Source organism: Eumetopias jubatus, unplaced genomic scaffold (assembly GCF_037043125.1).
Source record: "Eumetopias jubatus isolate StellerSeaLion01/CBP00866 unplaced genomic scaffold, mEumJub1_p1.0 scaffold_5, whole genome shotgun sequence".
NCBI classification, from domain to species: Eukaryota; Metazoa; Chordata; class Mammalia; order Carnivora; family Otariidae; genus Eumetopias; species Eumetopias jubatus.
In genome coordinates, this window is record NW_028274811.1 from 108180971 (window position 1) to 108302866 (window position 121896).

Sequence of the window (121896 nt, forward strand, 5' to 3'; positions counted from 1 at the left end):
GGTAACCACTAACCAATTTTCTGTCATTTAGGAAAATTCTCCCATTGGAACCGATCACTGTGAAGAATAGTCCCAGCCCTGCACAACACAAGCTGTTTTCTGACCCTAAATGTGTCCGCTTCATTCTACATTTTGGTTTCAGTGCTCCTGGTTTGCAAACTGTCTTTTTGGTGGGTGCACAATAAACTTTTACTAGTTACTACTTCGGTGGTTGATTCGCTTTACTTCTGTTTTTTTTTCCTTCTGAGCTTCTGACGATTGTTTATCTGAAATTCAAATTTAACTGTGTGTCCTGTGTTTTTGTTTGCTACATTGCAACGCTATGGCCTATGGAAACATAAGGCAAAGTAATGTCTACAACCCCAAGGTCAGAGCCTTAAAACTAAGGACATGTCTTCACTCACCAGTCCCCTTCCCAGGTAGGAACACCATTCTAAGAGGCGGTGTGAGTCACCTGTGACCCCATGGCCCAGGGTAGCACTCTAGGATGCGGCGGAGCCAGAGAAAGGAAGGAGCCGGGCCCAGGCGCACATGGTGGAACAGGGCCCTTCTACTCCCCAGGTCCCCCGACTAGCTCAGATTTGTAGATGGCAGAAACTACCTTCCACCTCACTAAAGACTCTGCTCCCCATTAAAGCAGCTAAACCAATATCCGAACAAACGCAAAATTATAAATGAGTTTTGGTAATTTGGGTGCCTGATACATCAGAGAGCCTCAATCCATGTTTATTTCCTCTTGTCCTCACTAACTGAGTTGCCCCAAATTTCAAGCCATGTTTGGCAGGAGTGTGGCATCTGTGTCCTTCACTGGCAGCTCCTGACACCCTCCCCGGTGGAACTGCAGGAATTCAGCTGCAGCAGAGGTGGGGTGCTCTCTTGGCCTCTGAGGAGGATGCTTCAGAGTTCCGTACCATGTCGCTCTGAGCTCTCCAGATGGGGTCATCTCTGGAAACCCAGTGAGAAGAGAAGGAACCCAAGGTCCTTCTGCACTGGGGCTCCCCTGGCTCAGCCACAGTCACAGAGGCCCAGGGCAGGGAGGCGCTTCCATGGCCTCTGAGAAGTTCTTCCCTCCATTGCCCAGAGTGCACTTCCCTGCACCTTGCCGTGGCTGGTCCTCTCCCTCATTCGGCGCTGCTGCAGTGTCACCTCTGAGGAGGCCTTCCCTGACCAATCCCCTGTCACCCTCCAGCTCCTGGTCTGGCCTGGTTTTCCTCTATGGCATCTATCACTTCTAACTTGTTCTTATATACCTCCAGGTTTATTGTCTGCAGAGCCCACTGAAAGGTAAGCTCCCTGAAGGCAGGAGATCCGTGTAATGTTCACTGCTGTCTCTCCAGCATCTCAAACAGTGCCCGGCAGTGAGGAAGGTGCTAGATAAACATTTTTGAATAAATAAACAAATAGAAGATAGATACGGTTTCAGATATGGACACAGACACAGATAAATATATCAGGGTCACCGACAAGTCAGATTTTACCAGTGGCTTCCTTCCAAAGGGTGACCAGAAAAGTGACAAAACCTCCATGTGCACAATGATGCTGATGCTTCACTAGAGAAAACTCGGCCTTTTAGCATAAGGCTTGCCTCCCTGTTGACTTAGGAACCTCTGCCGGGTAGAAGTAGTGTTTCTGCAGAATGTTAGCACTAAAGCAATCTGAAGTTCAAGCTCCTGGTGGGGAAAGGGACCGAGAGAGGGGGTAGGGTGATGTGGAAAGTACCAGCTGAGGCCTGCAAAGCACAGCTTACTTTAACAAGCATCTTCTCATCCTTGTTTGTACTTTGCTCTGCACAACAGTTCTACTGGGCAAGTGGTGGCAAGATTGGTGGTGTTATAATTACATTTAAATATAGTTTATTAGCCTCCTGAACTGTGCATTTAAAAATGGGCAAGATGGTAAATTTTATGTTATGTGTATTTTACCACAATTAAAAATAAAAAGTATATATATATACAACTATATATGTGTATATATAGTTATTAACAACAACCTTATTTTGCACATGAATCAAATAAATCTCAGGGAGGTTGTGACTTATAAAAGTCACACTGCTTGGGACTGGAGAAGCTAGCCTTAACATCAGGACTTCGGAGTCCAGCTCTGGACCTCCTCTCCAAGGGAGATTGAACCTTCACTCCACAAACATGCCAAGAACCAAGAACCAACCTCAAGCTAGAAGACCAGTACCATGAGCTTTCCAAGAAGACTTCTTCTTTTTTTTTTTAAGATTTATTTATTTATTTGAGACAGAGAGAGTGAGCAGAGGGAGAAGCAGACTTCCTACTGAGTGGCGGGCCTGACACAGGGCTCAATCCTAGGACCTTGAGATCATGACCTGAACCAAAATCAAGAGTCAGATGCTTAACCAACTGAGACACCCAGGTGCCCCTTTCCAAGGAGACTTCAAATATGCTGAGATCCATCATAGCTCGTCACGCCACTCCACTACAGAGGCCTGCCTCTTCCATGATACCATGCTGAGGGTTGGCTGATCCAACAGACAACAGCTCAATACAGATCATGTGTGATTTACTCTCATTTTGTGATGATTAATTTGCTCAGGGACCAAGAGAGTTCAGTGGTTACATTAACATGCAAAGAAAAATTAAACATTTATGCGTCCTTTATCTCTTTGTTTCTAGACGGATAAGTCCTGTCAGTGTCTGCAAGAGATATTCTCATTGACATTGTTTATCTGTTCAACTTGACTCCAAATTACATTTGGGAAACAAGAACTAACACACCACAGTGTTTTTATATGGAAGTGGTGACTACAGGGGGCCAGATATTAAAGAAAAAAATATCTAGCCTGAGATGCTAGTGTAGCATAAACTCAGTGCAATATGACACCAAGAATCAGGCCCAAACAGGTAGGAGCTCAATAAAGTCTTCTTGGAAAACCCCATCTGGGTTCCTTGAGCCCCAGTTTAATATGCAGGATTGTGTGGGGATGCAGAAGGGTTCCATCTCATGAGCCAGCTTTGCTCTGATGTCCACATCACTGTGTTGAAAAAGAGTCAGAGGGGGGTGCCTGGGTGGCTCAGGTCATTAAGCGTCTGCCTTTGGCTCAGGTCATGATCTCCAGGTCCTGGGATCGAGTCCCACATCTGGGCTTCCTGCTCCGGGAGGAGTCTGCTTCTCTCTCTCTCTTTCTCTCTTCCTCTGCCTCTCCCCTTCTGTTCATATTCTCTCTCTCTCTCTCTCAAATAAATAAATAAAAATATTTTTTAAAAAAAGAGTTGGAGGCCTCGTTAGAAGAATTATAGTTATAGCATGGAGCAAATGGTCAACTGCGTGTCTTCCCATCCTCCGCCAACGCTCCCACTTGACTTAGGTCATGCTTCTCTCGTTCAGATGGGCTGCCCTGTGTCCACGCAATATTGGGCTTCTCAAGGTAGGGCAGCAAAAAGTTTCACTTGCATTCAGAGACCTGCAAAGGAGTCTTAGCTCCATCATTTACCACTTCTATGACCTTGGGAAGTGACCTAACATCACTGAGCTTGTCTTCTCATCTCAAAAAAGCAGATAATAATATTGCCCAACGCATAGGACTGTTGTGTGACTTAAATGAGATAACATGTGCAAAGCACCAAGTGCAGAGTCTGGTGGCAATAAGAGTTCAGTGCACGCGTTGATTTTAGTAGATGCCCCACGATGCGTGCACTGTGTTAATCACATAGCACACTTTCAGTATTTATTAGCAGTTATCTCAGGGTCATGAGGATAAGGGATTTTTAGTTGATTTTTATTGTATTGTATTAAATACTAGTTAGAACTTATTAAGCACATAATATGTGCTAGCCCCAGTTGCAAGTGTTTTTATGTGTCTTAACTCATCTGATCTTCATACAGTTGGTGGGGGGAGGAGGAACGTGCACCCAGACGATCTGGCTCTGCTACCTGCCCTCTTAACCATGACCCTCACTGCTACTGTCAAGGATCAGCTGTTACTTCTTTTGTAATCAGAAAAATTTTGTAGTCAAAAAAACTATTTTTTAAATGATTTAAGATGTTAAATACACATTTTGTTGAATGGTTATCAACTCCTTTCCAAATCTGTAAGAACCTCAAGACTGAGAGATTGACACTTCTTTTATTTCAGATAAAGTTTTCCTGAGAACTACCCCACAACCCAGCAATTGCACTACTAGGTATTTATCCAAAGGATACAAACATAGTGATCCGAAGGGGCACCTGTACCCCAATGTTTATAGCAGTAATGTCCACAATAGCCAAACTATGGAAAGAGCCCAGATGTCCATCAACAGGTGAATTGATAAAGAAGATGTGGTACACACACACACACACACACACACACACACACACACACACACACAGAAATATTACTCAGCCATCAAAAAGAATGAAATCTTGCCATTTGCAACAATGTGGATGGGACTAGAGCGTATTATGCTACACAAAAATAAGTCAGTCAGAGAAAGACAAATACCCCATGATTTCACTCATATGTGGAATTTAAGAAATGAAACAGAGGACCTTAGGGAAACGGAAGGAAAAATAAAATAAGATGAAATCAGAGAAGGAGACAAACCATAAGAGACTCTTAACTATAGGAAACAAACTGAGGGTTGTTGGAGGGGAAGGAGATGGTGGGATGGGGTAACTGGGTGATGGGCATTAAGGAGGGCACGTGATGTAATGAACACTGGGTGTTATATGCAATTAATGAATCACTAAACTCCACCTCTGAAACTAATAATACTCTATATGTTAATTAAATTTATTTTAAATTTTAAAAAAAAGATGCTATGGAAAATAGAATAGAAGAAATGATGTCTTCCCTTCAGGGCCTTGTACATGTGGAAATTGAATTCTTATTGCTAATAGCTGACATTCATTTAGTGCAGACCGTGTGCCCAGTCACGGTGCTAAAAGCTTTGCCCACATTGTCTCACTTAATCCCCATAACAAATCGATGAGATAGGTACAATTAATATCCCCATCGTGCGGGTGCCTGGGTGGCCCAGTCGTTAAGCATCTGCCTTCAGCTTGGGTCATGATCTCAGGGTCCTGGGATCGAGCCCCGCATCGGGCTCCCTGCGCAGCGGGAAGCCTGCTTCTCCCTCTCCCACTCCCCCTGCTTGTGGTCCCTCTCTTGCTGTGTCTCTCTCCGTCAAATAAATAAATACAATCTAAAAAAAAAATCCCCATTGTGCGGAATGAGGAAATTAAGCCTCAGGGTTCCAAGAAGGAAAATCTGCACAGGCTAACTGCCACGTGGCTGCCACAAGCAGTGATTTCTGTCCATTTTTCTTTTCCTCACTATCTTAAAAAGCAGGCCACTTGATAGGTGCTTGAAACATTCCTGGCAAAGTGAATACCAACTTTTTAATACACTCTCGTCACTAGACAGCAGTGCATTTGCCAGACATTAAACTTTACATGGGCACACTTACAGAGCTAGTGAGTTTGAAAGAATCCCACTCTCTGAGTTTATGGACCTCTTCTTACACCCTCCCCAGCAACACCTCTGTTCCGCCCTGCAGCATTTGAAGATGGGCCTGAAATGGAGAAGACACGCCATCTCTCTGCTCTCGCCTGCTAATTCTCAATTTCAAGATGTTCTATTACACCTGATTTATGGCCTGACAGAGCTCATTCTAGCCCACAACCTTGAGCTTATAAAATGCACAAGGGAAAATTTACTAATGACCATGTTCATCTTACTGCATGGTAGGGAATTTTTTTAAGGGAAAAAAGCTCAAGAAGCAGGGACATTTCAAATAGCCAATTATGAATAACAATTGTTTGATAGCCGAGTGCAGTAGATCTTCCAGCTCATTCGGTTTTCATCTAATTAAATCTTTCATTTCCACGGGCAGCGTGTGGTACATGCTTGTGTTTGCTTTTGTCGGCAGGATATAATCAATAGGAGAACTGTGGATGCATTTCAGCATTTATTAGCAGCTCAATTGGAAGTTGTTTTATTTTAATAACATCCTTGCCTTTATTCTGTTCAGGGTAAATCGACAGCTTTGATGAATAACAGATGAAAGAAAACTGGTTTACATTATCCCATTAAGAGTAAAGAAATCAGAGAATGAAAGGAAGCTGAGAGAGAAACTGAAAAACACTTTAAAGCTGCATTTTCTTTGTTACAAAACAAAAGAAAAACAAAAATGCCTTCCATTCACTCCAAAAGATCATCAAGACTATTTGATTTCAGCTAAATATACCTCCCAAGACCATGGCGATAAATTCCCTTTCTGAAGCTTTCTACCACTTTTATTTGCAGCTCATAGTTAGTTATTCTTGGTTAATTTCCCCTGGAGCTGCAATGTAGATAACACAGGGGAGAACCAGTACAAAATGTCATTTGTTCACCATAAGTGAATCCAAATGCCCAAATGCTCCCATCCTCGAATAGCAGGCACACTGGCAGAGAGGACACCTTAACAACAAACATGGATGCTCCACAATGATGAGGCATTCACAAAAGCCCACTGCACAGCATGATCAACAAAATTTGAACTGATCTATGGGCCAGAAGACCGCCCTTTGGAAATCCTACCTGGTATCGCCAACCATTCACTTGACAGCACCATGTGAATATCTCTCATCTAAAAATCTGAATGTTTTTCCACAATGAGATACCACTTCACACCCATTACGATAGCAATTTTTGAATAAATAAATAAATAAATAAATAAACAAGTGTTGGCGAGGATGTGGAGAAACTGGAACTCTTGCACACTGGGTGAGAATGTAAAATGGTGCTGTAGCCACTGTAGAAAACAGTTTGGTGGTTTCTCAAAATATTAAATATAAAATTACCATATGATCCACCAATTCCACTTCTGGGTATAAGCCCAAAAGAAGTGAAAGCAGGACTGGAACAGATTTTGTACACTCCTGTTCATAGCAGCAATGTTCATGAGAGCCAAAAGGAAGAAGCAACTCAAATATCCATCAGCGGGTGAATAAATAAATAAAATGTGGTATATACATAAAACAGAATTATTCAGCCTTAGAGAGAAAATTTTGACACATGTTATAGCATGGATGAACCTTGAAGACGGTGTGCAGAGTGACATAAGCCAGACCCAAAAGGACAAATACTGTATGATTATCTGAGGTTCCTAGAACAGTCGAATTCACAGAAATAGAAAGGAATGGTGGCAGCCAGGAGTCGTGGGGAGGAGAACATGGAGTTTGTGTGTAATGGGTACAGTTTCAGGAGTAAGTTGAAAAAGTTCTAAGATGAATGGTGGTGATGGTGGCACAATATGAATGAATGCCACAGAAATGTACATTTAAAAGTGGTTAGGATGGTAAATTTTGTTACGTGTATTTTGGCACAATAAAGATAAACAATATTTTAACCCTCAAATAAAGTTGTCCTTGGATAGTTCCCACCTGGGCATACAGCACATCCATTTATCCAATCGCTCAAGCCAGAGACACGAGAACCAACCCTCATACCTCCCCAAGCCCTGGTCACCCCTGGTGGAGTCTACTGCCTAAATGAAAGCCCCATCAGTCCACTTGCTGGCATGTCCTGCCATCTCCATGAGTGACTGTCCTCTCTTCCCTGGATTCTCTAATGACCTCCTACCCAGTCTCTGGGATCAGCCCAGGCCCCGCCCCCTCCAGGCCGTTCTCCACCAGCAACCAGACTGAGCTTTTACAGACAGAAACCAGGTTCTGTCGCCGCTCACCCCCAAAGCTCCTGCTGCCACTGAGAACCAAATCAGGGCTCCTCCCCAAGCCTACTGAAGCCCTGAAGCCAGGGGACACCCCCCTCCGAGGTCTCCCTCACTCAGTACTTCTGTGCCTCTCTGTACATAATACATCTCCACTAGCTCCTCAAACTCACGAGCGTCCATCATCAGGCAGGGCCTTTGCCCACAGCACCCCTTTGCCAGGAACATTCTCCCCTCATCGTTTGCCTGGGCAAACACTCCTGTGACTTCAGGCGTCATCATAAACGGCATTCCCTCAAGGGTCCCTCACAGATGTCACATTGCAAAGAGCCCCGTGCTCTCCTCCCATGCCCTTTCTTCTTTGTCCCCATGGCCCTTTTTACACTTCTACATTTGTATAATCCTCCCTACCTGGGGGACTGTGAGATCCCTGAGAGCAGCTCCCATGTGTGTCTTGAGCCGTATTCCCAGCCACTCAGCACGATATCTGGCACACAGTAGGTACTCACTTGTCAGGTGAACGAATAAGTAAAGGAATGCAGGTTCTTTTAGGTCATGCAAACAGTGGGAAGCAGAAGGTCTGCCTCTGACCCACACAGCCTCCACGTTTTACTTTCGTAGAGACTCGGGCAGGCCTGTGCACCTGATCTGAAACCCACCCCACCTAGCCGACCCACATACTCGCTTCCAACCACTTGGTGTTGGACAGACACACCCAAAGGCCCTCTGGCAAAAGAGCCTGGCTTTTCCCGGGAAGGGGATGAAGAGTGAAGCTTGTCGCCTGTTGAAGACAAGGTACCTGCTTGAGTTGTTAGTTCTAAGATGATATAAATTCGTTGATAAGTGCCGCCCAGCTGTTCCTGTTCCTTGGTTTTCCAGGTATGCTGCCTGCTCTATTAGTGAAGAAATGCCTTGAAACAACATGACACTGGCCATATAGATGGAATGTGAAACTGGGTCTGCCTTTGTCAAGACCCCCAGAGCAGTCCTGAACCATTACCTCGGTGGCAGTGAGAAAACCTCGGCTCCCACACGGGTCTTCCCCCACTTTGGCAAGCCGTCTTCCCCGAGGTAACACTCCACCAAACAGTAACTTGGATAATGGCCAATGCTACAGTGATTATTATTGTTATTATGGCCTCTATTTTATTCTCATTTAATTAGTAATTATTTTAGATTACATGGCTAAAGCGCTGCTACAATGAGTGTTTCCTGGCAGTCAAGGGCTAATTCTCCATCAAGGTGGAAATATGGACTATTTTGAGTTCAGCCATTGGAAGCTGTACTGATGAACGCCTCTCGGTGCCATATGGCGCAGTCTACACCCAGTGTCTCTTTACAACAATAGTTTCACTTCTATTACCATTAAGGAGAAATATGTAAAGACTGTTTTCCCTCCGAACAGAGCTCCCGTGCTGGCAGGCCCTGGAGTATCTGGGAGAAGGAAACCCAGCAATCCTGCTGCACCCATCAGAGCTAGCCCCTCTTGGGGGTTCCCTAGGGGGGCCAGGTTTCCAGCTAATGTTTAATTGGCTATAAAACACACACGTCTTCTGTTGGAGTTGACACCTAACAAATCCAGGAACCAACCTGTGGTGATATCTGAAAGCTGCGTAGCTAGAAGGTGGGTGCACACGAAGCGGGCTGTCTCGCACTGTTTTTGCATTTCAAACATCTAGGAGTAGCCCTATTTCCGTAAATAAATATGCTGTCTTCAAATCACCGCATCCAGGGGGGAAATAAGATGAGCCTAGAACCATCTTTTTGTGTCATGAAGTATGGAAGTGCCCAATGATGAAGAAATGTCAAGAGGACACAAGAACCAATTTGAAGTGGCTTCCACCGACTGAGTCTGAGAAGTTGTGAGCATTTAAATACATAAAGATTGTAACAGATTAGAACCCCTTGGATAAAGTAGTACCCCATAAATCCAGACTGATAGAAACTGAAGCATAAATAAATGAGAAGAGAAAGCTCTTCTTTACAGCAGAAAGATAAGTAATAAATGCAGGAGAAATGATGGTATTAGAAAATCGCCATTTGGTAACCATCATAGTAATCTATTCATCAAGAAACATCAATGGATGCCAAACTCTAATGGGTGAGAGGCTTATGCCGCAAGAGATATTTACATAGTTTCAAAGTATCTCCTCACAAGATACTTATGAATCACAAAAAGACTTCATAGTAGAGATACCTGGCAGGCCCCAGCATCATCAGTGATCAAAGTTAAAAATACCAGTAACCAAGTAGACCTCATGTGCCACTGGGTGGGGTGTGATGCAATAAAACACAGTATCTGTGATCTTCCAGCCCAAGCCATTGCCTGAGTCTAACCAAATTGAGGAAGAGTCTACAAAATGACTGGCCTACAATCCTCATCCCTGTCCATGTCATGAAAACACGGAATTACCAGATGAGCCAGCAATTTCACTTCTGTGTAAATACTCAAAAGAAGTGCAAGCGGGAACTCAAACAGATATTTTGTACGCCCGTGTTCACAGCAATCAAGAGCCAGTGGAAGCAACCTAAGTCTCTACTGCTGGGTGAGTGGATAAACAAAATGTGATGTATACACACAACAGGATAGTAATCAGCCTTAAAAAGGAAAGAAATTCTGACATATGCTATAGCATGGATGAACTTTGAAGACATTGTGCTAAATTAAATAAGCCAATCACCAAAAAAGACAAATATTGTATGATTCCATTTACATGAGGTACCTAGAGTGGCCCAATTCATAGACAGAAAGTAGAAGGGTGGTTTCCAGGGGCTGGGAGGAGGGAGAACTGGGGAGTTCGTGTTTAATGGGAACAGAGTTTTGGGTGGGAAGACGAAACGTTCTGGAAATGGATGGTGATGATGGTTGCACAACAATGTAAACGGACCTAATGCCACAGAAGCATACACTTAAAAATGGTTAAAGTGGTAAGTTTTGTGTTTTATCTATCTTCTCCATTAATACCAGTAATTAACGCCAGTGGCTTAAGGGAAAAGAAACCATGCCACATTTAACACTCTCACTTTGCACCCCACACCCTATCAGTATGGGGAACTCAGATGTAAAGAAGGAACTAGCCACATTATAAAGTCAATTTAGGCTTATGCATGAACTCCAAAAAGACTGCTCTCTCCTTATCTCCCCCCTTAATCCCTGGGTGGAGGGCACAGGGGCTTCCCACCATGTTCTCCATCTGTTCTCTGCCCCATGCCAAGCTTTCTTTAGACCCCGAACATCTGTGAGGAGCAGGGCTGGATCAGAAGACAGTTTTGCTCAGGTTACAACCTGCACCATTGGATGACCCATGTCACACAACTCCTTTCATTTCCACATTCTAATGCACTCATTTCCACCACTAACACTTAACGTCATTCTAAACAGTTGCTCTCCGTTAATTTTTCTCTCCATCCATAAGGCTTAAGTTATTATGTGAAAACTCAAAGTAATGAAAGTAGCCAAAAGAACACATTTCTCCTGGCTAAGCTGTATTGTTGACCTGCTTCTGCCTGGCCCTTCAAATGAGATTTATTTTGGGGGCGCCTGGGTGGCTCAGTAGTTAAGTGTCTGTCTGCCTTTGGCTCAGGTCATGATCCCAGGGTCCCGGGATCGAGCCCCACATCGGGCTCCCTGCTCGGCAGGAAGCCTGCTTCTCCCTCTCCCACTCCCCCCTGCTTGTGTTCCCTCTCTCACTGTAACTCTCTCTGTCAAATAAATAAATAAAATCTTTTAAAAAATAAAAAAATGAGATTTATTTTGAATTTAACTTTTTTTCTAATTACCTAGATAATATATATTCCAACCCAAAAATATCAAAAGTATAGAAAAACACAAAAAGTAAAAATAAAAGTTGCCTATAATCTTAATCAGCCCAATGTAATACTCTTAAAATCTTAGTATATATCCTTCTAATTTTTTCTAGTTTTATTTCTATGCATATATTACTTATTCTTTGTTAAATTGGGCTTGTGTACACACTTAAAAACTTACCTTTCAAATAATAGCTCTTACCGGGGCAGGACGAGGGAAGCAGTTGTGAGCTTCCTCTAAAGTTTCCCCGAGATCAGCTTGGCTAAGGGGCTCTAGCCGTAGCCAGATACCAAGGTAGTGCTGATCGGCCAGGGCCTGGGCACCAGTGCCCTTGGCATCGCTGTGAGCTGCCTGTCTTGGTTAGATGGTTCTGGATTAGGATTCTCCCTGGAATACCCCACCATTAGTTTGCATACAGTGTCCAGGGACCTAAAATGCCTATCCATGAGAGCATGTGTATGTTATGGTGAATGCCAAGCATGGAGAAGAATCACAAGAATCTGTCGCAGAAGAAGACAGTGATGATAATGTTGAAGCTACTGATGAATTTAGATTTGTGCCTAGTGATAAATGGACACTGGAGGCAACGTCCAGGCTTTGCATCCAGCTCCTGAGGATGAAGATTCAGATGATGACCATGGAGAAGAATAGGATACGGAAGCACCTGAACAAGGGCAGGGACACATCCCTACATTTTATACCAATGAAGAAGGACTATCCCATTTAACACACTGGAGAGAGGACAAAATGTGCTTTCTCAGGCTGTGAGCAGCCAGTATAACACGGCTGGAGTCCGGACAGAAGAGTCAGTAAGAGACCCTGAAGATGGCATGGAGGTAGACACTACACCAACAGTTTCTGGCCAGGTTGAGGATGCAGATGGGGATCACTGAGAAGGATTTATGCTGCTGTGGGATTCTACTCATGAATGTAGGAAAGACCTCGGTGCCTCTTCTTCTGTGGAGTGGATGTTGATGAAAGTCTTTTTCCTTCTCCAAAACTTACCTGAACCCGTTCTTTTTTGAGACAGACTATATTGAGACAAAAAGTTGTCATGAGCAGAAGAAACTATGACCTTTATTAATAAAGGCGAATTAACCAAGAGGGCATCTGTAGTTTATCATCTACCCCAAACTTTCTGTGTATAGGTCCCCTCTCAGGGGGCCTACAGTTCCTACCTTCACTCTATGCATCTTCTGTAACCCGGCAGGCCCACATGCTGAGAATGCCCAGGCGCTTGGAAGTGTAGGTAGACTGGATGGGAAGGAGGGAGGCTGAGTCTAAGATACACCTCTTTACAGCCTAAGGATCCCCCGACCCCTTAAAAAGAAAGACAAAGAGATCTCAGAGAAATCCTGGCCTCTGCTCATTCTCCACAGGGTCTTTTTACTAATTTGGGACCCAGATAAATTCACTCGGGCATCTTTAGGGAGCCTCTTGGGAAACATCCCAGCCACATATTCTACCACTAACACAAGTGCTTCTGAGAGCTTTGCCTCCTTCCACGTCTCACCAGTCTGTTTTGTTATAACCTCTTAGGTTATAGCCTTCAATGGCTAACCTCTTAGGTTGGTTTCCACAACAACAAGTGAAATTGGGATGATGTCCTCAGAGTACTTCAGATGATCATTGTTTTGTCTTTGTAATAGTTTAACAAATAAATTTAGGTTTTCTATAAAAATAAATTAAATTAAATAATACCTTTTATTACATTCCAGAAACTATTCTTGGCACGTCATACATTTTATGTGATTAATAGCATACAGTGAACATATCCTTAATGTCATTCAAAATTATTCAAACACGTGTTTTAATGGCTATATAGCATTGCCCTGTGTGTTATCAGAGCCATGGTATCTGGTGTATAAGCCGCTGCCTGTACCAGCTGTGGGACAGGCATGGGGTAAGAGCTCCCTGGAGTGAGAGGAGCCTTTTCTAAGTTACACAGAGGTGCCATTTTGGCTAGAAAATGCCCAAAAAATAACATAACCTAGCCAGTTCCCCATCACTGGAATGTCTCCAGTCACTTCCAATTATCACTATTATAAATATCTTTGAGCATAACTGGTTAAATGAAAGAATACAAAATTTTTGAGGCTCTTGTTGCTGAACTGCTCTACTACCAAATGCTTCAGAGTGCTCTCTTCTCTCAAGCTTCTCAATACCAGATGTTTCTGTTCTCTCTAATCCTAGACAACTGAACGTGTGCCAAGTGCACACTGTTAGTGTGCAACTATTTGATTACTAGAGAGGATGAATATTTTTAAATACTTATTAGAAATATGTATTTCTTCCCTTAAAAATGGCCTATCTGGACACCTGCATGGCTCAGTCAGTTACACGTCTGCCTTCAGCTCAGGTCATGATCCCAGGACTCCTTTCACTTAGCATGATGCTTCTGAGATTCATCCATGGTGTTGCTTACATCAGTAATTCATCCTTTTTACTGATGAGTAGTATTCCGTGACATGGATGGGTCAAGAACTATAGGTCCAATCTTTCACCATTTAAGAATGATGGTAGCTATAGGACTTTGGTAGATGTCCTTTATCAGACTGAGGAAGTTCTAGTTTGCTGAGAGTTTTTTATCACAAAAGGATGTTCAATTTTATTAAATGCCTTTCTTGCATCTACTGAGCTCTGCATCTCTGTCTGTCTGCCCTGGGAGTAAGAGACTTCACCACCCTAGAGACTTGAAGGTTTAGTCAACATTCCAGGGAAAATTGTCCAGTGAAATGGACAGGGCCTCGTGCCCCACCTCACTTTGAATCCTGTGAACAAGTGAATTTGCTGCCCCTCCCCACCCCCGGGGAGCCTAAGGCTTTTGATTCCTATGAGAGAAGAATCCAGGGAAGTACATGGCATTTTGTGTCCCCAACAACCATGACTTGCCCCTCCCCTGCCTGCACCTCCGAGGCAGGATCGAGAGAGCACTACTTGTGAGCACCTGGTGGAAGTCTGTGGGAAAGTGTTTCCCGCTGAGGCTGAATTCCTCAGCTTCCTCAGCTACTCCGGGTGTGCACACTAACACACAGGTAGATGCTGACAGGGTTACGCTTTGCTGCTTTCTTACCCTCACGGAGAGTGAGGTGCCTCCGCCTTCTATGAAGCCCACCTCACCTCTGAGGGACTTGGGTCTCTTCTGAATCAGCTGACTCGGTGGCCTCACATCCTCATCTTCCTCCCGGGCTCAACAAAAGTTGTGATTTTGGAGTTTACCTGTCATTTCCTCTTTATTAGGGCAGGAGTGATGTGCTTAACAGGTTTCTATATCTGAAGCAGAAGCAAAAGAACATTTAAATCCCACCTTTATCCTATACCAAATGTATATACTTGAGCCTGTCTGGGGGGGCTATTTTTATTCTTACACAAGAATCATGCTACTCTGATAATAAATCTTTCTTTCTAGTGGTGTAAGTCACCCTTCAATCTTCCAAAAATTCTTCAGCCTTTTATTAATCTTCCCAGGTGACCTTAGAATTATATTGTCTAGTTAAAAAAAAATACTTTTGACATTTTTATTAGAATTGAAATGGCAGAATTATTGAGTTACGCCATCCAAGAATGTGCTATGCCCTACCATTTATTTAAGTCTTCACATCTCCCAGTGAAGTTTTAGTTTTATTTATATGGGTTCTGCATACTTTTCTTATGTCAAGTTTATTCCTAGATATTGTTTATTTTAGCATCTATCTTAATGCCTTTTTTAAAATTGTATTTTCTAACTGATGATTGTTGATTTAAAAGATAAGCATTGATTGTGTATGCTGATTTTGTAACCAAGCCCCTTATTAAACTCCTTACTTCTAATAATTTTTTGGCTGATTTTCTTGGATTCCCAGGTAGGCAATTATATGCAAGTAATAATTTATCTCTTCCTTTCTGAAGATTTTTCTCTTATTTCATTTTGTCTTACTGCTTTCACTCAACTTCTGGGAAATATTAAATGACTATGGATAGCGGGCATACTAGACTTGTACTTGACTTTGGTGGGAAACACCAGAGTTTCACCATTAAGTATGATGATACCTGGGGCAAATACAGTAAATTTGCTTACTCAACAGCCACTCCACTCCCCTCCTAGATTGCACTTGAGAAAGAAAAGAGCAGCCTTTGACATTCGGCCAGCCATTCAACACTAAGCTATGTTGTTCTCCTGTTGGATATAAACCATCTCACAGAATACCAGCTCAGACGAGGTCACTCTGAGACCATGATTAAATGAGATAAAGCAAGTCCACACCATAATTTTGTCTAAACACAGACAAAAATAAGTTCACTGTGCCACCCACAAAATACCAAACATACCCCTCTCTTGCCTAAAATAAGTGACTGTTAATTCTTTACCAATGGCACCTTTTTTCTCACTCTAGTTTGCCTATATATAAAATTTATTTATTTATTGAGATATTCAATCATAAAATCCCCACACACACACTTTCAGATGGCATCCTACCTAGAGTGATTCTTTGGTTCCTTGGACCCTCCACAAATCTCCCAACCAAAGGCCAAATCCTATATAATAGGTTCTATCTAACACCCTTTTGTTGGGGGGTGGCCATGGTTCCCAAGATGTGTGTTCTCCCTCACTGCAACAAGTTAGGAAAACCCACCTTGTTCGGTTATGGTTGTGTTCACAGTAGTCTCTGGCTAGAGGATGAGGACATGCTTTAAGAGTACAGAAAATTAAAAAGTACTTTTCTAGACACCCTTATAGCTAAGGTTCAAGTCATATGAGATCCCTGCCAATGACTTATACCCATGAGACACTGAGAAAAGAAAGAGAACAATCTGAGGTGGTCAAAGACTGAGAGAGTACATATTCTAGAAAGCACAGTGCACAGACATCTGGACCTTTTAGAGCAGCTACAATGGATCCTGGTATTCAGTCCATAGCATCATGGGTGGTCTTTTCACTAGAACAGTCCTGTTGTGGTAGAGGGAGTTTTTTTGTGGCTGGATCATCCTGGTTGAATGTAGCCTTAAAATCTTAGTTCTTAGGCCCTCTTAGAAATCCTTTCAGCTATCTAATATTCTCAAATAATTCCCTTTTGTTTATGTTAGTATTATAAGGTGTTGGAATTGGAAGCTTGCTGCCCTAGTGTGGTGTCTTACCACTGTGAGAACTGTCAGGATGCCAAAATGATTACAAGGGCTTCATTTCCATTCTTAAATATTACTCAAGTTCAGCTTTTGGCCATTTCTAGCCCAGAACCATATAGAAAGGGAGATTCCAGGAAATGTAGTTTCAGGTCAACCAAGTGAGCAATAGGATGATCTAGCACATTCCTACATAGGATTCTTCATTTTCTCTGCATGCTTTATGCCTCTTTCTCATACCTATTTTTTCATTTGTATTTCTTGATAGGACTCACAGGATCTATCCATTTCAGGAATTTTTTTTTTCTTTTCAAAGAACAAAGAAGAGTGTTCCATTATCAAGTAGATTATGTTTAAATTTTCTTGAAAAGAACAAATTTCGAGTTTTAAGGCAGTAGGATTTTTAAAAGTGGTCTATATAATTCTTATTTGGGAGAATCTACTGAGGTATTCTTTGTGATAAGCCTGGAATCAATTTTACAAATTGATTTGTAAATCAAAGCCATCTGATACAGATAAGTACTAGGGTACAAAGTTTGAAATAGGGGCACCAGGGTGGTTCAGTTGTTAAGCATCTGCTTTCGGCTCAGGTCATGATCCCAGGGTATTGAGATTGAGCCACATATCGGGCTCCCTGCTCAGCGGGAGGCCTGCTTCTCCCTCTCCCACACCCCTGCTTGTGTTCCCTCTCTCACTGTCTCTTTGTCAAATAAATAAATAAAATCTTTAACAAAAAGTTTGAAATATTTTTCACAGCTATTATTATATAACAAACCACCTCAAATCTCAGTAGCTTATATCATAAGACCTTATACTCTTCATGAATCTATAGGTCAGTTGTGGTGGTTTTTTATAGTCTCAACTAGATTCATTCATGCTTCTATAATCAGTTTTTAGTTAGGTAGAGAGCTGTGCTGATGTAGGCTGGGCTCTTGTATGTCTAGTGGTTGGCTGGCTGTAAGCTGGGGGCCACAGCCCTTCCACGGGGTCTCTCATCCTCCAGCAGCTTAGCCTGGCCTTACTGATGTGGCAGAAGCAGAGGTCTAAGAAAGAAAGAGGAAGCACACAAGGCCTAGGCTGAAAACTGCAAACTGTCACTTCTGGCACATTCTATTAGCTAAAGAAGTCACAAAATCAGCCCAAGTTCAAGAGGTCACTTAATAATAAGAGGACCTGCAAAGTCACATTGCAAAGTGCATGGATATAGGGAAAGAGCAAAGAACTGTGGCCAGATAAATAAATTATTCAAATCAGAATTTCTTATCCTGGGGTCCACTATAGATACATGGAATTTATAGATGACCGTCAGGAGGTTTAGAAACCTCTCAAATTGGCTGCTGAATATGTTCCTCAATATGTGTACTCAACAACACTTTAGTTTTATTTAATGCCTTTTCCCTACATTCCACTTCGTTTGATATTAAAATTGCCATCCCTTACTTTCCAGAGTGGAATTTTTGAGTCTCCTTGGGATGTGAGTGAAAATAATTCATCCAAGTCCTTACTGGACGAACATTAAAAAAAAATTTTACTTGAAGGGAGGGCTCTGGCCCGGGAGCCCACACGAAGTGGTGTAAGGACCTCTGGTGTCACACTGGGAAAGATCGCTCCCCTTCCTGCAGTACATTTGGAAGAGGGTATATTGCCTCTCCAAGGACAAAAGACCCTGCAGGCGCCAGCAAACCGCCTTTCAGCGGCAGCGAACAAAGGTGCGTGCAGAGGTTGAGTAACCTGCTAGCTGCTTTTCGTGGTGCCACAGCATAGAATCCGCGCATGGCGCAGGAGGGGGACTATCTTTTCTGGGACAAAGGGCGCTGGTCAGAGTCAATGAGCCTCTAACCCAGACGAGGAAACAGATCTGAGTGGTGCAGGCTCCTTTAAGATTTGGAGTTTTGAATCCCAGCCACTGGAGATAAACACAGGAGAGTTGGGCACTGGGCACCCTGAGGGCCCTTGCTTTTCTGTGAGGGCTTCCTGAACAGCATTGGGGGATGGGGCGGTGCGACCCCCTGTCCAGGGACGAGAGAGTAGGGTGGTGTCATTTTACCCCGCTACCAACATGGTGGGTCATCAGAGAGCAACAAAGCGGCCCCCAGTGGAGGTGAGAGCCGCTCAAACCCCGCCCTTCTGTGCTTGGCAAGTGCTGGTTTTACTGGGGTAGGATTGACTCAGAGCCAGCCTAGCGGGCCTCTCCCTGAAAAGAGCAACAGAGGCAGCTGCCCATGCCCCAAGTCTACTGGTCATACAGTGCCCTACAGCATCCCCTTCAGTTCTAGTGGAAATGGGACCAGGCTGGATTATTTTTTCTTTCTTTTTTTTCTTCTTCCTTTGGATCAGGCTTATAGTTTTTTGGTGTGTGTTTGTTAGTTTTTTCATTTCCTTCTCTTTCTTTTTGGAATCAGCCTTCTTTTTTTCTTTTCTTTTTCTTTATTTTTTCTTTTTGTTTTTTTGTTTTTGTGGGGTTTTTGTTTGGTTGTTTTTTTTTTTATTGTTTGGGTTTTTTCATTCCCTTTCCTTTTCTCTTTTTGTTTTTGAAGACTTTTTTTTCCTTTCTCTCTCTCTCTTTTTTCCTTTTTCTTTCTTTCCTTTTTTCCAGGCCTTTTTCAACAAACAAATCAAGCCACACCTAGATGAAGGTACAGGCACTCCCCACTGCAAGCAAGCAGGAACTCTGCAGAGGATGGACCAGTGGGAAAGAGTAGCCAAAACACAACAGCAGAGTGCACATAGCACACACATCAGAAACACTTCCTGAAGTGCCAGGCCTGGACAGTGTATGACCTCTTTTTAATATAGCATTACTCTGAGGTGCAAGAAAAGTAACAAGCTTTCATGACACACAAAAGAAAGGAACTTAGCCAAAATGACAAAATGGAGGAATTCTCCCCAAAAGAAAGGTCAGGAAGTATCATAGCCAAGGACTTCCTGAAAGCAGATATAAGCAATATATCTGAACAAGAATTTAGATCAACAGTCAAAAGACTACTAACTGGACTTGAAAAAAGCATAGAAGACAGAGAAACCCTGGCTGCAGAGATAAAGACCTAAAAACTAGTCAGGCCAAAATAAAAAATGGTATAACTGAGAAGCAAAACCAACTGGATGTAATCACAATGAGGATGGAAGAAGCAGAGGAATGAATAGGTGACTTACAAGATAAAATTATGGAAAATAATGAAGCTGAAAAGAAGAGGGAAAGAAAACTATTAGATCACAAATATAGAATAGGGAACTCAGCAATTTCATAAAGCAAAATATGTCTGTATCACAGGAGTCTGAGAAGAAGAAGAGCAGCAAAAAGGGCAGAAGGTTTATTTGAACAAATTATAGCTGAGAACTTCCCTAATCTGGGGAAGGAAACAAGCATTCAAGTCCAAGAGGGACAGAGAACTCCCCTCAAAATCAACAAAAACAGGTTAACACCAAGACATAGCCTAGTGAAACTTGCAAAATACAAAGGTAAAGAGAGAATTTTGAAAGCAGCTAGGAAAAGAAAGTCCTTAACCTACAAGGGTAGACACATAAGGCTGGCAGCAGACCTGTCCAGAGAGACCTGGCAGGCCAGAAAAGACTGGCATGATATAATCAGTGTGGTAAATGGGAAAAAAAATGCAGCCAAGAGCATTTTATCTCCACTCTATCATTCAGAATAAAAGGAGAAATAGAGTTTCTAAGACAAGCAAAAACTAAAGGAACTCATGAACACTAAACCAGCTCTGCAAGAAATACTAAAGGGGACTCTTTGAGCAGGAAAAAGAGACCTAAAACAACAAAGACTAGAAAGGCACAGACAATCTACAGGAACAGGGACTTTACAGGTAATACAATGGCCCTAAATTCTTACCTATCAATAATTACTCTGAATGTAAATGGACTAAATGCTCCAATCAAAAGATAGAGGGTATCAGAATGGATAAAAAAAATAAGACCCATCGATATGCTGCTTACAGGAGATTCATTTTAGACCTCAAAGACACCTCCAGACTGAAAGTGAGGGGTGGAGAACCATTTATCATGCTAATGGACATCAAAAGAAAGCTGGAGTAGCCATCCTTATATCGGACAAACTAGATTTTATTTTATTTATTTATTTATTTGACAGAGAGACACAGTGAGAGAGGGAACACAAGCAGGGGGAGTGGGAGAGGGAGAAGCAGGCTTCCCGCGGAGCAGGGAGCCCGATGCAGGGCTCAATCCCAGGATGCTGGGATCATGACCTGAGCCGTAGGCAGACACTTAATGACTGAGCCACCCAGGTGCCCCTGGACAAACTAGATTTTGAACCAAAGACTGTAATAAGAGATGAAGAAGGACATTATATCTTAATAAAGGGTCTATCCAAAAAGAAGATCTAACAATTGTAAATATTTATGCCCTTGACTTGAGAACAGCCAAATATGTAAGTCAATTAAAAACAAACTTAAAGAAACTCACTGATAAAAATACAATAATAGTAGGGGACTTTAATGCCCTACTCACAGCAATGGACAGATCATCTAAGCAGAAGATCAACAAGGAAACAAGGGCTTTAAATGGCTCACTGGACCAGATGGACTTAAGAGATATATTTAGAGCATTCATCCTAAAGCAGCAGAATACATTCTTTTCAAGTGCTCATGTCCAAAATTATCCAGAATAGATTGCATACTGGGTCACAAATCAGGCTAAACCAGTACAAAAAGATTGAGATCATACCATGCATATTTTTAGACTACAATGCTATAAAGCTTGAAGTTAACCACAAGAAAAAATTTGGAAGGACCCCAAAACATGGAGGTTAAAGAACATGCTACCAAAGAATGAGTGAGTCAACCAGGAAATTAAAGGATTTTAAAAATACATGGAAGCAAACGAAAATGAAAACAACAGCCTAAAACCTTTGGGATGCAGCAAAAGCAGTCCCTAAGAGGGAAGTATATAACAATACAGGCCTTCCTCAAGAAGCAAAAGTCTCAAATATACAACATAACCTTACACCTAAAGGAGCTGGAAAAAGAACAGCAAAAAAACAAAAACAAAAAAAAAAAAAACTAAATCTAGCAGAAGGGAAAAAATAAAGATTAGAGCTGAACTCAATGATACAGAAATCAAAAAAGGAAAAAACAAACAAAACAAAACAATAGAATGCATCAATGAAACTAGGAGCTGGTTCTTTGAAAGAATTAACAAGACTGATAAACCCCTAGCCAGACTTATCAAAAAGAAAAGAGAATGGACCCAAATAAATAAAATCATGAAAGAAAGAGGAGAGATCACAACCAACACCGCAGAAATACAAACAATTATAAGAAAATACTATGAGCAATTGTATGCCAACAAATTAGGCAATCTGGAAGATATGGACAAATTCCTAGAAACATATAAACTTAAACTGAAACAGGAAGAAACAGAAAAACTAACAGACCCATAATCAGCAAAGAAATTGAATCAGTAATCAAAACTCTCTGAAGAAACAAGAGTCCAGGGCCAGATGGCTTCCCAGGGGAATTCTACAAAACATTTAAAGAAGAATTAATACCTATTCTTCTGAAACTGTTCCAAAACATAGAAATGGAAGAAAAACTTCCAAACTCATTCTGTGAGGCCAAAGACCCCAACAAAAAGGAGAATTACAGACCAATCTCCCTGATGAACGTGGATGCCAAAATTCTCAGTGAGATACTAGCTAATAGGATCCAATAGTACATTAAAAGGATTATTCATGACCAAGTGGGATTTATTCCTGGGCTTCAGAGGTGGTTCAACATCTGCAAATCAATCAACGTGATACACTACATAAATAAAAGAAAGGGTAAAAACCATATGATCCTCTGAATAGATGCAGAAAAAGCTTCAAGAAAATACAGCATCCTTTCTTGATAAAAACCCTCAAGAAAGTAGGGATAGAAGGAACATACCTCAACATCATAAAGGCCATATACAAAAGACCCACAGCTAATATCATCCTCAATGGGTAAAAACTGAGAACTTTTCCTCCAACGTCCAGGAACATGACAGGGATGTCCACTCTCACCACTGTTGTTCAACATAGTACCAGAAGTCCTAGCCTCAGCAATCAGAAAACAAAAAGAAATAAAAGGCATCCAGGGGCGGCTGGGTGGCTCAGTTGTTAAGTGTCTGCCTTCGGCTCAGGTCATGATCCCAGGGTCCTGGGATCGAGCCCCACACCAGGCTCCCTGCTCTGCAGGAAGCCTGCTTCTCCCTTTCCCATACCCCCTGCTTGTGTTCCCTCTCTCGCTGTGTCTCTGTCAAATAAATAAATAAAATCTTTAAAAATAAAAAATAAAAGGCATCCAGATCAGCAAGGAAGAAGTCAAACTTTCACTCTTCCCAGATGACGAGATACTCATGTAGAAAACCCAAAGACTCCAACAAAAAAAAATTGCTAGAACTGTTACAAGAATTCAGGAGAGTTGGAGGATATAAATTCAATGCACAGGGGCGCCTGGGTGGCTCAGTCATTAAGCGTCTGCCTTTGGCTCAGGTCATGATCCCGAGGTCCTGGGATAAAGCCCCACATCAGGCTCCCTGTTCTGCGGGAAGCCTGCTTCTCCCTCTCCCACTCTTCCTGCTTATGTTCCCTCTCTTGCTGTGTCTCTCTCTGTCAAATAAATAAATAAAATATTTTTTAAAAATTAATGCACAGAAGTCTGTTGCATTTCTATACACCAATAGTAAAGAAGCAGAAAGAGAAATCAAGGCAACAATCCCATTTATAATTGTACCAAATCCCATAAGATACCTAGGAATAAAGCTAACCAAAGAGGTAAAAGATCTATACTCTGAAAACAATAGAACACTAAAGAAAGAAATTAAGGAAGACACAAAGAAATGAAAAAATGTTCCATGCTATTGGATTAGAACAAATATTGTTAAAATTTCTATACTACCCAAAGCAATCTACATATTCAAAGCAATCCCTTATCAAAATAACACCAGCATTTTTCACAGAGCTGGAACAAATAATTCTGAAATGTGTACTGAACCAGAAATGACCCTGAATAGCCAAAGTAATGTTGAAAAAGAAAACCAAGCCTGGAGGCATCACAATTCCAGACTTCAAGCTGTATTACAAAGCTGTAATCATCAAGACAGTATGGTACTGGCACAAAAACAGACACATAGATCAATGGAACAGAATAGAGAACCCAGAAATGGACCCTCAACTGTATGGTCAATTAATCTTCAACAAAGCAGGAAAGAATATCCAATGGAAAAAAAAGACGGTCTCTTCAAAAAATGGTGTTGGGAAAATTGGACAGCCACATGCAGAAGAATGAAACTGAATCATTTTCTTATACCATATACAAATATAAATTCAAAATGGATGAAAGAACTAAATGTGAGACAGGAATCCATCAAAATCCTAGAGAACACATGCAGCAACTTCTTTGACCTTGGCCGCAGCAACTTCTTACTAGACATATCTCCAGAGGCAAGGGAAATGAAAGCAAAAATGAACCATTAGGACTTCATCAAGATAAAAAACTTCTGCAAAGCAAAGAAAATGACCAATAAAACTAAAAGGCAGCCTACAGAATGGGAGAAGATATTTGCAAATGACCTATCAGATAAAAGGCTAGTATCCAAAATCTATAAAGAACTTAACAAACTCAACACCCCAAAAAACCCAAAAAATCCAGTCAAGAAATGGGCAGAAGACATGAACCAGACATTTCTCCAAAGAAGACATACAAATGGCCAACAGACACATGAAACATGCTCAACATCACTCAGCATCAGGGAAATACAAATCAAAACCACAATGAGATATCACCTCACACTGGTCAGAATGGCTAAAATTAACAACTCAGGAAACAAGATATGTCGGTGAGGATAGGGAGAAAGGTGAGCCCTCTCACACTCTTGGTGGGAATGCAAACTGGTGCAGCTACTCTGGAGAACAGTATGGAGGTTCCTCAGAAAGTTGAAAATAAAGCTACCCTATGACCCAGCAATTGCACTACTAGGTATTTATCCAAAGGATACAAAAATAGTGATTCCAAGAGGCACAAGCACCCCAATGTTCATGGCAGCAAGGTCCATAAGAGCTGAACTAGGGAAAGAGCCCAGATGTCCATCAACAGATGGATAAAGAAAATGTGATACACACACACACACACACACACACACACACACACACAATGGAATATTACTCAGCCATCAAAAAAATGAAATCTTACCATTTGCAATGACATGGATGGAACTAGAGGGTACTGGGTATTGTGCTAAGCAAAATAAGTCAGTCAGAGAAAGACAAATATCATATGATTTCAGTCGTATGTGGAATTTAAGAAACAAAACAGATGAACATAGAGGAAGGGAAGGAAAAATAAAATTAAGACGAAAACAGAACGGGAGACAAGCCATGAGAGACTCTTAACTATAGGGAACAAACTGAGGGTTGCTGGAGGGGAGGTGGGTAGGGGGAAGGGAAAACTGGGTGATAGGCATTAAGGAGGGCACTTGAAGTAATGAGCACTGGGTGTTATATGCAAATGATGAATCACTAAATACTACCACTGAAACCAATAATGCACTATATGTTGACTTACTTGAATTTAAATAAAATCTAAAAAAAAAAATTTTACTTGCATGCACAAGTGTGACTCACCTACAAATATTTCTTCTCTTCCATCCATTGTATTTGTAATCCAGTAACAGATTATTTCATATAACATATTAATATTAATATAACATATTAACAGATATTTCCAACATTATATATATGTGCTATTATATATGTAATTATATATATATATAATGTGTATATATATATATAAACAGAATTCACAGTAGGCTGGTTTGACTTAAAGAAAACTCTTTCATATAGAGATCTGACCCTGGACAGTTACATCAAAGACAGAGACTTAAGAAAAGGACCCCAATCCAGAAGTGTTAATAATGTCACCTATGCAACTTTCTCCTGCTTTGGAATCTGTCTGAAAGCTCATCTACTCCAAAAACATTTCCTATTTTAAACCTACATATATAATTGGGCCCATCTTAATCAACTAAAATCATTATTACAACCTCTGTATTAAAATTAAAAGAAAAAAACTCTACTATTTTTCATCACTTACAGAAAAACTCACCCATTTTATTTTGGAATGTTTGCAGTACAATTCATGTGTCTTTCCCCTTAGGCTTAGTTGGAGCCTTACAAGGTTTGGTAAATTTGAGTCAGCTCCAAAGACAGCATTTTCTCCATCCACATCCCATATCCATCTTAACTTGTGGAAGGATGAAGTGGTCCTCGTGTTCATACTGTTAAAAACAGAACCCAAGGGCGCCTGGGTGGCTCAGTTGTTTAAGCGACTGCCTTCGGCTCAGGTCATGATCCTGGAGTCCTGGGATCGAGTCCCACGTCGGGCTCCCTGCTCAGCAGGGAGTCTGCTTCTCCCTCTGACCCTCTTCCCTCTCGTGTTCTCTATCTCTCATTCTCTCTCTCTCAAATAAATAAAATCTTTAAAAAAAAAAACAGAACCCAAGTTGGCATTCTAACACAACAACTCTTTACTGATCTGTATGACAGCTGTCATTTTTACCTTTTCCCCTTATTGTATCTCCTTAAGGACATAAACTTTCCCAAAAAGCACTATTTTTCAGGGCACCCTGATGTCTGCCCACATAGCCAGTCCCTCCCCTTCCCTAACACTCAACACAGTAAACCTTTGAAATCACTGATTTACAGTCTCCATGGGGCAGGGCTGTTTCCTCTTCTGCTGCTTAAATCCTCAGCACCAGGCAAATAATGGTTGCCCAACAAGTTGGGGGGGTGGAATACCCAAAAACAAAAGCCAATCACTTTTTAAAACTCTATCATATGTTAGAAGTCAAAAGGAAGGAGGGTAGTGATGGGATAGGACAGGAAGGGGACTTCAGGGCTGCTATCACATTCTAACCATCAGGTTACGTAAGCATGTTCATCAGCTGAGTAATTAGTGCACTTTCTGAATGTGCTACGCTCCAGCGAAAAAAGTTCAAGTCTATCATTATCCGATGAAGCAGGAAGTTACAAGCATTCAGATTGCCATTAAAAATAATTAACAGGAGTGCCTGGCTGTTTCAGTGGGTAGAGCATGCAACTCTTGATCTCAGGGTCATGAGTTCAAGCCACACATTGGGCATGGAGCCTACTTTAAAAATAATAATAATAATAATAATAATAATAAACAGACATTGTTTCTGAACATGTAAACTTTTAAGAACCAAAATGTTCGTTTATGTCAGAAAATGCAGTCTTGGTGGGGTTGCTGGGCCGCCCGGATGCGGAGAAGACAGGAGTAGCGGGCCACTGAATAAGCTTCCAAAATGATGCCCATACCAGTTATCCTGTTGAAAGAGGGGACCAATAGCTCCCAAGGCATCCCCCAGCTTTTAAGTAACATCAGTGCCTGCCAGGTGATTGCGGAGGCTGTAAGAACCACCCTGACCCTCATGGCATGGACAAGCTGATTGTAGATGGCCGAGGCAAACCAACAATTTCTAATGATGGGGCCACAATTCTGAAACTCCTCAATGTTGTCCATCCTGCAGCAAAATTTTTAGTGGACATTGCCAAATCCTAAGATGCTGACATTGGTGATGGTACCACCTCAGTGACCCTGCTGGCTGCAGAGTTTCTGAAGCTAGTGAAACCCTACATGGAGGAAGGTTTGCACCCACAGATCATTGTCCGAACTTTCCGCACTGCCACCCAGTTGGCAATTAACAAGATCAAAGAGATTGCTGTGACCATGAAGAAGGAAGATGAAGTGGAACAGAGGAAGCTGCTGGAGAAGTATGCCATGACCACTCTGAGCTCCAAGCTGATTTCCCAGCAGGAAGCCTTCTTCACTAAGATGGTGGTGGATGCAGTGATAATGCTCGACAATTTGTTGCAGCTTAAAATGATTGGAATCAAGAAGGTGCAAGGTGGTGCCCTAGAGGAGTCCCAGCTGGTAGCTGGCATCACATTCAAGACTTTCTCTTATGCTGGGTCTGAAATGCAACCCAAAAAGTACAATAATCCAATGATTGCCCTTTTAAATGTTGAGCTTGAGCTGAAAGCTGAGAAAGATAATGCTGAAATCAGAGTCCGCACAATTGAGGATTATCAGGCAATTGTTGATGCTGAATAGAACATTCTCTATGACAAGGTAGAAAGGATCCATCATTCTGGAGCCAAAGTCGTCTTGCCCAAACTCCTAATCGGGGATGTGGCCACCCAGTACTTTGCCGACAGGGACATGTGGTACGGAGTGGACACCGACAACGAGGACACCGCCGCCAGCCTCGAGGCCTTCGTGTGGGAGCCAGCCATGGTGCACATCAATGCCCTGACCGCAGCCTCCGAGGCCGCCTGCCTTATCGCGTCAGTAGATGAAACCATCAGAAACCCTCGCTCAACAGTGGACGCTCCCCCAGCTGCAGGCCATGGCCGGGGCTGCCCACATTGAGAGGCACCCTGCCCCTCACACGAGTGGCTGGCAGGCTGCCTGCAGGGTATGCTTACTCTCCCTGTCTTGGTCCGTTGGTATCACAACAAAAGGGTAGTAACTGGCCCACTCTCTTCTCACTGGAGGGTATTTAAATAAACGTAAGACTTAGAATTCACTTTGCAAATTAAAAAAAAAAAAAGAAAAGAAAAAGAAAATGCAGTCTTGGCCATGGAAACTATTAGAAATACACTGCACCAGTCACGATGGGAAAGATTCATTGAGATGATGGACATAAAGTTCTTAAAACAGTGCTAGGTACATAGTGCTATATGTTAGCTACTATTACACTTTTTAACACATCAGAAGCATTTCCAGATGAATGAAGGATTCAGCTTAGATCACAGCAAATTTCCTTCATTTCCTTTGCCCTTAACTCTTTGAAAATAGTTAATGGAGTCCACATCACCACCTGGTTTGTTTTAGTTATGCCTGAGGAATTCAGAACTCCCAGGCTAAGAATCATGGAACATCTGCACTGAAAGCACAGAGACCCTCTGTGGACCGGTGATTCTCCAGTAGGCACATCACTGGGGCACTTCTAAAAGTTCAAGTGTCCACATCAGATTCTTATTCACTTAGTGTGACAGTAGCGCCTAGGAATTTGCATTTTTTTAGCCAGCTCTTTGAGTGATTCTGAAGGTGGTCTACAAGAAACAATTAACCTCTTGTTTTGTAGATGAATAAAATAGAGGCCAGGGAGGGAAGGGACCTGCCCAGAGTCTTCTTCCTGGTTAATGAGTATGCCAGGACGAGAATGAAGGTAGCCTTTTACCACTCCAGTGTTATTTCCATGAATCCATGCCACATAACTTAGGACCCAGAATGAATCTGTCCTAAGCCCTAATGGCTTATTCCACTGAGCCCTTTGCCTTTTCACCCATGCATTAGGTTAACTGGAGAGGCACAAAAACCCACCTGTATATTCATTAGGTATACAGAACCAGGTACTTTAGAAAACTAGTTTCTAAATCAATCATCGCTCCAATATTTTTACACACTGTGTGACACTGAGATAGTTATTTGAATTCTACGTGCTTTAGTTTCTTCCTTTATAAAGTGACAACACCTATGGTTCGCAGGATATTGTGAAGACTTATGTAAAATACTAGCACAGAGCTTGGTAAATAATGAGGTTCCAGTAAATAGTAGCTATCATTAATGCCATCTTAACATGGCCCTCCAACCTCATTCTTCAGACTCGAGGAGTATTCTCAAGTGTGGTTCCCTACAAACAGAATCATCTAGAAGTCCTCGTTTTTTTAAAATCCAGACTTCTGAAACTCGCCCCTTACAAGACCTGGTGAATCAGAATCGTGGGGGCAAGACCCAGAAGTCTGTATTAACAAGCAAGTACCCCAGGTTCTTCCTCTGTATACCTAAGTTTGAGCAACATTGGACTAGGGCTGTGGACCAAGGGCTTCTTGTCAGTGAAAACACTCGTTATCAATGAGAGCCAGCTAGTGCTGAACACTCACTCTAATACTAACAATTCTCTGTTAATAAGAGGTAAATGGGTGCCACCTACTGCCTTATTTTAGAATGCAATGCTCGGACTGGTTCAATTCTTCTCAGTAATTGAATTCACTGTGAAAAATTAATCAAATCCAGAACAAGGTATTCAAGCAGTAGAAAGAAAGCATTGTTGGAAGGAGCATGAAAACAAACTTGACTTAACTAGAAGAAAACTTTCTCAGTTAAAGGGTTCTTGGAGTTCTAGATTAATTTATCTAATAAACTTCTGTAATTCCAAGTTACTGCTAAAGCAGTAAAGGAAAATATAATGCCTCACCCAGTGGCCTATGGCAAGAGTGAAAGCAGGAACAGAATTACAGAATGGCCTAGAACACATGTAGTTGTGCTCACCTCCACGACCTCCTCCCGGGTCCCCAGAGAAAACCAAACAAGAACAACCTTTCTTATTCTGTAACATTCTACTCAAGGCCGGTATCTAAACTGCCACCTGCAGTTGGAAAGTTAACATTCCCTGCCAAAGGTACTCAAATAAGCCTTCTGAATTATACTCTGTTTAAAGCTGATTTCCCCTTCCAAGTTGCAAATGCATAAATATACCCAGAGGTTCAAAAGGAATGGGCAAAGCCTTATAAATACTCATATAAAATGAGCATCATACTTCGTATTGCAATAACTCAATGACAAATCATAAAAAGCATTTGTCTTTAATTTCTGTTTGTTTTTAAGAAATAAATGGCAAAATATATACACTGTGGAATCTGAATCCCCTATCACAGAGTGTGAATAATGGTCCGGTTGCGGAGCTCCTGAATATACTCTTTGGCGTGGGTGACTGCCGTCTTCGGTGCCTCACGTGGAGGTGGGGGGCCTTCCACCAACTTCACAAAATAATGGCAAAAAACCTTCTCCATGATCCCAAAGCGACCTCTGCCATGGTATCGGATGCGTTTCAGGTACTGGCCTCGCCCTGAGGTCGACTCAGCTAGACAGGAAGACAAAGAGAGTTGTAGAAAATGACTACATCCGTAAGACTATAGCTCAAAAAAAAATTTTTTTTAATTAAAATTAAAAATAAAAAAATAAAAAAAAAAAGACTATAGCTTGATCACCTGAGCAATTTCTGTCCTTTCCTCGACTAGATTCTAAAACTACATGAGTTCACTGGCTGGTGAGAGCAGATTTATCTCAAAACAAGTGTCTCTTGAGTACTTATTAAGGACCAGCCTCTATTCTAGGTGTTGGAGAGAGAAGAGTGAAAAAGACTAGCAAGGATCCTGCCTCCATGCAGTGTACATTCTAAAGGAGAGAGACAGAAAATAAACATGATCATTCCAGTTAGTGACAAGTACAATGAATTAAACAGTGACGTGAGAGAGATTGATGGGGTGCTGGGGGCAACATCAGACCGGAGGGTATCAACAGGCATCTCTGAGGAAGAGACATTCAATCCAAGACCAGAATGAATCACCCATGCAAATATATAGGGGCATGGTATTCCAGGCAGAGAGAAAAGCAAGTGCAAAGACCAAAGGTGGGAATGTGCTTGGTTTATTTTTTATTTAAATTCAATTCAATTAACTTATAGTGTATTGTTAGTTTCAGGGGTAGAATTTAGTGATTCATCATTTACATATACCACCCAGTGCTCATTACTTCAAGTGCCCTCCTTAATGCCCATCACCCAGTTCCTCCTTCCCCCCACCTACCTCCCCTCCAGCAACCCTCAGTTTGTTCCCTATAGTTAAGAGTCTTTCATGGCTTGTCTCCCTCTCTGTTTTCGTCTTACTTTATTTTTCCTTCCCTTCCTCTATGTTCATCTGTTTTGTTTCTTAAATTCCACATATGACTGAAATCATGTATTTGTCTTTCTCTGACTGACTTATTTTGCTTAGCACAATACCCTCTAGTTTCATCCATGTCGTTGCAAATGATAAGATTTCATTTTTTTGAGGGCTGAATAAAATGCCACTGTATATATATGTATATACACATATATATATGTGTATATATATATATACCACATTTTCTTTATCCATTTATCTGTTGATGGAAATCTGGGCTCTTTCCATACTTTGACTACTGTCGGCATTGCTGCTATAAACACTGGGGTGCAGGTGCCCCTTCAAATCCCTATTTCTGTGTTCTTCGGATAAATCCCTAGTAGTTCAGTTGCTGGTTCATAGGGTAGTTCTAGCTTTAACTTTTTGAGGAACCTCCATACTGTTTTGCAGAGTGTATGCACTAGTTTGCATTCCCACCAGCAGTGTAAAAGGGTTCCCCTTTCTCCACATCCTCACCAACATGTTGTTTCCTGAGCTGTTAATTTTAGCCACTCTCACTGGAGGGCTGCCTTGTTTTAGAAACAGAAAAAAACACCAGCCTGCTGAAACACAGGAAACAAAGCAAAGAGTGGTACAAACAAGGGAAGGAGATCAGTGGTGAAGGCAAGGTTACGGAGAGCCCTAAAGGCTGAGATAAAGAGCTTTTATTTCACTCCAACTGTGGTAAGAAGCTCCTGGAACCAAAGGTTCCCAAATGCTGGTCCTCTGGCTACAACAGACTAACCTACGGAACATATTTTAAATGCAGATGCTGAGAGCCCATCTCTGGAGATTCTAATTTACTGTATTTGGGGTGGGCCTTGGAAATTACATTCTGAACAAACACCAATCCCCTTCCCCCAGTAATTCTCATCTGTGGCCAATTTTAGGAACTCCCACATCACAACTGCTCCCTCATCTCCCCTCCCCAATTCTGCATGTCAACATCTGACCTTGTAAGTTTAAAGAAATTTTTCAAATACTAGTTAAGAAGAAATCTGTTCACCGGTTTTCACCCACAGTAAATAAGAGGAGTAACCACCTTCTACTATTTTCTGAATTTAGTCAGTTTCTCCTTTTTTAAAAAAAAAGATTTTATTTGTTTAGTTGACAGAGAGAGAGAGAGCACAAGCAGGGGGAACAGCAGAGGGAGAGGGAAAAGCAGGTTCCTCGCTAAGCAGGGAGCCTGACCTGGGGCTCGATCCCAGGACACTGGGATCATGACCTGAGCTGAAGGCAGACCCTTAACCGACTGAGCCACCCAGGTGCTCCAGTCAGTTACTCCTTGAGTTAATTTAATAAGCCTTTTAATAAGCCAAAACCTACAGAAGACATATCAAATTAATCTACTTCAATATTCACCATTCTTACATTCTTACTGTGACACAAACTTATAAATGCAGGGACTATGTCAAAGTATACATTTGACAACCCTCTCACTACAGTCCTCCATGAAATGGGTTTCAGCAGAAACATCCTAGCTTGGCCAGAGACAAAGCTAAGAATGAAAGTGATTAAGAAAACTGCCTAGGGCCTCCGTGAGATAAGAAAGAGCTACTGTCCTTATACCAACTTCATCACTGGTCGCTAAAGAAATGTGTTTGAGGATTTCCAAAGAGAAAGCCAGATTACACAAATCACTTTAGAATGAAGTACCACTAGTTCCTCTGGATCCACCTGTCAGGAGGAAACCTACAAATAAGCACAATGTCACTAGAAAAGTGTAGAAATCCTCTAAAAGGCATTTTACAAACATGATGGCTGCTTCTATCCAGAATTATGACTCTACTCAACTTGAGCAGCCATTTCCAGAATACTTTGAGGAAAAGGAACACTACTCCAGTGAAAACAGTATCTGAACTAGCTAACTATGCAGTACTACATAACCTATCCAAGCACAACGATCAGCCTATCAGGGTCTGTGTTAACTACCATTTTCCATCTCCCCCAAATACGTAAGAGCAAACATCAGTATCTGCTAATTGCCAGTCATGATTTCATCCTAAAGCCATAAAATACCATCTGCCTATCTTGTAGTACATAATGCCACATTTTTTATGTCAGAACAAAAGCATCAATTCTTCTGAAACACCAGGATTCTTTAATACAATGTAATGGGAATATGCAACACAGCCACTGTGAGGTCTGAATGAAATTAGGACTTAGGAGTATAGATTCCAAATTGGTTTCTGGTCTCCCCTCCTCCAGCCTCTTTTACTAATTCTGTATGTTAGGGATTTTAACTGCTTTTATATAGAATCATTTCAATGAAAATGAAACAATAAATAGAAGCCTACTGTCCTGTGGCTCTGTTCTAACTGAAACACGAGTAGGGAGAGATCCAAAACTGTGCCATTCATTCACTCACCAAATATTTCTGAGTTCCTGCGGGGTGCTGGGCTCCATCCATCCTGGGCTCCAGTGACCCAGATATCAAGGAACCCCTCTTTTGCCCTATGCCCCACCCCTGGAGGCCCCAAGGCACAATTTCAAAACCGTTGCTTTATAGTTAATAGTCTTAAAACACTGCCTTAATAACATAAATTTTTTATCCCAAGACTTTCTGTGGTTCCTCTCTACTATCGTGTGAACCAAATTCCACAGCCCACCATGTTCAGCCCTCTGGATCTAGGCCCAATCCACCTTTCAGTTTTATTTACTCAAGGTCAACCCTCTGCTTCCTTCAATTATTCTACTCACTGGACCACACAATTACTGCTCATTTCAACCTATGTGCCTTAGCTCACGTGGTTACTCCACTCTGAGAATCTTCTTTCTTCCGGGATACTCTTTGGATACCCAAACCCCTATCTTCAAAAGCTAAATTTTTCTAGAAAATTACCATGACTTTTCTAACCAATACTGACCTCCTCTGCTCTACTCTACTATTTACCTATATTATTCTTTCTGGTCTCAAACCATATGCTATCCTGTATAAGTGTTCATGTTTAATCTGTAAAAGTCACTTCCTCAACCAAACTCATGTCTTTTGTATTACTCCTAAAGATCATGTTCAATAAGGAATAGAAATGATTTTGAAATACAACCTCTGCTAATTAATACCATTTTTTCAATATAGCTATCTGGTAAATTTGCTCAAATTCTAAAATAAAAATTCAAAGTTTTCCAAGTACATACAGTACTAATAACGTATATGGTTTGTTCCAACTCAGAAACACAATTTATGTATCCTTCCAAAGGATCACTACTGTCAAAGAACAAAACTACATGTGCTAAATGTTTTAAACTGCTTTAATAAGATATACCATCACCTAACTGTGTGCACAGTATGCACGTGGAAGATACTCAAATACTTTTGAATCAGAGAAAAAACATTAAGACATCTCAAAAATGGGAACAGCCTAAAGATTATGCCCAAGATGATGCTCATCTAAAGATGATGCCTAACAGGTATCAAGAATATTTAAAATATTGTCAATATTTCCTATTTACTAGTATTTAGGTAAATGTAAATCTTGACATTTTAAAAGTGGAAACCCTCTTCCCCCTTCATCACTCTTAGCCCAGAAGACTGATTTACAAAGTCAATCACTTTCCCTAAAGTGAATCACTTTAGATCCCATGAATCACTAAGCAGTGACATTTTATTAGTCCATGTCCACTTGTTAAGGTCTATTCACAGTACCATTAGTCATCATGGTAAGTTTGAAAAGGAAATGAATTTTCAAAAATCTGTGGTCATGCAACACCACGTATTGGCTTTAGACTGATGACAGGCATTTGAAGGAATTACCATATAAAGAGAACATATGCTACGAAAAAAGCACTTGCCTTAAAATGCCTATACTTATTTATGTCAAGAGACTGAGGAGCCATTGCTGGGATGAAATCGTAGCCAACAAGTGACTAGTCTTTCAAAACTCTGAAAGACAATTATCTATGGAATGAAATATGTAGGCCTTTTCCGAGAATACAATGAGAAAAATCAGTTTCCCATATTTTATAGGTAAGAATCACTGGGATATTAATTAAACAAATAGCTCTCCAGGCCTTTCCCCTGAGGTATCAGGCCCAGTGGGTCTGCAGTGGGTCCTGGGAATCTGTATTTTTTTACTAAGAACCTCATATGACTCTTATGAGGGAAGTTTGGCAGATCCAGGGACAAAAGGTCTGACATGTCATGGTAAGATACTTCATCTTCCTGAGGGTACTCCTCTCTTTTACCTTCATAAAAGAATTCAGCAGCAAAATACTTAGCAAATGAATTTTTAAAATCATAAGACAAATCCAAATTTATCAGCCCTACTCAAGAGAAGAGATTTTTAGATAAAACTGAATGAAAAAAGGGTGCAGGTCAGTAGAGATTTTTCAGCAGAAATGTGTACAAGGAGACCGATGAATTAAAAGCCCATTCATGTAGGATTGGTTAAGTTTATTTTTGCTTAATGGCAACACTGGACTTTGCTCCTTCATTTGGGAAGATAAGATTAAGTTCCTCAACCTTTCTCATTTACTAAAATTACTGAAAAGGATTTAAAAACAAATTCTATTTCATTTGTATCTGAATTCCATTAAAAAGTTTTGTCTGTCAGCTAAGAAGGCCATATTCCTATGAAAATGAATAAAATTAATTAAATTGGATTTGATATCCAGTCATAAAGCAGGAAAGGTCACCAAGAGGTTTTAAGCAAATGGTCTTGCTCTTCATCCATTTCATCTCTTCCAATGATTCTGGGCCCTCCCTGCATTATTTATTCGTGCTGCTCTCAGAAGAAAAAGCTTATGAGTGAGTAACTACGATGGCCCTGCATCTTCTGAGATGCCATTTTGATCTCTCTCTGCATCTATGCACGTAGCAGAATATAATCAGTTACACAAGATTCAGCTTTAAAATAAGATATTTCAATTGAAAATCATAACTCATTTGAATTTCAGGAGTAGGTGTGGTTGCCAGCACCAATTCCAGGTGAGCTGAGGTAGGATTTTAACTTAACCAGAATAAATATCTCCAGGAGGGTGGAAGTAATGTGACAAAGTAGAATTTAGATGATTTGTTTTCACTCTAATAGTTAAAAAATCGTAAGGCACAACTAATTTCTCCCATAATGATTCAACCTTTTTTCCCTATTTGGAGAGAAGCAGTACCCCATATCTTGAATTTAAAATATCTTCAGTTCTTCTTATACAAAGGTTTGGCAGATTGAGAAAATTTTGCTTCAACATCAACATCTTTGTTTGATTACAAAATTGCTGAGGTTAGGAGTAACTGCTGCTGAAGTGAGAAGGAAAACAGCAACTCCACCCAGCACTCCACTTCACTGTGGTGTGGAGCGGGGGAAGGGGGCTTTGTAATAAGCATTGATTTCTTTCTAGAAAAAGACCTGTATGAAGCGACAAAAAAATCCCTCACATTTGTATGGTGCATCATGTTTCCCAAAGCATTTTCACTTACATTAATTTAATTTGATATGGAACAAGCATACAAAACCTGAGATAATGCTTCAGAATGTAATAACAAAGGGAAACAAACACATCTGGGTCATCTGAGCCTTGGCTTTTACAACTCAACAGATTTTCCGTTCTGGTAATTGGAACGTTAAATTACAGGACACCTTTATGGATTAGGCACCTGATTCAGTCCATTATAAATAAAGATTTTTTAAGGTCCACCTGTGATTCTTTATTTACCTCCTTCAGGTTGACAAAGATTTTTTAAAAAATCAGTTCTGTTCCTTCTCAGTTTTATCATGATTAAAGGACCACTCCATGAACCATCATCTTGTACCTATTATTAAGTAATTGTTGGCAATAGGTTTCATGATCTCACTCGCATTACAGAACAGGTAACAATAAAGCAGTGAGGTTATTACCATTTATAACAGACTAACATTAGCATGCTGAAGGCAGAAGAATAAGCTATTACCAGCAATCTTCTTTGGCAAACGCAGTCCTAAGTAGTTAAATATCAAAGACTATTGTTAGATAATGAACTCGGCATCACTATCGGAAGACATTTTCCAATGCAAAGAATATCAAACATCTTACCTATATATAAATTGGATCTGAATTCCACATTGTGGTCTCTCACTGCCATATCTTGTGCTTCTAAGAGAATCTTAAACAAAGAAAAGACAGGCATTGATATGGCTGACCCTGAACTAAAATGGAATTAAATTTCTCACTTCTTGTTATCTCTGTAATATAACTGCTAATCATATGCCTCTGTTTTATAGCCAATTTTAAAAAGAGAATATTAAATGATAGCAGTACTAAGGAGAAGGGATACACTGAGCTTTCCTTCCTCAGATAAGAACTGCAAACGCAGGCAACACAGTCCATCCTGCTAAGTGTACAATGGAATGTATGAGTTGGAAAGGAGGAAACAGCAGTACTGGCAGCAGTACCCTTGGTGATAAGCATTATGCCTTTGAGACAGAGATTGTCAAAAAGTTCAAGAAGCTTAAGAGCTAAATCTTATGAAAATTCTTAAACTTTGGATCCAAAATAACCATTAAACAACATCAAACAAGTAGAGAAAATCATACCTAAAAATTTTAAGAATTATTAAATTTATACTCTGTAGATATTTTGAATTAAGTTAACCTGCTCCAGAACACACTTCTTAAAAATAACGAAACTGTGGGTTGCCTGGGTGGCTCAGTCGGTTAGGCATCAACTCTTGATTTCGGCTCAGGTCATGATCTCAGGGTTGTGAGATCAAGCCCTCCGTCAGGCTCTGTGTTCAGCACAGAGTCTGCTTGGGATTCTCTCTCTCTCTCTTTCTCCCTCTGCCACTCCCCCTGCTCGCTCATGTACGCAAGCTCTCTCTCTCTCTAATAAATAAATCTTTTTTTAAAAAAATCAAAACCTAGATCTTTCACTCATTTAAAGATAAAGAATACAGTACAAAACTGAGTACACAGGGTGCCTGGGTGGCTCAGTCATTAAGCGTCTGCCTTCAGCTCAGGTCATGATCCCAGGGTCCTGGGATCAAGCCCCACATTGGGCTCCCTGCTTGGCCAGGAGCCTGCTTCTCCCTCTCCCACTCCCCCTGCTTGTGCTCCCTCTCTCACTGTCTCTCTCTCTGTCGAAAAATAAAAATCTTAAAAAAAAAAACTGAGTACACAAAAGATACTTAGTCATTACATTCTGAACTAAATTAAATATAGGCATTACAGTGGAACCTCTTGAAGTCTGAACCCATCAATCTCAACTGCTGAACTACTAAACTAAAAAAATCTCGCTTTAACTGAGAACTAACTGAAATGGAGAAAATACTGCTGATATCCCCAGATGTCCTCAACCCAGCATTTTGAAAGAACACCATGTATCCACATTGAGGAAGGCAGGAAGTGCAGGGACGTGGTTTAGGGGAGAAATGGACTGCAGGTGCAACAGGGGGGAGGGAGCCATCGTCACAAATAAGGGTGAGAGAGGAGCCCACAGGGGAATGCACCATAGCCAGTGGCATGGAAAACAAGAGGGGCTGAATTTCGTGAGTTCTTACAGACAGTGGGGCTTAAAGCCTGGAGTTTTAATGGTCATCAGGCTTGGCTGGGAAGAGACCCCCCAGGGTACTGTACTACTCCTGGAGAGAAGGCAGGCAAACAACCCAGGGGAAGACATCATGGAAACAGTGATCTGAAGAGCACCTGGGACACACAGTGGGGAAATCATTCACTCTTCTCAGAGCACATCCCTGAGAGGCAGCGATCACAGAGATCTCTAGGAACAAAGAAGCTGGGTAGTGTCATTTCCCCCCCCCCACCCCTCAGCATAAACTCAGAGCCACCTGAGGGAAGCAGCTCAGTACCAACATTGACTGCCTAATTTGCTTCCACCAAACTCCAACCCCCTGTGCTCTGGTGGGACTGCCCCTCTCAGTCAAGCCTGCCTCAGACCTGGTGTAGCAGGCCCCTCCCAGAAGACCAGCACAAACCCCTACCTACACCATATCTCCTGACCAGAGAGTTTTACAGGGCCTTAGTTCCAGTGGAGGTGGTGACAGGTCTCATTTCACAAGCAGATCAGAGCACATCTAGTTAAAATTTGCCACATTCAGGCCAGGGACCAAACACTGCCCACAATAGGCAAGGACAGCCTCTGCAGATGACCCAAAGGATAGAACCACCAGAACACAACAGCAGAATGTACAAAGCACACACCAAATACACTCCCTGAAGCACCAGGCCCTGGGTTTCATCTCTTCTTCATAAGGTCATTACTTTCAGTAACTCGCTTTTCTAACACAGAGAAGAAGCCAGAGACTTAGAATGCCAAGATGGAGGAATTTATTTCAAATGAAAGAACAAAATAATGCCATGGCCAGAGATCTAAGTGAAACTGATATAAGTAATATGCCTGATGAAGAATTTAAAGCAATGATCAAAAGGACACTCACTGCACTTGAGAAAAGAATGGAAGACTTCACTGAGACCCTTAGCATAGAGATAAGAGTTAAAAAAAAAAAAAGTGAGAGATGAAGAATGCAATAAAGGAGATTGGAAACAGGCTTGATGCAATTAATAGCAGGCTGGAAAAAGCAGAGAAATGAATTAGTGACCTAGAAGACAAAACAATGGAAAATAATGAACCTGAACAAAAGAGAAAAAGAAGAATTATGGAACACGAGAACCAACTTAGGGAACTCAGTGACTCCATCAAACATAACAACATTCGTATTATAGGAGTCCCAGAAGAAGAGTGAGAAGAGGGGGAAGAAAATTTACTTCAAGAAACAATAGCAGAAAACCTCCCTAATCTGGGGGAGGAAACAGACATCCAGATCCAGGAGGCACAGAAAACTTCCCATCAAAATCAACAAAAGAAGGCCAACACAAACACATATTGTAATTAAATTTACAAAATACTTTACCACAAAGTAAAAATATCTCAAAAGCAGCGAGACAAAAGAAGTCCTTAACCTACAAGGGAAAACCCATAAGGCTAGCCGGAGATTTCTCAACAGAAACTTGGCAAGCCAGACGGGAACAACGTGATCTATTCAATGTGCTGCATAAGAAAAATCTGTAGCCAAGAATACCCTATCCAGCAAGACTATCATTTAGAATAGAAGGAGAGATAAAGAGTTTCCCAAACAAAAACTAAAGGAGTTCGTGACCACTAAACCAGCTCTGCAAGAAATATTAAAGGGGACTCTTCGAGTGCAAAGGAGAGATCAGAAGTGACAAAGAAAAGAAAGGATCAGAGAAAATCTCCAGAAACATCAACAAAACAAGTAATAAAATGGCAGTCAATATATATCAATAATTACTTTAAAAGAATAAATTATTACTTTGAATGTAAATGGACTAAACACTCCAATCAAAGACATAGGGTGTCAGAATGGATAAAAAAAGAAAAAAGACCCATCTATATGCTGCCTACAAAGAGACCCATTTTAGTCTTAAAAATATCTGCAGTTGAAAGTGAGGAGTTGAGAAACATTTATTACACAAATGAATTTCAAAAGAAAGCCAGAGTAGCAATACTTATATCAGACAAATTGGACTTTAAAACAAAGACTGTAAAAACAGACAAAGAAGGGCATTATATAATCATATAGGGGACAATCCAACAAGAAGATATAACAATTGTAAATATTTATGCACCGAACATGGGAGCACTCAAATACACAAAACAGTTAATAACAAACATAAAGGAACTAATGGACAATAATACAATAATAGTAGGGGAGTTTAACACCCCTCTTACACCAATGGACAGATCATTTAAACAGAAAATCAACAAGGGAACAACAGTTTTGAATGACACACTAGAACAGATAGACTTAACAGATATATTCAGAAGATTCCATCTTAAAGCAGCAGAATACACATTCTTTTCAAGTGCACATGAAACATTCTCCAGAATAGATTGTATATTAGGTCACAAAACAGGGCTCAACAAATACAAAAAGACTGAAATCATACCATGCACCTTTTCTAAAGACAAACATTGTGAAACTAGAAGTCAACCACAAGAAAAAATTTGGAGACCACAAACACATGGAGGTTAAACAATATGCTACTAAACAATGAATGGGTCAATCAGGAAATCAAAGAAAAAATTTAAAAAATACAGGGAAAGAAATGAAAATGAAAATACAACAGTCCAAAACCTTTGGGATGCAGCAAAAGTGGTCCTAAGAGAAAAGTATATAGCAATATAGGCCTACCTCAAGAAGCAAGAAAAATCTCAAACAACCTAACCTACACCTAAAGGAGCTAGAAAAAGAACAACAAACAATGACTAAAGCCAACAGAAGGAAGGAAATAATAAAGATTAGAGCAGAAATAAATGATATAGAAACTAAAAAAAAAAAAAATAGATCAAAGAAACCACGAACTGGTTCTTTGAAAAAATTAATGATTGATAAACCTCAAAAAAAACAAAACAAACAAACCAACAAACACCATGTGCCTACAATGAGTCAGCACAAATACCATTAGCACATTTGTACATAGTGATTCAGCTACGTTCATAGCTGGAAGGGTCTTTAGAAATCATTTAATCCAATTCTACCCAGTTGACAAATAAGAAAAATGGAACCAGACAGGTTAAGTGTTTTGCCCATCATCACAATAGAACCTGTCACAGAAAAGAGTAGACTCTAAGTCTCCTGAGTCCCAGCAAGTGCTCCTTCCACCCAATTAGTTAAAATGTCATAAGCTCTCAGTTATGGAATTGACAAAAAAAAAATGTTCTAAAAAAATCTATCAAATCCCAAATCACTAAAACAAAGATTTATCACATAGACAGTAAAAAATGAATAAATGTCTGGCGCAAATAAAAGCATCTCCGGAAAAAAGATATATTTAAGGCATACAACATTCCTAAGGTATAAGGACATTAATAAAACCGAGTGCCCTGAATCTGTATTATATGAATTATGCATTTACACCAGGGAATTCAGGATTTAGGCTAAGCTTACTAACACAGCAAGACAGCTATGCACTCCCTCCCCACAAATCTTAGTTTACCTCTTTAATTATTTGGGCTCCCTTTTTGTCACTGAATTCCAGTTGAGCCAAAGCCTGGTCAATGGACATTCCTCGTATCTAGAATTAAAGGGTAACAGACAAGACAAGATAAATTAGTTTACAAAGTCAATGTTCCCTTTGCAATGAAAAATAAAAGCCTTACATAATACAAACAAGTTCTAAAAATAGTTACCTAGCTATATGTCAATTATATCTCAATTGACATATAACTAGTTAATATAACTGGGGGGGGTGGGATTTAAAAAAATTAAAAATAAAAATAGCTAACTAAATGTAGGCAGAGAAGAAGAAAACAAGTTTGAGAAGGGTGCCACCCTCTTTAAGTCAAAATCAAACTCAAATATTTTAACCATAAAACCTAGATTATAAATGTTTTAGTAATATTGAGAGAGCAGACATAACAGAAATCACAGGGTGGCGAGCACCACACTGGGCGTGAAAGGCATCTTCTTCTGCAGGATAAATGTATTATATTTATCTGGGGCTTTGTCTTCTCTCATAGATAAATTTCATTCTCCCAGGAAAAATCTTAAGTTTTTTTCAAGGTTTTGAAATAGGCTGAATCAACTTTTAAGATAAATAAGCTTGCTTCCCAGGAAAAATCTTAAAAAGCAATGGTTTTGAAATAGGCTGAATCAACTTTTAAGATAAATAAGCTTGCTTCCTGGAATCTTTCAGGGTACAAATTCCTGACGCCTTTGTTCTGAATATCTATGTATCCAACATGATTCAGTTTCTCAGAAGAAAGTAAAAATTAAGCAAAATCACTCATCTCTGAGCAATCATTTGTGGATTACCTATCAACTGTCTTAACATGTAATTACATTCCTCACTTTTTGGAGAAATCAGGACAAATTTTTTCGATTTTTCAAATCCTGGGGGAAAAGTCACAACTTCTTTTCCTAAGTATTAAATGGTAATGTCATTTTAGCTTACCAATTTTGCCAAATACCACATCTTATCTTTGCTGTATTTTATTTGCCTTCGACAATGGTAGATTTCCTTACAAATGGGAAAAAAAAAGTTAGCAAATTTATCAAAATAACAGTAACATACACTGTCAATAAAACTTTTAACTTTTTATGCCTAATGAAAATGCTGCCACAAGAAGTAAAAACTCTATGTTGTAGTTTTCCAAAGTCTCACTATATTAAAAAGATCATTAAGGCAGTGATAGACAGTACAAAATGGCTACTTTGTGCCAATATTTGCAACATTTCTATCCAGAGGAATAGTAAAAGATCTAAATGAAAACATTTAGCTGGATAAAAGAACAAAAGAAAAGGTACAAAAAAAAAGTTTCCTATTGGTGGGAAAAATAAGAGAATATGGTGAAAGAGACAAAATAACTGGTTTCACAGGACATTCTAGGTGTTTGGTCAAGAGCACAAGCAGGTCCTAGATCAGACTGCCTGGGTCTGAATTCTAATTCTACCATCTACTAGCTACAGAACCCACCTCTTTAACCTCTCTGCCTAAGTTTCCTCTTTTTTGAAATGAAGATAATAGTACCAAACACATAAAAATATAGTAAGTATTAAAAAAATCTATGTAAAAAAAGCATTTTGCAGTGCCTAGCACCTGGTAAGATCCTAGTAAATGTCAGTTTTTATTATCTTCTATTTAGAGTAGTAAGTATATCCCATTTAATTTTTTTAATCAATCATCGATTATACAATTTACAGTTGACAAAGTACATTCCAAGCCCACTATTTCATTTGATCTAACTGTACGAGTTGGGAGAGAAAACACTTTATGATCCTTTTACAGGGGCACCTGAGTGGCTCAGTTGGTTAAGCATCAGACTTGGTTTCAGCTCAGGTCATATCTCAGGGTTGTGGGATGGAGTTCCGTGTCGGGCTCCACGCTCAGTGCACAGTGCTTGAGATTCTCTCTCTTCCTGCCCCTCCCTGCCCCAGTCACTCACTCTCTCTCTCTCTCAAATAAATAAATACATCTTTAAAAAAAATCCTTTCATTGAACATTTTATCAAAAACTAATGATGTACTATACGTTGGCTAACTGAATTTAAATTTAAAAAAAATAATAATCCTTTCACAAAGTAAAAACCAGAAAAAAAAAAAATCAGAAAAATCAAATGACTTATCTAAGACCACAAAGTTTGTGAGAGACAAAGCTGGAAGTCAAAGTGCCATACAGGAAGTATATGAAGTGATATGAAGTGTCTAACACAATGTCTGGCAAGTGTATCTTTTAAGTTCCCCTATGACTATCAAACCCACGTTCCTTCCACTACTACACCTATATTGCCCCTTTAAAACAATCAGAAGACATTGGGGTGGCTCAGTCATTAAGCGTCTGCCTTCAGCCCAGGTCATGATCCCAGTGCCTTCAGCCCAGGTCATGATCCCAGAGTCCTGGGATCAAGCCCCGCATCGGGCTTCCTGCTCTGTAGGAAGCCTGCTTCTCCCTCTTCCACTCCCCCTGCTTGTGTTCCCTCTCTAGCTGTGTCTCTTTCTCTCAAATAAATAAAATCTTTAAAAAAAAAAAATTAGAAAACATTTGTCAAGGCAAACAATAGCAAGGAGACCTCAGAACTTTCTAACATTCTGACTCCTGTTGGAAATTTTCAAATGCCTTAGAAACAACAGAGTTTTCTCAAGTGGCCATCTTTTAATATGTAGCAGATTTCATTTCAGTTGCAATAGAAGCTGACAGGCTGAAAACTGTTGCAACAGCCTAATTACGTTTTCAGCAATAGTGTCCAGGGGAGCACTGGAGAGGAAAGAAGAACTGTCATGACTGATAATATTCATCTGCAAAAATTAATACACTCAATAAAATCTTTTATACAGAAATCCTTCAATTCTTGGTTTCCCATGGTGGGCTATTTCCAAACCTGAACTATATATGATTATCTTCAAATTTTGTAAAAAAGACACTGTACTCCTGGCAGGAGGATGGGGAAAAAAAGGAATCAAGTATTTACCAAAAAAAGAAGAAAGTTATTCAATCATGCTCTTTTAAAACGAAAAAGCTCAACATTCCCTTTAGGCAGGTGCAATGTCTAAAGGCATTTTCTAAAGATAAACCAGACAAACCTATCATAGCAAATAGATAAAGTGGCAAAGTTGGAGGACAGGAGGTCCAGTTTAATGTCACTATTAACCAAGCTACACAGTAAATTAGATAAAGTTAAGTTAGGATATAATGTGCAAAGTAGTAATTCAAATGAAGTAAAAGTAAGTCTAAATTATGAAATGTTTGAACTATGAACTTTTAAAGAAACTAATTTATTTTAAAATGCATATAATAACTCAAATGATTTAAAAAAAAGTGTCACTTAATGACACTCAGTGTCATTAGTCAGTTAAGCATCCGACTCTTGATTTCAGCTCACGTCATGACCTCCGGATCTTGAGATTGAGCACCACATGGGGCTCTGCACTGGGCATGGAGCCTGCTTGAGATTCTCTCTCCCTCTCTCTCTGCCCCTTCCTCCCCCACCCTCCCCACCCCCACACACACACTCTCTCTCTCTCTCTCTCAAAAAAACAGTGTCACCAAATAAGAGTCCAAACTAGGGCCTTATGGGATCCACACAATGACTCGTGAGTATGACATTATCGGTACGTCATTCCATAAATTAAAAACATGCCTCCTGTTGAAAGGGTTGTTTAGTTTTGATACAGTCTCACTATATTTTTAGTTTATTTAACATAGCTTTCTTCATAGATATTGCAAAAGTAAACCCAAGCCCAAATTAACAAGGGCTGACTATTATGAAGAAAGCCATTTAATTTCTCTCTGGCTCATTTTCTTCACCATGATGAAGCCACAGGTAAGATAAAGTCTACAAGGGAATCTATATTGTTTGGAAATTGGTGCTAGCTAAATTAGGAAAATAATCTTAAAGTAATAGGAGTGGCCTAAAACATGCCCAAATTGGTGACATTAATTTTAACTTACTGCTATAGGATTTACTCACTACTGATCCACTATTATTTTTTTAAAGATTTTATTTATTTATTTGAGAGAGAAAGAGAGAAAGAACGTAAGCAGGGAGAAGCAGGCCCGACAAACAGGGAGCCTGATGCAGGGCTCAATCCCAGGACCCTGGGATCAAGACCTGAGCCAAAGGCAGATGCTTACCCAACTGAGCCACCCAGGCACCCCTGATTCACTATTATTTAACTGCATATTCCAATGCTGAGGATCAGAATGAGTTAGAATGGAAAATATTATCTGACCTCTTTTTATTTTTTTCTAAGATTTTATTTATTCATTTGAGACAGAGAGACAGAGAGGAAGAGAGAGAGAGAGCACAAATCAGGAGGGGCAGAAGGAAAGAATCTTTTTTTCTTTTAAGATTATTTATTTATTTGGCAGAGAGAGAGAGAGAGAGAGAGAGAGAGACAGCAAGAGAGGGAACACAAGCAGGGGGAGTGGGAGAGGGAGAAGCAGGCTCCCTGCTGAGCTGGGAGCCCGATGTGGGGCTTGATCCCAGGACCTTGGGATCATGACCTGAGCCGAAGGCAGACGCTTAACAACTGAGCCACCCAGGCATCCCGAAGGAGAGAATCTTAAGCAGATGCCCCTCTGAGCACAGAGCCCACCACGAGGCTCAATCTCACCACCCTGAGATCATGACCTGAGCCAAAAACAAGAGTTGGATGTTTGACTAGGCCACTCAGGCGCCTCTGTCTGACCCCCTTTTAAATCAGAGATAAAACTAATTTTTAAAATGTTTGCAGTTAGCAGATTGGCAAGTACAAGGTCACACAGCACATAATGACATTATAAGAACTATGTGGCTAGGTGTGCACACTATTCCATTATTAAGCTATGTATTTAATGAAGGGCATTAATATTTCAATCATAACAGGTATAAATGATGCACCAATGTCAATTTATCAAACACTATTTAAAGTCAGACAATGTTAAAGTATTTTCTAAAAGTCATAATTTGTTTCCAAAAGGATTACTCACTCAAACAAAATCTGTAATCTACTGTTAACTACCTGAATTTTGCTGCTTGGGATATATCCTGAAGTGCATTTAGTTTAATATACAAAAAGACTAGTACTATAAAATACAAAATTTTGCTTTTAGATTCTGGACCTGACAAATGTTATGATTTCTTTCTCAATTAATATCTAAGTTCAAAGAACTCAAGAAGAAAGCTCATTAATAATAGGAAATATTTTATTTATGATATTTGTACAAATATGCAATTTTTCCTAAATTTTGGTTAATTATAAAAGGAGTCAATACTTAATAGCACAGATTCTGTCACAAATCTAACTTTTAAGTTCTGATGACAAAATAAAATATGAAAGAAAGTTATTTGTTTAAACTATTAGCGTCTCTTTTCCCCCTTATTCTCCAATGAGGTGGGAGCTCTTTAAATCAATAAATTAACTCCCCTGAATAGAAAAAAAAGAAAACATAAAACTCTACTAACTCAGACCAATACTTACAAATTGAATCCTACTAATGAAAAAACCCTACTAATGAAATCCTTACTAATGAAAGGCAAGCTGTCAAATTCATGTAAAAACTATGCAAATGACATTACTGAGATGATATACATTATCCAGTAGCCTTAAAACCCAAAGACTTTTAAAAGATGTTTTCTGAAGTGAATGATTTATAATTAACACCACTTTAATGTATTAAAAATAGTTATTAATTAATAATTAATTCTATTTCTAAGCACAATTTATTTTAAGGATTCACGTTTCCATCTTTTTATGCTATCATTACTTGTTTAAGCTCTTTAACAGATACCTATGTATTCCACAGCAAATTCACATTAAGCTGGAAATTAGTCTTGTATCTCAGACTAGAGCACTCACAAGCAGTTTGGAGAGGGTAAAAGAATTCCAAGCAGCTGAGATAAAACTTGGTATCTCTGAAAGGAATCCAATGATTAAATTCAAACCTTAGTTCAAAGGTTTGTGAATTACAAAAAAAAAAAAAAAAAAAATCAATCAAAGTGTGTCTATGTTCAAATTTAAGATGTTGGAAAACCAAACATATGATTTATTTTTTTTTAAAGATTTTATTTATTTATTTGAGACAGAGAGCAAGAGTAGGGGGCAGAGGGAGATGCAGGCTCCCCGCTGGGCAGGAAGCATGATGCAGGGCTCGATCCCAGGACTCCGGGATCATGACCCGAGCTGAAGGCAGGTGCTTAACCGAATGAGCCACCCAAGCACCCCCAAACATGATTTAAACATGGTCAATGGTTTAAGTCCTCCTTGCCAACTGCTCATGCTCCACTGCCAAGAATGCATTAGCAAGCCTCTTAAGAGTCAAAAATCTGTCAGTAAGGGGGCACCTGGGTGGCTCAGTCATTGAGCGTCTGCCTTCGGCTCAGGTCATGATCCCAGTGTCCTGGGATCAAGCCCCATGTTGGGCTCCTTGCTCAGCGGGGAGCCTGCTTCTCTCTCTCCCCTTCCCCCTGCTTGTGTTCCCTCTCTTGCTGTCTCTCTCTCTCTGTCAAATAAAAAAAAAAAAAAAAAAAAACCCACAAATTAAAAAAAAAAAAACTGTCAGTGTGTCTCAAGCTATTAGCTTAGTTTTAGAGTCAAGGCCCCCAAAGAGAAGGTTAAGTCAAGGCAAACAAATAAGTAAAACAGACAATCTTTTAAAACTACCAAGAAGATAAATCTAGAACATCCTCTGTAACAGTCTAATGATCACACAAATTGTGGAATACTTTTTCCCTTTCTTCACATGGAACAATAAATCAATGCTAGCCACATAAGATTAAGAGCTCTTTATCAAAATTAAGAGATAATTCCTTTTTTTAAAAAAAGATTTTATTTATTTTAGAGAGAGAGGGCGTGTGCTCGAGAGGGAGAAGCAGAGGGGAAGGGGTCGAGGAGGAGGGAGAAAGAACCTGAAGCAGACTCTGCACCGAGCTCAGAGCCAAGGCAGGACTCAATCCCACAACCACGAGATCACGACCTGAGCCAAAACCAAGAGCTGGACTCTCAACCAACTGAGCCACCCAGGCGCCCCAAGAGATTATTTCTACCCACAAACTTACGGCTGGTCTCCGAGGTTCTCCAGGCAATTGTGGAGGATAAACAATTTTATTCTTCTTTTCCCATCTTCGAGAAATGTCCAGAGACCCACTTGTGTGGATATGTGATTGGGGTAAAACATTATGATATGAAAGTAGCCTGTAAAACAAAAGACACTTAGAATCTTTTCCAGAGTTTACTAATCTCCTGAATCACATCAGCTCCATTTTGACCAAAACTCTTTAAGGATCACAAGTGGAAACAGTCTAGATGTTAATTAACAGAGAACAATTTTACATAAAATACCATAAAGAGCTAGTTCACTGAAAGGTAGGAGTAAAAAGTTGATAACCAGCATTAAGTCAAATAATAAACAGATATTAACTCAAGATCTCTTGCTCTGACTGACCAAAAAATACTGACTCTTTAATATAAGCCAGCTCAGTCCTAAAACAGAGTTAAAGAAAATACAATGGATCCCTGACCTAACCTGTGGAATTCCTCAATTTTGTGGAGTAGCCAGGACAAATCACAATATTTTGTAATCCCTAAGAAATTAAAAGATAAACCTGGCATTACATGCCTCCTGAGGAAAAACATCACTACCCACCATCCATGAAGTAGTCTTTCTGCAAAAAACAAACCTGAATTAATGGAGCTTCTAGATTCAATACAGGAAATAGAAAGACAGGAGAACCTGTTAAACAATATGAGGGGGATGTACTCAGCAAAATCCAAGCTGTACAAATTCTACAAGACAAACAGCCCGCTTTCTTCAACAAATAAACTACAAGGGAAAAAAGAAAGAGCTGAATAACGAACCAACTGATTAAGAGACTTCAAAGAAATATCAATTTCAATGTGTTATTAAAATTTTAAAAGTACAAGTTATTTAACCATTGCAAATTTGAACATTAACTGGGTATTTGATACTTTTTAGTGAGATATATAGTGAAATATTTATGAATTAAATAATATGGTATCTGGGATTTGTTTCAAAATATGATGGGAGAGAGTAGGGGTCATAGATAAAATAAGATTGGCCATGAGTTGAAGCTGGGTGATAAGTTGATGAGGGTTCATCATATTATCTACTGTTGTATGTCTGGGTACATCCAAATAACACACAAACTTAGTGTTTCCCTGCTGTGCAGAATATAGAGTCTAAATTCCTAAGAAGACACAGAAGGCCTTTTATAATCTAACCCCAACCTGGCCATCTCGGCTCATTCACCTTATGGCCTGGCCACACAAACATTCCTTGTTCTCTGAACAAACCACATACTTTCAAAACTTTATACTTTTGATTATATTGTTTTTTCCTCAATCATCATCTCCCGAATGAAATGCTTATCCTGTTTTAAGCTTCAGCTCAATTGTCACCTCAATGCAAGGCATCACGTGATCCCTTCTCCCAGACAACCATTCTCTCCACTATCTTCATATTCTGTTCTTACCAGCCATGCAGCAGTGAGTTGGAACTATGGTACTGTAAGGTGGCTGTATAAGAATGAGTTCCTGTAGTAAATGTGCTTTTGAGCATTCTGAAGGGAAGTATACCATCCTCTGTAATCTAGCACTAAGGACAGTATCTGGCACATGGTGGAGCGCCTGGGTGGCTCAGTCGGTTAAGTGTCTGCCTTCGGCTCGGGTCATGATCCCAGGGTCCTGGCATCGAGCCCCGCATCGGGCTCCCTGCTCCATGGAAAGCCTGCTTCTCCCTCTCCCACTGCCCCTGCTTGTGTTCCCTCTCTCGCTGTGTCTCTCTCTGTCAAATAAATAAATAAAATCTTTAAAAAAAAATATCTGGCACATGGATACTGAGTAAATATTTAACCCAGACTTAAATATTCAAAGTTGTTGTAAATTGGCAGATTTTCACAGAGTTTATGCCACTGGATAATACACTTAGCAAGGCCTTTGTTTTTAGTTTTTAAAACATTCAGACTAAAGAATTTTTTTTTAAGATTTATTTATTTAAGAGGGAGAAGGCAAGCAAGCATGAGCAGGGGGAGGAGCAGAGGGAGAGAGAGAGAATCCTGAAGCAAACACCCCGCTGAGCGGGCAGCAGTGCCACCCAGACTCCCCCAGACTAGAGAATTTTAAAAATCTATTCTCTTACTGGCTCATTTGAAGCAGATACAAAGTAAATTTCTCCTACTCTACCTCAAGTTCACCATTTTACATCCTGATATTAAGATCAGTACCATCAAAATACTTGACAAAAACTTTGCCATCCACATTTAGGTTCCACTGTTTTAACTGAAAAGCACAAGACTAAGACACATGATGTTAGAGGGCAGAACTTCTTAACAAAAAAACAACGATAAGCCATGGGATGAGAGCAGAGACTGTGGGGTCAAGGAAACCTGAGTTTAAATCTTAACTCTAATACGAGGTAAATGACCTTGAGGAAGTCACATAAATTTCCAGAGCTCAGTTTTCTCATTGGTAAATGGAATAAAAACCATAATTACCTCATAGGCTTCTTAAGGAACTCAAATACTTTAAGTAAAATACTTAACCTGACACTTAAAAGGGCTCAATAAAATTTATGTTATTACTTCTAGAATGAAAAGAATACCAACTTTATTCTGTCAGTGGTGGATAAATAATTAATGTACCATACCCTAGAGTGCCTAGCACATGATAAACACTGATGGCTAGTACTAATTTTACATCAGGCCCTCTGAACAGTTCATCTCTCCTGTTCTCCAAAAAACTGAACATTATGAACTGTAAACTTTATATTACACAATTTCAAACCTTCTTTTCATGTTTCTAATCGTGATCGTTTGCTTCTATGCTGCTGTAATTCAGGGGTACACTAAGCTTATCAACTCTCTGGGCCTCCAGTTTTTTATTGAAAGAGGAATTGAGTACATTATCTCTAGGGGCTCTCTGAACCTTAATTCTATCTTGAATCTCATTGTTGACACAGGATTACAGAAACACAAATCCCTTGGCTTCTATTTAATTCTTCTTCAATGAAACCACTGTTATACCAACCAGTCTGAAAGAATGCTTGAGGGTGAGGCCTGTGCCTTCTGTATCCATCATATCTAGCACAGTGTCTTTTTTTTTTTAAGATTTTATTCATTTGACAGAGAGAGACACAGCGAGAGAGGGAACACAAGCAGGGGGAGTGGGAGAGGGAGAAGCAGGCTTCCCGTGGAGCAGGGAGCCCGATGCGGGGCTGGATCCCAGGACCCTGGGATCATGACCCGAGCCAAAGGCAGACGCTTAACGACTGAGCCACCCAGGTGCCCTAGCACAGTGTCTTATACTCAAATCAATACACATTCAATGAATTAAATATGGTGCTTAATAAATTAATTATTAATAAATTATGAATAAATAATGACAAAGATGTCTGAATACCTACAATACTTTCAGGGCTCAAATGGCTCATAAAATGAATTATCAAGCAAATACTAAACAACTGTAATCAAATTAAATTAAAATATTATTCCAAACAGAGCACTTAATTCAGGAGTGTATTAAATCAAAAGTTCTTATCCGCCCTCTCCTGGTCAACTGTTGGAATAACACCACATTAAAGCAGAAAATGAAGCAATCATAAAGTAAATTGAAAATCTTTAATTCAAAACTTAACTACATAATTTGAAACAACTTTTCAGACCTTTTTATGTAAGAAATACTGTGAAGACTCACTAGAGAAAAGTCAAGAAAAGGAAATTAGTGGAATTAAATGAGAACCTGAGTTACTGCTGGAATCCATTTCCTTCTATAAAATTTTTTTCCAACAAATATTAAATTTTAAGTCTGCCTAGCACTCTAATTCACTGTTAGCATTCTAAAGAATCAAAACTAGTTAAAATCTTTTAAAAAAATGAAAGGCATCCAGGGTCAACTTTTATCATTTTGAAAGTCAAGTATCATTACTGATATTTATTATATCCTTTCATTTATTGGGAAGCTCAAGTCCTTTTACCTTCACTAGACCTCTGTAGAGTGGATGAAGGAAGGTAGGCCTGAAACAACTCTCCAAAATGTTTGTACACATAACAGATACACAGGTGCCCACATTATGGTGAGACTGCCAGAGCCCAAACGGAAAGTAGGTGGTATACTGAAACTAGCATATGAACTTCCTTACTCCTGTTACTCTTGTGTCTTCCATCTACCACTACTTAAGGATTCAGTTTAAGTATCACTTTTCAAATTCTTCCCATAGCCATTAGACATTGAAAAGTAGCAGATACAAAGTAAATTTTAGGACTAAGAGTTCAGATAAACAGTATCTGAGTTTCTAAAGTCACAATTTAAGGGGCGCCCAGGTGGCTCAGTCGCTTAAGCGTCTGCTTTCGGCTCGGGTCATGATCCCAGGGTCCTGGGATCCAGTCCCACATCAGGCTTCCTGCTCAGCGGGGAGTCTGCTTCTCCCTCTGCCTGCCACTACCCCCAGCTCGTACTTGCATGCTCTCTCACTGTCTCAAATAAATAAAATCTTTAAAAAAAAAAGTCACAATTTGAGCAATAATACTTCCTATTTATTGCTCAAAGTTCATTTTGAGCTTTAGTACAAGGTATACCCAAATCCCAAGTGAAGATAATACTGGCCTCTGGCTCAACATGAGAATATCATGCTGTTATATACATCAAGGTAAAAAATTCTTTGTTCCCAATTTACTTGTTACATTAAGTTAATCCCACACTTGAGACTGAATAAAAGAACATCCTCCATCTTGCCTCAATTAGAATCTAAAATAAAGGACTAAAGTGATACGTATATTGTCATAACTCAATATAATTTCATTTTGTGAAAGTCAAGGACAATCAAACAAGGAAACAAGAGTTTAGCAAACAAACAAACAAACAAAAAACAAACAAAAAATGAAATTCCAGCAACTTTGGACCATGATAAACTCAGAAGTTTCTCAACATCTGCAATATTGACATTTTGGGCCAGATCATTCTTTGTTGTGGGGACTGTCCTGCGTCTTGTAGGATGTTTAGTAGAATTCCTCACCTCCAGCCACTAAATGTCAGTAGCACCCCCTGCCTGAGCTGTGACAACCAAAAATGTCTCCAGACATTGCCAAATGTCTCAGGAGCATGGAGGTAGTGGGTGGGGACAAAACTGCCCCTAGCTGAAAGTCACTATTAGCTAAAGTGACAGAAAAAAAAAGCGGGGGGGGGGGGAGGCAAGAGCTTTTGCAGACTAAGAAGCGTGACTTCTCTGTTCCAAAAGGTTCTTGTTATCAATGTCATACACATGTGGATAGTTAATAAGCCAGATTTTTGGGAAGTCTGGGTGGCTCAGTCAGTGAAGTGTATGACTCTTGATTTCGGCTCAGGTCATGATCTCAGGGTCCTGAGATGGAGCCCCACCTCAGGCTCCGTGCTCCATGGGCAGTCTGCTTGGGATTCACTCTCCCTCTCCCTCTGCCCCTCCCACCCCTCTCTAAAATAAATAAATAAATCTTTAAAAAAAAAGAAAGTAAGTCCAGAATGGGGATTCATAAAATTATATAACTTCAAAAGAGCCTTATGGATTATCCAGCAAAATACAGTATTACTTAATAATATAAATAAATATTTAATAAATAATAATAAATCCTGTATTACTATGTAATTACATCATTACATAGAAGAAAAAACTGAAGACAAACTGCTTAAGTTCCTTGCTCAGAGCTTCCAAGCATAAATCAGGACAGGACAATTTAAGTCAACAAACATTAACAAAATATTCACTTTGTGCAAGACCCTAACTTGGAACTATAAAGAGAAATAAGAACTGTCCCCACCCATCCAGGGTATACAAGCTAGTAGAGAGCACAGACACATAACATGAAGCCACTGTTTGAGACACACATGCTAAAAGGAGAGATTAATTTCTTTCCTTTTCAGTGAGATCTGAGAAATCTAAATAAGAAATACCTGAACAGGGTTTAAATAATTAGAACTCATATTATAGACAGGAAGTGAAGGCACAGTATGAAAGCCAAGAAGCAAATAAATGACAGCATATTCAGATGAAGTAAGTAAATTAGCATAGCTAGGATGGAATAATAAGAGATAATCTAAAAAAAAGCAAAGTATAGACAAATCCTAAGGGGCAGTGCCTCCTATTTTCTTCTTTAGCCCACCTCTTCGGTCCCTTGACCGAAGAACTGGAAACAGAGCTAAATATAATGAGAACTCAGTAACAATTTATAGTGATAAAAACAGTAACGCAGCTAGAATTTAGGGTGGGATTGTTATATGCCATGCACTATACTAAACACTTCATATGCACTACCTCATCTAATCCTCATAAAAATACTATGACATAGGTACTAATATTACTCTCCTAGCATACGTAAGTACTAAAACTTAGAAAACATAAATAACTTTTCCAAAATCATACAGTTTAAAAAAAGGGGATTCACACCCAACTCATCTGTCTCCGAAGCCTATGCACGAAACACGGTTGGGAGAGTGCAACCATGTTCAGAGATTATTTAGAGAAGAGATTTACAATGTCCCCTAACAGGTTATCCTGATTCCCTCTGAGCTATGTAATACGGCGGCGGAAAGATGGAATGACCAAGCAGAGACTGGCTGTCGTTCGCTTCCCCAGCCCCAGAGCCTAAATGCTGAGAGTGGCCGACAGGCCCTCAGTAATTGACAAACTGGGAAGGAGGCCTTGAGCCCTCTGCAACTCCGAAGCGAAAGACTTACCCTAAGGCCAGCTTCCCCCTCAGATTCTGCATCCTTAATGCACCTGAAACATTAACACAAGCGGTCAATTCAGACTACCACCTCCACTCCCTTCTACCGCGCCTAAACCACTAAGAAATCCCTACCCTACCCATTCGTACCCACACATTCCAGTACTGCCGCCGCCATCTTTCTCCCTCCCTCTACGGAAGCCTCCGAGTTCACGCACTGTCTGAACAAAGCGCATGCGCAATGCTCAGGTTGCCCACCCTGCAGACCCAGCGGTATTTACACCCGGGATGCTGTCATGGAGACCGCGAACACGTCGCCTCCGTTTTAGGTGTGATCCGGGCAGCCTTGCCTGGGAATGAATGACTTTAATAAAGGGCAAAACTAGTGAGTTTCTGGACATTCATCGAGATCCAGAAAAATTTAAAAACTTTGGGGCGCCTGGGTGGCTCAGTGGTTAAACCTTGGGCTCAGGTCATGATCCCGGGGTCTTGGGATCCAGCCCCCTACTGGGCTCCCTGCTGGGCAAGAAGCCTGCTTCTCCCTCTTCCACTCCCCGTGCTTGTGTTCCCTCTCTCACTGTCTCTTTCTCTGTCAAATAAATAAAATATTTTTAAAGAAAGAAAGAAAAAAAAATTGAGAAACCTCACCTCACAAGTGGCCGGAAAGATTAGGAAAAGAGAGGTGGGCCTCAGTTTTCTTCTCAGCAAAATAGAAACAACTATCCCTACAGCGCAGGCTTGTTGTGAAGATCACTAGGGATCGTGTGGAAAGCTCTACAACGTACAAACAGCTCGAATACAAAGTATGATGTCCTAATCCCTATGTTAATCTCCAGGTTGACCTCCAAGAGATAAATTAATACTCACTGGCAACTTGCTACCATATATGCCGGGCAGGCGTTTTCACTAAATCTATGTATTCCTCACAGCAATCCAACGAGGCATGGATTATCATCTTCCTTCAAATGAGGAAACAGATTAGGATAGGTTAAAGTCTCTCCGACAACTGGCAAAACCACTAATTCAATCTGGGGCTGGATGCCTCCAAAATTAGTGCCCCTACCCACATCCAAATATATGCTTGACTTCTCTACGTAAGGATACATATTTCAGGTTTAGTTCGCTGCCTATGCAGGACTGCCACATGCCCTATGCAAACAAGCAATACAAGAGTAGGAGAGTGTAAGTGCAGAATCTGAAACTTTCATTCCTTTTCCTCCACAGCAGTTAACCACACACAATTCCCTTCACAGAGCTGGCACGCCATCAACAGTCACTCTGTTCTGCTCCTCTTTGAGTACTAAGACTCTAGACCCAGAATTTCCACCCAGTTGCCGGAACTAACTCTTCCTTTCCTTTTTGATTTGATTCAAACTTTTATCTTTTTGTTAACTGGCTTGTCGTAGATGTCTTTAAAGAATCTCCAGAACTGGCAAAGTGCCCTGGCACATAGCGTTCAAAAATACTTGATGGGATAGTGGTTGAACAGGTCCACAAAATAAAACGACTGTGCGGGGAGGTGACTCCACAAGTCTAACCCCTAAGTCTAACCCCTTAATTATGTATTTTGCTGTAGGAGGTGAGAATGCCTGACCCCCAGGCTTGGCTCCCGCAGCACCAGACCTTCTGGCCGCGGGTGGGACTGGGAGGCGGAGCCCGGCGCGCGCGGCCGAGCCCCTCCCAGCCCGGCGGCAGCGGGAGCAGAGCTCGCGGTGTGGCCTGGGCCTCGGCGCGCGCCGTAGCGGCGGGCCCGGCGAGGCGGGGCTCGGAGCCAACCCCACCCCCTTCCCAGCTACGGCGTGGGGCTGCGAACGGTCTGTCCCTGTGGCTCCTTCGTTCATCCCTGCTGGCTGGTGATCATGGGACAGGAGCCGCGCACGCTGCCGCCTTCTCCTAACTGGTACTGCGCCCGATGCAGCGATGCCGTGCCCGGGGGCCTTTTCGGCTTCGCAGCGCGGACCTCCGTCTTCCTTGTCCGCGTGGGCCCGAGCGCCGGCGCGATCCCTGGGACGCCCCCATTTCGAGGTAACTCCCCACGTCCGGGCCCCCGCCTTCCTGCCTTTCTTGGGTTCGCCGGAGGCGCCGAGTGAGCATTTCTAGCTACCTTTCTCTACAGATGGGGAAACTGAGGCCCAGGAAGCCTCTGCTTACAGTCACTAGGCTGTTGCGTCCGCGTCTCCAAGATTGAGCTACACCACGCTGTGGCTTAGCGGTCCCGCCTCCTGGCGCTCTCACGTAGGACCGCTCGCTCACTGAAGTTACCCCTTTCTAGACCCAGGCATTTATAAAACATCTTTGGCCACCCTCCCCCACGCAGCGCGGGCGGGCACCCTGGGAACCTTCCTGGGTTTAGGGGCTGCCTACAGCTCCAGGCCCTAAGCAAGATCCTGGAAATACATACTTGTTTCTGTAAGATGAATGAGTTGAGCCAGAAGCTTTCAGGCTCCAAACTAGGTTTTGATTATGCCTTGGGATATGGCAAGCCAGTTATGTATTCTTTAACAAATGATCTCTGACCATATCTAAATAAGAATCACTTTTACATTCTTCATTTGAGCCACTCCTCAGCCTATGCACTGTGAACATCAAGGGATATCAGCAGCATTTTACGGTTGAAAAGAGTGAGGCTCAAGGAGATAAAATGAGTGGGCTGAAGTCTTGTGGCAGAGCCAGAACCAGCACTTGGGATTTCTGATTATGAGTGCCTGGATACTTTTGTTATACCACAGGACAAGTGAGGTCCCACTCATCTAACAACAGTGTGATTCTGCCAGGAATCTAGGTAGCACTCTAACCTGAAGTCTGGTTTTCCTTGAAGTCATAGGGGAATTGGTGGGACACACCGAAAGGGTCTCTGGCTTCACCTTTTCTCATTACCCGGGTCAATACAACCTCTGTGCCACCAGCTCTGATGATGGAACTGTGAAAATCTGGGATGTAGAGACAAGAACAGTTGTGACAGAACATGCACTCCATCAGGTACCATGGCTTAATGGTTTCTCCGACCGTTATTATGTATCTGCTAAGGGTTCTTTTGTTTCAAGTACGCTAGCTCATCTGTGCAAGTTAACTTTTATAATTATGTTCTTAATTGGATGAGAAACTCTATATTGTAAGATGCCTCAAAACTTTTTTGGAAGAAGATACATATAAACCAGAGGTCAGCAAACTACAATGCTGCCTGTTTTTGCAGATTGTTTTTATTGGACTATGGCCACAGTCATTCATTTAAGTATTGGCTGCTTGCATACTACAACGGCAGAGTTGAGTAGTTGTACCAGAGATATTACGACTGACAGAGTCTAAAATACCTATTATCTGGTTCTTTACATGAAAAAGACTCCTGATATAAACTGTAAATGAGTGAATGAAACTTGTTTCTAACCTAGATGATTACTTGATAAATCTGCCTCTTGAGAGAATGTAGAAAAGACTCGATCTTCGTAAGAACTTTGCATTAAGCTATTGAAGAAATGTTTTTAAATGGTTCTTTGATCTTAGGAGCTTAAATTCTTCTACCATTTGGTTCATGTACCCTTGGTATACAGGTGGCACTAACAGTATTTATTAAGTACCTATCAATGTGCCTAGTATTATACAGGTTAAAAACAAACTAAAAATTCAGCCCTGACAAATGAGAAGCAAATGTATTTTTGTTTTGTTTTAAAGCATACAATATCAGCATTGCATTGGTCTCCTCAAGTAAAGGATTTAATAGTATCTGGAGATGAAAAAGGAGTAGTTTTCTGTTACTGGCTTAACAGAAATGACAGCCAGCACCTCTTTATAGAACCCAGGACAATTTTCTGTCTTACTTGCTCACCTCATCATGAAGATTTAGTAGCCATTGGGTAAGTACTGTATCATCTGTATCGGTAATGTATTTTTGTTAATGAGCATATTTTGCCTTTGCTTTATCTTCTGTCCCATTTATTCCTCAGAAGAAGCCATTTATAGGTGTTAACCAGTCCCTGAGCCCTTGGTAACATTTATTCCTGTGACTTCCAGGTCCTTACTATCTCTTTCTCTCTCTGTTTTTATTTCTTTAGTTTCTACAATAGTGTACTTTCCTCATTCTTCACATCTGATTTCAGTCAGCCTCCAAATGTAGGAAATACCCTCTTTCCCCCTTTCCCTCCCTCAATACTTGCTCTTCGAGATAACATTTACTCCCAGAGTGTCAGAGGACTCAGCTCTGTCACGGTTCTCAGCCCTCTGTCTGGATTGGGAGAGTAGTCTGGCATTGGGCTCTCTGCCTGCACCTCGATCACCAAGGTTGTTTCACATAAACTGTGTGAGCAGGCACCCCCCCTTTCCCTCACCACTCCATCTACTTCTCTCCCAAAGATGTCTTTTCACTCTAGTTTGAATATTTGACATAAGCTCTAGAACGTTGGAGGAGAAAGTCTGGCTGGAGTGGATTCAAGAAACTGGGGGCACGGTAGTCAATATACACATGGAGACTTTTGTTTGTTGTACAAATGTGCATAGACATGAAGCCAGAGGAGAGGTATGTGGGAGTCAAGGGAATATTAAATGGAAGATAATAAGGGCATGTTTTTATACTGATGGAAGAGGAAGAGCCGGTTGCACAGATAAATGGTGATAAATACAGCAGTGATAATGAGAAGTCAAGAGGGGATGGATCCAGATCACAACTAGAAAGGACAAGTGGGAATATGGAAACAGGTACAGGTAGGTTTGTAGATCTGGTTGGCAGAGGAGGGTGTTTCATTCTGATGGCTTCTGATTTTCTCCATGAGGCATAAATCAGAAAGGTAGAGTCAAGCTCAGAGTGGGGCTGGGAGCATGCAGGAAGATGTGAAAATAGTCATCTGAGAGAATAGGAAAACGAGCTTACTGAGGGACATCGTAGGTCCAGTGGTTCCTGTTGAGTGCCAAGCTATGAACCAAAGTCATGAATTCAAAGTAAACTATTCAAACTGATTGAGAAAGGGTATGGTTGAATTCAACAAAGTTTGGGGTTTTGTGGAGTAAATACCTCTGAGAGAGATGGGACAAAGGAGCTAAGGGTGTTTTTAAAGAAGTGATTAGGATGATGGATTGTGAAATCTGCGGCATGAGGGAAAGAATAGGAAGACAGGTGTGGGTGTGTAATAGTGAAAACTGAAGGAGTCTGTGGATCGGAGGTCTGCTGGGTGAAGTGGGAGCACTAGAGAGGGAACAGAATGGTTGGTAGACAGGGGTCAGAGAAGGTTGAATCAAACTGACCCTGAAAGACGAGCAAGAATTCACAAGAAAAGAAGAAATCTTTCAGGTAGAAGGAACTGCACATTCAGACACAGGATTGAATCAGAACAGTTTGTTTTTAGAGGATCTTCAAAATGGTGATCATTCCCTGAAGGGCTGATTAAAATTGCAGAACAGCTTGATTACTTGACTATTAGGTTGCAAAAATTGATGGTTTTTGAAGTCCACGTCTGCAAAGATTGATATATGATTTCATCTTTTTTTTAATAAAGCTGTAATGGGGGGAAAATGTTTTTAATAAAAGAAAAATAAATAGAACTGTAGTGGTGTTTTTTCCCTATAGAACTATCTAGTACGTAAATAGGTATAGCCACTTTGGAGAGCGAAGATGTACACATCTTATATCTGGCAGTTTCACTACTATGCATCAAATCTGAAATTGTCTTAAGTGTGTATAAGATGATTAATGGCATTTTTGTTTGGTTTTGTCTGTAATAACCAAAAACGGAAGCCCTCCAAAAGAGAAACTGAATAGACTTGTGCCATATTCACACAATGGAGCGCTATCCAATAGTATAAGTGACTGACCGGGAACCAGAGTTACATGCATCAGCATGGATGACTCACTAACAATAAGCGAAAATAACAAGCTACAGAAAAACAGACCGCAGGACACCATTTATATGAAGTTTTAAAATATACAGAAACGGGCGCCTGGGTGGCTCAGTTGGTTAAGCGTCTGCCTTCGGCTCAGGTCGTGATCCTGGGGTCCTGGGATTGAGCCCTGCTTCTCCCTCTCCGAGTCACTCTGCTTGTGTTCCGTCTCTTGCTGAGTCTCTCTCTCAAATAAATAAGATCTTCAAAAAATACATATATATACAGAATCATTTTCCATCATCTTTGGGAATGTAGACAAAGAAAGGCTAGGAATGATGGAACAGAAAATTCACGAATAGCAGTTTACCTCTGGGGAAGAGAGGGAGAGAGGTTTGATTGGGGTGGGATGTACAAAGGACTTCAACCATATCGGTAATTGGGTTTTTTTTACCTTAAGCAGGTTGGTGGACTTCTTTGTGTATGAAGTATTTCATCTTTTTTGTTTAAAAAGCTATTTGAGTTTCTCAGTGTCCTCTGAATTAAAAAAAAAAATGATAGCCTTGGAATACCCAGATCTAGAAGCTACAGTACTGCAGCTTTTGTTCAGAGTTAGAAAAATAGGATCACTTTTAAAAAAGCGGGGGGAGGTGTAAGTATGTTAGGACAAATTCATCTCTAATCAGAGGGATTGCTGGGCCCTGGGCCCCACAAATAACCGTTCTTCCAGAAGTTCCCTTCGAACACTCTGTGAGCTTTATGCCAGGTAATGTATACATTTTTACTTAGTGCCAAGAGTTTGATTGGGGGGCAGGGGGACCAATGTGTCAGGACCACCAGGAAACAGAAAATGAACATTTTGGAAAAAGGACAAAACAAGATTATTTCTTGCTTTCTTCCCTTCTCCCTCATCCCAAATACACTTACCTTTTGGAAGTGCACAGTGATAACTCCTAATCCAAAATGTTTACTGTTCTGTCTTCATTTTTCAATATTTCTAACTCTTGTTTTTTAGCTACAAGGATGGCATAGTGGTTATAATTGACATCAGTAAAAAAGGAGAAGTTGTTCACAGGCTTCGAGGCCACGATGATGAAATCCATTCCATAGCCTGGTGTCCCCTGCTTGGTGAAGACTGTTTATCCATCAATCAAGAGGAAAATTCAGGTAGCGATGATTTAAGAGGGTTGAGTACTCCTCAGACCTAAAGAACACTGTGGGTAAAACTGTATTATTTGAATTACATTTAAAACTTTAGATTTTACAGATCAGATCTATAAACATAATAGCTAAGTTTCAGAAACCTTGCAAACTAGTTTTTCTTTGACAAGTTCATGTATCATATAAATTAAAAACAAAATGACCATCTTTACCCTAGAAGAACTTGAAATTCCCAACGGTAAAGTTATAGCACAAACTGCAGTAACAAAAGGCTGCTACTTAGCCACTGGAAGCAAAGATCAGACCATTCGAATCTGGAGCTGCTCTAGAGGCCGAGGTAAGATTGATGTTTGATGTTTCTTTTGTGATACAAGCTGTAGGGATTGGTAGAAGTAGAAACTTTTTATTGTATCTTGTTATCCTAAGAGTGTGTCATCTGCCAGAAGGCAGTTCTTTTCTATCCAGAAAGTTGCTCCCCCAAGTCTGATTTCGGTTTTGGAGATGAGGGTTTCTGATGCATTCTTAGAAGGGGCACTGTTTGTCAAAGAAGGCAAGATGTTTGTTACAAGGATAGGAATATTGAAAATCAGCAAGGCGTGGATCAGAGAAATGGAAAAGAGCTAGAGGTTTTAATGCACAAATGCAGGATAAATAATATATACCCAGTGTAGAAGCACATGTTTAAATGTTAAAGCTCAGTTTATCCAAACTACAGGGACCCTCAGTCTTTCAGTTTTCCCGAGCTTCTCTCTTTGAACAGAACTTTCACCTTCAATTTACAAATTGAGAGGAACTCCAGGCAGAGTGCATATGGCCTTTATAGTAAAAATCAAGCTTTTCTGTTTATAGCAGTCTTCTTTCTCCACTTTATTTAAAAACCATAAAAGTTTTATCATCTTCATCCAAGTGCATTAATGCATATGAAGCAAATAGCACAGTGCTGGCACATAGTTATAGCTTAGTCAGTGGTAACTGATAGTATTATTCTGGAAAACAGAATTTTTTTAAAGAATTGTGGGCTGCTTTTGGACATACTATGGCTGATCCTCCCAAGTGGGGACAACATTAGGCCAAGAATACCTTCCAGAAGGGTAACCTCTAAGCTTATGGATGTCTAGTACAATGGTTTTCAGTCCTAGTCATGCAGCAAAATCACCGGGAGAGTTTTTGGAAAATGTGGGTACCTGGGCCCTACCTCATATCTACTGAATCAGAATCTCTAGGAGTTGGGCCCTCGCATACATATTTTTAGAGGCTCCACCAGTGAGTTCCATATACATAATAGGGATTAAGGACCACTGGTGAGTAGCATGTCAGGGGTGGAGGGACTTCTCATGTTGACTGCCCTATTTGTCCCTTTTGTTGGCTTTCTTGCCAACTAGAAGAAGGAATCCTGTCCTGCCAACTTTGGAGAATCTGGAGTTGTGTTACTACCTGGGTTCACAGTTCAGTTGAAACCTCATTTTCCCAGACAGACAATATTCTTAATATGCTTAGGTTGCCAGAACAGCCTATAAAAGCTTGTTTCACCTAAATTAGTTAGACTCATATTAAAACTCTGTATAATAACGTTTCCATGAGCAAATGAGGTCTGAATTCTAAGTAACCAAACAAACGGACTTTTAAACCACAAACTGTGTTGTGAACTGCTGGGGACTTCACGTGTGTAGTTGCACTGTCTTGAGCACCCACTGACCTCCTTTTAATGTGCAGGGGTGATGATTTTGAAATTACCCTTTCTGAAGAGAAGAGGAGGGGGTATAGACCCAACTGTTAAAGAACGCCTTTGGTTGACACTCCATTGGCCCAAGGATCAACCAACACAGCTGATATCTAGCTGTTTTGGGTAAGTCTTTTTTTTGGTCATGCTCTCTCTGACATACTTTGTTTTCCACTCTAGCTTGAGGAATTCCTAGGCTTCTGTTTCTAGACACTGAAGATGGAAAAAGCAATGTGGTTAAGGCTTATATCATCATGGGCCATTTGTAATAGAAAAACCATGAGACAAATTCCTATGCTATCTAATGATAGTACTGAGAAGACCAGTAAGTATAGCCTGGTGGTTCAGAGCGTGGACTCTAAAGTCAGGCAGAACTACATTTCAGAATCAGTCTCTTATCTTCTGTGTGTTCATGAGCATGACCCTTTACTCTGAGCTTTAATTACTTCATATGTAAAAGAGGGAGCTTACAGAATTTCCTGTCTCTTAGGGCGATTATAGCCATTCACTGAACAAAATGTATTGAGTACTGGCTTCTAAGTGCAGACAAGGGCCCTGCTTTTAAATGAAATGACAGTTAAAGCATATAAAAATCCTCCCCCACCCCAAAATGTTGATCATGGCCCTACTCCCCGACACTGTCCCAAGAAAGAGAGAGAGAGGGTATGTCGTAAAGCTTTGGGGCTATTATGGTGGCATTTTACAGTTAAAGCTGTTAGAAAAATCTATTCCAAAGGTAGTGTAGTACATTCATGTCATTCAAAAAGAATGCAGGAACATCGTGAAGTACTTACTCTGTCTTCTCAAGCAACCAGATTCCCTTCCCCAGGGGCAGTGACTCCTTGTTTTTGTGTGTGTTCTTTCTGAGCTATTTTGTGCATATTTCAGAATATGCAGTTTCTTCTCCTCAAGAGAACAGTTAGCAAATTATTTTTGCAATGGAGGGCCCCTACTCTCTGTCCCCAAATCTGCTTGTTTCAGATTGCTTGTGAAAGAGAACTCATGCTTGTTTTTCCCTCACAGAGGCGAGCTGTTGCTGTGGGATCTCACTCAGTCTTGGAGACGGAAATATACCCTCTTTAGTGCTTCATCAGAAGGGCAGAATCATTCAAGAATTGTATTTAATTTATGCCCTTTACAAACTGAGGATGACAAACAGCTGCTGCTCTCCACATCAATGGATAGAGATGTAAGAACTGCTTATTTTGCATTCAGCTTTGTAGAGCGGGGATTTATGACTTGGATGGGATTAGAGGGCTTTTCAAACCATCCATCAGTTCTCAGGCCCCACCTTTGACCCCCGAGCCAAGCCCAGACCAAGCTCAGAGTTACTGTTACTGATCAGCACTAACTATGTCAACAGCAGAGAGTTTGGGGAAAGGTGAGGAACCACCAAGATGCCTTTTTGTTAAAGCAGATATGTTGAAGAATTGTAGATGTGTCCAGGGAAGGATGTGTGAGGTCATCATGCTTTGGCTTTAAAATATCCTTGTCTGGGGGCACCTGGGTGGCTCAGTCGTTAAGTGTCTGCCTTCGGCTCAGGTCATGATTCCAGGTCCTGGGATCGAGCCCCGCATCGGGCTCCCTGCTCGGCGGGAAGCCTGCTTCTGAACCCTCTCCCACTCCCACTGCTTGTATTCCCTCTCTCGCTGTGTCTCTCTCTGTCAAATAAATAAATAAAATCTTAAAAAAAAATAAAAATAAAAATAAAAAAATAAAATAAAATATCCTTGTCTGTAGTTTAGGTAGAGAAACATCTGCTCTTGGCGAAATCTCCAAGAGAGAATTGGCTTTATTTAAGAGTCTATGACTATTGTTTTGCAGTTAAGCTAGGCTTATTTGATACACTGTTTTCTCCCAAGGTCCTCTGTTAAACAAGTGAAGATTAAATATGTAGCACTCTCCTTCCCCTGGATATAAGATATTTTGCTTTTTGAGAGAGCTCCTGTCATTTTTCAGTGTCCTCAGGCCATCTTAATTCTTAGGGTTTGCCAAATGAGATTACCAATGCTGTAATAAAGTAGAAACGCCAGTGGACTCTGGGAAATGGGAGGCCTGGGTCTGGTTTATTCATTGTGTGACCCTGAATTCACTTGACATCCCTGGAAATAAATGTATTCTAAGATCCCTTTGAGCTCTATAATTTATTACTTTTTTTTTCCCTAAGAGACACTTTTTCCAATCCTACTGGAATAAATTACGTTATTCTTACCCATTCTTTGAGTCCATCCTATTTGAGATGTTCATTCTCTTTCCAGTTTCTCTGATCTTTTTTTATTTTTAGACCCTAACCCTTGATCTTTCAGGTGAAATGTTGGGACATGACCACCCTTGAGTGCTGCTGGACCCTGCCTTCCCTCGGTGGGTTTGCCTATAGCCTGGCTTTCTCTCCTGTGGACATGGGCTGTTTGGCCATAGGCGTTGGGGATGGCATGATCCGCGTATGGAATACACTCTCCATCAGGAACAATTATGATGTGAAAAATTTTTGGCAGGGTGTCAAGTCCAAGGTTACAGCGGTAAGGATGATTTATTTGAGCTTGCTCTGAACCTTTTTCCAAATAAGTAATTCTTATAAGAAATTAAAAATGACCTGGATGTGCATTCATAGAAGATTCATTTACGTTATAATATAAACACATATTGAATGGTATCAAACTATTAAAAATGATAATGTGTTCTTTCTTTGATGTGGAAAGGTGTTGATTCATGAAAAATGAAAATTAGGAAACATGAAATGCAGATTACCCAACAATATGTATATGTTTTTTTATTTTTATCTATTTAGTCTAAAATCAGTAAATGTTTGGTTAAAAGGAAAACCATACAGAATTGCCAAATCACTATGTTGTACACCTGAAACTAATATAACATTGTACGTCAACTATACTTCAATAAAAAAATAATAACAGGGACGGCCTGGGTGGCGCATAGTTGGTTAAGCATCTGACTCTTGGTTTTTTTAGCTCAGGTTGGGATCTCAGGGTTGTGAGATCGAGCCTCACACGGGGACTCAGTGTTCAGTGCAGAGTCGGCTTGAGATTCTCTCTCTCTCTCAAATAAATCTTTAAAAAAATAGTAAAATAATAACAATATAAAGAGAAAAAAAGAAAACCAAACTGTACAGAAGTGTAGAACGCAAAAAATTTTCCTACCCTCCACTTTATTCTCCCACTTCTATAATGCAGAGAACCACAGTTGCAAATTTTATTAATAGAATCCTATTTTCTAAACGGTTCTGTATCCCCACTCAGCAGTGTATCATGCACATCATTTAAGTGTTTGAACCTATTTTTGTTTTTTTCCACTGTATATATTTAACTTTATTCACAAAAAAATATCTGGAAAGATAAAATTGGCAATGGGGTGTTTTGGATGGTGGGATTACCAGTGACTTTTACTTTGTTTAATGCTTGTTTCTCTTAAATAATGAAAATTTGTTACATTTAAAATTAGAAAATACCAAGAGCAAGAAAATTGTCCGTTTGAATGCTTAAAGGATAACCTAATGGTTCCCTTAACAGTATGCCCCTTTCCTCATGTTTTGTAGTTGTGTTGGCACCCAACCAAGGAAGGCTGCTTAGCTTTTGGGACCGATGATGGGAAAGTGGGATTGTATGACACCTACTCCAACAAGTAAGAAATAGAAGATTGTTTGGCCCACTGACCATAATGTCATTGATGGAGTTCATTTTGATTCCTAAACCTGGATGTACATCATAATTGGCCTGGGAAACATCTTTAAGATCCTGGCTGTGAGACTGAGGCTTACAACTTGAAATTTTATTTTTTTAAAAATTTTTTCAGGTCATAGTGGTTCAGCCTATCTGACTTGTGGTTACCACTAAAATAAACCATTTGCTTTTGTTTTCCTTCATCTTTTCTTACAGAAATTTTCAGGCATCCATGAACATTGAAAGCCTAGTACAAAGAACAGCTCTGTGCCTTCCATCTAGACTCACCAGTTGTTAACATTTTGCCGTACTTGCCTTATCTTTGCACACCTAAAATTAACAGTAATTCCATAATAAGATCTAACATCCAGTCCATATACAGATTTCTTCAGTTGAGCCAAAAGTGTTTTTCCTAGCTATTTTTTTTTCAAATTCATTTCAAATAGGGTTCAATACATTGCATTTTGTTATGTCTCTTTCGTCTCTCTTATTTTAGAAGAACACCCCCACTTCTATCCATAACATTGCCTTTTCAGTTTGAAGATCCTAGATAAGTTTTTGGTGAGAATATTCTATATTTTGGACTTACCTGGTGATTTCTTTGTGGCGATTTCTGACTCATTTCAGTATTCCCCATATTCCCTACAAGCTGGAAGTTGTATCTAGAGCTTCATTGTCCATTCCAGTAGTCTTTAGCCACAGCTGACTACTGGGATGTGCTGTAAGCGTAAATACACTTCAAAGACAGTCTCCCCCCCACCTCAAAAATGTAAAATACCTCAATAATTATTTTGATATTTTGAAAGATAATACTTTTGTATATTGAGCTAAATAAAATATACTATGAAAATTGAATTTCACTTATTTCTTTTGCTTCTTTGAATTTGAATGTGGCTCCAAGAAAGCTTTAAGTTGCATATGTGGCTCCAACATATGGCTCGCTCTATGAATCTATTGAACCCACAGCTATCCTAGATGCTTGATTAGATTCCAGACCTGCGCTGTTCACTTTGGTAGCCCCATGTGGCTATTTATAGTTAAAATAATTAAAATTAAATTGGATTAGAAGTTAAGTTCCTTGTTTCTCATGAGCCACATTTCGAGTGCACAAGGCCCAGTGCTTATTGAACAGCACTGTTCTAGACCAGGGATTGGAGAGCCATGGCTCATTACTTAAGAATGGTTCTACCTTTTTAAATTATTGGGGGGAGGAAAAAAACCAAAAGACTATTTCATGACATGAAAATTAAATAAAATTCAGATGTTAGTGTCCACAGATAAGGCTTTATTGGGACCCAGCGGCGCTCATTTGTTTACACCTTATCAGAAGCTGCTTCATAGTGCCAGAGCACAGCGAGAGGAGATGTGACAGAGGCCTCATGGCTCAAAAAGCCTGAAATACGTACTGGCTGGCCCTTTCCAGGATAAGTTTGCCAACTCCTATTCTAGATCATTCATTTCTAAGTAAGAATTATTTACGACACTGCAGAGTTAATCTTTTTTATATGCAGTTTTTAAGTACATATGTAAAACCTATATGCATTTAGTTACCTGCATTTTTTGTTCTGCAATTAGTTAACTCCATTTTTTAATTCTCAAAAAATAATACACTATTTCAAAGAGGCACTGAAGAAAATAAAAACATTTCAATTTGAATAGCACTGTGTCATCACAAAATTGTTGACTAATTCTATTAAATTAATATCTGATTAATAGCTGAACATCCAAACGAGCCCAGGAAAGGTGTGTAGTAGGAGTAAGGGTGCTGCTGCAGACATGCTGTTAGGCAGTATTCAGCCAGAACTACTTATCCTCTCTCTTTGAGCCCAAAGAAATTGGGTTTTATTGTCCAGAATGATAATGACGCATGTGCCAGAAACATGGAAGTAAATAAGTCAACCCCTAGTTTGGCCGTGGGTTCTGGACTCTAGGATTTCTCACATCATACAGAGAACACGGTTTATGATAAAGGTAACAGCCATACTGCCCTTTACTGACACCTCACATGTCATTAACCACCACAGCCTTCCACATAACCCTCAAGAGCAAGACTTCTTCAGTCAAAAACTTCAAACTTCTCTAAAATCTAGTCTTACTTTAAGAATGTGATGTTACTGACAGGGTAAACCTAAAAGAATTTCTGGTCTTTTACTTGAAAGTGAGGTGGGTCTATCTGTATGATGATAATAGACGCTCTGCAATAACCTTAGTTCCGGGCTGAACAGTTTGCATTTTTTGTCTTGTTCTATTTTTCTCTAGTTGTGATAGCCTTTGCACTGCTTGTAACTATAGTAACATTAGAATATATGACATTTAAGTGAAGTGGGCAACTGGGAGGGGAGAGAGGAAAAATCCCAAACTGGCCAGACTTGGAGGGGAGAGGGATAACATTTTTTGGGGGGTAAAGCACATTTGGGACTTCATCATTTTGGTGGCAGATATCATTACATGGTACTTTAAGTGTTGGCTTCTCCACAGTCAGCTATTTGGAGAAGGATACTGTTAAATTGTTTTGCTCAAATATCAACAACATAGATAGGAACCTTTTAGAAAAAGATGGGTCTGTTTCCCACTGTGCCTTCTGTTTAAATTTGTGTTTGTCATCCTCTTTCCCCCCAGACCTCCACAGATTTCTAGCACATATCATAAGAAGACTGTATACACTTTAGCCTGGGGGCCACCACTACCCCCCATTTCACTCGGTAAGTACCTGAGCCATTCTCTAGCAAACATGAGAGCATTCTCTTTCTTTCAGTTGAATTGTAAGATTCAAGCTAGAAAGTCATAAATATTCTAGTACAGTGACTGCTTATACAGACTGCTGTGTCCCCCTAAGGATCCATGAGGGCTGTCATAGCAGGTGATAAGTTAGAAACCATTCACCCATAATAAGAACCCCCAAACTCTAAAGCATTATTTGGTCTCTTCGAGCTGAATTTTTTCATTGTGCATATAGTTCCCTCATGCTGGCCTCTGGTGCCCAGCCTGATGTGTTGTCACTAAAATTTGCTATCACTTTTTAATTTTATCAGAATTACAATGGTATTTGACTATATTAATGGAGTAATGATAATCTGTTTTCACCTACAGTTAAAGCAAACTTAGAATTCCTCAAATGATCTCTTTTTGTCATCACTGTACTCTGACCCTTTACCTCTTCTTGCTCCTCAGCCTTATCTTTATTATCCCTAAAGTGATATCCAAGTAATTGCAGTACATAGAGAAAATAATGTAAATCATCAGAACTCAAGCAGCATTGCAGTTGTAGGTCATTCCTTCATTCATTCAACAACTTGAATCAAACGTTGGATCCCTGATTTGTGCCAGGCATAGTTCTAGCAGTGGTGAAAATAAAACTTGTCCTTACAGAAACCCACAAGAACCACTGTTTGCTTCTTAAAAGTCAACAAGAGGATTGCTGTAATACTAAACAAATCATTGCTTTGAGGGCAGCTCCTTATAGTTAGTCCTGCAGCTCCATATATTTAAATGCCCACAGAGTGGAGTGCTCATTTGTGAAAGAAAAGGTAAATTCTCATGAACATTGCAAACATGTTTTTTGATCCCAGCTTTGGCACCCATACTATTTGAATGGCAGAAGAATGTTTAAAGCAAATATGCTGCATTATAAATATTACTGTAGAATTAGTATATCTTCTTACTTCTCCCAACAACTGTGTTCATATGCAAAGAACAGTAACTTTATTCCAATGTATTAATAAAATTCTTTTAAAATAACCCATAGTATAGCCACAAGTAGTTAAGCTGATGAAATGCAAAACTGATAAACTTTCTTTTCTTATCTTATAGGAGGAGAAGGAGACAGACCTTCCCTCACTTTATACAGCTGTGGAGGGGAAGGGATTGTCTTACAGCATAACCCCTGGAAGCTTGGTGGAGAGGCCTATGATATCAACAAACTCATCAGGGACACCAATTCAATCAAAGTGGGTTCTTGTGGTCTGAAGTCTTCTCTGAATCTCTATATCTTCTTGGTTTCCCATCTTGCATCATAAATGCCATTATTAGAGATATCCATTATGCTAATCAGATTCCTTAGATGTTCCTAAAAGCTTCAGTGAATTTGTGATTTATAACACATAATGTAGAAATCTTTATCTCTGAGTAAAGCAAGGAACTTAACCAAACCCACACATACATACACACAGAAGTTTTATCTCAATTATCATGGTGATTTATGATAAATTTTCAGATCTTGGATATAAAGCATCCTTTTCAGGCCAGCCACTTCCTCCAGAGTGAGACTTCGATAAAAAGTAATATGGTGGCCAAGTATGGCTGCAAAGTATTTTGCTCAAGACAGAATAACCATTTTGTTTTTAGTTTTTTAGTGAAATAATTACAGAATTTACACAAAAATAATACACATAGTTCCCTTATATGCTTGACCCAGATACCTACACTTAATCACTTTTGCCTTACCATTTTATCAAACTGTGCCAGAACTGTCTTTTGAAGTGAAACCATAATGTTGAGAATTCCTTATTCTTGCAAATTGAGCATTTTTATTGGTGCTCATTATTTTTTAATGTCTAGCAAAAATAACATTTAATCATAAATTGAATTATTTTCATCAACTATATTCTTTCATTAAATATTATCTCAACATTAACATTCAACAATGAATAAAAGAGACAAAATTCCTATTCCTAAGGAGCTTTTAGTTTTGTGGTAGTTGAATATATGGATCAAAACTTCACACAAGGAGGGGCACCTGGCTGACTCAGTCAATGGAGCATACTACTTTTTTTTTTAAGATTTTATTTTTTATTTGAGAGAGTGAAAGAGAGAGAGAGAACACAGGTGGGGAGGGGCAGAGGGAGAGGGAGAAGCAGACTCCCTACTGAGCAGGGGTTCGATCCCAGGACTCCAGGATCATGACCTGAGCTGAAGGCAGACGCTTAACCAACTGAGCCACCCAGCCGCCCCAGAGCAGGCAACTCTTGATCTCAGGGTTGTGGGTTTGAGCCCCATGTTGGGTGTAGAGATTACTAAAAATAAAAACTTAAAAAAAAAAAAAAAACTCCATACAAGGAGTTTGGGCTGGAGTTAGAAATTTGGAATTCCTGGGGCAGCTGGGTGGCTCCATCAGTTAAGCATCCGACTCTTGATTTTGGCTCAGGTCGTGATCTCAGGGTGATGAGATTGAGCTCTGCGTCAGGCTCCGTGCTGGGCATGGAGCCTGCTTGGGATTCTCTCTTTCCCTCCCCTCTGCCCTTCCCCAACTGCTTGAGCACTCACTCATTCTCTCTCTCTCTTAAAAAAGAGAAAAAAAAATTTGAATTCTTTCAGATGAATGGTAGCTGAAGAAGCTGTGGGCATATATGGGATGGTCTAAAGAGACAAGAAGACAAGAGGGACAAACTTCGGGAAACACCAACAGTTGGGAGAAAAAAAACAGAAGGAAAAGAAACAGAAATAGACAGGAAGAGAACCAGGGTAGTGTATATAAAGCTTTTGTTAAGGAGACATGACAACCCCCATGTTATCAAGCCAATGGACATGTTACATTCTCTGTTGTGGGTTCAAAATCATTTTAATGAAGTTCATTTCACAAGGTTAGGCATTGTAAACATTTAGTATTTACTGGCCTCTCTCTTTTGTCCCAATTAAGGAAATTACAATTAGAATGCTTGCTTTTAGTAACTCTTGTAGTAACTCTGTAGGTTATTTACACGTTGCATAATTAGAACATTTTAAACTCTAGGGATTTTTTTTTCTCATGCTGTCATCGTTGATTTGTAAGATATGCAGAGAGAAGAACAATGCTTTTAGTCAAGATTGGTTTGTTTTGCTTTCTAGTACAAATTGCCTGTACACACAGAGATCAGCTGGAAAGCAGATGGCAAAATCATGGCTCTTGGCAATGAAGACGGGTATGTGTTTGTTTCTTTAAAAAACAAAACAAAACCAGAAAACTTTGTAATTGCACATACATTTGATCAAAAGCTGATTAATGCTATCTATAATGTTAGTTCAGGCAGCCTGTTGAATATGATATCCTGATCTGTCCTTGATATCCTTAAATGATCCAGGAGCTCCCTGCATCTTTGAGAATGCAAAATAAGCTAGGTATTTACAGTCTAAAGGAATGTTTGCCTATTCAGTGTTTGGGCTGTTTTATGCTTCACAAAATGCTCATCTACTGCACTACTGCACTGAATTGCCTAAATCTTTCTTCATTTTTTTAAAATAAGCCTGGGCAGAAATGCTTTTTAGATCTCACTGTGCATTTTCTGATGTTGATCATAGCAACATAGTCCTAATTTAACCATTGGTTCATTAATATTTCTTTTAGCTTTTCTATAGCACCATTTATCACAAGAGCCTGATAAACACAACTTTACGGAGATTGTTGGGATTTTTTTAAAGCTAAATATACTTGTTGAAAGAACAGCCTTTTGTATCTGGTTCTCTGTAAGAGAGTGACCTTTGCAGTGATAGAGTTATCCTATTCCATTTCACCTTTAGTTGAATGATGGAATGAGGGAGGTTCCTGTTTGCATTAGATTGTAATTTGATCATCTATCTTCTCGTGTATTTGTTATTCCAGATCAATAGAAATATTTCAGGTTCCCAGCCTGAAACTGATATGCACCATCCAGCAGCATCACAAGCTTGTGAATACCATTAGCTGGCATCATGAGCATGGCAGTCAGCCGGAGCTGAGCTATCTGATGGCCTCTGGGTCCAACAATGCGGTCATTTATGTGCACCACCTAAAGACTGTCATAGGTAACTTTGGTTTCTTACACACTGGGGTGGTAACTGTTCAGCTATTTCGCATTCCAAGTTGTATACCTTTTTACTTGCTTCTTGGTATTAAAATGTTATTCTCACTGGTTTTTTCTGCTTTCAAAAGTAACATATTCTTCTTAATTAAAATAAGACGGGTGCCTGGGTGGCTCAGTCGGTTACACATCAGACTCTTGGTTTCAGCTCAGGCCAGAACTTGAGGTGGTGAGATGGAGCCCCGCATGGTGGTTAAACGAGCCCCTTTTTTAAATATGAAAGAAGTGAGATTAGTTTTTTCCTAATATGAAGAAATTATAATCTAACACTACACTGTTTCGAGACTACTCCCAAGTATGGGCTGTCAGCCGTAGTGAAAATAGTTGACGTTTTTATTTTCTCTAGAATTTCCCATAGTTTTCTAAGAATCCTTATCTGTAACAACAAAAAAAACTGATTCTAGCAGTGGTTCCCTCACGTTAAAAGCATATGGAAAAACTGTTAAAGTAGAGACAGACTTTCCTAACAACAAATAGTAGACAGGGCGTAACTAATGAGCATGATACGTTAGAAATCTTATCCTGGTCTTTATTATTAGTGGGATTCCAAATTAAGCATCCACTCGTCAGAGGGCATTAACTTAATTCTCCAGAGCAATGCAGATCTTTGTCTACTTTAACACTAACATCTCAGTTTTTTATTTCATATCTACTGAATAACAGAAAAAGACCAAAAAATGGCCGGAATCAATATTACTTTATTTCAGGGGCGCCTGGGTGGCTCAGTCGTTAAGCGTCTGCCTTTGGCTCAGGTCGCATCGGGCTCCCTGCTCCGCGGGAAGCCTGTTTCTCCCTCTCCCACTCCCCCTGCTTGTGTTCCCTCTCTCGCTGTCTCTCTCTGTGTGTCAATAAATAAATAAAATCTTTAAAAAAAATTTTTTTTAAATATATATTACTTTATTTCAGACTCAGAAGAAAGATGCAAGAATAATACAGAGAACTCTCATACACCCTTTCACACATTCATTTGTTAGCCTTTTGTCATATTCAGTTGTTTCTCTGTGTGTGTGTGTGCACGTGTGCACGTGCGAGCCTGCCTGTGTACATGTTTTTTCCAAACCATTTGTGTTGCATGCATCATGCCCCCATGTCCCTTAATATTTGTGTATCTTGTAAGAAGGATATTCCCTTACAATCCACAACTCCATTATGAACTTCAGTTAATTTAACAATATATATACAATAGTTTAATCTACCATCCATATTCTAGCTTTGTCAGTTGATCCAGTAATGTCCTTCATATCTGGAATAGTCTCTAAGCCTTTGTTTGTTTGTTTTTTAAATCTTTGAAGAATACTGCCCTGTTATGGGCAGTAGATGTCCCCTCATTCTGGGTTGGTCTGGTATTTTCTCATGATTAAGTTCAGATTATATATCTTTAGCTACCATAAAAGTGATGATAACATCCTTGCAAAAGATACTATTTTCATTTGGTGGTTTTTAGAAAGACAGAATGACAGCTAACACTTCTTGCAGTAAACCCATGTGTCAGGCACTGCGTACATGCCCATAGTCTTAACCAATAAATAAATATTGCCTGCTGAAAGTCATCTAGAAAGCATATAGCAAAATCCTGACTCTACGTTTTAACTCCACTGTGTCTTTATGTTGTTGCTGTTGTAGAAATGACATCTTCCCCTTGTCTCTTAGAGAGCAATCCTGAATCTCCAGTGACCATTACAGAGCCCTACCGGACCCTGTCAGGGCACACAGCCAAGATTACCAGTGTGGCATGGAGCCCACATCATGATGGAAGGCTGGTATCTGCTTCCTACGATGGTACAGCTCAGGTACTATTGTGTCCTTGATTCTGTAGGTTCTTCACTATGTACTCTAACTGGAACTCTTTTCCTCTTTTCCCCCAGTTGTGTACATTCTTTCCCTGGCCATTATCTTCTGTAGAAAGGGGTATTCTGAGCTCTAGAAGGCATTTTTGTTCATCCCACATACCTGGGCCTCTGGCAGGCTAAGATTGGGTTTTTAGGTTTTGTTTTTGTTTTTGTTTTTATTTTTGATTGACTTAGATGAAAGGGAAGGTATTGATAGGAACCAGCTAAATTCTAATGTTTTTTAACATTTCATTCTTACTCTCATATGATGGACTAAACTGATATGAGAAGTACTTGCTCCTGTTTTTTTTTTTTAAAGATTTTATTTATTTATTTGAGAGAGAGAGAATGAGAGACAGAGAGCACAAGAGGGAAGAGGGTCAGAGGGAGAAGCAGACTCCCCGCTGAGCAGGGAGCCCGATATGGGACTCGATCCCGGGACTCCAGGATCATGACTTGAGCCGAAGGCAGTCACTTAACCAACTGAGCCACCCAGGCGCCCCGTACTTGCTCCTGTTTTAAACACAGAAACAGTGGCTATAAATCATGAACAGTTTTTAATAATAAATTGGTGAGTCAAAAATCTTCAAGTTGGAAAAAATAAAGATGAGATGCCAAGCCAGAGCTATGAGGTAGGACTTTCAGATACAAGAACCAGAACAGACATGAGGAACTGGAGAGCTAACCTCTGATGGATGTCCATCTCAGTGCTGAGTTGTAATTGAGCTATCTGCACAAAGCTAGGAACCAGGAAGGGCTGCCCTCTGTGAAATGGAGACAGGAGTAATTCAAGAAACAGTAAGGAAATTGATAATTTCAGAGAGATGGGGACAAAAAAAATCACCTGTGAGAAATTAGAATCATACATATGCACTACACATGCAAGTGTAGGCTCTAAATTAAAATTCACTTCATGATGTCAGAATCCCCAGCCCAAAAAGCATAGAATACTGGTTTAGTACAGTGAAATCCATAGGGCGCCATTAGAAGCTCACTCAGAACCATCCCCATAAGAATGTCTCTACGTCCCAGAGTACATAAGCCTCCTACAGGAAATAACATTTCTAAAATTTGAACTAAATCATAAGGGGAAATAAGAGTACACAGATTTTTTTTTAATCTTTTTAAACTTATATTCCCCCAAAGCAATAGATTAACCAGAAATTATCTATGCTATCATGTGACTTTTGGCTTTAGGTGTGGGATACTCTCCGAGAAGAGCCTCTTTGCAATTTCCGAGGACATCGAGGTCGACTTCTTTGTGTGGCATGGTCCCCACTGGATCCAGACTGCATCTACTCAGGGGCAGATGACTTCTGTGTGTACAAATGGCTCACTTCCACGCAAGAACATTCCCGGCCTCCTCAAGGTCAGTCAGAACCAGCAGCCCATAAATGCTTCCCTAATTCCCTTACTCCCTTCTTCAGTAATTGAGTTGATCAAGGTCAAGAAAAGAGGACATTCATGTAGGGTGGCAGTGACAGGATGGCATGGGTTACCTTCCTAATCAAGGAAGGCAGCCATGAGGACAGCATAAATAGTAACGAGTATACCTAACACCCAGATCTTGATTTCTATATATCATTTTTCTGTTAAAAGAGACCAACCGGGGCTTCTTAGAGAAATGGCTAATTCCATGTTGGGACAGGGAAAATATGAGATGGGCCTGGAACATCATCTGGTGTCACAAAGGAAGGAAGTGCTCAAAGAACTGAGATCTATCAAGAGGACAAAGAAGCCAGCTCGGAGGGGCTCCCGCTAACCAAATCTGGGACAGTCTGAACTTGAAAATAATGAACAGGAGAATTCCGTTTCTGGCAGTGAAAGATTAAGTTGCCAACTTGCCCACCTGCCATAAACAGCTAGAAAACTAGACAGGGGGCGCCTGGGTGGCTCAGTTGGTTAAGCGTCTACCTTTGGCCCAGGTCATAATCCTGGGATCCTGGGATCAAGCCCCACATTGGGCTCCCTGCTCAGCAAGGAGCCTGCTTCTCCCTCTGCTGCTCCCCCTGCTTGTTCTCTCCCTCTCTCTCTCTCTCCCTCTCTCTGTCAAATAAATAAATAAAATCTTTAAAAAAAAAAACTAGACAGAATAATATACAAGTAAAAATGATCCAAATAAATGAAAAGATATATCTACATAAAAAATTTGTAAAAGAATGCTTATAGCAGCTTTATTTGTAATCACCACAAACTGAAAACAACCCAGAAGTCCATCAGCTGGTAAATAAACTGTGGTATATCCCTACAGTGGAATTCTACTCAGCAATAAAAAGAAAGTAACTACTGATAATCACAACAAAATGGATGAATCCCCAGAAATGTTAACACTGAGCAGAAGGTACTGGGCACAAAAGACTATACATGCTGTATAATTCTAATGTACAGTAGGAAATACAATTTTATGTAACATGAAATTCTAAAACAGGCAAAATTACAGTGACAGCACATGAGTGACTGCCTGGGACTCAGGAAGTGCATCTTACTGCAAAGAGGCAGGAGGGATGTTTTGAGATAATGGAAATATTTTATATTTTATTTGTGGTGGTGAGTTACATGATTATACATCATGTATAATCAGCTCATCAGAGTATTACAAAATGGGTATATTATGTTAAACTATACCTCAATAAAGATGATTTTAAAACAGCAAAGGATAAATGCCTTAAAACTTAGAAAGTAGGGGCACCTGGGTGGCTCAGTTGGTTGAGCATCTGCCTTCCACTCAGGTCCTGATCCCGGGGTCCTGGGATCGAGCCCTGTGTCTTCGGGCTCCCTGCTCAGGGGGAAGCCTGCTTCTCCCTCTGCCCCTCCCTCCCACTCATGTGCTCTCTCTCTCTCAGAGAAACAAATAAAATCTTAAAAAAAAAAAAAAAAACTTAGAAAGTAAATAAGTAGTAACAGATTAAAACAAGACAGGAATCCATGAATCCATATTGAAAAAAAAGTGAAGGTCTGAATAAATGGGGAGAGCCAAAAGCTCTTGTTCATAATAGAAAGCCAACTAATAAATGTAGAATGAATGATGGAATCAGAAAATTACCATTCAGCAATCATCACAGTAACAGTTTGTGGTCAAGAAACATCAATGGGGGCGCCTGGGTGGCTCAGTTGGTTAAGCGACTGCCTTCGGCTCAGGTCATGATCCTGGAGTCCCGGGATCGAGTCCCACATCGGGCTCCCTGCTCGGCGGGGAGTCTGCTTCTCCCTCTGACCCTCCCCCCTCTCATGTACTCTCTCTCTCTCATTCTCACTCTCAAAATAAATAATAAATAAATCTTAAAAAAAAAATAAAAAATAAACTGATTCATAGGATTCAAATTAAAAAAAAAAAAACATCAATGGATACTAAAACTAGTGGACGCAAATACTTAGTTTAGTAATTACAAAGGAAAAACAATTTTTCAGGGAGAAACCTGCAAGACACCCCCTTACTCAAGTGATCAAAGTAAACAACCAAATAATGAGACAAATAGAAATTTTGTGCTACCTCGAATGTTGTATTGACAGCATCACTCCTATGTATGCCAGTCCAAAATGCAAAACCTAAATATATTCATAACACCATCAGGCGGTGCAGAAAATCAACAAAGTAACTGTCCTGTAATCTTTACAAGTTTCAAGTCTTGGAAGTTAAAGGGAAACAAGCCTGTCTAGGCTGAAGGGAACTAGAGAGACATAACAAACAAGTCCATCATGTAACCCTGGATTGTTTCCTTCTGCTATAAAAGACATTCTCCGTACATTTGGCAGAACTTGAATGAAGTATGTAGAGTAGACAGCAGTAATGTATTGATGTTAATTTCCCGATTTTGATGGCTGTGCTGTAGTAATGTAGGAAAATGTCCCTCTGTGTAGAATACATACTATAAGTATTCGAGGATAATTGGGCATCATATTCATGATTTAATGAAATCCTACAAGGGTTTGGTTAACATGTTGATAATACAACTCTAAAAATTCATTGGGAAGGAAGGGAAATGGTGAGAATGCTATCAAAAAGAATGATGTTTGGAGATTATCTCCTAGAGTGCTTTTAACCGAGGGCATATATTTTAGTCTACAGCCATCCCACCCTGAACACACCCGATCTCGTCTGATCTCGGAAGCTAAGCAGGGTCGGGCCTGGTTGGTACTTGGATGGGAGAACATATATATTAGTCTGTCCTTGTCTTAACTATGATTCCTCTAGGTAAGAAAAGTATTGAATTAGAGAAAAAAAGGCTCTCTCAACCTAAGCCAAAGCCCAAAAAGAAGAAAAAGCCCACCTCGAGAGCTCCTGTAAAGCCGGAAGCGTATGATGGAAATGAAGACGAGGGCATCAGGGAGAGCTCGGGACCTGTTGAAAATGGCGTGTCGGACCAGGAGGGGGAGGAGGAAGCCCGGGAGCCGGAGTTCCCCAGTGGCATTGCCTCAGTGGGTATGTGGCCAAATCCTGTGTTTCTAGACTCTAGGAGTTAGTAGGCTGGTCAAACTAAGCCAGGTCCTTACTCAGTTCGAAACTTCTCTTCCTCTGACCTACTTACTGTCCCATCCCTTTAACTTAGGTTGTATCTTTGGTGCTGTCAGAAACTGTATTCGTTTCTTAAAAGGTTGTTTTAAGCCTCTAAACCTCTTGGAAGTGTTAAAGGGGATCTGGTGGAAGCCTGGGATGGAAACAGTGAAGGTCTTTAGAGAACACTTCTTACCAACTTGGGCAGGACAAGACTACAGGGCAAAGTGAAACCAGGGGAGTATAGAAAAAAAATTATGTTTACCTTTAAGCAGTGGTGCTTATGACCTGTTAAAATAATTAAATAGCAAAAAATATAAATAGAAGCAGTGACTCATGTTTAATTCTAAAATGGAATATTTTGATGACAGAATTAAAATGGCCAAAATCTATGGTATAAACACATCCAGACCCTTTCCATACCAAGGGATGGCTGTTGGACACATAGTTTAGGAAAATAAAGAGTTAAAAGTTTAATGGATTTATTTTTTTTAGGCTTATCAAAATACCTCTTTATCACAAAATGGTTGCACAAAATGTCCTTTACCCCTATAGATCAACAGCTGGGCTTTTTTTTTAAAAGTTCATGGTTGTGTGTACTCAGGATTGTGACTCCATATCACATACCCTTGATATTCTCTCTTGTAATTAAACATGTAATTAGTGCTTTGTCATCTAAATATGTAATTAAACATGTAATTAGTGCTTTGTCATCTAAATATGTAAGAAGTCTTTTGCCATCTGAGCAAAGTTTCAGAACTCCTGGGCCTGTGGTATAAAATTGTGGGGCTAGAAACAACTTCTCCTTAGACCAATTAGAGTTCCTGGAATACAGACGGTTTGTGAGGTGAGAAAAGGAAGACTACCCATGCTTCTTTTCCAGAGTATTTTATCTCCTATTATGGAATACATAAAGTCATACTATTAAGCCTGGTATAGTTCTTAATTATTAAAAAGAACCAGATTCTGCATTGTTGTTCTCCAAACTTTTTTTCTTTATCCCCCATGATGTAGCTTCTAGAGAACCAGTTACCTGCACTCCGGTTTCGTTAGGCTTTGAAAAGTCAAAGGTCACTGTTAATAACAAAGTCACTTTACTGAAGAAGGAGCCACCTAAAGAGAAGCCAGGTTGGTGTCTAATGATTAAAATATTTTATGAAAGCATCCTCAGATATTACATGCAACCAAGAACTCCCCAAAGTGTTTGGTTTTTATTGTTGTTGGTTTTTTGTTGGGGTTTTTGTTTGTTTTTTAGGTTTTAAATATTTGTTTGTTGTTTTGATTGTTTCAGTTTTGGGTCATGTTTTTAAACAGTTTTAACACTTAAACAATTTAAACACTTTTTAATGTTTTAATGACGAAGGGTCATTTTGCAGCTGTTGGTAAGTAGGAACTTTTCTGATGCCCAGCAGGATCCTTTCAGTAGGTTACAGTCACACAATGGCCATCCAGTTTTGTGATTCTGATCAGCTTTTCTTCAGACAGTCTGTATTTTTATTACATTTCAGAATCCTTAACCAAGAAGCGAAAAGCTCGTTCCATGCTTCCACTGACTACCAGCCTGGACCACAGGTCCAAGGAGGAGCTTCATCAGGACTGTTTGGTATTAGCAACTGCAAAACACTCCAAAGGTACAAAAACAGACTTCCTTGGCCCATCCATAGTCTTCTGGGAACTAGCATGTAAGAGGTGCTTGTATATTTGTTGAATGAATGCACAAATGTCTAAAATTATTTCTATTTCTACATTCTCTTCCAGGCTACCCTCCCCGTCCCACCCCAAAGCCAAGCTCCCCATTCTGATTCACTGTCAGCATTCCCCAGTGACTTTGAGATGCAGTGCTCTGATTTATTGTTATAAATTGAGTTGTTACCAGCCATCTATGTGCCAGAATTGGTGTGATGGCTTAAATAGCTTAGCATGAATCAACTCCTTCAACTATCGTTTCCCTGGGAAACGGTATCTTCATGTAGGAAAAAAAAACTTGCTTATTGGAAATATACCCATAATATGGCCGTTCCTTTTTTAGAATTTTGGTGGAAGTTTTTGTTTTAGAAGGTTTTTTATTTTACTTTTGCAAAGTCCTTATTCAGTATCTATTATTTTGATATTTGAGCAACTATATATTTTTTTAATTTTGAATTATACATGTTAAAACGGGATACATATGATAAATGATACTCAGAGATTCAAAAAGAATGTAAATCTTTTTTATATTCCCACCCTGATACCTATTCCTTCCATTTCCCCTCAAGGCCACACAATTGCCAGTTTCTTGTTTCTCTCCATTAATATTTTATGCTCTTATATACATAGCCCTCTTTCAGGGACTTTTTAATGACTTCCTATAACTTACACACCTAATCATATAGTTTTACATTATTAACCTTACTAGAAAATTGCTCACGTGACTTTTTAAAAAACAGAATGAATATTGAATCTCTCTGTGATAGATCCTAGTGAATGTTAAGGACATTTCTTGTTAGTTTTTTTGTTTTGTTTTTTACTGCATTTAAAATACATATTGAGGGGCACCTGGGTGGCTCAGTCAATAAGCATCTGCCTTCAGCTCAGGTCATGATCCCAGGGTCCTGGGATCGAGCCCCACATCGGGCTCCCTGCTCCGCGGGAGCCTGCTTCTCCCTCTCCCACTCCCCCGGCTTGTGTTCCCTCTCTCGCTGTGTCTCTCTCTGTCAAATAAATAAAATCTTTTTAAAAAATAAATAAATAAAATACATGTTGAATTTGGGGCTGGCTTTTCATATTCCCTTTTTCTTCCCCCCAAATCTTTATTTGAGCAAACTGCAAACTAAATTGTCTCACTGGATTTTGCCAAGGCTGAGCTTAACAAACTCATAGTCTCATATTTTGTTACCCTTGTAACCAGCAGGGGTCTCGGTTAGGGTAAATAAGAGCACAAGACTCTTCTTTTCACTGCTGAAAAGGATGTTCTGGACATATATTTGGAAAATTGGACAGAAAATAGTAACCTCGTTTTCTTTTTGAATTAGCAGAGCTAAATGAGGAGGTGTCTACTGATCTTGAGGAAAGATTTCACCTGGGGCTTTTCACAGACCGGGCTGCCCTGTACAGAATGATTGAGGTTGAAGGTGAGGCAAGTCCAGTCAACGTAACCCAGTCTATCTTTATGCTTCCCTAACTCCTCTACCTCCTTTATGGATGCCATCCTGTGGCATCATAATGGCTCGTTTTACATGTCAACTAACTAGCTTTTGAGCTCCATGATCTGCATATTCGCAAACACCCCTTGCATCGGTCCTAGGACCCTGAACATACAGTGTTCACTGTGAGTATAAGTGAAAGTGAGTGGGTGGACAAGTGACTAAGTGGGCTTCACACCACATTATGAACACTCCGGGAGATGACTCTCCCCTCAGCCAGCAACAGCATGTTCTAGGAGTTTGTTCCTCTCTTTCATCCGGCCTTTCTTACTCTGGAAGTCTGTGTAGACAGAGGTTTCTGAAACATCTTCCCAACATTCTCTCTCCTCTGAACAGGAAAAGGTCACTTGGAAAATGGCCACCCCGAGTTATTTCACCAGCTCATGCTTTGGAAGGGAGATCTAAAAGGTGTTCTTCAGACGGCAGCAGAAAGAGGGGAGCTGACAGACAGTCTGGTAGCTATGGCGCCAGTTGGTATGTCTTTCAACAAAAGTGCTATCACCTGGAGGATAAGTCCACTAAAGATGGACACTCTTATAGCGCCTGGGGGGCTCAGTCTGTTAAGTGTCTGCCTTCAGTTCATGTCATGATCCTGGGGTCCTGGGATGGAGCCCCGCGTCAGGCTCCCCACTCCACTGGGAGTCTGCTTCTCCTCTGCCTCTGCCCAACCCCACCTCCCCCCCCCCCCCGCCCCGTCCCCTGGCTCGTGCTCTCTCGCACACATTCTCTCTCAAATAAATAAAATCTTTTAAAAAGATGGACCCTCTCTTGCAGGACAGTTTGGCCGTGTCTGATAACCTTAACACAGCAATTCAAAGTGTTGGAAATTAACTGTACTCACACATGCAAAATGACAAGTATACATGGACTGTCATTACAGCAGTATTTATAATAGCAAAAGATCACGAGACCCTCTCTGTCCATCAGGAAGAGACTGGTTAAATCTCGTACCTCTAGACAGTAGAAGCTCCTGTGAAAGAATGAAGCAGCTCTGTGCATTCTAATGGAATAGAGCTCCAAAGTGTAGTAAGTGAAAAGAATCAAGGTATACATGCACAACAGTACTTATTACTCTGTCATTTATACTTAAGTGTGTCTTCATAGATTATTTCAAAAAGGTTTCAAAAAACTAATGGTTTTCTCCAGGGAAAGGAATTTGGACAAGTTTGGGTGGGTAGATGCCAGGATAACAAGGAAAGCTTTTATGCCATACCCAGTTTTTTTAACTGTATTTAAGTATACTAGAGAGAGAGAGAGAGAAGTACCCAGGTCATTGTCGAGACTGACAGTGAATTTCACCAACCTGAATGTACCCTCGTAACCAGCACCCATATCAAGAAGTGTAACACTACCAGCACCCTGGAAGCTTCTCTCATGCTGCTTTTCATTCAGTCTCCACACACCCCAACAAGGGTAATCACTGTCCTGACACCCATACTCTTTTGTACCTTTTGAATTTTGCACTATTTTGTATGTGTTACATAATCAAAGAAAAAAACTGATGTTTTAAAATGTGGGTATAGGGAGAGTAGATGAAGCAGATGATCTGTAATGGCAACTGAATTAGTATCTAAATGTTATACTTAATGCAGTGACTAAAACCAAGGCATTTTTAACCCAAATGTATGTATGTGCTGATTTTTTTTTCTTAAACCTCCTTCTTATTCAACCACCATCTTTTTCTTTTTTTTTTTTAATAGCTGGCTACCATGTGTGGCTGTGGGCCGTGGAAGCCTTTGCCAAACAGCTGTGTTTTCAAGATCAGTATGTCAAGGCTGCCTCTCACCTACTTTCTATCCACAAAGTGTATGAAGCTGTAGAGCTGCTCAAGTCAAACCATTTCTACAGGTTTGTATGATCCTACAGTTGAACCAATAGTTGAACATAATGTGAAATTCATCTGTTAAACAGCTCGGCTTACTGACAACCAGCACAAACCTCTGTTGTAATTAAACATCTCAAACATACAGAAATATACATACACTAGGTTAACAAACATCAATGCGCCCACTACCTGTACTTAACAAATGTTAATTTTTGTCAGTGTTTGCCACTGATCTTTTTCAGAACTTCTTTATCCCTAAAGTAACACAAATAGAGAAAACGGTGTAAGACAAAAGAGACAGAATCTTGCCAACCACCCCAAAAGCTCCCTGTGCCCCCAGTTTTAAGTATAACATTCCAGATTTGGTTGAATTGCCTTTCTCCAATTCTGACCTCATCCCTTGTCTAGAAGTAACCACTCTCCTGAGATTGGTATGAATCCTTCCTATCCAAGTTATTACACTTTCACTATAATATAACATATGGAAGCAGTGACAAACAAAAGGAATGAAGTATTTCTTGTAAATAACATATAATTTGGTCTTGTTTTTTAGCCAGTCTGATGGTTTCTGTCTTTTAATTGGAGTGCATAGGCCATTTACAATTAATGTAAATATTGGTGCGATTAAAATTTACCATCTTGCTACTTATCCCATCTGTTATTTGTTCATTTTGTCTTTTCCTGCTTTCTTTTGAATCAATTGAATATTTTCTTATCTCCAAAACTGGCTTATTAGCTATACTCCTATTCATTTATTTTATGGTTGCTTTAGGGCTTGTGATGATTAGCATTTTTAATTTATCACAGTTTACTTTCAAATAATATTGTATTACTTCTTATAGACAATGTATTTCTTTCCTTCCTACCTGTCCTTTCTGCTGTTGTCATATATTTGACATGTTATAGCCCCAGATTACACTATTAGAATTTTTGCTTTAACCTGCCATCTTTTTAAATAGTTTTTTATTAATTTTAAAATATTTTTTTAATATTTGCCCACATACGTATTTCCAGCATTTTTCATTCTCTTGTATAGGTCCAAGGCTCTAATTGCTATCAACTCCTTCTTCACCTGAACAAGATCTTCACATCTTATAGTGTGATTCTTCTGGGAACCAATTCCATCAACTTTTGTTTGTCTTTTATAAAGCCTTTAATTTTGCTTTCATTTTAAAGGATCTTTCTCTGGCAGTTTTTGTCTTTCAGGGTGTCAGAGATGACATTGCTTTCTCTTACATTGTTTTTGACTTGACTACTGCATTTAATCTCATCTTTATTATATAGGAACTGTGTCATTTTTCTCTTACTATTTTTAGAACTTTCTCCCATCACTGATTTTCAGCTATTTGATGTGATGGCTTTGAGGGGACTTTCTTTTTCTTTATTCTGTTTTGGTGTGTCTTCCTTTAGAGAGTGTTGCACTCTGTTTTAGAGAGCATTAAAGTTGCTATGGATCTTGGGTGCCTGGGTGGCTCAGTCAGTTAAGCAGCTGCCTTCAGCTCAGGTCATGATCCTGGGTTCCTGGGATTGAGCCTCGTGTCAGGGCTCCCTGCTCAGTGGGGAGTCTGCTTCTCCCTCTGCCCCTCCCACAGCTCATGCTTGCTCGCTCACTCGCTCTCTCAAATAAATAAAATCTTAAAAAAAAAAGTTGGTATGGATCAGCTTGATCTTTTCATAGCTTGTTTTTAGGCTTTCTTAGGACAAGTTTAAAGAAATCTATACTCTAGGGGCGCCTGGGTGGCTCAGTTGGTTAAGCCACTGCCTTCGGCTCAGGTCGTGATCCCAGGGTCCTGGGATCGAGCCCCGCATCGGGCTCCCTGCTTCTCAGGGAGCCTGCTTCTCCTGGAGCCTGCTTCTCCCTCTCCCTCTGCCTGCCACTCCACCTGCTTGTGCTCTCTCTCTCTGTCTCTCTCTCTGTGTCAAATAAATAAATAAAATCTTAAAAAAAAAGAAATCTATACTCTAGAATTAGTTTGCCCTTCTACCTTTTGAATGCCTTGTGTAGTCAACAAATCAACTCACATGTCTGGCTGGTCGAAACACAAAAGTTCCCCAGGCCCCTGAGTGAGCTCTGGGAAGTACTCAGCTTACAGTTCCCTGACTGTTCTTTGTCCCCACCCTTAAGGAGTTTCGTGCACATGTATGGTTTAGCCAGACTCCATGGGATTCCCCACAGAGTTCTGTAGACCCTTCTCTGGACAGCTTCTTCCTTCCTATCACCCTGGCCATTAGATTCCAGTTGCTTTGTCTCTCCTCAACTCAGTGAGACTGCTGAGGTTCTGCTGGGGTTGCCTGTAGGAAGATGCCTGCAGGGGGGCCCTGACAGGGCTCACATCATTGGTTCCCTTCCCTCCAGGATGACAGTCCTGAGCTGCCTGGTACCCAGTGTCTGAAAAAATATGTATTTTGTCTAGTTTTATGGCAGGAGGGTAAGTCTGGTCACTATTACTCCGTCATGGCTAGAAGTTGATATCTCAAAATACTTCTTAAATATTGTTCTACCTAGATCATTTTAATCTAAAATACTTTAATTCCAGCTACAACTTTATGTTGGCTGCAACTCAGAAGTTGTATGTCACTTGGAAAATATTAGTTCACAGAATTATACAGATACTCTAAATGTTAACACATCTCATTATAAAATATCCAAAAAAAAAATCACATTCTTTAATACCACCATCAGTCTCTTCAGAAGAATCTTTAACTTTCGGGAAGCTGTCATGCCCAGAGTAGCATTTATTAGACAAATTTCCTAAAATTCTAGTTTTCACTTGAAAGCTCAAATTTTATCATTGGCAACAATACTGGTGGTTGTCTTCTGTGAAGGGACAGGACTGGGGGACCCCCAGGAATCCACAGACCACACGTTAAGAACTGCTGACCTAGGTAAAGAATTGAGCTCAGCATGTGTTTTTAACTTCTCACGTAGTGCAGGAAAACGTTTTTTATAGGCTGTTGGAACACTATAAACAATACCAGAGGGACAGCTTGCCCTATCTTCTAGCCTTTTCAAATTGGCTAATACCTGTTCTTGCCTCTAGGGAAGCTATTGCAGTTGCCAAGGCCCGACTGCGCCCAGAGGACCCGATCCTGAAGGACCTGTATCTCACCTGGGGAGCCATCCTGGAAAAAGACGGCCATTATGCTGTAGCTGCCAAATGGTAAGCCTGAGGGAACAGGCATGTGTCCGAACACAGAAGAGCACGATAAGAATAATACGTTTGGGGGGGACGTAAAGTGAATAGAAAGTAAAAAGGCATATGTGTTTTAAACCCGGCTTCATAAGATTCATCAGGACCTACCTCCTTGGTATTTATATGAATCATGGTAACTATTCAGGAAACCTCAGTAGCAGACTCAGGAGGTCCCCCTTTTTCTAGTAGTGTCTTTACCATCAAACAAGGAAACTGGAAGGGAATGAAGACTCTGTTTGGGTTCAGTTCAGCAAATGTTGAGGTTCCTTTCTGTCCTTACCCTGTATGATGCTGTCACTCATTATCTGTGTGGCAGTGGAAGGGGGAGTAGGAGATGTGTTGATGACACTTTGGGGTTTTCTTTTGTATTGCAGCTATTTAGGGGCTGCTTCTGCCTACGACGCAGCCAAAGTTTTGGCCAAGAAGGGAGATGCAGCCTCTCTTAAGACGGCGGCAGAGTTGGCTTCCATCGTAGGAGAGAATGCGTTGTCCTCTTCCCTGGCTCTCCGGTGTGCCCAGGAGCTGCTTCTGGCCAGGAACTGGGTGGGAGCCCAGGAAGCCCTGAAGCTGCATGAAAGTCTAAAGGTCAGTCAGCTACTGTATCTCCTGGGATTTAAGAAGGAAGGGCCCCGAGCCCTTTTCTAGTTGAATTCCAAATGAAGAACCCCGTTGAACAAGCTGTACCAGTTAGGCAGGTATCCTTAGAAGTGTCCTGCCAGCCCTGGCCAGACGATCCCATGGAAGTACCTTGGCTTGTCAGGTGCCACATTGAGAGTAAGAGAGAATGTGGTCATTCACAGTAATTGTCCTTCCTTAGCAGTTTGTGTACCACATATATGAGCAGACTTCAATCAGCTCAGCCCCTAGGCTAGCAGTCTGGTATTTCTTCCTTGGTGTCATCAGGTCTTTGAAGAGGGAGAGGAAGAGGGATTAGCCTCTGACAGAAATCATGGTGCTCTGCCATTGCACCCCTCATTAGCTTTAAGCCATAAAGAAGTGTGGTAAAATCAGTATTTTGTTAAATGTCTATTTATCCCTTTCTGGTTAAAAATGAGTAATTTACCATTGCCTTATGTGACACATCAAAACCAAGATTAACTTTTTTTTTTTTAAGATTTTATTTATTTGACAGAGACACAGTGAGAGAGAGAACACAAGCAGGGGCAGTGGAAGAGGGAGAAGCAGGCTTCCCGCCGAACAGGGAGCCTGATGCGGGGCTCAATCCCAGGACCCTGGGATCATGACCCGAGCCAAAGGCAGATGCTTAATGACTGAGCCACCCAGGCTCCCCAAAACTGAGATTACTTTTCAAAGCATCAGCATTCTTAGTTTCCAAAACACATAAACATTTGGCCGATTTTAGACAACTTTGCTGGTCAGATATTTGTAAGTTCCTCTTTCCCTAGTAGAGTTACTGGACCTAAAGACAGTTCCTAGCTAAATATTCATAGCCCAAGAAAAATAGTAGCTTTGGGGCGCCTGGGTGGCTCAGTTGTTAAGCATTTGCCTTCAGCTCAAGTCATGATCCCAGGGTCCTGGGATCGAGCCCCGCGTCGGGCTCCCTGCTCTGCGGGAAGCCTGCTTCTCCCTCTCCCGCTCCCCCTGCTTGTGTTCCCTCTCTGGCTGTCTCTCTCCCTGTCAAATAAATAAAAACCTTGGGGCGTCTGGGTGGCTCAGTTGGTTAAGCAACTGCCTTCAGCTCAGGTCATGATCCTGGAGTCCCGGGAACACGTCCCGCATTGGGCTCCCTGTTCAGTGGGGAGCCTGCTTCTCCCTCTAAGCCTCCCTCCTCTCATGCTCTCTCTCTCTCTCTCTCCTTCTCTCTCTCAAATAAATAAAATCCTTAAATAAATAAATAAATAAATATCTTTAAAAAAAATAGTAGCTTTCTGAGAACTGCAAAATAAAAATGGAGACAAAAGGAGTATACCCTCAAAGATAGTGTCATTTTGTGTATTAGTTATAAGTGACCAAATCTAGAGAGAGTTTAATTTATCCATAGCAAAAAAAAAAAGTTTCCAAAATGGCTATTTAGCATTTCTTTTTTTCCTCTTAAACAGCATCCTTATCAAAGCAAGAAAACCTTTAAGCTTATGCTAAATGCTGTTCTGATAATGATCAGGCTATTTTGACTATGGGTAACAGAGACCGTCTGAAGCTTAACTGAGAAGATATTATTATATAAGGGTACACACGAATCTCATGGCAACTGAAAGCCTAGCAAAAAGAAAGATTTTCTTCTAGGGCTTCTCTGTGTGCTATTTTCTTCTCTTCCAGCTGACTCCCTCTTAAACTTACTGAGACATGGTGCCTAACATCTGCCCCAGCTCTCAGATCTACACAGCTTATCTGCTGTAGTACCTTCTGCCCATTACACTTTATTTCTGTATCCCTTAATCTAAAGTTTGGGGAGGGGCTAAGAACTGGATGAATCCAGGCCATCTTTTCTCAAACTGGGCCACAAGACTTAGGTGGCTGGCCTGCATGTGGCTTACATTATAGTGGGCAGGGTTCCGTGTTATAAAAATGTTTGCTTGGGCTCCAGGCTACTCCCAGGATCCCTGCAGAGGCATCTGGAAAAATGTCTATTAGATCACATCTTTCCCCCCTCGCTCGTGACTCACACTGGCCAGAGGCAGCCCACTAAGGGGTTTGGTTGCTGCAGATGTAATGGGGAACACACGGAGAAACTGAGAACTCTCGAGACAGGCACTTCCACTGCATAACAGTTCCTGTCCTTTGTTGTTGGGCTCCAGGGGCAGAGACTGGTGTTTTGCCTTCTTGAGCTACTGTCCAAGCACCTGGAGGAAAGGCAGCTTTCAGAGGCCAGAAGCTCTTCCTACAACGCCTGGGCTGCAGGCACTGAAGGACCCTTCGTGGAGAGGGTGACTGCTGTATGGAAGAGTACCTTCGGCCTGGATAACCCAGAGCATTGTCAGGCAGCACTACAGCAACTGCAGAGTATCAAGTACCCATCTGCTACAAGCAACACTCCCTCCAAACAGGTACCCTGTCTGCACTCTGTAGTAAGACTTCCTTAGTCCATGTCCAGTATAATAATGAAACAAGTTGAATGCCGTTTGCTTTTCAGAAAAGACCAAGGAAGGCCCAGGCAACCTGGAAAGATCCCTCCAGACTGATTAAAGCCCTTTGGCTTTGAAGTTAGCCTTGATCAGTCTTCTCTTAAAAAAAAAAGGCAGAAAGAAAGTCTAAAAATACAGAAAAGCATAGAGAAAAATAGAGTACCCGTCAACCAGAATTAACAAACGTTCACATTTTGTCATTTTTGCTTCACTGTGTTTTGGTTTTGTTTTATATATTCTTCTAGTTTTTAGTAAAAGAAATATAACAAGGTTGAAGTCCCTGGTACCCCATTTCCCTTTCCTAGCTCACCAAAGGCAGCCCCTAAGTCAGGCCATATGTATTCTTTTGTGCCTTCCTTATTTCAGTGAGCAGTTTGTAAAATCTCTCCATATTGATGCAAAGAGATAAAGTTGATTCATTGTAAGAGCTATACCCATCCTATAAATAGGTATCAGTTTATGTACTTTTTCTTTTGAAAATGAGGGTACATTATTTTTGAGAAACAAGACTTTCTCAAATGATATATAACACTATGGGAAACAGTTTGGCAGTTTCTTATAAACTTATAAAGTTAAACATAGACATGCGGGCGCCTGGGTGGCTCAGTTGGTTAAGCGACTGCCTTCGGCTCAGGTCATGATCCTGGAGTCCCGGGATCGAGTCCCGCGTCGGGCTCCCTGCTCAGCGGGGAGTCTGCTTCTCCCTCTGACCCTCTTCCCTCTCGTGCTCTCTATCTCTCATTCTCTCTCTCTCTCTCATAAATAAATAAATTCTTAAAAAAATAAATAAATAAATAAACATAGACATGCTCAGGAACTCAACAGTCCCACTGCCTAGATATTTCACTAAAAGAAATGAAATCAGGTGTGCACACAAACTTGTACACAAATGTTTGTTGCAGCTTAGTTCACAACAACCAAAAATGAGAACCCAAATGTCCATCAGCTGGTGAACGGAAATGCAGACTATGTTTTATCCATACAGTGGACACTAAAAAGGACTGAACTAGTGGCATACAAATAGTATCAATGAATCCTGAAACTATTATGATAAGTGAAAAAACAAAGACACAAAAGACTGTATACTCTGTATTTCTACTTATATGAATTCTAGAAAAGACAAAATTTATAGTGACCAAAACCAGCTCAGTGGTTGCCAGGGGGTGGGGAGAGGGGAATGCATACAAAGGGACACGTGGGGATATTTTACAATGATGAAAATGGTCTAGGTCTTGACTTTGGTGGTGAGTGTAGGATATATATACATACAGATATATGTATTTATCAAAACTCATCAAATTGCTCACTATAAATTAATCTTAATTACACTCCAGCTTGGTTGGTTGAATTACAGCTTTTAGTTCTGAAACTCACTTTTTGTTTTAATTAAATACAAATGTCAAGGCATTTTTTTTTTTTTAGCATGAGCAGACTTTAACACCAGACAAGGTATGTTACTGTGCAGCTAGATAGGAAAGTTTCTCAAATAGGGAAACAAAAATGGTTGGTGGAGATAGGAGAAGCTTTCTTAAACGTCCACTGTCTGTACTTCTTCCAAGTGCAGTCAATAGGAATATTTCTGGTATCATCGCAGTGCTCGCTGTGGGAGATTGTTTAACTGAAACTCTGGCTCCTCCCTCCAGCTTCTGCTTCACATTTGCCATGACCTGACCTTGGCAGTGCTGAGCCAGCAGGTGGCCTCCTGGGACGGGGCTGTGGAAGCCCTGCTTCGCGCTGTGGTCCGGAGCTACGACTCCGGAAACTTCACCATCATGCAGGAAGTGCACTCAGCCTTTCTTCCTGAAGGTAAATGACCGCCCCCCCACCATCTCTGCTGGGGCATGCCTACTAATGGATGATATAATCACCACCAGTGGTATAGCCCTAGGAGGACATACATCAGTGAAAGATAGAGACCGGCCAGCTATGTCATTTACCACCCAGTTTGAATTCTCTTACCCAGGCTCCTAAGAGGTAGCCAGAATGACTGAGCTGTTTTCCTTTACCTGGCCCTACCTACCTTATCTACCTTACTTCCTTCTATAAATTTTCCTACACAGTTTGAGAGAAATAGCCATGTGCTCACAAGTTAGTTAAGAACGAAAAAGCTCATGCGGTGCTTGGCTGGCTCAGTCGGAGGAGCATGCAACTCTTGATCTAAGGATTAGAAGTTTGAGCCCCACGTTGGGTGTAGAGAAACATTTAAAATAAATCAATGAATGAATTAAAAAAAAGAGAAGCACAGCAGAAAGACATTCTTTGAACTGCACAGTCACTAAACTAAATCACTGATTTTTTTCAGAGACATAGTGGGATCTTACCTCCGAGAGCTTTAATAGGAAGATGGAATATTTTTTCTATAATGCTTTGACACATAGACTACAGCAACAAGAATGCTGTCCTAGGTCAGGAAATGTTTAGCTCTAGTTGGCTTTTGGTGAAGGGATGTGGTCCCATGGATCACCGCTATCCTTTCTTCTTGAGATCCTCTCCTTGAGTGATAGGAAACATAAGGGGAGGGACCAGATTTCTGGCAGATAAAGAAACACACAACCCTAAATCCTTTTCTTCTCCTCCTAGGCTGTGACCATCTAAGAGACAAACTAGGTGAACATCAGTCCCCCACCACACCAGCTTTCAAAAGTTTGGAGGCCTTTTTTATTTATGGACATTTGTATGAATTCTGGTGGTCTCTCTCCAGGCCTTGCCCCAAATCCAGTGTTTGGGTAAGAGCTGCTCATAGAAGGACAACTTCTGTTGAGCAAAGCCAGCAGATAAACAATGCCAGCCCTGAAGAAACAGACTCCAAAGTTTCTCAGCCAGAGCCAAGCAGGCCTCCAGAGTTAGATGTGAGACTCACAGAAGAAAGCGAGCAAATGCTGATCACTTGTAAAGAGCTTTTTTCAGAAAAGCACGCCAGTCTCCAAAACTCACAGAGAACCGTTGCTGAAGTCCAAGAGACCTTGGCAGAAATGATCCGCCAACACCAGAAGAGTCAAGTCTGTAAATCTACAACAAATGGTCCTGATAAGAATGAATCTGAACAGGTGGCAGAACAGTCCCTCTCTAGTCCTCCAAGCGAGTGGTAAGTAGTGAGTCTATACAAGGTGGAATTGGAAATACCCTGCTGAGTTCTCACATCATCATCAGATAAAAATCAGCACATGATGAGCTTGATCAGGTCACTTGCCAACACCATAATATAGTCTGCACCGGCCTCAGAGTCCAGCATGGGTTCTAATCCTGGCTCTGCTGAGTGACCTCAGGCAAGATTCTTAATGTTTCTGAGCTTTTGTTCCCTCATCTATAATTGAGAGTACCTACTCCTACCTCGCTTGTTTGGGGAATTAAATGAAATCACAAATAATGTTAATAACAATAGCACAGACAATAAAACAATACCTTTGAGCAAAAAGTAGATTTCCCCCTCCCAAAAAAATTAATCATGTAAAATGGGGAGTTGTATTATTGCATCATTAATGAAAACCACAGTTTTTCACTGTTTTGTGCTATCCCAGAAAATACACAAAAAGGGTAGTGGTACAAAACTGCATGTTGAATTGAGAAAATCCCAAGTGATCAGAATGCTATAGCATCCTAAGCACTTCTGTTGAACATAGGGTCCAGGTGGATGACAGGAGCCAATCACCAATCACTGTAAAGCTCATCTGCACTATTACAGGGCTCTCTGCCTTGGGCATTTGTGGTGATTAACGGTTACTGATTGGTTATTATGCTGAGTGCCTTTTACCTAGATTGTCTCCCAGCACAAGGCTTAGAACAGAGTAACTAGTACCATCAATAAACTGGTAACTAGTGTTAGTAACTGAAAAAAAAAAATTAAGAAGTTTTGAAACCCTTATATATTTTTTGCTGTAAAAATACTCCCATTGGGGGAAAAAAAGACTCCCATTGAAATCTTGAGTCAGAGTTTTGAGTCACTTTTCCAGTAAGCCACCACACTCTAGGCAGCTCTAGGTTTGGTTTTAGTAACAAGAAAAACACTAAAAAGTTCTCTAATCCAGCAGCTCTTAACCTCTGGATCACAGGACTCCTTTGAGAAGCTTAAGACACTCTTCCCAGAAAAAGTGTGCATCCATATACCTATGGTTAGGAGCCCCAGCTATGTCGACTATTCCCAGAGAAATCCAGGCTTTCTGCACTTGGCTGCCAAATTGAAAACCTCAGGATCCTAAATTTTCGTTAGAATTATGTGTCTAAGAAGTGGGAATTTGGAAAATAGTGAATGGTATTTCATTTGGAAAAATTCATATCAAATTAAATTCCCTCCTCTTGACCTTTGTATTAAAAATGAGAGATAAGACCCAGCTGACAAAAGAATTTTATTTATAGGATAACAGTTAAAAGTTATGTGGGGCAAGGCATATGACTTAGGCTTTTTTTATTATTATTATTTTTACTAGTAAAGAAGAAAAAAATCAGCCACTTTCTCTGCCTGAATTAACCAAAAGGCTGACGGAGGCAAATGAGAAAATAGCTAAATTTCCTGAGAGTGTTAAGGTAAGATTTATAGCAGTTCATTTGGTAAAACATGATTTTTTTATATTATCTATTGACTATACCAAATTTTTAAGGTCATCTGATTCTTTGTACCATTTCTGAAATCTACACATTTGTATGATTAAAAATTTAGGATCCCATTGTGTCTGGTTAACTAAAATGTTTGTGAGAATGGGATTATTGACATCCCAAGCAATTTTATACCTCATTCTTCAGAGAAATGGAACAAATTTTGGAATTGGGAAGTAAAATAAAATTAAAATTGGTACCATGTATTTGATAGCTTACAGATGGATGGGTGTATTTGAATGTGGCCCTGGTATTAAAGGAGAGTCATGATTTGAATTAACTGAATAGGGCTCTAGAAAAAGAGTCTTTCATTTGAGAAAGGCTGTCCCAGTAGCCATCCAGTTTTGAGTGTCCTCTGTCCTCAGAGGAACTGACAAAAAGCCTTATAAAGGAAATGGCCCAGCCGTGCCTGAGAAGTTTCACCAGATGAGACTTTTGAGTTGCTGGTGCCTCTGTGCAGGTATATGTGGCTCTTCTGAAATGTTTCCTTGTTCATCCCCGTGTCATCTTTCAGACCTGGCCCTTCCCAGATGTGCTGGAGTGCTGCCTTATCCTGCTTCACATCGGGTCCCAGTGTCCTGGCAGCGTGACCCAGGACATGCAGCGACAGGCCCAAGAGCTCCTTCAGAAATACGGCAACACTAAAGTTTACAAAAGATACTGCCAGACCTTCTGCACGTGAATTTTCAAGGACCTTTAAGAAAACTGTGCCAAATTCAAAACGTATGACACCCTTCACCTTGCAGTTACACCGTGCCAGACATTCACTCTGATCCCTAGATGTTTTTGCAGTGATCTAAATATAACAAATGAGGGTCAAGTTTGAATTGACTCTATTCTACCCTTAGACATAATGGAATCGGACTTCGGACTCAACTGTGGTTTCCTCCTGGAGGAAGGATCATGAAAAGCCGGCAGTAGATATTCAGAACTAATACCTGCAGGGTGATTGTTGGTCATCTCTAAAGCCTTATGCAGGTTTCACCCAAAGAGGAGAAACTTTTTAACTACCCAAAGTGTTATGTTCTTAAACACAAGCTACCTTTATAAATACTTCGCCTGATGGTAAACATGTCGTTCTTGTTGGAGATAGAATTGCTACATTTTATGAGTTGGTATCCTTTTCCTTACTGGTTTTGTTAGCTTGGGTTCTCCCCTTCTGTCCTTCCAAAGACTTCACTTAGAATGTGAAATAGGCCTTTACCCATCATGTTGACTTTACCATCCATCTGAACTTTACGTCAAAAATTTGGTTTTATTGTTTCATCTAATTGCTTATTTAAGAGCAAATCATTTACTAAAGCATTAGAAGAACAAATAACTAAAACTCAGATGTGTCTTATCCCTTCAGTTTTATAAAATGTAATGGTGATCAAAATAGCTCAGGAAGAAATTACTGTTTCAGTGGCTCTTAATCTTTTTTGGATCACAAGACCCTTTGAGAATTAAAGCCACAGATGGTCTTTGAAGAAAAACGAATAATTCTGCATATGTAACTTTTGGATCAGTGGACTCCCAACTTCAGCATAATGGGATCCTACATACTATTTAATTGTAAAACCTGTTCATTCTCCCCCTCCCCACCCATTATTGAGCATTCTCTTGAGGTCTTTTCTTCTCTCTGGTAAAATAGTTGAACAATGTCAGGAACAGATGTTTCTGTAATATCCCAGTTGCTGGGGTGTAAAAATCAGATAGTCTGGGGTAGGGTCAGGAGGGATCACTCTTTCCCAGTAATATAACTATTTTCTTCTGGGATTCATTGTGAAAACTTTTCTGTGTGAGTGTCCAGTTTATTTTTCAATTATTTCCTAAGTTGGAGTTGTTGTGAGCAGCAAGAATAAAATTCATTAACAGGAACTCTAGGAAGGAAAAAGTTTGAGAGACTATTATTTAAAGATCTGACCAGGGGTTTTGTTTATTTTAACTAGACCTAGCTTTAGAATTTAAAGATGAATTTAAAATTTACAAATATTGTAGAATTTAGATCCTCATGATTCTTTACACAGTAACTTGAACTTGAGGAAGAAGATGCATTGTTACCAGGGATGGAAAATCTTCTTGGCTGCAAAGATTATACATAGGCATGGCTATGTGGAGAACTAGGTATCAGTTCTACAATCTTTGCTGAAATGAACAAATGCTTCAACTTGCAGAGATAGAAAATATTTATTCCCTTCCACTTAAAGAACAGTATTATTAAACTAGAAATTCTAAACTCCTTCATGATTTATCAGAACCATCATCTGTGCTTGGAGGAATCCTACACACTGCTCGGTTACTGCTTTGGTAAGAACAAGAGTTACTACTTGACAACTAAGCAATAAAACTACCCAGAAGGTAACAGAAGTGACACGATTCCATTTCCTCCCAAACTCCTCTCCTCTTTCCCATACTAGATAATGTAGTTAAAGCCATTCCAATTTGAATAAATGGTTTTCATTTCTATCTCCCTAATTATCAGAACCACAAAGAGCCAAAGCAACAAGGAGTTGACTCAAGCTTTCTAAGTAGGTATCGCTAAGCAAATGTAGAATTAGTGTTGGTCCTTTACCCAGTCCAAACCCTCTAATACAAACCACCATCTCATTACCCAGATGATTGCTCTCACCTCCTACTGTCTCTCAACCTGCTCTTATTACTGATTCTCCATTCTTCATATACCAATGAGAAGTTTAAATTACAAATCAGATCTTACCAATTTCCTGTTTAAAACAATTATTTCAGTACTTTCCCATTGTTAGTGGAAAAAAGATCATCTTGCAGGGCTTCAAAGGCCCTGCCTGACCCCACCATTTATCTCTTGGCCTCCTGTTCTTAACACTCTCATCCTTGTTTCTACATCCCACCCACACTGGTCTCTTAGGCTGCTGGACCCCACCGAGTTTTCTTGTCATCTCAGTAGTTTTGCCCATGTTGTTCTTTCGCCTGGTCCCTCCTTATCCATCTCTTAGATCTCAGCTCAAATGTCCCTTCTCGAAAGACCGTCCCTGAACCACAACCTAAAGGACATCAGTCTCCTGTACTTTACAGCTCACAAATTATTTTTGTGAATTAGGTACTCTTTGGCAACACAGATGTAAGCTCCAATGAGGATAGAGATGATGTCTTCCATGTGCTGTTTTATCCCTAGCACCTATTTACAGTGTCTCGTATCTAGTAGGTGTATGATGGAAACTTACGAACTGAATAAATTAGGAAATTGAAAGAATATTCATTAATAGCTTAGACTTAAAAAGACTCAACTCATTCATACCAGCACTAGCTGACAATTAGGCGTGTACTTGGTAGTCAACCTTACTAGGTTAGAACAGAAATTTAAGAACATTTGGCAATTTATGTGGAGGGGCTTGAATTCACCCATAATTAGCATTCTCTGGTTACTCTACAGGACCATCCCTTTCTGAGCATAACCAACCACTCACAAAGCCCTACACGTGTTCATAGATACTATACAAAGCAAAGTTCTTGCCAGTTCTACTAAACTTGTGCACTTTCTTTAGCAACACTTTATATAAACTGTCTCTTATCCCTCCCACTCAACAATAAGTTCCTCAACCCTTCACCTCAACATCTCTCCTGACCTAAGTCTCCTCAACCCCAGCAAAGATAAATTCCCTCTTTGAATCCAAATTTAGGACATCTGGGGCACCTTGGTGGCTCAGTTGGTTAAGTGTCTGTCTTCAGCTCAGGTCACAGTCCCAGGGTCCTGGGATCAAGCCCTACCTGCTCAGGGAGTAGTCTGTTTCTCCCTCTGCACCTCCCCCCCACTCTTGTACTCTCACTCAAATAAATAAAATCTTTAAAAAAAATAAATAAATAGGGGCGCCTGGGTGGCTCAGTCGTTAAGTGTCTGCCTTTGGCTCAGGTCATGATCTCAGGGTCCTGGGATCGAGCCCCGCGTCGGGCTCCCTGCTCCGCGGGAGGCCTGCTTCTCCCTCTCCCACTCCCCCTGCTTGTGTTCCCTCTCTTGCTGTGTCTCTGTCAAATAAAATCTTTAAAAAATAAAAAAATAAATTTAGGACATCTATGCAGGCCCCAGTCACCAGCATGCCAAAGAACTTGGCTGAGAACCACTGACCCTCACCTATGCTGCTTTTACCACAAACCAGTGATAAATAACTCTCTTCTTATATGTGAACATCCCAGTGGAAAGCCTACAACTGCTCCTATACCAGGCTTCTTGAAACTATTTTGTGCCAATTGGAAGGGTTGGAAATAGTATGGAGCCAATGCTACAATACCACAAGTTCAATTTGTCTTAAAAGTCCACTAATTAACAAGCTAATCCACCAAATGGAGTGGTCCCAGGACAGAATTAAAACTAGTTTTCCTAGTAAGGCTGAACAGTCAGTCAGGGATTATAAAGTGAAGAGACAATTCCATTTACACAGTTGGTCATTAACTTCCTACAGGGGAGCCTGGGTGGCTCAGTCGCTTAAGTGTCTGCCTTTGGCTCAGGTCATGATCCCAGGGTCTTGGGATCGAGCCCTGCGTCGGGAATCTGCTTCTCCCTCTCCTGCTGCCCCTGCTTATGGTCTCCTTCTCTCGCTCACACTCTCTCTCAAATAAATAAAATCTTAAAAAAAAACAAAAAACTTCCTACAAAGTGAGACATTTTATATCAAGCCAACTTGGGGGATATGGAGACAAGAGTTTGAGATGCTTCTAGTCACTGATTGCAAATGACTATCTTCTACAGTCAGCAATTAACAGCTATGAAAGACCAAACCTTCATGCCAGTGGTTAAAAAGAAATCTTTATTTTACAAAATTAAAAACATAAATAATATTTACAAGCATCTTAAATACCAGCTTATAATACTTGACATTTTCGAATCATTTGAAATTGAGTTTTCCGTAAGCTTTTAAAATGCAAGACTATTCATCCACTTCAGTGAGTTACCAGTTTCATTTCCACAATTTCGAAGGGGTTTTTGGTTTTTCTAAATTGTCCATACTGTAGTCATTCAAAAAACAATACAATGTACTTTTTAAATGACTAGTTAAAAAAAAAAAAATCACAGTCCTGAGCTTCCTACCCCACTTGTGGGATATTACTCCAAGAGAACTCTAACCAAATTCCTTACTGCCCTGTTTACATGTACCACTATTAACTTTTTAAAGACTCTTAAAGACTCATCACATTCCTGGTACTCATGTAACCAGTCTCCCTAACTTCTCAGGTTCGCTGAAAGGAAAAGCAGGGAGAACAAAGAGACGTGGAAAAACACAGATGACCATCTGAAATCACATTACTGAAAATATAAACTTACGGTCCAAAATTCTGATCTTATTTCATTCAGGAACAAATCCAAGATACTTTATTATGTTAAAACTTAAAATGATTTCAAATGATTGACATGTGACAGCAAATCTCGGTGGCACAATGGAACACAGACTTAAAGACACGTAAAGTGGTTAACTTAATACCCATTCTGGAGTTCCTCATGAATAAAGGGTAGACAGATTCAGAAGAATTTTGTTTTTAATAAAAGTTTTCATTATCTGGTCTTCAAAATTTCAGCAATGAGTAATTCATTTCCGCATAATAGCACATAATTAGAGACTAACAAAATGTGAGGAAAGCAAATGTCCTAGAGAAAGTTCAAAAAAAAAAAGGAAAGAAGGAAAAGACATCTATAACCCACTTCACAAAAACACCATTTTGTTCCACTTTCCCTGGAAGCCCTCAGCTCAGCTGAGAATCACATCAAAAAGTCTTCATCCTCAGAGAGTAGCAAGATTTAAAAAGAAAAAGAATGACAACAAAGAGTTATATATATTTTTACTAGTCTGTTTCTGACTTGTCCTGGATATTTAAAAAGGTGTCAAATGAGCCATGGATGCTGGTGGCAGGAAGCAACTGGAAAGAGGCTTGGGGATGAGGAATAGGGAAGACTTGTTTACAAATTCAGAGTAAACTCCCCTCTTCTGGATCTAAAATAAAGACATCTCTTGTCTTCAATACAACAAAAGTCTTTCTGTCACCGCAGATGGTAGGTACAGTTTACTCAAAAGAAGCGTTTTCTCTTGGGGAGGAAGGTCAGTACACACAGTCAGCATATAAGCACCACTCTGGGATCAGGTCCGCCCTACAGAGCCTCGCCGCCATCACTGCTGCATGTTGTTGATGATAGCCAGGATGCTCATCTTCTCCTGGGCAGAGTCCACATCCTCATTCTGCTTCTGGGCCACTCCTGTGCCTAGGCCATAGAGCCGCCCACAGTACTTGGCATCATCAATACTGTCCTCAAAAAACAACTGCAGGACAGGACAGAGAACCCATGGTGAGAATCCCGCCAAGAGTCATGCCAAGTCTCAACACTACCACATCAGCACCTCCCAGTTATCTCAAAGCTCTGAAAATCTACCCAACTAGAAAGTAACTTCATAAATAAAGGCTCCAAACCTCTCCACTACATAGTCTTTTCATACTCCTTTCTTAATATACAGGCTCTCCTTTCTGAACAGACTTCTACTCTCCGTGAGTTCTTTTACTGCCAGGATCCATGGGCTGCTGCCGCTGTTTAGTATAGCCACCTCCATCTCCTCCCTTCTCTTTAACAAGCAGTGCAGTGCTTAAGAGCTTGGGCTCTACACTCACTGTGTGACCTTCAACTCCCCTTGAGCCATGGTTCCCTAGTTATAAAACGGGGTAACAGTAGGCTGTTACAAGTGAGATACTGGATATTACACACTTCAGCAGGGTATCTCAACCCTGGCCCTACTGGGCAAGGTAATTCCCTGCTGGGGGGCATGGAGAGGAGCTGCCCAGTGTACTGTAGTACTGTAGAATGTTTAGCGGTATCCCTGGCCAGTTGTGGGCCTCTCCTCCGCTTCTCCACATTGTGACAACCAAAAATGTCTCCAGACTTTGCCAAAGGAACCTCAGGGGAGCATGATGCCACCAACTTTGTTCTTCTTTCTCAAGAATGCTTCGGCTATTTGGGATCTTTTGTGGTTCCACACAAATTTTAAGATCATTTGTTCTATTTCTGTGAAAAATGCCACTGGAATTTTGATAGAGACTGCAATAAATCTGTAGACTGCTTTGGATAGTATGGACATTTTAAGAATATTAATTCTTCCACAGGCGCCTGGGTGGCTCAGTCGGTTAAGCGTCTGCCTCCGGCTCAGGTCATGATCCCAGGGTCGGGCTCCCTGCTCAGTGAGGAGTTTCCTTCTCCCTCTCCCTCTGGCCCTCTCTCTGCTCCTGCTCTCTCTCAAATGAGTAAAATCTTTTTAAAAAATGAATATTAATTCTTCCAATCCATGAGCACCAAATATCTTTCCACTTACTTGTGACTTCTTCAATTTCTTTCATCAATGCCTTATAGTTTTCAAGGTACAAGTTTTTTACCTCCTTGGTTAAACTTATTCCTAGGTACTTTATTGTTTTTGATGCAGTTGCAAATGAGATTGTTTCTTAATTTCTTTCTGATAGTTCATTACTAATATATAGAAACACAAGATATTTGTAACTGATTTTGTATCCTGAAATTTTACTGAATTCGTTAATTAGTTCTAAGAGCTCTTTGGTCGACTCCTTAGAGTTTTCTATGTATATCATGCCCTCTGAAAATAGTGACAGTTTTACTTCCTCCATTCCAATTTGGATCCCTTGTATTTCTTTTTCTCGCCTAATTACTCTGGCCACGACTTCCAATACTATGTTGAATAAAAGTGGCAAGAGTGGGCATGCTTGTGCTGTTCCTGATCTTAGAGGTAAACTTTGAGCTTGTCATGGAGTATGTTAGCTGCCAGACATTTGATAATTCACAGAAATTAAGCGTAAAATAAGTGAGTGTTCAAACAAATGTGTTCATATTAGAGAAATCAGAAGAAAAGCAAATCACTGCAAGAATGAGAACTGCTAAGAACACCAAGTACATGTCTAGACTTGAATATGCTGAGGAGCCTCCATTTCAGGATGTCTTTGCTTCCCCAACTACATTTAATATACTGAACATCATAACAAACAAACAACTGCTTTCAAACTTGTCATCAACTTCCGTCAGAACTACAGATTTTCAACAAATCTCAGCCCACAAAGATAACCCACCTCCTTACCTCTTTCATCCTGAAGAACGCCATTCCTGTCAGCAGCGAGTCTGAGCCTGCCTGGTGTTGCCTTCCAATTCTCTGCAAATCCAGCTGATCAGCAACTTCCTGAAGACCGCCCTGCAGATGTAAAGAAAACAAAGATAATATTTCAGACCCACCACTCCTTCACTGGAGTCAACTAAGTCCACTTTTTAGTTTAATTCTTTTGGCGATGACAAGTGGGAACAGGCCATTTACTAAGGCCTTACCCCAGCAATATTCCCTTTCTAGCCCTCCAAACAATACACTGTGTTATATTTCACTGTTCACTCCTTTCTTTTATATATCATTAATTGTGTCAGACCTCTGCCCCGTAAGCCCTAACGGCTATAAAACGAGATTGAGGATAAAAATACCAATCCAATTCTAGACAGAAAATCTCTTATGTCAACAATTTATTAGGGTGCTGAGTTCTTGAACTATCTAGGGTTAAGAACCCCTCTGAGAATCTGGTACACTACAGACCCCATGCATAACAAACTACACATACGCTTCACATTGCCAACTGTTTCACTAGGTTTGTGGGCCCTAAGTGAAGAACGCCTCCCTCAGAATAAGAGAAGCAGAAGGCTCCCTTTATGCCCGGATTAAAGACATTCACCACACAGGGTGCCTGGGTGGCTCAGTTGGTTAAGCGACTGCCTTCGGCTCAGGTCATGATCCTGGAGTCCCAGGATCGAGTCCCGCATCGGGCTCCCTGCTCAGCAGGGAGTCTTGCCTCTCCCTCTGACCTTCTTCCCTCTCATGCTCTCTCTCTACCATTCTCTCTCTCTCAATAAATAAATAAAAATCTTAAAAAAAAAAAAGACATTCACCACACAAATCCCTGTGCCAATTAGCTCTATATACACCCGCTCCAGCATAATGTTGGCACCTAGCAGGCACTGAAGAACACATAAGTAGCAATAAATAAAAAATAAATACTAATAATTTCTAAAAATAGTGATAAAGCAAAATGACAAGCCCGTTTTGTCTTTTTTTTTATTGTTAAGAAAAATATTGTGTACCTTAAGATTTTTGCAACTCTTCATCAGGTATTTCACATCATAAATGGATGGGAAAAAAAGGTTCAGAATATGAAAGAATTCATGTTCCTCTTCTGGCAAACGAGAATCCGTAAGTAACTTTACCATGTAGCCAAAATCATAGCCACTACAAGAGAGAATGAGGCAATGAGGTGAAAAAGCAGCAATTACCAGGCCCCAGAGTTCAACTGCTTCATTTCTCAAAACTTAATGGTGCTACCTTGTGAGTAACTTTCAGTCTTCCAAAGTACTTTATCCTACCATAATCTGAACTTTCCCTTAAATAACAACAAACCAGACTAATATGAGAGACATATAAGAGAACCCTAGGAGTTATAAATGTGGGTTTTATTCATCATAAACTTCAGGCCAGCCATTAAAGACCAAGAAAAAGATGATCAAGTGCTTCGATCCTCCCTACCCTCCATCATTCCACTTGGAACATACCCACTGATAGCCATGTGACGGAGCCTAGTACTGCATTAAACAAACCAGTATGAGCTCCAAAGTATTTTTTGAAAAACTGAAACATGGGCAACTTACCATTTGAACTCCATAACTGCTTCACAAGTGACCAAAAGAAGACAGCCAATAGGACTGCAGAAATAACATAAGCATTCAATTCCCTGCTCCCAAAGCAAGAGAAATACACATTATCTGGGACTGACCTATGAAATGAAAGCCATTTGACATTGTCACAGAGAACCACCCCTGATGTCATAAGCAGCTCTGCAAAGTGCAATGTGTCAATCCCCTCCTCTTCATGCTTCTGAAATTGCAGTCCAGAGTTAGCAAGGAGATCTATGGAATCCTGGGAGTACATGTCCTCTCTAAAAAAGAAGGTATTCACTTCTTAGCTGGTGGATAATCTAAGAGAAGTAATGGGCAGCAATATCAACATCATCTTATAATTACAGAACAAGTATTCTCGAAATGCTTTCATAATTTAAGAATAGATTAATTCATTCTTTCCAGTACTCCAGCAAGCATGCAAAGTAGATAATCTTATCTCTGTGGCTGATGGAAAAGTGAGATTTGCCCCCAAAAAATAAATTTCTTAATTATGAAAGAGCCACATTTCCCCATTGTTTATTTGTGTTTGTTTTTAAAGGTTTTTATTTATTTCAGAGACAGAGAAAGAGCACAAGGAGGGGGAGCAGGAGAGGGAGAAGCAGTCTCCCCCGTGAGCAGGGAGCCTGATGCAGGGCTCGATCCCAGGACCCTGGAATCATGACCTGAGCTGAAGGCAGATGCCTAACCAACTGAGCCACCCAGGCACCTCAACATTTCCCCATTGTTTACAGAAAAACAGAATCAACCAATACAAAAATATTTAGATTACCAGAAAATTTTTTAAAATGTTCTTATACTGTTACATCATAGAAATAACTGTTAATAACTCAGTTTATGTATCCTTGAAGGCTATTTTCTCTACCTACACATACACACCTCCATCCCTATATCTACACAGCACAGACCATCTTTCCAGACCAATGCTCATAGATATACCACATCCTTTGCAACTCTGGCATAATATTCCACAGCAAAGATACATCCATCAATTTAAACAGGAATATTTACAATACCATGTATTACAAAAGTAAGGAAATAAATTATGTAACTCCCTTTCCACTAGATTTCACTGTTTTTTCATTTGTTTTTCAGATAAACTTAGGACAACTCGGAAAAAGAAAAAAACAATCTTAAATTTTTTCTACTAGGGAGCCTGGGTGGCTCAGTCGTTAAACGTCTGCCTTCAGCTCAGGTCATGATCCCAAGGTCCTGGGATCGAGCCCCACATCGGGCTCTCTGCTCCGCGGGAAGCCTGCTTCTCCCTCTCCCTCTCCCCCTGCTTGCGTTCCTGCTCTCGCTGTCTCTCTGTCAAATAAATAAAATCTTTAAAAAAAAATTTTTTTTCTACTAAATTAAAACCAGTGTTGGGCGCCTGGGTGACTCAGTTGGTTAAGCGACTGCCTTCAGCTCAGGTCATGATCCTGGAGTCCCAGGATCAAGTCCCACATCGGGCTCCCTGCTCAGCAGAGAGTCTGCTTCTCCCTCTGACCCTCTTCCCTCTCATTCTATCTCTCATTCTCTCTCTCTCAAATAAATAAAATCTTTAAAAAAAAAAAAGTGTTGAATTACATTGTTTCACCTAAAACAAGCACTGTTTTAAACACATACATAAACTCTACAATAACAAACAACCCTTATTTTCCTTTGTGTATTAATTACCATTAAGGCATAAATAACAGGCTTTGGCAATGGACTAAAAAAAAAAAATGCAGTTAAAGGAAAGATCCAGATCATCACCCCAAATTATTTCTGAACCTCAAAGAAATCTCCAAAGCACATGAACAATCAAAAAATTATTCCTGAGTTATAATGCTCCTGGTGCCGTTAAATAAAGCACTACTTCAGTACTGTGGCCCACTCAGAAATACACTAAAACTACCTCATACAATCAGCAAAATGATAGTCTCTCCTAAATTTTCCCCTTAAAAAATTACATCATCCTGGGGCATCTGGGTGGCTGTCAGTTAAGCATTCAACTTTTGTCATGATCTCAGGGTCTGAGATTGAGCCCTGCACCAGGCTCTGCGCTGACTGCAGACTCCCTCTGCTCCTCCCCAACCCTCCCCCGCACGCACATGCATGCTCTCGTGCGTGCTCTCTCAAAAAAGAAAAAAAAAAATTATATCATCCTCAAAAAATTAAAAACAGAACTACCAAATGATCCAGCAATCCCACTTCTGTGTATATATCCAAAAGAATGAAAAGCACGGTTGCGAAAATGTTTGCACATCTATCTTCATAGCAGCACTACTCCCAACAGTCAAGAGGTGGAAACAACCTAAATGTCCATCAATGAATGAACAGATAAACAAAATGTGGTCTAAATATACAATGGAATATTATTCAGTCTTAAAAAGGAAGGAAATTCTGCAATATGCCACAACATGGATGAACCTTAAGGATATCATGCTAAGTGAAATACGCCAGTCACAAAATGACAAATACTGTATGATTCCACTTATATGAGGTAGCTAAAACAGTCAAATTCACAGAAACAGAAAGTAGTAATGGTGGTTCACCAAGATCTGGAGAAGAAAAAGGAGAGTTGTTCAATGGGTAGAGTGTCAGATTTACTCTACTCAGATCTGATACCCATTTTTAATTGGGTTGTCTTTTTACTGCTGACCTACAAGAGTTCTTTAAGGGGGACTTTACTTTCTGAGATTCCTTATTCCATCCTCTATTTGAATGCTGTGCCCAACCCTTACCTGGTTTCAATGGAAACAAAACTTCATATTAATAAAATCAGTTAGAAATCACAGTCTGCACAAATGTAGCGGATCTAAGAATAACACTGAGAAATGTTTCAGACACTTACGTAAGGTTAAATTTGAAGTTGAACTGCCAAGTGTTGATTCCAGAAGGGTATTCTCCCTTTTCATTTGTGAATGTAAGGCCCAGCTGGATAATTTTTAAAAGGTCAACATTGCACCGTAAAAGCTGATACTGGTAATCTATGGAACTACGAAATTCACCAATTGGTCGTACCACAACACCTGGAAATTCTGTGTCCTAGAAAAGGAAAAGGTCTCTCATCATAAGGTTTCACAAAACAGTAGATGCTGAATTGATCATTCTTAAATATTATCTTAATTTATAAAAGTTATGTGATAAGACCCAAGCTTGGGCACAAATACCTATATTAAAATACTGATCTCATTGATATCTACACAAATAGTACTAGAATCATGAAGTTTTGCGCAGCAACTTGGAGATCCTAGGCAGGATGTGAGTTAGAGTAGGTGACTAACTACAGATCAATTAAGAACATTTTACATTCATATACAGTGAATTAAAAAAAGTTTAGGTTGAGAGGCGCCTGGGTGGCTCAGTGGGTTAAGCCGCTGCCTTTGGCTCAGGTCATGACCTCAGGGTCCTGGGATCAAGCCCCACATCGGGCTGTCAGGGTCTCTGCTCAGCGGGGAGCCTGCTTCTCTCTCTCATGCCTCCTCTGTGCTCTCCCTCTCTCTCTCAAATAAATAAATAAAATATTTAAAAAAAAAAGCTTAGGTTGAGAACAATGAATGAATAAAAATATAAACAGAGGGAAATGAAACAGCCATTCAGAAAAAAAAGTAGCTACATTTACCAGGAGTAAAAAGCCTGGAACAAGATCACAGACAGTTTTAAATACAATGCTAAAGACTTACTGCTTATGAGTAACAGGGACTAAAGCAAACTAGACAGTGCACAGCTCCTCTAGAAGAGGCCCTAATATCACCATGACACACATCTGCCTCTCCAGCCACTCAGTATCAGGCAGGACTGTGAATCCTATAATGCCAGATCTTCCCATTTTTTTCCAGAGATGCCAGATATCTGGTCTTTAAAGGAGATCTCTTAATTTTTACATGCTGATAGCTAATTTTTAAAAACCATTTTTAAACACTGTCAAATTCACCACATCTGCGGGACAGATATGCCCTATGGGCTGACATAACTTCTGCCTTAAACACTATTAAACACAAAGTAACATTACAGAAAATCTAAGCTACTAGAGGTTACATCCTTCTCAGACACACTGACTACCTTGATGTTTCATAAAAGCATCACAACCTTCCACCAAGTTTAATTTACCATGGCTTTAGTATAATCCTTGCTTTCAAAAATCTCACACTGAATATCCCCTAAGTCCATAGTAGAAAGCGAGTCAAACAGAGCTGAGCTCTTTACCATGGCAATATAACTGTAACTGAGCACAATTTCTCGGATCTTCCTCATCTCTTCTTCTAGATTGCTGGCCCAGACTTCACAGATAACCTGACTGTTCTCCACAAGTGCTGCAGGCATCTTGAAGAAACTTGAGAAGTCGCTTTCAGCTGAGAGGGGGGAAACCGATGCTTGATCTGATCTAGATTCAAAAACATTATTTTAAAATCACATAAATTTACACACTGGCATAATGTCAACAAAACAAAGATTAAAAAAAATCACTTCATTAGTTTAAGCTAAAACATTAAGACTATTATATTTATCTTCATTCTCCATTTTATACGGTGGGGAAACTTGCCTTTGTCAAGACAAAGATAGACACACACACACACACACACCCCATACATACACACACAGTTCTTTAGCCCAAAGAAACTAAAATTACTTAAGAAATCTGAAGACACTGGGGTGCTGGGCTGGCTCAGTTGGTAGAACATGCAATTCCTGATCTCAGGGTTGTAAGTTTGAGACCCATGTTGGGTGTAGAGATTACTTAAAAATAAAACAGGAAGAAAGGAAGGGAGGGAGGGAGGGAGGGGAAGAAACTTTTGCCCAAGCTGCCCTTTAGCACAGAAGTGAAACCACTACCCTAAACCAGTATTTGAGCCCTTTTCAGACTATTTAAGACTAAAATAGGTCCCAGTGACCACAAATATTCCCTTATCTATGACTTTCACAACACTTTGCACAGAGACCAAATCATGGAAACATTTTTAAGGAATCACTTTAGCCAGTTTAAATGTACTGGGGCTGGGGGGGGCGCCTGGGTGGCTCAGCCGTTAAGCATCTGCCTTCGGCTCAGGTCATGATCCTGGGGTCCTGGGATCAAGCCCCACATGGGGCTCCCTGCTCAGCGGGAAGCCTGCTTCTCCCTCTTCCCCACTTGTGTTCCCTCTCTTGCTGTGTCTCTCTCTGTCAAATAAATAAATAAAATCTTTAAAAATATAAATAAATAAACAAAATAAACGTATGTACTAGGATCTCTGAAAGTCTGAAAGAATGTAGACCTAAACTCTCATACGTAAGTCTTAACAACTACATCGTGAATATGGTCATGGGACTCCTCCCTCTGCCCCCTATAAAAGGGTTAATTCTTTTTCTCCACAATCCAAAAGTCAAATATAACTAGAGGCAATTAACTAACTTAATATAGTGCCTCTTTAGACTTGTGCAAATAGATCATGAAGTTAGGGATTTAAGTGGTAAAAACCAACCCCATCTGCTAATTTGAAACTTTAACTACCACAATGAAAATAAGAATTGGAATTATTAATGTCTACTTTTAAACACATAATAATATAAAGAAACTAAGAAATTCAAGAACAGGAATAGAGAAGACGGCAAGTGTAAATAATTCAACCAGAAAGCATAATGAGTTATAGTTCATATTCTGGGAGTAAACTATGGAAGGGAACTGTATTCTGCAAGATTAAACTCAACATGATTCAGCTTCAGAGTAATGCTGTTACTATAATAATGAGATGCTTAGTTACAAAAAGACCAGAGAAGTTTATTGTAATGGCCTTTATTTAAAAAGGCAACCCCACCACATGGACCCTCAACATAAGAGTGGGCTACAGTATATAGATATATATTCAGAGGAAAATTCCTAGAAACAGTAAAATTAATCTTTACTTCCTACTTTCAAGACAGGCAAATGCAACAATAAGAATCTAGATCAAAACAAAATTGTCATTCTCAAATGTCATCATTTCTCTGAGAAAATTCTGAGAAACTGATCTTTTGGTTTGTCAGCAACCCTGAAAGATTCCATTTATTTAAGGTACCCAACACTTCAACAGATGTTTTTCTGAAATTATAGGAGACTGACTATAATTACTCTGAAACTTAAGTAGACTGTGGTAACTTCCTAACAAATGTGGGTGGACACTTTTTTTTTTTTAATTCCAGCAATTTTTTTTTTTAATTTTGTTTATTTCTTTGAGAGAGAGAGAGACAGCATGAGAAGGGGGAAGGTCAGAGGGAGAAGCAGACTCCCTGCTGAGCAGGGAGCCGGATGTGGGACTTAAGTGATCCTGGGACTCCAGGATCATGACCTGAGTCAAAGGCAGTCACTTAACCAACCGAGCCACCCAGGCGCCCTGGGTGGACACTTCTTAAAGGCAGAAACCATCTCTTCTCGTTTCAGTCCTGTACACAATGGGCACAAATTAAAGGCTTGCAAATGAACAAATAAAGAACATCCGTAAAGGGCAGAAGTTCAAACTGAGTGTGGAGTAAATTCCATGATATGACCATAATTAAGAAAATGTTTGGACTGATTAGATTCTAAACTGTGTTTAAGATTTAAGGTTTTCCCCTGCAGGAGGGCAGAAAGCCATTTCTATGCCCATTAATGTTAAATCAGCACCACTTCACTTCCTTATTTTCCTAACTTAAACAATGTACTTCCTTTTTGGTGTCATTTCAAGCACAACCATAAACTACTTTAGGGGAAGTGTGTATGACTATGGAGACATTTCCATAAAAGCAAAACAGCAAAAGGGACCCAAGCAAAAAAATGCCTTTGGTCTTGAAGCAGAAAAAAGCAGGCTTATAAAAAGAAGACAATTAGGTATTTACACTAAACCCTTAGAACCAGGCTCGCCAGCTAAGAAGCTCTTAAGGTTGTGTCTAAAAGAACTCAGGAAATAATCTGAGTAAAATATAAAAATATTTTATATATATATATAAAAGATAATAGAAACACTATTATGAATAGTCACTACAATGTCTTCAAACTTCTAAGACAGTTCACTATGAACTCATGGATTTTTTTTTTTTTTAAGACTATTTATTTGAGAGAGAATGAGAGAGCACAAGCAAGGAGAGCAGCGGGGGGGGGGGGGGCGGGGGGGCGGGCTCAATCCCAGGACCCCAGGATCAGGACCTGAGCCCAAGGCAGATGCTTAACCAACTGAGCCATCCAGGTGCCCCTGAACTCATAGATTTAAACCTAAGAAAATAAATGTTATTGGTCACCAATGGAGAATGCTAGTTAATTTATTTTTTAAAAATATGTTATCTTGTCTTTCCTATATAAATTGTACTAAGTAACTATAGAGTTGAGGGAAAGTTTCTTTTAATAGAAGTTATAAAGCTAACAAATACAGAATGATAGAATATCACTGTTTTGTAGCTCCTAAAGAATTCATAGATCTGGGCAATAATCATAATGGCATCTCTATGGAATATTCAGAAAAGGTAAATCTACAAAAGCAGAAAGTAGACTACAGCAATGGAATGGGAACAGGCATAAGGTATTTTACTGAGGTGATGGAAAGGCTACAAAACTCAACTACCTGATGACTGCACAACTCCGTAAATTTACTAAAAATCGCTGAACTCCAGTTTTATAGTATGTAAATTATACTTCAATAAAGTTGTTAAAATATCACAATGGCTGCAATAACCACATTAAGAGACAACCAGGTATTTATTATGTGCCTCCTGATGGAACACATCACCACTAAGAAATTATACTTGCCAAAAAAATCGAACTTGAGGGGCAGCTGGATGGCTCAGTTGGTTAAGTGTCCCACTCTTGATTTCACTCAGGTCATGATCTCAGAGTCCTGGGATAAACCCCTGCAGCAGGCTCTGTGCTCAGCGGGGAGTCTGCTTGGGATTCTCTGCCTCTCCCTCTGTCCTGTCCCCACTCCCTCCCCCAACTCATGCCTGGGCGGGCAGTGTTGTCGCTCACGCTCTCTCTCTAAAATAAATAAAATCTCGGGGCGCCTGGGTGGCTCAGTCGTTAGGCGTCTGCCTTCGGCTCAGGTCATGGTCCCAGGGTCCTGGGATCGAGCCCCACATCGGGCTCCCTGCTCAGCGGGAAGCCTGCTTCTCCCTCTCCCACTCCCCCTGCTTGTGTTCCCTCTCTCGCTGTGTCTCTCTCTGTCAAATAAATAAATAAAATCTTTAAAAAAATAAAAAAATAAAAAATAAATAAAATAAATAAAATCTCGGGCGCCTGGGTGGCTCAGTTGTTTAAGCGACTGCCTTCGGCTCAGGTCATGATCCTGGAGTCCCAGGATCGAGTCCCGCATCGGGCTCCCTGCTCAGCAGGGAGTCTGCTTCTCCCTCTGACTCTCCCCCTCTCATGCTCTCTATCACTCTCTCTCTCAATAAATAAATAAAAATCTTAATAAATAAATAAATAAATAAAATCTTTAAAAAAAATCTAACTTGAGGGGCATCTGGGTGGCTCAGTCGTTAAGCATCTGCCTTCAGCTCAGGTCATGATCCCGGGGTCCTGGGATTGAGCCCCACATCAGCCTCCCTGCTCAGCGGGAAGCCTGCTTCTCCCTGTACCAGTCCTCCGGCTTGTGTTCCCTCTCTCGCTGTCTCTCTCTGTCAAATAAACAAAGAAAATCTTTAAAAAAAAGGAATCTAACTTGAATCTGACCAAACCTCTAGACCAATTTACAGGAAATAAAGAGGACAGAGGAACAGGTTAAATGATACCACAGAAAGGCAATCAGCAAAATCCAGAAACTACTGTGGGAAACTACAGAATAACCCAACTTCAACAAACTGCAAGAAATAAAAGACTCTCAAGAGATTTATCAACCAATCAAAATCTATAGACCCTAATTAGATCTTTAAACAAACTGTTAGAAATTTTTTTTAAAAAGTGACATTTTCAAGACAAAAGTCTGAACAATTGCTGGTTTTGGTTTTTTGTTTGGGGTTTTTTTTACTTTTTTTGGTGTTACATTGTCATGGTTTTTTTAAAAAGAGTCCTTATCTTTTAGAGATAATGTGAAACATCTATAGTGATATGATACGAAATGTGGGGTTCTGCTTCAAAATTAACAGTGGAGAAATCTCACAACAACTTTGTACAGTGGTATCTTCCTCTACATTTTACAGATAAGAAAACTAGGGGTGCCTGGGTGGCTCAGTTGGTTAAGTGTCCGCCTTCAGCTCAGGTCATGGGATCATGCCCAGTGTCGGGCTCCCTGCTCAGCAGAGAGTCTGCTTGTCCCTCTCCCTCTGCCCCTCCCCCCAGCTCGGGCTCTCTGGCCTTCTCTCTCAAAAAAATAAATCTTAAAAAAAAAAAGAAAATTGAAATTCAGAGACATTAATTTTAAAAGGTACTATCATGACTTCCACTTCCAAGAAAATTTTTTTAAAAAGCTAAGCCACAGAGCTTAGATGGTGGTTCAGATCATGAGTCCTGGGATGGAGCCCCGCATTGTCAGGCTCCCTGCTTAGCGGGGAGTCGGCTTCTCCCTCTCCCTCTGCCCCTCCTCGCCGCTCGTGCTCTCTAATAAATAAATAAAACCTTAAAAAAAGCTAAGCTAGTTTCAAAAAGCTAACTCTTGTTACACATATTTGATAAATATGGAACACAAGTGCATACCACTGGCAAAAATATATAAGACGTCCTCACACCAAACCCTTATCTAGGAAAATTGTGGGGAAATTGCTTGCAAATCCCAAAAGGAAGTGCCACTCAAAAATTGAAAAGGAATCACAGTATGCACATCTAGCTTAGCATAAATTACTGGATATGCTAGACAAAGAGAAGAGAAATAATAATAAATGATGTCAGTTTTGCCTGCCACTTTCCACTCAGTGACCGCATGCTCCAGAAGGATCCCAAGATGGGAATCACAAACATACTGTTCTTGGTTAGTCTTCCTCCTTTTAAGCCTCTCAGTGCCAGCAGGGCACAGTACACCTCACAATATGGAAGGACTCTATCCCATTCAAATATGTTTATTTGTGCAATAATATAGCCCCTCAAGGTAAGCTACTTTTTCTGAGTTGCAACCAGAGAAACAGTAACAAGTTTGAAAGCTGAAGGAAAAACTATGCTAGATTTACTGAGAAACAGAATGTCCATCTGTAACTCTACACCTTCCTAAGGAATTTTTAAGAATAACTATGATCACAGGCAAAGTTTCCCTCACAGGCTGACATTAAACCTTGACTCCCACTTGAGCTACTCCACTCTATGAAAATGTGACTACCACACGAGCTACTCCACTCTATATGAAAGCAAAACACAAGCTCTGATACCTGCTGTTTCCCAATACTGGACTGTTCAAGAAGGAAAGGTCACATACACATTACTGAGGTCCCTGCCTTGTGCTGATCTGCAGTAAAATCTGTGCAGATCGCTCTTGCTGACCTATAGTGTAAACTTCTCCAAAACAAAGCTATTTACCCAGGAAAGCTCTAAAGAGCAACTACGAATCAAGCCAACCGAAAGCTTTCTCTGCAAGCAATCCAGAGTACCAGGTCTTGCTTAGGAAAAAAATGTTTGGTTTTTCCGGTTTTGTTTTGTTTAAGCCTAAGCTTGCAAAGAGACAATAAACATCACTTCCCTATTCTAGAGAATTGAACAAAGACTTTGCCGCGCAAGGATAAGATGGAAAAGGAAGTAGGAGCAAGTTAGAAGAAATGGCAGCAGCTTGGAAGAGGGTCCTCTCTATACACGGCCGCGGTGGCCCTCGCCGTCCTCCATCACTCCTGCCCCCAAAACAGTGTCCGAGGACAACTATCCTGGACTGAACCGCAGTTCAACCAGTTCTTAAAACCAACCATGTGGTCCGGGCAATAGCTATGGTTCATAAACACAGAACGGCAAGGAAAAGTTGTGGGGCCAAAAGAACCAAGAAGCGAGAGGCCCGCGAGGTTCCAAACTCAGGTCCTCTCCCTTACAGTCTCCCATCATCATTTTCTTCCTGTTCTGGATCACCCTCCCTCTCCAAACAACACTCATTCCGCCCCCCCTTTTATTCCCCCAAAGCAAAGATATTAAAATTACAGGTTTTCAGGCCAGAAACACCTACGTTCGAACCCAGGCCACCAACTAGCCCTGTGGCTTTGCGTAAGTTACTTAACCTTTCTGGTGCCTCAGTTTTCCTATGTTGTAAAATGGGTTCAATAATATACACCTCGGAGGACTGTAGTAGAGGTTAACAGAATGAAGCATATAAGGTGCTTTATAAAGTCCTGGCACATAACACTAGAATATTATTATTGTGTGGTAGTGGTTGGTATTATTACCACTATTCGATGGGCCTCTCTCTTTTCACACCCCCTGCCCCTCACTCACGCCCCCATTCCCCTTCTTCCCACAGGTCCCGATGGCCTCCCACACTCTCTCATCTCACGCTCCTCTCTGGCCAGCGCGAGCCCGCTTACCCTGAGCTGCTGGGCCCGCGAAGCGCGGACTGGCGGGCTGGCGGGCAGGCCCCCGGGAGCAGCGGCGGCGGCGGCGGCGGCGGCCCCTGACCCGGCGCTCTCCGCCTGCCCCGGATCCGCTCCGGGAACTGAGGGGGCCAGTGAGATGGGCGCCCTCGTGCCCAGAGCAGCCTTACGTACTGCCCACCTAAAAACCTGGCCGAACCACTCTACCCACTGGATCCTCCCGACTCGCCTGCTCCTTTAGCGTCACTCCAGACGCGCGCGCGCGCGCCTGATCATGCCTGCTCCACCCCTTCTGCGCGCCCCGGAGACTGTGCGTATTCGTCCAACCCGAGCTCGCGGGAGCAACGCGCAGGCGCAAAACCAAGAGGGCGCCCCGAAAACAGCGGGGCAGGGCGGCCTCGCAGGGCGCTTGCGGAACACGACGGGTGCTGGGCCTCGGCGCGTTAGCTGCATTGGCTCAATTCAATTAGCCACACCACGCTGTTTCGGTTCTCCTTCCGCGCGCCCAAAGGAGGGGCGTGGTCTAGAACTAGCCCCGGCTCGGGTGGGCCTGGCCCAGACGCCAAAGGCCGAGGAAGGGGCGTGGACCTTCTGACCAAATCCCCCAGATTGCAACGCCCTCTCCGCCCTGCTTTGATGGACCGTTAAAATCGTCGGCAGGAGCGGATCTTCACCCCCTTCCTTGTACTAATGCAGCCCCCTGGACCCCTCACTGACAAAGCATCTATCTCTCGGCTTCCTCTCTGGCAGACAATTAGTTGGGGGTGGGGCAGCACCCCCAAACCGAGTCTGGGTGACGTCCGGCGAGACCCGCCTCCCTCCTCCCCGCCTCACAGAGTTGGCGGGCAGCGTTACCATAGCAACCGGCCCGCCAGGGCCTGCTCGAGTTACAAAGAAGACACGGCCTCCCGCGGGGGAAGAGAAGCTTGGAGACGGCGGGCGCTAGGCAGGCTCTGCACATTTTCCTTGCGAGAGCACTGGGCTTGGGCCTGGCTTAGGAGCCCCTAGAGCCCCCACCCGCCCCCTGATCCTCTGAACCCTGCTTGGAAAGAGGGCGGTCTGCCAGCGCCTGTCCTTGGCCGCATTGGAGCGGGCTCGGCTGCAGCGTGGCCTCACGTTCTCCGGCCGTGGCTTCCTGCACACAGCTGTCAATTCCGAGCCTCCCTCCTGGCCTGTCCGGCTAGAGATCCACCCTGTCTCTGAGGCAGGTGGAGAAGGCCCAAAGCAGGGCTCTAGCCATAGCGCTAGGTGCCTTCCCTTGAAGGGGGCTGTTGGTAAGTGGATAGCAAATTTACTCCCAAGATACTGGGCCTTCTTGGTTTTAGACATTTCCTCCTAAGGGGATTCTACAAAGTCCTGCTTCCATTTCCGAGGCCGGAGGCAGAGCAGGCCTTCAGTGGCGATTTCAAACTGGATTCCCAAAAGTTATTCTCCGGGGAGGTGAACTCCCACCCCCACTCCCCAGAGTAGAGCATCAAATGCATTTCCGAACCCCACTCTTCTTGTCTCCTCCAGATGAGTGTCTGTCTGCTTCTCTGTTGCATAGGGATGTAACTATCTCATAAGGTTGTTGCTGTATTAATAAATGGAAAAAACACCCCGCACTGTGGAAGATACGTAAGTCTATTCAATAAACAATTGTTTCTGGCCTGTCTCTGTTGCTATCCCGGAGATACTCATTGTGTTAGCTCCGGTGAAGGCTTAACAATCAGTCCTTTGAGCAATACTGGCATGGAGAAGGCAGGCAAAACACTCCCACACCCCACCCATCTCGTGGGTTTATAGTCTTTCACCCGCTGGTAATTAGATTCTGGAGAGGACAGCCCTATGAGGAGCTAGTCACATGAAGAGCATCCTCTGCAGTCCTTTCTTGGATTTTTGTTTTTTCCTGCCGCACTGGGCCTGGTGTGCACTGAAACAATCAAACAGGAAACACACCATCTCCATTTCCCCAACCCCCCTCCCCTCCACCCAGAACTGGGTGTTCATTTCTCAGGTTATTGAAGAGAAATGAAAAACACAGACGGCTTGTACTTCAGGAGGCATCGGAGTGTTTGCTGGAAACAAGGGAGTTCACGCTGTATTTATGCTACTGCAAAATTAGAATAATTGTGTAAATCACTACTGCTCAAAGGGAGGGAGGTTCCAAACAAATGAGAGGGTAGTTGGAGAAGAATATATTCAATAATATAATGTACTATTTGGGGGAAAAAATAGTTATCATTTTTGGACTACAAACTATACAAAGTAAGGCTTAAACAAATCTCAGCTAGGAGATTATAGGCTAAATAAATTGAAACACTGGTTGTAAAATGGGTCTCCCAAGAAGATCCTTGGCCAGCCAAGACATTCTGTTATTCTTAAGTCTAAATACTAAATCTAATGGGATGCATTTCTTAAAGTATGTGTAGGAAGATAACATTTTATTTTTTTTAAAGATTTTATTTATTTGACACAGAGAAAGAGATAGAGAGAGCACAATCAGGGGGAGCAGCGGGCAGGCAGAGGGAGAGGGAGAAGAAGGCTCTCTTGCGAGCAAGGATCCCAGGATCCTGGGATCATGACCTGAGCTGAAGGCAACCGCTTAACCAACTGAGCCTGCCACCCAGGTGCCCCCAAAATGTTAAATATATACAGTTGACCCTTGAACAGAGCAGGGATTAGGGTACAACTTTTGACTCCCCCAAAACTTACATGTGGATTTTTTCCACATGGCACAGTACTTCAAATTCATTTTCTCTTCCTTATGGTTTCAACATTTTTTTCTAGCTTACTTTATTGTAAGAATACAGTATATAATACATATAACATATAAGATATGTGTTAGTTGTTTATGTTATCAGTAAGACTTCTGGTTAACAGTGGGCTATTAATTAAGTGGACCCACACAATTCAAGGTCAACTGTTTTGGGGTTTGAAATATTTTGAAAATGGAAAAGAAGGTAAATGCCTCCCGGTTTATTCCACTATAACCACCCTCTGAGCTCAAGTCTCAAAAAACTTTTTACCCATTAGAGTGCTGATATACCTAGATGCCTGTCAATTGATTCCATTGTTAAAAGCCACCAACACACACCAAGCTTAGCCAAGGTCTGACACTTTGTCAAATGTCGTTTATCAGCTTATACATTTACCTTTAAATTCAAATGAAGAATGCCCCCAGCTGGCCTTTTCCCTTGGTACAGAATAGAAAACCCGTCTTTGGACTCTTGGAAATTATCAAGATCATCAGGCTTCCCCTAAATATAAAGCAAATGTCATGTTTCATAACTAAGCATTTGAGTATTGTTTCGATATTTTTATTTCAACCTGAAAAAAAAAACACCTCTGTTCTTTGATGAAATCAGAGATCAGAGTTCTTTCTTTTATCTAGAAATAGACATCAAATCTATTTTATTCATATCTCATTTGATTTTCCTTCTCCCTCAGAGTCTACTAACATGACAAAGTTTTTAAATCTACCCAT

At 40.7% G+C, this 121896-nt stretch overlaps 3 protein-coding genes and 2 pseudogenes across 9 annotated transcripts; 3 read left to right on the forward strand and 2 right to left on the reverse strand.

Moving 5' to 3' along the window:
* The first annotated feature begins 8604 nt into the window (after nucleotides 1-8604).
* Nucleotides 8605-12365, forward strand: LOC114211879 (methylosome subunit pICln pseudogene; annotated as a pseudogene).
* A 14521-nt stretch (nucleotides 12366-26886) lies between these two features.
* LOC114211878 (T-complex protein 1 subunit eta pseudogene) lies at nucleotides 26887-28013 on the forward strand (annotated as a pseudogene).
* Nucleotides 28014-30213: 2200 nt separating this feature from the next.
* On the reverse strand, nucleotides 30214-56873 carry MRPL22 (mitochondrial ribosomal protein L22). 4 transcript variants are annotated; one of them, XM_088023487.1, is made up of 7 exons: nucleotides 56852-56873; nucleotides 55995-56037; nucleotides 49331-49466; nucleotides 43249-43314; nucleotides 42292-42369; nucleotides 37355-37424; nucleotides 30214-30510 (listed from the first exon to the last, which is right to left on the reverse strand). In XM_088023487.1, the coding sequence occupies exons 2-7, from the start codon at nucleotides 56024-56026 to the stop codon at nucleotides 30299-30301; spliced, it is 594 nt and encodes a 197-aa protein (XP_087879613.1). In that variant the 5' UTR covers nucleotides 56027-56037; nucleotides 56852-56873; the 3' UTR covers nucleotides 30214-30298. The 4 variants fall into 4 exon arrangements, with proteins under 4 accessions (XP_087879613.1, XP_027962503.1, XP_027962504.1 ...); XM_028106702.2 differs by lacking the exon at nucleotides 56852-56873 and adding an exon at nucleotides 56135-56169; XM_028106703.1 differs by lacking the exon at nucleotides 56852-56873 and adding an exon at nucleotides 56139-56161.
* A 906-nt stretch (nucleotides 56874-57779) lies between these two features.
* GEMIN5 (gem nuclear organelle associated protein 5) lies at nucleotides 57780-101200 on the forward strand. Of its 4 annotated transcripts, none has more exons than XM_028106565.2 (28): nucleotides 57780-58009; nucleotides 58803-58963; nucleotides 59654-59835; nucleotides 62805-62956; nucleotides 63168-63287; nucleotides 64664-64796; nucleotides 65694-65859; nucleotides 66977-67189; nucleotides 68221-68306; nucleotides 70964-71046; nucleotides 72155-72291; nucleotides 74168-74241; nucleotides 74919-75100; nucleotides 76807-76946; nucleotides 78183-78354; nucleotides 81178-81405; nucleotides 82492-82605; nucleotides 82986-83108; nucleotides 84489-84587; nucleotides 84996-85133; nucleotides 86360-86507; nucleotides 89526-89645; nucleotides 90053-90263; nucleotides 92435-92683; nucleotides 94405-94567; nucleotides 95342-95846; nucleotides 97186-97282; nucleotides 97866-101200. In XM_028106565.2, exons 1-28 carry the CDS (start codon nucleotides 57844-57846, stop codon nucleotides 98031-98033), a joined length of 4530 nt encoding a protein of 1509 aa, XP_027962366.1. In that variant the 5' UTR covers nucleotides 57780-57843; the 3' UTR covers nucleotides 98034-101200. The 4 variants fall into 4 exon arrangements, with proteins under 4 accessions (XP_027962366.1, XP_027962367.1, XP_027962368.1 ...); XM_028106566.2 differs by having other exon boundaries at nucleotides 84492-84587; XM_028106567.2 differs by having other exon boundaries at nucleotides 63171-63287.
* An 890-nt stretch (nucleotides 101201-102090) lies between these two features.
* Nucleotides 102091-118696, reverse strand: CNOT8 (CCR4-NOT transcription complex subunit 8). The gene is made up of 7 exons (XM_028106564.2): nucleotides 118425-118696; nucleotides 111228-111405; nucleotides 109873-110066; nucleotides 107150-107311; nucleotides 106464-106608; nucleotides 105424-105534; nucleotides 102091-103614 (listed from the first exon to the last, which is right to left on the reverse strand). Exons 2-7 carry the CDS (start codon nucleotides 111342-111344, stop codon nucleotides 103465-103467), a joined length of 879 nt encoding a protein of 292 aa, XP_027962365.1. The 5' UTR covers nucleotides 111345-111405; nucleotides 118425-118696; the 3' UTR covers nucleotides 102091-103464.
* Between the last annotated feature and the right edge of the window lie 3200 nt (nucleotides 118697-121896).

What these genes read in the sequence shown, in the direction of transcription:
- MRPL22 (XM_028106702.2), bottom strand. Translation starts at nt 56,162, where the DNA reads ATGGCGGCGGCAGTACTGGAATGTGTGG. An exon ending in AGGGGGAAGCTGGCCTTAGG is followed by an intron (nt 49,467 to 55,994) that starts GTAAGTCTTTCG and finishes TTTGTTTTACAG; the next exon opens with GCTACTTTCATATCATAATG. An exon ending in CAGATCCAATTTATATATAG is followed by an intron (nt 30,511 to 37,354) that starts GTAAGATGTTTG and finishes CTTCCTGTCTAG; the next exon opens with CTGAGTCGACCTCAGGGCGA.
- GEMIN5 (XM_028106565.2), top strand. Translation starts at nt 57,844, where the DNA reads ATGGGACAGGAGCCGCGCACGCTGCCGCCTTCTCCTAACTGGTACTGC. An exon ending in GGGACACCAATTCAATCAAA is followed by an intron (nt 72,292 to 74,167) that starts GTGGGTTCTTGT and finishes TTTGCTTTCTAG; the next exon opens with TACAAATTGCCTGTACACAC. An exon ending in GCAACACTCCCTCCAAACAG is followed by an intron (nt 92,684 to 94,404) that starts GTACCCTGTCTG and finishes TCCTCCCTCCAG; the next exon opens with CTTCTGCTTCACATTTGCCA.
- CNOT8 (XM_028106564.2), bottom strand. Translation starts at nt 111,344, where the DNA reads ATGCCTGCAGCACTTGTGGAGAACAGTCAGGTTATCTGTGAAGTCTGG. An exon ending in AACTTCAAATTTAACCTTAC is followed by an intron (nt 107,312 to 109,872) that starts GTAAGTGTCTGA and finishes CTTCTTTTTTAG; the next exon opens with AGAGGACATGTACTCCCAGG. An exon ending in CGTTCTTCAGGATGAAAGAG is followed by an intron (nt 103,615 to 105,423) that starts GTAAGGAGGTGG and finishes CCTGTCCTGCAG; the next exon opens with TTGTTTTTTGAGGACAGTAT.